Here is a 110,000-nt window from a genome sequence, read left to right as displayed (position 1 = left end):
TCGGGAAGTCGGCAGGATGAACAAGTTTCATTCACATCCTGCATTAAAAGTGGGAACAGTAGAGCTTAACTCTTCGGACTTCTTCGGATCATTCTGTGTGATAGATCTCGTCACTGCGGTTGTAATCCCCATATTTCCGCTCATTGAATCTACCGGCAGGAAAGAAGCAGAAACAATATTGTTTGAGGTATTTTTATTTTAATGTGTTTATATGGGGACATTATGGGATGGCAGGTCTCTGGTTACTGTGTGTTTATTAGAGAGACTTCCTGTTGTGATGCGCTTGTTATCAAACCATTACTGAGACTGACAGCAGCGACAGAAGAGAACTCAGCTTTTATCTGGAAACAACAATCAGCCTCAGGAACGTCTGACTTCATCCTCGCTGACTATCTGTCACAGCCTCCCAGTATACTCTGGGAGTATACTGGGAGTATACTCTGATATACTCTCTGCCCACTGATGTCTCCATGAAGGGAAACACAGTAAATCTGCTGCTGACACACTGAAACAAATGTCTGCTATAAACTGTTGATGTGAATCTGAGTTGAAGCTGCGTAGCAGCAGAACGTCGGTGTTATTGAAGTAATTTAGTTTTCTGTCTGAATTGTTTGTTAAACCGAGCTGCAGAGACACTTTCAGGCCCGATCTCATGGTTGTCTGTATTTCAGTAAACAACCTTTCTGCTGTTGTTTTTAAGAAACAGCTGAAATATCTTGACAAATCTTTTCAGGATTGTTATGAACTTTGTTTGAGATATTCCTGGTTGTTGGGTTATTTCACTGATGGACGCATTAGACACACACTGCGACTGTAACGCTGCTTACTACCGATCAGATGATTCTAACAAGCACAGTAATGAACTTCAGGTCATAGTTGAAGCAAAATACCACAATCAATTCTCAAGTACGACTCACAAACATGGACACAAGAATGTTTTATTCTTTTGTTATATCTCTCCAACATGCTGACATGAGCAGGAACAAACCCAACGAATCAGACTTAGAGTCACTGTGACGGACTCTGCTCATATTTCCACCACTGGTTCAGCAAAAACATCTTACACTACTAACCCTACTACTACTACTACTACTACTACTACTACTGCTACTACTACTGCTACTACTACTACTACTACTACTACTACTACTACTACTGCTGCTGCTACTACTACTACTACTACTACTACTACTACTACTACTACTACTACTGCTGCTGCTACTACTACTACTACTACTACTACTACTACTACTGCTGCTGCTACTACTACTACTACTACTACTACTACTGCTGCTGCTGCTGCTGCTGCTGCTGCTGCTACTACTACTACTACTACTACTACTACTACTACTGCTGCTGCTGCTGCTGCTGCTGCTGCTGCTACTACTACTACTACTACTACTACTACTACTACTGCTGCTACTACTACTACTACTACTACTACTACTACTACTACTGCTGCTGCTGCTGCTGCTGCTACTACTACTACTACTACTACTACTACTACTACTACTACTACTGCTGCTGCTGCTACTACTACTACTACTACTACTACTACTACTACTACTGCTGCTACTACTACTACTACTACTACTACTACTACTACTACTACTACTACTACTACTACTACTGTTTTCTGATATTCAGTGTCTTCACTCCAACATTTAGTAGTTCATGTGAAATAAGATCAGTCTGATGTTCAGTCTCTGGTCTCAGACACACAAATCACAACTTTTTTTTTAAAAGGTTGTGTACATTTTTTTATGTACATTTTGGAAAAGGTTATGTATATTGTTAAATAAAGTTATGTACATTTGTTAAAAAGATTATGTACTGTATGTTTTAAAAAAATGTTATGTACATTTTAAGGAAGGTTGTATATTTTAAATAAGGTTTTGTACACACACACACACACATATATATATATATATATATTTTTTTTTTTTTTTCAAAGCTTGTGTACGTTTTTTAACAAAGTTTGTATATATTTTAAAGTAGGTTATGTATATTTTTAAAATACTCTGTGTACATTTTTGTGTGTTTGTATTTGTTGCTTTTCAGCCTCTCTGGTCGTCATGGTAACTGAAGCTGTTGGCGAGGAGCATCACAGGATGAGAGCAGCGCTGTGATCTGACTCACACTGAGAGGAGACACTTCACCAAACAATACAGCTGACATTTAATACAACCTGCTCTACTTCCTTATATAACCGCCAAAATAAGAGAGCAGGCACAGCAGGAATCATAAAGAATCAGAAACACAGCATCAGTCTCTGTTTCTGATTATTGTTCACAGTCATCCAAACAACATTTTTACAATATTTAAAAACAAAATGTACGAAAGTAATGTTTCTGTAACATGAAGGTCATCTAATGTGATTCTGGACAGTCGTTCATTGACACCCTGCAGCTGTGATCAATCATCCTTCCACCTCCACAACAAATTTAAAAACATGAAATGATGAATTTCTACTTCGCTCTCCATCCTGACTTTATGTTTGTATATTCCACAATGAAATATTTTCAGTCTCAAGCTAATGTATTTAATTTCCTAAAACAGCTGGTCCAACTGTGGTTTTTAGCAACAAAAAACCAAACAGATTTGGTGCTGTAGTGAGTGTTTCTGTCAGCAAGATGGTGTCTTTGCGATCAAAATAAACTACAGTGTGTTCATGGTATAGTAATAATAGTAACAGTAATGCAGTGTTTATTATTTACAGCCACCAGAAGAAACAATCAGCAGATCCAATCATCATGAATGAGGAGAAAAATCTGGAGAACAAAAACTCAGTGTGCCGTCAAACTCCTGAGAGTGAAACACACAATGTACTGAGCCTGGGACAGGTATCAGCAAGGTGAGACCAAAAACCATCAACATCTTTATCTGAACCATCAAACAGTACAGACTCAGTCAAGTGTTGTGTGTCCAGATGTTAAGTGCAGCCCAGCAGCTGTGTTCGAGGCCCCCATCATGAACAATGTGACACCTGGCAGCCCTCCAGGTGGGGCAGACGTGAAGGACTACAACTATGTGGCTCTGGTCCTCGGTGTGCCCCTCATCCTGGTCATCATCCTGGGAAACGTCCTGGTGTGTCTGAGTGTACTCACCGAGCGCTCCCTGAAAACAGCCACCAACTACTTCATCATCAGCCTGGCGGCGGCCGACCTGCTGCTGGCCGTGCTGGTGCTGCCGCTCTACGTCTACTCCGAGGTCAGTTTCTGTCAAGTGTGACTTTACACCTGCATACACGGTGAGGACAACGCATCACTATGTGTCTGTGTTCAATTTAGTTTCTGGGAGGCGTCTGGACGTTGAGCACCTACATCTGCGACGCCCTGATGACCATGGATGTGATGCTGTGCACCGCCTCCATCCTAAACCTGTGTGCCATCAGTGTGGACAGGTGAGTCCACCTGTTCAACACATCTATCTCTGGAGGACTAGCCTGGATCTAAATCTGACCAAAGACTTCAGTTTGAGTCTCATTACAGATGAATTCACATGTCAGAAGAATAGAAGATTATCGCAGATAAATTAGCATGAATAAAGAGTCTCAGTCGTTCCAGTGTGATGTCCTCCATCAGACAGGAAAAACTCCCCTTTAATGGGAAGAAACCTCAAGCAGAACCCGGCTCTCAGTGGACGCCATCTGCCTCGACTGGTTGGGTTGAGAGAGAAAGAAGGAGGGAGAGACACAAAGAAGCAGAATAATAACAATAATAACAATAACAGTAATAGTAATAGAGATGTGATTAGCAACAACAAACAGCAGCAATAGCTGGAGAAGGACATTAGCAGAACCACGAAGGCTCAGCCTGGATCCTGGGGTTTCCTGTGAGATGAGAAAGCACAAAGAACTCCAGGGAAGAAGCAAAGTTAGTGACATGCATTAATAGTACATGAATGCATACAGATGGAGAGGAGGAGGAGAAGAGAGGAGCTCAGTGCATCATGGGAAGTCCCCCAGTAGTCTAGGCCTATAGCAGCATAACTAAGGGCTGATCCAAGGCGAGCCTGGTCGGCCCTAACTATAAGCTTTATCAAAAAGGAAAGTTTTAAGCCTACTCTTAAACATAGAGAGGGTGTCTGCACCCCGGACTGAATCCAGTAGATGGTTCCACAGGAGAGGAGCCTGATAGCTGAAGGCTCTGCCTCCCATTCTACTTTTAAAGACTGTAGGAACCACCAGTAAGCTGCATACTGGGAACGCAGTGTTCTAGTGGGATAATACGGTATTATGAGCTCTTCAAGATATGATGGTGTCTGACCATTAAGGGCTTTGTAAGTTAGGAGAAGGATTTTAAATTCTATTCTAGATTTTACAGGAAGCCAATGTAGCGAAGCTAAAATGGGAGAAATGTGATCTCTTTTTCTAGTTTTAGTCAGAACACGTGCAGCTGCATTCTGGACCAGCTGGAGAGTCTTTAGAGACTTGTTAGAGCAGCCTGATAATAAGGAATTGCAATAATCCAGCCTAGAAGTAACAAATGCGTGAACTAGTTTTTCTGCATCTTTTAGGGACAGGATGTGCCTGATTTTTGTGATATTACGTAAGTGAAAAAAGGCAGTCCTTGAGATTTGATTTATGTGGGAGTTAAAGGACATATCCCAAACTGTTTGAGCACTTCTAGTAAGTTAAGTATAGAGTCTTCTGGGTTCAAAAATTAAAGGAGTAAATCATCTGCATAGAGTGACACCTTGTGGATCATTTCTCTCCTCGTCACTCCAAGAATTCTTTCATTGGTAGGTTGAGCAACAGGTATTGCAAGAAGCTCAATGGCCAAAATGCTTCAGTACACAAATTGATCTGATATTTACTAACAAACCAGAAAGAATAACTAAAAGTTATAATTTAATCACTGGTTTATCAGATTATAACCTAACCCTATGTGTGAGAAAACTGACTAAAAGTAGATTTAAGACCACGGCAACTAAGACAATGATCCTTCAATGCATAACCAGAGCTAAGCAAGAATTTACCAATGAAATTAACAGATTGAACTGGGATGATGTTCTGTCCTCTGATGATCTGGACTATGGTTGTGATACTTTTACTCTGAATCAACTCTGTGAGGGAAAGATTTAATGTGAGGATACAGATAAAATCTAAAAATAAAAATAATTTACTGTGGTTTAATGAAAATTTGTGGAAACTAATTAAATCTAGAGATGCTGCACTAAGGAAGGCAATTAAAGCTAGAAGAGACACAGACATGCTGATTTATAAAGGTTTAAGGAACAAAGTTATCCAAGAGCGAAGAGAAGTTAAATCTTGTTTTTATTTCAATATACTGAATGAGGTTAAAGGCAACAGTAAATTGATCTGGAAAAACATCGATAATCTCACAAAGAGGGACCCAAAACTTTTAGGAGATTTTAAATTCAAAGTACAGGGAAAGTTAATTGAAGATCATCTTACTGTTGCCTCTGTCTTTAATATTTTTTTTCTTGAGTCTGTAAATAAATTAGGAAAAAAATGTATGAAAAGGAAACCGGATGTTGTTGCTATAGATGCTACAGGTCAGGTTTTAGAAACTAATGAGTTACAAGTAAATAAAATCATCAGCTCCTTAAAAAGCTCCAAAAGTAGAGATGCTTTCTAATATGACACCATGTTTGTCAAATCACACAAAGATATTTTAACTCCCCCTATTGCTCATTTAATTAACTTGTCTTTTAAACACAGCTCCTTTCCTGATGACTGGAAACGTGCCGTTGTCACGCCTGTTTTTAAATCTGGAGAAGTTGAAGCCAGTAACTACAGACCAATAAGTAAACTGCCAGTACTCTCAAAGGTTGCTGAGAAAGTTATTAAACAACTGACAACATTTCTTAATACAAGCAGTTTTGGTCTACATCGTTTGCAGTTTGGCTTTACAGCAAATCATTCGACTGAAACTGCTACCTTGCACTTAATAGAGCAAATTAAATCAAGACTTGACGAAGGAGGAGTAGTTGCTGCTGTATTTTTAGATCTGCGTAAAGCATTCGACACAGTCAATCATGATGTTTTAATATCAAAACTCTCTAAATTTAACTTCTCATCTAGAGCACTGGCATGGATGTCTTCATATTTATCTAATAGGAGACAATGTGTTAAAGTTGGTGACACACTGTCCAGTAACATGAAGTGCACAATGGGTGTTCCACAAGGGTCAGTGTTAGGTCCCCTATTATTTAGCCTATATATTAATGATCTCCCTCAACAGTGTTATGATGCAGAACTACAAATGTATGCAGATGACAGCGTTGTGTACACACATGCAAAAACAGCTGAGTTAGCTGCTGCTAAGCTAACAATCGCATTAGAAAGGATCAAACATTGGTTTGATCAATCATGTCTGAGTCTAAATGTAAACAAGACAAAAGGTATGTTTTTCTCTAAGACTATGGTACAACCTCATAATGCTGATATTCTCATCAAAGGTGAAAAAATTGACATAGTCACTGATTTTAAATATCTTGGTGTGACACTGGATCCAAATTTGAACTTTAAGAAACGTTAAAAAATGGTTAAAACCATAAAGTACAACTTTAGAGGAAGAATTTTAGATTATTCTCAAATTTGTGTCTAGTTTATAAATGTTAAATGGTTTGTCCTCCTCCACTATGTGACTTTGTGTTCACTCGCTCAGTAAGTTCTATTAGATCCTCCAGAATATCCTCTATAGATTGGACCATTTCATCACACTGCATCTGGACAGTCAGCTTCCTCTGTGAAGCCACAACTCAGTGGAACATTTACCTGATTATATGAAGAACTGCAGTTCCATCAATACATTCAAAAATCAACTAAAGACGAATCAGCTGTGTGACCACTGAGTGTAGTTTACATTATCAATTTTTAATTGACATTGTGAGTGTATGTGATGTGCTGTTGTGTGTAGCTTTGTATTTTGTATGGTTTGTTCTTTGTGGGGTTTTGTCAAATCAAATAAAAAGGGAGATAAGCAGCAGCCTTGCCTTGTCCCTCTTTGGAGAGGGAAGCAGTTGGACGTGATATTATTAGTGTGGACAGAGGCAAGTTTGGGATAAATTTGATGTTTCCAGAAAATGCTTTCCAGTTTGAGAGAAAAGACCAATGACAGACCAGAGCGTTAAGTCTTCATCCAATCAGGTGCAGGTTCATGACTGCAGACACCTGTCAATCATCTTTGGTGTAGCCTCTTAGAAACCACATCTTTAGTGTTTTAAACCTCCTCAAAAATAAAAAGCTGAATGGAAAGTTTGCTGTTCTCTCACCTGCCTGCTGCATTTCAGGTACATTGCTGTTGTCGTCCCTCTGAAGTACAACAGGAACCAGTTTAGCGTCCGGCAGCTCACCCTCATCGCTGCCACCTGGGTGCTGTCTCTGGGTGTGGCCAGTCCTGTGATCTTCGGCCTGAACCAGGTGCCGGATCGTGACCCGAGCGTGTGCAAACTGGAGGACGACCGTTTTGTGGTGTATTCGTCCGTCTGCTCCTTCTTCGTGCCTTGTCCTGTCATGCTCTTCTTGTATTACTGGATGTTTCGGGGCCTGCGGCGGTGGAGCGGTCGCAGTTGCTCTCAGGCGGCAAGTGGCAGCCGTCACACTCTTTCTTTACGACTCGGTTCAGCTCTACGCCGGGTGAAGGCCACAAAGACGAGTCGAGAGAAAGTCACATATGCTGCGCCGGCCGGATTGAGGCCCACCTCTCCCTCAACTGTCTCCATGACGACACCTTCAGCAATGCCAGCGACCGAGCAGCAGCAGGACGGGGCGGCGGCAGAAAGCGACCCAATGACTGCGCAGATGGACAGCATGTCGGATGCCGACGCCACTGAGAGGAAGGAGGGAGGAAGCAGACGAGAGAACGGCCCGAAGACCACGAAGAGAGGACGAAGGAACAGCAAGAGCAGCAGAGTCAGCGGGAGGGAACGCAAAGCCATGAAGGTCCTGCCTGTTGTAGTGGGTGAGTTTCATCATCTATGAGTAAATTCTGCTGTTTTTATAACGACTAACAGCGACACCGACACAGTTTATCATCATGTTATTTATTAGATAATGATACTGTTTTGTAACGTCTAACAGTGACCAAACTGAGGACGACAAAATATTCATTTAGGACTCTCATTAATTCCTCTTTGCTCACATGCTGCATGTAAAGAGTTTTATTTTCATTCATCCATCGCTCTGACATGCAGCATGAATGACAATTAAAAAATATAGCTGCTCTTAATACTGTGGTTATAGAAGGTTTTTGTTAAAACTAGGTTTAAAAATCATTTTTACAGACTCACCTGATCTCTGTCTTCATGTTCAGTACAGTGTCGTTGACATGTTGGTGTGAAACATGTAAATAGATGCACATTATTGTTCACGTTACATGCAGAAACATGTTATACGTCATTTAGTATAAAGTCCTTAGACAGTCACTGCTACGACCGTCTCCCAGCCGAATGTGACTGAATACAAACATGACGTGATACATGTGACTCTACAGGAGGCGAAGCAGCAGCTTCACCACCTGCAGCAGCAAACCGAGAACAAACACTTGTGTATTTCTTGATGTTAAACAAGAGATTCCCCCTCAGCTGGACGTTTGTAGAAACAGTTTTTTGTGTTTTACTGTAACAGAGAGTGAAGCTGTGATCCTCTCAGTAAAAACAGGAACTGCTTCTTTCTGTCTCCGTGGAAACCAGCAGTTTCACATCCTCATTTACACATCAATACTCAGAATGTTGACTGAACTCTGAAAATATATTTAATTCTAATTCAAAGTCTCATTTTGGTGTAATTCATAATAATTCATAACTCAATATCAGTTGAATTAATCCTTAAACAAACACGTATGAATGAGTAACATGCAGGTGATTTCAGACTCAATCTATTGATCACATCAGAGTGATTTTGGGCCAAAAACCAGAAAGAAAAAATATTTGTAAAAATATAGAAAACAATGACACAAAGATCATGATTTATAACTCATAAACTGCAGCTGTAACTTCACATAATGATCCTCATTATATGACTAAAGAAGACAGTAAACTTCATATCGTACCTGAGGACAAATCACTTTGATCTGATCGGATCATAAATGTTGTATCTCTGTTTATTAATTCAACTGTTTAAAGGTTCAAAAACCTGATAAAGTTAAAGAAGCTCTTAAAATAAAATACACAAAATATAAACGTCAGTGAGCAGAAGAACCATCCGTCTCTAACTGTGTCTGTCTTTTGTCTCCAGGTGTGTTTCTGGCCTGTTGGACGCCTTTCTTCGTCGTCCATGTCACCAAGGTGTTGTGTCAGTCCTGCAACATCAGCCCCACCCTCATCTCCGTGGTAACGTGGCTCGGTTACGTCAATAGCGCCGTCAATCCGATCATCTACACCGCGTTCAACACTGAGTTCAGGAACGTCTTTCACAAGCTGCTCTGCTGCCGGACGTAAAACTCAAACTGTCTCAAACTGTCCAGGTTTTAATGAGCCGTCTTTACAGGAACGTCCTTTAAAAAACCTCCAGACATGAAAAACTGTCACCAACTGGTGGAGGACGGTTTCTGACCAAAGCCTTACTTTAGATATAAACTCTATAAACGTCTGTGTCTGTGATTAAAGCAGAACAGTCATGAGATATAATCATATTACAGTCATGACTACTCTCCACATTACAGCTCACAGGCATAAAATATGTGAATGTGCAGAATTTAAATATACTTTGATATATGAGTATTTTCATGTTGTTTTTAAAGGTGCAGGTTTTGCAGATCAGTGCAGTTATTTTTATTGTTTCATTTGTTTTTACAGAAAAACTGAATATTTGTGTGACTGAAGCAGAAAGCATGAAGAAAAGTGTGTCTGTGAATGTTTGACCTTTATCAAAGAGGAAAATATTGTTAGTAGTATTTTTATCTGTGAAGTCAAGGTGACCGTGAGAAACTGTAGCTTCATAAAGAGATCAAGATTCACGTCTGAGGAGCTGATTCAGATTCAATGAAAGTAAATTTAATAAATGTAGAAATCAGACCCTGATACTTTACATTTTAAGAGATTTTCTACTTTAACTTGCCTTTATTCTTCTTGCTTCATTTTTTATCTGAAAACATTAGAATCCCTGAAACTGGAGATAAAAGGTTTATCACTGATTACTCCTGTTGAATGTCGTATTTTAAACGTGTTATTTAATGATAACCTGAATATTTCTTCCTGCACTGATGAAATTATTGAGACTAAGGAGGAAATGAATCTCTCAGCCTTGAAGGGCTCTGACAGGTTGAAATAATGCTGGTTGGTTGTTTTGTGTCCTGCAGGTGAAAATCTTCCCTCTAATGACACGTCTGCTTGTGGGCGGAGCAACTTGTCCACCTGTCACTGACTCCAGAAGCCACCCACACTTCGTTTTTCACTCCGTGACGTGTTTGTGCAGAAGATAAATCACAGTCTGACATTTTAATCTTCTATCACAGAAGAGCTGATGTTTCCAGGGCGTGGGAGGGGGGGGGGTGGGGGGGGGGGCACATCTCACTCTTTGTGTGCTCAAACAGCCATGGAAACCACAGGGGGGGGGTTACCACGGTAACACTGAGCCCATACGTCCCACAGACACCTTCAGCAGTGACATGTAACAAACATGAGCTGAGACTCAAGAGTGTTTCATTCAAGTTAGTTTCAGCTTTATTTGACAGAACAGAACTACTGACTTATATATATTTAAAACAGGTGAAAAAGAAGTAAGTCATTTATTTTCAAACTGGGGTTCTGTACTAAGAAATAAACCTTCTGCAAATTAAATAATTCACATTTTTATGCCGCCGCGCTGGCGACAGCTGTGGCCAGAGGTGTTATATTTTGATTGGCCGTCTCATTCTCATTAATCCCATATTTCAGGAACACCTTGAGGGAATTTTTTCAAATTTGGCACAAACGTCTAGTTGGACTCAAGGATCAACTGATAAGATTTTGGTGGTCAAAGGTCAACATCACCGTGATCTCACAAAACACATTTTTGGCCGAAACTCAGGAATTTATGCATTAATTATGACATTTTATATCCAAAAAGTCGAAGGTCAACTTTACGGTGACATCATAATGTTCTGTAAAAAGACTTTTCTGGCCATTATTCAACATTCATAACTCAGGAACAGAAGGGGAGACTGTGACCATATATGAAGTTTATAGATTTATAAACAAAGTTCGAGAACAAAGACCACGCCTTGCTCATATTCCATTTCTGCACCATAGAGTATTTAGGCACACCTCATCCTCTCCTCTCCCCTTTGTTCCAGTTTGCAAGCAAGATCCTTACTGGTAATTACGTTGACCTCTCTCAACTCATTCACCCAACTTCAACCAATCCTCACATCCCCAGGGAACTGCTCACCTCATTTGGCCCTTGGGAACTTAAACCACCACTCCCAGCTCACTCCTATGACCTCACAGCGGCTGAATTCGCCTTCTCATTCTCGTATCGAGACGTAATCTGTTCAGCTTTCCCTGACAGCAGGTCCGAGTCCGATGATTATCTGTCATTAATCCTTGACCTGGCCTTGCAGTTCGGCAGCAATGGCTTCAACTCACACTACATCCTTTTCACCTCCCAAGCTGCCGGACGCCTACAACAGTTTAACCAACTGGGGATCGTCGGACCACGAGCTGTACTGCCGAGTCTTTGTAGCTCGCTCACCTCTCTGCTGCGACCTGTGCGGTGCCCCTTCCCATCCCGCCACAGCACGTGCCCTCTCTGCTCCTCTGCCCCGCAGCCCGGTCACAGAAAAGCGAAGCCCGGCAGTATCACACAGCTTGCCGCTGGCGGCTCCTCCACCGTCCATTACCCCCAAACCTGCCATCGCTTAGCCCTCCATCCTTGGCCCTCTCCCCAAAGGCATGGACAAGAGAGGGAGACCCGTCCTCTATCAGGGCAGGAGGATGAGGATGTGTCATGAAGAACATGTCAGTCTAAATAAATCCAGTCCTCCCAGTCATATTAATACTCACATTCCTCCAGACACTGGCCGAGGAGGAGGAGTCGCAGCCTAATTATCAACTCTAGACCTGAACTTCATTATAACTCATTAGAAAGTCTTGTTCTTAGTCTCTCAGCCAACCTGGAAAACTTTACAGCCAGTTCTATGTGTTATAGTGAACCGTCCTCCTGGTCCGTACTCTACACTTAGTCCTTAGTGCAGATAAAGTAATTATAGTAGGTGATTTAATATTCATGTGGACGTTGATAATGACAGTCTCAGTACTGCATTTATCTCATTATTAGACTCAACTGGCTTCTCTCAGAGTGTAAATAATCCCACTCACTGTCTGAACCACACCCTAGACCTTGTTCTGACTTATGGGATTGAAAATGAACATTTACAAGTTTTCCCATAAAATCCTATTTTATCAGATCATTACTCAATAACTTTTGAATTCCTATTACTGGATTACACACCATTAGACAAAAATGTCCTCACTAGATGTCTCTCTGATAGTGTTGTAGATAAATTTAAGGAAGCAGTTCCATCAGTACTGAATTCACTGCCATGTCTCAATACTACAGAGGACTCTTATGTTAACTTTAGTTCCTCCCAAACTGATAATCTTATTGATAGTGCTGCAGGCTCTTTACGAATAACACTCGACTCCATCGCCCCCTTAAAAAGGAAGATAATAAAGCATAAGAGGTTAGCTCCATGGTTTAACTCCCAAACCCGCAAATTAAAGCAAATTTGAAAGTAGCTGTAATTAAACCTCTTCTTAAGAAGCCTACTCTTGATTCAGGTGTTTTAGCCAATTATAGACCTATATCTAACCTTCCATTTCTCTCTAAGATCCTTGAGAAAGCAGTCTCTAATCAGTTAGTAATCTAATCAATAGTTTATTTGAGGATTTTCAATCAGGATTTAGAGGCATCATAGCACAGAAACAGCACTGGTGAAAGTCACTAATGACCTCCTAACTGCATCGGACAAAGGATTTGTCTCTATACTTGTCCTGTTAGATCTTAGTGCTGCATTTGACACAATTGATCATCAAATCCTTTTGCAGAGACTGGAACATTTAATTGGCATTAAAGGAACTGCATTAAGCTGGTTTAAGTCCTATTTATCAGAGCGATTTCAGTTTGTACATGTTAATGATGAATCCTCCATGAAGGCAAAAGTTAGACACGGAGTTCCACAAGGTTCTGTACTTGGACCAATTCTATTCACCTTATATATGCTTCCTTTAGGTAATATTATTAGGAAACACTCCATAAACTTTCATTGTTATGCAGATGACACCCAATTATATTTATCAATGAAGCCTGATGAAACCAATCAGTTAACTAAACTCCAAGCATGCCTTAACGACATAAAGACCTGGATGACCTGCAATTTTCTGCTACTAAACTCAGATAAAACTGAAGTTATTGTGTTTGGCCCTAAACACCTTAGAAACACATTATCTAATGATAAAGCTACTCTGGATGGCATTACCCTGGCCTCCAGCACCACCGTAAGGAATCTGGGAGTTATCTTTGATCAGGATATGTCCTTTAACTCCCACATAAATCAAATCTCAAGGACTGCCTTTTTTCACTTACGTAATATCACAAAAATCACATCCTGTCCCTAAAAGATGCAGAAAAACTAGTTCACGCATTTGTTACTTCTAGGCTGGATTATTGTAATTCCTTATTATCAGGCTGCTCTAACAAGTCTCTAAAGACTCTCCAGCTGGTCCAGAATGCAGCTGCACGTGTTCTGACTAAAACTAGAAAAAGAGATCACATTTCTCCCATTTTAGCTTCGCTGCATTGGCTTCCTGTAAAATCTAGAATAGAATTTAAAATCCTTCTCCTAACTTACAAACCCCTTAATGGTCAGGCACCATCATATCTTGAAGAGCTCATAGTACCGTATTATCCCACTAGAACACTGCGCTCCCAGTATGCAGCTTACTGGTGGTTCCTACAGTCTTTAAAAGTAGAATGGGAGGCAGAGCCTTCAGCTATCAGGCTCCTCTCCTGTGGAACCATCTACCAGATTCAGTCCGGGGTGCAGACACCCTCTCTATGTTTAAGAGTAGGCTTAAAACTTTCCTTTTTGATAAAGCTTATAGTTAGGGCCGACCAGGCTCGCCTTGGATCAGCCCTTAGTTATGCTGCTATAGGCCTAGACTGCTGGGGGACTTCCCATGATGCACTGAGCTCCTCTCTTCTCCTCCTCCTCTCCATCTGTATGCATTCATGTAACATCAATGCATGTCACTAACTTTGCTTCTTCCCTGGAGTTCTTTGTGCTTTCTCATCTGCAGGAACCCCCCCCCCCCCGACCTCTTCTCTCTCTCTCTCAACCCAACCGGTCAAAGCAGATGGCCGCCCACCTAGAGTCCGGTTCTGCTTGAGGTTTCTACCCGTTAAAGGGGAGTTTTTCCTTCCTCATGCTCATGGGGGAATTGTTGGGTCTCTGTAAATTAAAGAGTTTGGTCTAGACCTGCTCTATGTGAAAAGTGCCCTGAAATGACTTTTGTTGTGATTTGGCACAATATAAATAAAATTGAATTGAAATTGAATTGAATTGAATTTCACTTATATATGATATATAAGACCAAGGACAGGCAAATATGAACTGTATAAAAAAGGATCAGGAAAAAGAACTGGGGATGGTCTGAAATATGTCACAGTTATCTCACTGCGGTTCCTTCTAGGTTCAAACAGTCAAATATAAATCTGTCTGAACTTGTTTCACTCATTTTATTTCTGTCTTTAATGTTCTGTCACCCCGCTTTCTTTCATCTTCACAGCTTCACTTTCTTTTTGTTCTGTCAGATTATCGCCTTCAGTGTGGAACATCATTATCAGCCTGCAAATAGTTTCTCCAGTCAGCACCTGCAAGCTTAAAATAGTGCAGACGCTCCGCCAGCTGCTGATGGAGGAATCAGCTGTTGGTAACCAGTCGTTCAGGCTGCTGCGATCATCAGCTGAGGACAAATATGAGTTTCATTACTTTGAACCTCTCGCTGAATCCTGGTGATGAATTATTATGATTGATATGAATTTGAGTGCCACAGTTCTCTGAAGCCACAGCTGCTGACTGTGTCTGAGACAAATGAACCAAAACTGCTGAAAGTTTGTTTTTTATCAGATTGGTTTATTTTATCAGCCTCAGATCTCTGAGGAATACTGATTTAACGCTGGTCTGAAGTCAGTCTGCCTTTATAAAAACCAGTTTATGTGATATATGGTTTTTGTGTGTAAACGTCCTTGACCGACCTGGGATCAGATATAACAGACCTGGGATCAGATATGACAGACCTGGGATCAGATATGACAGACCTGGGATCAGATATGACAGACCTGGGATCAGATATAACAGACCTGGGATCAGATATAACAGACCTGGGATCAGATATAACAGACCTGGGATCAGATATAACAGACCTGGGATCAGATATGACAGACCTGGGATCAGATATGACAGACCTGGGATCAGGACATGGGATTTATTACAAACACGTCTTCCAGTCTGCTGCTCACTTTAATTACTGAGCTGCATCCTGAGAAGGTCAGAGAACAAAGACACACAGACAGCAGGTGAAGTGCACAAACTGGCCTTTAAAACAGAGGGGGGGGGGGGGGGGGGGGGGGGGGAGGGGGGTTCAGAGCCAAAGGAAGATGAGCAGAGAGGGTTACATATGAAGAAAGAGATCCAGATACACTAGAGAAGAAGAGGATCACATGAGAGGATTCACACCTGAGTGTGTTCAGCAGGTCGACTGAATGACTCACCTGTTTATCAGCAGCAGAACAATACAAAACTGGAAAGGAGGAAGAACTGTTGTGCCGTATTGATCTGTGATTGTCTTGTACTGATTGCTTTGATTGTTTGCCATGAAGTCAAGGATAAATCTTGGTCAGTGTTGAGATTCAAATGTTATCGATCATGGATTAAAACTGTCTGAAAACAGATGATGTGAGTTATGTTCTGTGTGAAATCAGCACTGAAAGATCCACTAATAACATTTCATGTGTTGATTCTGCAGAACACAGTCTGGAGGTAGTTGAGGTGTGTTTGTGGGGGTCGAGGAGCTCCTATCAGATGTCCTGCTGTCACACTCGCTCTGAAGAAAACTTAAATCAAACACATCAGCATAAAACAGCCTGTTGATTGTGAATAAATTCATCTCAAAGATCAATATGCTGGCACCTGGCTGAAGTTCAGTGCAGGAGAAGCACCTGTTTCCTCTGATCAAAGTTAATGTGGTCAAACTCACCAATCTTCATTAAAGAACGATGGTTTACAGTATATCCAGCTGTCTGATCAGTGTCTGTAGTGGTCTGTAGCTGTGTCAGTGATGTTAATCCAGTCCCTTTCTGTCTGAGGCTCATCTTTCAGTAATAATTACAGACTCTCAGTGAACTCCTCATCCTGTCAGTTAAATCCCGTCCTTGTATTTTAAAGTGGATCTCTGAGTTTTTTCCTTCTGCTGCTTTTTATCAGCTCAGTGTAAATTTGACTTTTGTGTGAAAATGTTCTTACTGATCTGACAGATGGAAACATGCTAACAGCAACATATTGGCCTCTTTCAACCAATACAATGACAGAAACAAGTAAAAGATGCCATAAAAACTAACCAGATGTGCTGTTAATGTCAGCTACAGGCAGGTGCTGCTGTTCTCTTTCAGACCCGTTTTTTCACCATATTTGTTTACATTTAGTCAAATAGTCGCCATTAACAGTCATGTGACTCACCTATTAGCAGCTCCTGTTTGCAGTGTAACATGATGTACAACTATCACTGGATTACCGTGATACTGGAGAAACCTTAAAATGTGATGATTCTCAGACAGGTTCTGCAGCCTCTTTTTTCTCTGGTTTCTAAGTGGATTTATGGAGGTTTATTGGTGATGGACATCAGAGCTGATATCCTCAGGAAGTATAAGTCTGAATGATGATGATCTGCATCTGCTGGATCTCCTGCTGGATCTCCTGTTAGGTTCAGAAGATTTAGGTGAGGTTTGTCCTCATTAAAAGGTCCCTAATGATTCAGGCTGGGCGTGGTCAACCTGCTGTGATCTCTTTAATCAGATCTGTGGATCAAACATTCAGGATGTGACTATAGCTGTGAACAAAGCATTTCTAGCTGTCCTGTAAATATTTACATGTCACATGACTTTAACTTGCAGGACGTATACTACTACTACTACTAGGATAACTGATACTGATATTGTTACTGTTACTGATAATGTTACTGTTACTGTTACTGATACTGATACTGATACTGATACTGTTACTGATACTGATACTGTTACTTTTAGTGTTAGTGTTACTGTTTGTATTACTGTTACTGATACTATTAGTGTTACTGTTACTGATAATGTTACTGTTACTGTTACTGTTACTTTTGGTGTTAGTGTTACTGTTGATTATATCAACACTACTGTTACTGTTACTGTTACTTTTGGTGTTAGTGTTACTGTTGATTATATCAACACTACTGTTACTGTTACTGTTACTGATACTGATAATGTTACTGTTACTGTTAGTGTTACTGTTACTGGTACTGTTACTTTTAGTGTTAGTGTTACTGTTGATTATATCAACACTACTGTTACTGTTACTGTTACTTTTAGTGTTAGTGTTACTGTTGCTGATACTATTAGTGTTACTGATATTATTAGTGTTACTGTTACTGTTAGTGTTACTGTTACTGTTAGTGTTACTGTTACTGATATTATTAGTGTTACTGTTACTGTTAGTGTTAGTGCTACTGTTGCTGATATTGTTACTGTTACTGTTACTGATATTATTAGTGTTACTGTTACTGTTAGTGTTAGTGCTACTGTTGCTGATATTGTTACTGTTACTGATACTATTAGTGTTACTGTTACTGTTAGTATTACTGTTACTGTTGCTGACACTGTTACTGTTACTGTTGCTGATACTGTTGGTTTTACTGTTGCTGATACTGTTGGTGTTACTGTTACTGTTGCTGATATTGTTAGTGTTACTGTTGCTGATACTGTTAGTGTTACTGTTACTGTTATTGTTGCTGATACTGTTGGTGTTACTGTTACTGATACTGTTACTGTTACTGTTGCTGATACTGTTGGTGTTACTGTTGCTGATACTGTTGGTGTTACTGTTGCTGATACTGTTGGTGTTACTGTTACTGTTGCTGATATTGTTAGTGTTACTGTTGCTGATACTGTTAGTGTTACTGTTACTGTTACTGTTACTGTTGGTGTTACTGTTACCGTTGCTGATACTGTTAGTGTTACTGTTACTGTTGGTGTTACTGTTACTGTTGGTGTTACTGTTGCTGATACTGTTGGTGTTACTGTTACTGATACTGTTGGTGTTACTGTTACTGTTGGTGTGACTGTTGCTGATACTGTTGGTGTTACTGTTACTGTTGCTGATACTGTTGGTGTTACTGTTGCTGATACTGTTGGTGTTACTGTTACTGTTGCTGATACTGTTACTGATACTGTTGGTGTTACTGTTACTGATACTGTTGGTGTTACTGTTACTGTTGCTGATACTGTTACTGATACTGTTGGTGTTACTGTTACTGTTACTGTTGGTGTTACTGTTGCTGATACTGTTGGTGTTACTGTTGCTGATACTGTTGGTGTTACTGTTGCTGATACTGTTACTGATACTGTTGGTGTTACTGTTACTGATACTGTTGGTGTTACTGTTACTGATACTGTTGGTGTTACTGTTACTGTTACTGTTGGTGTTACTGTTGCTGATACTGTTGGTGTTACTGTTACTGTTGCTGATACTGTTGGTGTTACTGTTGCTGATACTGTTGGTGTTACTGTTACTGTTGCTGATACTGTTACTGATACTGTTGGTGTTACTGTTGCTGATACTGTTGGTGTTACTTTTACTGTTACTGTTGGTGTTACTGTTGCTGATACTGTTGGTGTTACTGTTACTGATACTGTTGGTGTTACTGTTACTGTTGGTGTTACTGTTGCTGATACTGTTGGTGTTACTGTTACTGTTGCTGATACTGTTGGTGTTACTGTTGCTGATACTGTTGGTGTTACTGTTACTGTTGCTGATACTGTTACTGATACTGTTGGTGTTACTGTTACTGATACTGTTGGTGTTACTGTTACTGTTACTGTTGGTGTTACTGTTGCTGATACTGTTGGTGTTACTGTTACTGTTAGTATTACTGTTACTGTTGCTGACACTGTTGGTGTTACTGTTGCTGATACTGTTGGTGTTACTGTTACTGTTGCTGATATTGTTGGTGTTACTGTTACTGTTACTGTTACTGTTGGTGTTACTGTTGCTGATACTGTTACTGATACTGTTAGTGTTACTGTTACTGATACTGTTGGTGTTACTGTTGCTGATACTGTTGGTGTTACTGTTGCTGATACTGTTGGTGTTACTGTTGCTGATACTGTTGGTGTTACTGTTACTGTTGCTGATATTGTTGGTGTTACTGTTACTGTTACTGTTACTGTTGGTGTTACTGTTGCTGATACTATTAGTGTTACTGTTACTGTTACTGTTACTTTTGGTGTTAGTGTTACTGTTGATTATATCAACACTACTGTTACTGTTACTGTTACTTTTGGTGTTAGTGTTACTGTTGATTATATCAACACTACTGTTACTGTTACTGTTACTTTTGGTGTTAGTGTTACTGTTGATTATATCAACACTACTGTTACTGTTACTGTTACTGATACTGATAATGTTACTGTTACTGTTAGTGTTACTGTTACTGGTACTGTTACTTTTAGTGTTAGTGTTACTGTTGATTATATCAACACTACTGTTACTGTTACTGTTACTTTTAGTGTTAGTGTTACTGTTGCTGATACTATTAGTGTTACTGATATTATTAGTGTTACTGTTACTGTTAGTGTTACTGTTACTGTTAGTGTTACTGTTACTGATATTATTAGTGTTACTGTTACTGTTAGTGTTAGTGCTACTGTTGCTGATATTGTTACTGTTACTGTTACTGATATTATTAGTGTTACTGTTACTGTTAGTGTTAGTGCTACTGTTGCTGATATTGTTACTGTTACTGATACTATTAGTGTTACTGTTACTGTTAGTATTACTGTTACTGTTGCTGACACTGTTACTGTTACTGTTGCTGATACTGTTGGTTTTACTGTTGCTGATACTGTTGGTGTTACTGTTACTGTTGCTGATATTGTTAGTGTTACTGTTGCTGATACTGTTAGTGTTACTGTTACTGTTATTGTTGCTGATACTGTTGGTGTTACTGTTACTGATACTGTTACTGTTACTGTTGCTGATACTGTTGGTGTTACTGTTGCTGATACTGTTGGTGTTACTGTTGCTGATACTGTTGGTGTTACTGTTACTGTTGCTGATATTGTTAGTGTTACTGTTGCTGTTACTGTTACTGTTACTGTTGGTGTTACTGTTACCGTTGCTGATACTGTTAGTGTTACTGTTACTGTTGGTGTTACTGTTACTGTTGGTGTTACTGTTGCTGATACTGTTGGTGTTACTGTTACTGATACTGTTGGTGTTACTGTTACTGTTGGTGTGACTGTTGCTGATACTGTTGGTGTTACTGTTACTGTTGCTGATACTGTTGGTGTTACTGTTGCTGATACTGTTGGTGTTACTGTTACTGTTGCTGATACTGTTACTGATACTGTTGGTGTTACTGTTACTGATACTGTTGGTGTTACTGTTACTGTTGCTGATACTGTTACTGATACTGTTGGTGTTACTGTTACTGTTACTGTTGGTGTTACTGTTGCTGATACTGTTGGTGTTACTGTTGCTGATACTGTTGGTGTTACTGTTGCTGATACTGTTACTGATACTGTTGGTGTTACTGTTACTGATACTGTTGGTGTTACTGTTACTGATACTGTTGGTGTTACTGTTACTGTTACTGTTGGTGTTACTGTTGCTGATACTGTTGGTGTTACTGTTACTGTTGCTGATACTGTTGGTGTTACTGTTGCTGATACTGTTGGTGTTACTGTTACTGTTGCTGATACTGTTACTGATACTGTTGGTGTTACTGTTGCTGATACTGTTGGTGTTACTTTTACTGTTACTGTTGGTGTTACTGTTGCTGATACTGTTGGTGTTACTGTTACTGATACTGTTGGTGTTACTGTTACTGTTACTGTTGGTGTTACTGTTGCTGATACTGTTGGTGTTACTGTTACTGTTGCTGATACTGTTGGTGTTACTGTTGCTGATACTGTTGGTGTTACTGTTACTGTTGCTGATACTGTTACTGATACTGTTGGTGTTACTGTTACTGATACTGTTGGTGTTACTGTTACTGTTACTGTTGGTGTTACTGTTGCTGATACTGTTGGTGTTACTGTTACTGTTAGTATTACTGTTACTGTTGCTGACACTGTTGGTGTTACTGTTGCTGATACTGTTGGTGTTACTGTTACTGTTGCTGATATTGTTGGTGTTACTGTTACTGTTACTGTTACTGTTGGTGTTACTGTTGCTGATACTGTTACTGATACTGTTAGTGTTACTGTTACTGATACTGTTGGTGTTACTGTTGCTGATACTGTTGGTGTTACTGTTGCTGATACTGTTGGTGTTACTGTTACTGTTGCTGATATTGTTGGTGTTACTGTTACTGTTACTGTTACTGTTACTGTTGGTGTTACTGTTGCTGATACTGTTGGTGTTACTGTTGCTGATACTGTTGGTGTTACTGTTACTGTTACTGTTACTGTTGGTGTTACTGTTGCTGATACTGTTACTGATACTGTTAGTGTTACTGTTACTGATACTGTTGGTGTTACTGTTGCTGATACTGTTGGTGTTACTGTTACTGTGGCTGATATTGTTAGTGTTACTGTTGCTGATATTGTTAGTGTTACGGTTGCTGATACTGTTAGTGTTACTGTTACTGTTGCTGATATTGTTGGTGTTACTGTTACTGTTACTGTTACTGTTACTGTTGGTGTTACTGTTGCTGATACTGTTACTGATACTGTTAGTGTTACTGTTACTGATACTGTTGGTGTTACTGTTGCTGATACTGTTGGTGTTACTGTTGCTGATACTGTTGGTGTTACTGTTACTGTTGCTGATATTGTTGGTGTTACTGTTACTGTTACTGTTACTGTTACTGTTGGTGTTACTGTTGCTGATACTGTTGGTGTTACTGTTGCTGATACTGTTGGTGTTACTGTTACTGTTGCTGATATTGTTGGTGTTACTGTTACTGTTACTGTTACTGTTACTGTTGGTGTTACTGTTGCTGATACTGTTACTGATACTGTTAGTGTTACTGTTACTGATACTGCTGGTGTTACTGTTGCTGATACTGTTGGTGTTACTGTTACTGTTGCTGATATTGTTAGTGTTACGGTTGCTGATACTGTTAGTGTTACTGTTACTGTTACTGTTGCTGATATTGTTAGTGTTACGGTTGCTGATACTGTTAGTGTTACTGTTACTGTTACTGTGGCTGATATTGTTAGTGTTACTGTTGCTGATACTGTTAGTGTTACTGTTACTGTTACTGTTGCTGATATTGTTAGTTTTACTGTTACTGTTGGTGTTACTGTTGGTGTTACTGTTGCTGATACTGTTGGTGTTACTGTTACTGTTGCTGATACTGTTGGTGTTACTGTTACTGTTACTGTGGCTGATATTGTTAGTGTTACTGTTGCTGATACTGTTAGTGTTACTGTTACTGTTGCTGATATTGTTGGTGTTACTGTTACTGTTGCTGATACTGTTAGTGTTACTGTTACTGTTGGTGTTACTGTTACTGTTGCTGATACTGTTAGTGTTACTGTTACTGTTGGTGTTACTGTTGGTGTTACTGTTGGTGTTACTGTTGCTGATACTGTTGGTGTTACTGTTACTGTTGCTGATACTGTTAGTGTTACTGTTACTGTTGGTGTTACTGTTGGTGTTACTGTTGGTGTTACTGTTGCTGATACTGTTGGTGTTACTGTTACTGTTGCTGATACTGTTGGTGTTACTGTTACTGTTGCTGATACTGTTAGTGTTGCTGATACTGTTGGTGTTACTGTTGCTGATACTGTTGGTGTTACTGTTACTGTTGCTGATACTGTTGGTGTTACTGTTGCTGATACTGTTGGTGTTACTGTTACTGTTGCTGATACTGTTGGTGTTACTGTTGCTGATACTGTTAGTGTTGCTGATACTGTTAGTGTTGCTGATACTGTTGGTGCTACTGTTGCTGATACTGTTAGTGTTGCTGATACTGTTGGTGTTACTGTTGCTGATACTGTTGGTGTTACTGTTACTGTTGCTGATACTGTTGGTGTTACTGTTGCTGATACTGTTGGTGTTACTGTTGCTGATACTGTTAGTGTTGCTGATACTGTTAGTGTTGCTGATACTGTTGGTGTTACTGTTGCTGATACTGTTAGTGTTGCTGATACTGTTGGTGTTACTGTTGCTGATACTGTTGGTGCTACTGTTGCTGATACTGTTAGTGTTGCTGATACTGTTGGTGTTACTGTTGCTGATACTGTTGGTGTTACTGTTGCTGATACTGTTGGTGTTACTGTTGGTGATACTGTTGGTGCTACTGTTACTGTTACTGTTGGTGTTACTGTTGGTGTTACTGTTGCTGATACTGTTGGTGTTACTGTTGCTGATACTGTTGGTGCTACTGTTACTGTTACTGTTGGTGCTACTGTTGCTGATACTGTTGGTGTTACTGTTGGTGATACTGTTGGTGCTACTGTTGGTGATATTGTTACTGTTGCTGATATTGTTACTGTTGCTGATACTGTTGGTGCTACTGTTGCTGATACTGTAACTGTTAGTGTAACTGTTAGTGTTATTGTTAGAACTGTAACTTAAGCAAATGAAAGAGTGACTCTAAACAGGCTGCAGCTTTGCAGCTTTAAAGTCCGGCAGCTTTAAAGTCCTGCAGCACGTTGGCCTACTTATCCTGCTCATTAATGCTGCGTAAGCCCTCTGTTAATGCTTTCACACACACATACACACACACGTAGAGTGACAGGCTGGTCTCTGTTCTCTCTGAGAGACGCTGAGCGTTAAACTCCGACTGCTGCTGAGACATGAAGACATGAAGAAGACATGAAGACACGAAGAAGACATGAAGAGGACGTGACAAAATGAACATATGAGTGAGAGCAGGAGGCCTGGACAGACAGAGGGGTGAGAGACACTGTCTGTAGAGCAACAGAAGAGAGAGAGAGGTCAGTGAGCTGCAGGTCACTACACACATACATACATGTGTTTATATGTGTTTATATGTGTGTGTGTGTGTGTGTGTGTGTGTGTGTGCGTGTGTTTATGTGTGTGTGTGTGTGTGTGTTTATGTGTGTGTGCGTGTGTGTGTGTGTTTATGTGTGTGTGTGTGTGTGTGCATGTGTGTTTATGTGTGTGTGTGCGTGTGTGTTTATGTGTGTGTGTGTGTGTGTTTATGTGTGTGTGAGTGTGTGTGTGTTGATGCGTGTGTGTGTGTGTGTGTGTGTGTGTGTGTTGATGCGTGTCGTGTGTGTGTGTGTGTGTGTGTGTTGATGCGTGTCGTGTGTGTGTGTGTGTGTGTGTGTGTGTGTGTTGATGCGTGTCGTGTGTGTGTGTGTGTGTGTGTGTGTGTGTGTGTGTGAGTGTGTGTGTGTTGATGCGTGTGTGTGTGTGTGTGTTTATGTGTGTGTGTGTGTGTGTGTGTTGATGCGTGTCGTGTGTGTGTGTGTGTGTGTGTGTGTTGATGCGTGTCGTGTGTGTGTGTGTGTGTGTGTGTGTGTGTGTTGATGCGTGTCGTGTGTGTGTGTGTGTGTGTGTGTGTGTGTGTGTGTGTTGATGCGTGTGTGTGTGTGTGTGTGTTGATGCGTGTGTCAGCTTGTTGGTCAGCTGCAGGATAATCGTCCTGCTGAGTAAAACAGATTAAATGAATCGGTGGATTTAAATGAGACAAGTTTCAACAGAATGTTTAGTTAAGAGTTAAAACCAGACGTGACAGGAAACCATGAATCCATAAATCCATCAACAAATAATTAATCTGCAACTTATTTTAAATCCCGAGGCTCAGACACAAAACTTTATTTACACTTACAGACAGTCATGAAAATTTTATTTATACTCAGACTGATACAGAACACTGAAACATTAAATCTAAAATTTTAATAATCTAATTTCTGAAGCCGCTTCATTAACTGACCTCAGTGTTAGTTTATGATGTGACAGAACACAACATGTATGTTACTGATCTTTAAGAACATGGCAGCTAACATAGTTATACTAATCTGTACACTGAAGCCTCCACTGTAAAGCTGAGAACATCAGATCTGTGTGGAGTGATGAGGAGACTGTAACCTTCCTCACATCAATACATGAAACTAACAGAAATGTCATATTTCCATCACGTTTTCCACATGGTTTTCCATCGTTTGAGCTTTGACTGTCGCTCTTTCAGTTATGTCATCTCGTTGTGTCCTCTTCTTCTGTAACAGTTTAATGGCACCAACTGGAGAACTAGCGCCACCTGCTGTTTATCTGCTAATATTCACACAACAGCAGTGGATGGAAACAAACTTCCACTACATTTTACTTTAAATCTGTTGATAAATTTGAGCTACGTGTGGATAAAACCTGTCTGTTGATTGTTCGTCAATGTAAAGTTGTATCTAAAAATTGTCAGCAAGCAGTGACTCTGTGATGTGTTCTATGTTCTATGTTCACATACATGACCTGAAACAACATGGAGCTCTGTGCACGTTGATGTGACTGGAATCTGATTCAGTTTCAGAGGTTTCCTGTCATGATGTGCAGCAGCAGTTTGAACTCAGAATGATTTTTTTTTTTTTTTTATGGAAAAAACAAATTATTATTCAAAGCAGGATAATTATATATGTCTTAAAACATGTCTGGAGGGGATCTTTCACATTTATTCTCTGGAGATGAAGAGTTCACAGCCAGACTGCTGTGAAGATAGACAGACAGACATAAGCTCCCCACAGTCACACCACTAACTGCTAATGATGCTAACAACTCTAAAAACGAATCTGATCTCAGATAAATACTGTAACAGTACCTGCGATGATTTCATGGTTGTTAATGCTCTGAGACTCTGAACAGTATTCAGTCATGAGCTGTTTATTGCTGTGTGTTTGTGCTTCTCACTAATTAACAGATTAATCCTCACAGAGCTGCACATTCCTGCTGCATGACTCATGACCCAACACTCATCATGACGTCACTCACACACACTGCTGGAAGAAGCACTCAGATCTATTATGCAGTAAAAGTACAAATACAACAATGTAAAAATACTCCATTACAAGAAGAAGTCCTGCATGAAAAATCCTACTACAGTAAAAGTACATAAGTATTATGAGCTTGATGTAGTTAAAGTATTGCAGTAAAAGTACATAAGTATTATGAGCTTGATGTAGTTAAAGTATTGCAGTAAAAGTACATAAGTATTATGAGCTTGATGTAGTTAAAGTATTGCAGTAAAAGTACATAAGTATTATGAGCTTGATGTAGTTAAAGTATTGCAGTAAAAGTACATAAGTATTATGAGCTTGATGTAGTTAAAGTATTGCAGTAAAAGTACATAAGTATTATGAGCTTGATGTAGTTAAAGTATTGCAGTAAAAGTACATAAGTATTATGAGCTTGATGTAGTTAAAGTATTGCAGTTTTTGGACTTTTTCTCTAATCTTTGATTTTTGCTGAAATATTGGATCATTTGAACATTTATTGAAATGAAAGCATGTGAGAAGTTTAGAGGGAAAAATCACTATTTGGTGGAGCTGTTAACAACTCATAGACATGTGAAATGTGACCCCGACTACACACTGCTTTTTGTAAGACGTCAAAAGACAAAAAGGTTGGAAACCACTGGTTTCATCTTTAACAATGTGTTGTATTTTAAAAGCTTGTTATATTATCCATTGTGTCAAATCTTCATCTGAAAAGTAACTAAAGCTGTCAAATAAATGTAGTGGAGTAGAAAGTACAATATTTCCCTCTGAAATGTAGAAAGTAGCATCACATGGAAATACTCAAGTAAAGTACAAGTACCTCAAAACTGTACTTCACTACAGTACCTGAGTAAATGTATTTAGTTATTATGCATACATCATGCAATGTGATCTGATTTCACATTTTAGTGCAAGAGAATCATCTGGAGGACAGAGAGGACAAACACCTATGCAGCAGGTCAAGGTCACTGACCTGCTAGTTGACTGTCTTAAGACCTGGGGGGGCATTAAGGACATTGCACTTGATTGGTTTTATTCTTAACTTTTAGAAAGAACCTTCTCAGTCACCATCAATAACTACACTTCTTCCACAGCCAACATTACCAGTGGTGTGCCACAAGGTTCAAGTTTAGGTCCAATTTTATTTTCCATCTACATGCTTCCACTTGGCCAAATCATCCAACAACACGTTTCTTTTCATTGCTATGCAGACGACACACAGATACACCTTCCCCTGAGACCTGGTGACCCAAGAAGCCTAGCTGCTGCTGTAGATTGTCTGAGTGATGTCAACTGTTGGATGGAACAAAACGTCCTTCAACTCAACAACTCAAAAACAGAAATCATACTGTTCAGGCCCCCAAATCCAAAAAACCCCATCAGTTCTGGTCCCCTATCCAATAACATGAAGCCCACTGCCAGAAATCTAGGAGCACTATTTGATTCTGATTTAAGTTTTGAACTAAATGTCAATAAAGTTGTCCAGTCCTGCTTCCTGCAAAGAAGAGCCATCTCCAGAATTAAGCCAATGCTCTCCCACTCTGACCTGGAAAAAATCATCCATGTTCTCATATTCTCCAGACTAGACTACTGTAATTCTCCTTTCTGGCATAAAACAAAAGTCCCTCTTTCACCTCCAACTGGTTCAGAATGCAGCGGCTCAGCTTCTTACTGGTTTTAACAAACAACATCACATCAGCCCAATACTAGCTTCTCTCCACTGGCCAGCCTGCAGCCTTAGATCCTCACGTGGGGCACTCCCTCAGGTGGGGCACTCCCTCAGGTGGGGCACTCCCTCAGGTGGGGCTCTTCCTCAGGTGGGGCACTCCCTCAGGTGGGGCACTCCCTCAGGTGGGGCTCTTCCTCAGGTGGGGCACATCATGGGGCACATCCTCAGGTGAGGCCCTTCCTCAGGTGGGGCCTTCTTCAGGTGGGGCACTTCCTCAGGTGGGGCCTTCTTCAGGTGGGGTTGAAAACATGTATCCTTTGTGGGGTTGAAAGTGTGTCTAACTCAGACTTGACTGAGTTAAATTTGCTCAAACCCCTACACTATTCACATAGCACGTCTCTAATGTGACTGAACGATCACAAGTTAGATGGTAAAGATGAAATGAAGCCTGTTTTTTTGTTTTCAGGTGGAAGTGTGTCTGTGGAGCAGGTGGAGGAGGACGGAGGAAAATGCTGAGATCCTGCAGGTTGCTGCTGTGGCAGGTGGCGCTCAGGTTATCCTACCATGTTGTTACAGGTAAAGCTGTTGTTGTATCAAATTGTTGCAGAAAAAGGTACCAGAGCAAAAAACTCTCTCTTGAAAATAAAAAGGGAGTCAGAGGTCCAAGCAGCAAAGTGTTCTTTAATGCCGGCAAAAAAGGGGAGCAAGTAGCACTTTACAACGAACCAAATCGCTCCAAAGGTTTTTTCTTTGGGGCATTGTTTTTATGTCCTTGGGTCGGCTTAGGTCACACCTTATCATCCACCCTCCCTAATTTTTGACCAATTATTATGTTACTTTTATCTCCGTCACTCGTTGTTGGTCAAAACTCTTCAAAACAGGTTTTGAGCTGTTTGAGGATATGTACTGGCATATTCAATTCTACCTGATTATATCCAATTTATATATAAGTATTGGGAATCATTTTACACCATTATTGCCAAGTTGTCTTCTGGCCTTTTATTTTTTTATAAGTTATTCTAGTCATTTTACACCCTTATTTCTTGATCTCCTCCAGAGAGTATTTTTTTAAAAGGTGAAGACTTTAGCAGACCCAAGCAAAGTGACATGTAATACAAACACACTCAAATTTCTCCAGTGTATGATTATGATTGTTCTACCGTGCCTCTATACGTACAGTGTGATTAAATATGGTTCATGAGATTATAACTACACCAATACAAATTGTATCACACTAGCCCTTATTGCTTATAAACTTATAAAATCAATCTGCATAGCTTAATATTGTCTTTAAGCACACCAATGACTTTTAATGAAAATACACCACACTGTAACAGGTAAAACTCTTACAGGTAAAGTAGTTACAGGTAGGGTTAGTTCATCAGCTAAGGAAACAAACCTGAACTCCGGTCAGGAAACTTTTCTGGACTTTTTGAGGATTTCTCATCATGTTGGTGTAAGTGGTGTAAGCATAATGTCACATTTAATATGAAAAGATAAAAACCATAAAGAGTTTGTTCCAAATGAAAGGTGGCTTCAATGTCGCAGTTCTATCATAACTTAAAGATAACTTGCAGGTATTTTCCACCTCAGCGTGTTTCCAGGTCTCTCCTGACTTTGCTACAGGAGGCCACTGTATGTTTTCTGTTTGAGTCGGGCCAGTTTTTTTAATAGCGTAACTATGATCGTCCCCTAAACCCGTGGTTATTATTTTAGCCATGACAATGAACTTTAAGGATGTAATAACTTTAACCTTACGGCAGATTGTCAGCTGGATTGTCTCCCTGTGGTTGGTCCACAGCCAGTCTGTGTCTGGGGGGGTCGGACATCTTTGCGTCCATCAGAGAGAACAGTCCAACGGGACAGTTCATTGCCAACCTGAGCGTCAGTGGAGACCCCCGAGCCTCCGCCATCCGCCTGTGTCTGACTGGAGAAAACTCCGATTGGTTCTTCTTAGAGGGTCGAACCATCCGCCTCAACTCCTCCAGCTCCAGAGTCCTGGATCGAGAGGTACACCTGAGACCAGACACACCTGAAACTAAACACCCGAGACTGAATACACCTGAGACCAGACACACCTGAGACTGAATACACCTGAGACCAATCACACCTGAAACTAAACACCCGAGACTGAATACACCTGAGACCAATCACACCTGAGACCAAACACACCTGAGACTGAATACACCTGAGACCAAACACACCTGAGACTGAATACACCTGAGACCAAACACACCCGAGACTGAATACACCTGAGACCAAACACACCTGAGGCTGAATACACCTGAGACTGAATACACCTGAGACTGAATACACCTGAGACTGAATACACCTGAGACCAGACACACCTGAGACTGAATACACCTGAGACTGAATACACCTGAGACTGAATACACCTCAGACTGAATACACCTGAGACCAGACACACCTGAGACTCAATACACCTGAGACTGAATACACCTGAGACTGAATACACCTGAGACTGAATATATCTGAGACCAGACACACCTGAGACTGAATACACCTGAGACTGAATATATCTGAGACCAGACACACCTGAGACTGAATACACCTGAGACTGAATACACCTGAGACTGAATACACCTGAGACCAAACACACCTGAGACCAAACACACCTGAGACTGAATACACCTGAGACCAAACACACCTGAGACTGAATACACCTGAGACCAAACACACCTGAAACTAAACACCCGAGACTGAATACACCTGAGACCAGACACACCTGAGACTGAATACACCTGAGACCAAACACACCTGAAACTAAACACCCGAGACTGAATACACCTGAGACCAGACACACCTGAGACCAAACACACCTGAGACCAAACACACCTGAGACCGAATACACCTGAGACTGAATACACCTGAGACTGAATACACCTGAGACTGAATACACCTGAGACCAAACACACCTGAGACTGAATACACCTGAGACCAAACACACCTGAGACTGAATACACCTGAGACTGAATACACCTGAGACTGAATATACCTGAGGCTGAACACACCTGAGGCTGAATATACCTGAGACCAAACACACCTGAGAATAAATACACTTCATCTGAGTTTTAACGTGTCATCTGTGATTCACCTGAATTTAAACATGTCACCTGGACAATGAACAGACGTGTTTGCTGTCTCTCTCACAGGTTCACGGATCAGTGCTGATAGCAGAGCTGACGTGTTATGAGGATGATGTCATACAGGTATGTCACTTGTCCAAACACCTTAGTAGAGTGATGTCATCACAGTGTCAGATGGTTGTGTTTGTGTGATCAGAGTCAGTACAGGATCCTGGTGGAGATTCTGAATGAGAACGACAACAAACCGAACTTCCTGGAGGAGACGATTCAGCCATTCACCATCAATGAGGTACAACATGGAGGCACGATGTTGCTTCATCCAAAAGAAACAACAACAGATTATGTTATTGTTTGTTTCACTCTTTTCTCCGTTAAACTCTGTTACTTTAAAACATTTTTGTATTACTGTTATTATTGTAACAGTGAGAATAAAACTGTTCAGGACAGAAACATCTGAGCCTGTGAGGGAGATGATGATGAAGTAAAAGCACTGATCTCATGCTGACGTGGTGACTGCACTGTGTATATATACATACTGTGTAAAGTGTATATATATATATATATATATACATATATATATATATATATATATATATACATATACATATAAAACTATAATAAGAGGCTGACTGTGTGTGCAGCTGACAGCAGTGAACTCTGTGGTTTTCACTGTGAAGGCCGTCGATGCAGATGGAGACATGATCACTTATATCATCGATCAATCATTGGTAAGATGTACGACAGGGCTGTCCACATACTTTTGTCCACATGCTGTACGTGTCACATGACTGAACACACCTGTAAACTGTCTCCTGCAGCCTGATGCGTCATTCTTTAGGATCGATCTACCCAACAGCGGGAACGTGGTTCTGGACAAACCTCTGGACTACGAGACCAGAACCCACCTGCAGCTGCTGATCTGGGCCGAGGTAAAGCTCGTTAACCTTTTTAATTAACTGTCAGGATGACAGTGAGGTCAGTAATCAGAGTCAACATGAAAACCAACAACTATCACATGATTCACAGAGCAGCTGCTAGATTCATTCATTTGTTTAAAGAAGCAGATTTATAATCAAACATGTTAATAAATATTATTTCCTGTATTTAAATGAGATAAACACAGATTTACATAATAATCAAATAATCTATATTTTCCCTCCAGGTGACCCTCAATGACCTCAGTAACCAGTTAAAATTAAACTAAACCCTCCTGAAATTCAAAGTCACATCACAAACTAAATATTAAAAAGCTGAATTATTATTTTATTTGTTTCTTTTTTGTTTTGTTTTGTTAATAATAACAGGTTTCTGTGACAACACAAAATGCATCATTCATCACAGAACCAAATAAAACTTTAGGATAACCGAACTCAAACCGAACAGAGTCACCAGGTGCTTAGAAGAGGCTGTGAGCGATGACAGTGACGGCGGATCTGACAGATCCAGGGTCAGTTTTCTCTCGATGATGAATCTGATTGTAAATCAGCTTCAAACCATTTCACTGTAAAACCTAAAGCACTCCATAATTATTGTACATTTTGAATCATTCAATGTACATAACATTAAATTATTGTGCACATGTGATTATGATCATAAATCTGCTCCAAAACTGTTCTAAAATAAGGACAAAGAAAAACTAAAAGTAAACTGACACTAAAGGCAGAATGAAGTAGAATCAGGGTCCAAACACCTGATGACGGTGCACTGACTCAGGTGACCAGTAGGATGTGAAGTCTCTGCTGCTTTACATACTGATCTCTGCAATACACATAAATATCAAACACAGATGATGTCTGGGAACATTTATTACCTACAGACTAGAGCATTATATCAAACACAGAATACATCATTATTGTGAAATAATATTACCAGGTATAAAGTATTTTAATATGCAGTGTACAGTTACATGGCTGCCTTTGTTATAGCGCCCTCTTATGGTGGAAATGAACAGATCTCCAGCCTCACTACCTTTCTTACCTGCTCTGTTCAGCTTTAGGTGTTCAGGCTGTAAAACAGCCTTTATACAAAATCTGGTAAAGACAGTAAATATATTTTATAGAGTAAAAAGTGTTTTTATAGTAAAATGAATGATGAAGAATAACTTGATGTTTTATTTTGATGGTGAAACAGGAAGCAAACTCTGTGGAGAAGTTCAACACGACCGCCACCCTGATGGTGAACATCGAGGACGGAGACGACCAGTACCCTCACTTCCTGCCTTGTACACCTGTCTCTCCAGGTGTTCCTGTCTGCACAAACCCCACCTACACTGCCAACATCACAGAGACACACCAGGTAACTTTGTCCTGCTGGTGGCGCTGACGGAAACTGCAGGACGTCTCCAAATCAATCCAAAGTGTTCATCGTCTGATCTGTTTGTGTCTCAGGAGGTGGTTCTGCAGTTTTCTCCTGGTCCAATCAGAGCAGAAGATGGAGACAGAGGACTCGACAGTCCTCTGATCTACACTATCCTGTCAGGTCAGACTTGAACTACACTATCGCCATGACAACAACTGCTACAAACTACATCTGAACTTTTTGTTCATGCTGGAGAAACTCAACAAGTCAACACAGACTACCCACAGACCTGAAATCATGACATCACTTCCTGTTTTGACTCTGTTCCACTAGCTTCTGTGACTCAGTTCATTCTCTCATCTGTCTTTCTGAAACAATGAAGTGTCTTCAGGGAGTTTATTTTCATATTTGGAGATAAAAATCAGATGCTGAAACATTTGTGACTTTAACAAGTTAAACTTTTTTTTTTTTTTTTGCATAAAAACTGCAGCTCCCGTGAAAATTAACCAGCGTGATTATTTACATCATTGTAACTTGATTTCAACAATATCCATAAAATTCATCAACACTCTTTTATTACAGGCCACTAAAAACACAAATATTGAATAAACAAAGATATTAGATGGCTGGTGTGTGCATGTCTGTCTGTTTGACCCAGCAGGTGGTGATCAGGGAAGGTTTGTGATTGATGACCAGACAGGTGAGATCAGGTTAACCAGAGCTGTGGATGACCGACAACAGACACCAAATTTCAGACTCAGCATCATGGTACGAATTCTGATTCACAACAATCACTGTTTACAAAAAACAGATTAAAGACTATCTCACCTGTCTTTACCTGTCCTCACCTGTCTCACCTCCTCCAGGCATCTCAGCTGGATGATCCGTTGAAGTACAGTGTGGCGTCGGTTCTGGTCAGAGTTCTCTCTGAGAATGCGTTCCCTCCATTCTTCAACAGAACCATTTACAAAGGTTTCATCATCCAGAGCTCTAGCCCCGCCTCCATCGTCTCCACCTATGGGAACCAGGTGCTGCTGGTCCAGGTGTCTGACTGGGACTTCTCTGATGTAAGAGCAGCAACAGATCTACCTGTTTACTGTATCAGCTGTATGAATCAAACACCTGCTGAGTCATCACACCTGTCCAATCACAGGGCCTGAATCCAAACATCCGCTACTCCCTTCATCCTCCGTCAGTCAGTGATGGACGGTACCACATCACCCAGGGGGGTGTTCTGATCGCCCGGACTGACCGACTTCATGCCTTCGACAGACACATCCTAGAGGTGAGATTACCGTCACCTGTACTGTATTATACTACTATACTGCAATACTTCAGTAACACAGAGGTCCTAAAGTAAAAGTAATGTTTGTAAGTACGAGGCAGCAGATTTAGAAAATATAATTCAACAGTCAAGTAAAATGTGAGATGTTTTCATTAACTTTTAAATACTCCAAAACTTGTACAGAGTTTGGTTGGAGGCAGCTTTTATAAATGATTTTAAAGGAAGTTTCCAGAATCTGACAACATAAAAAATGGATTATTAATGGTTAACAACTCATGTTTAAAGTCTGGTCAGTGTGATGTTCAGGAACAGCAAAGCAGTCTGTTGATGGTCTTCAGCTGTGTTTATGGTCTCTGATCTGATGTGCAGAGTAGAGTCTCAGCAGGAGCAGCTGACTGGGATTAAAACTAAAAGCTTCACAGTGTGAATCCACATCTGATGATGAGTCTGCTCAACCGAGTGTTTAGAGTCAGTCAGAAAATGTCTCAGACAGGAAGTTTCAAGTCAAGCCAAATCCCAACAGAAGTCATCTCAGGGCTCTTTTCACACAGAGCAGGTCTAGTCCGAACTCTTTAATCTACAGAGACCCAACATTCCTCCATCAGCAGCAGCAGGGACAACTCCCCTTTAACAGGAAGAAACCTCCAGCAGAACCGGACTCTAGGTGGACGCCATCTGCCTCGACTGGTTGGGTTGAGAGAGAAAGAAAGAGAAGCAGAATAACAACAATAATAACAATAACAATGTAGGAATTACACTACACTTGTTGAGAATGTTATGATTAAAATCCTGGAGATTTAGGTTGGGACATCTGTGGAGAAAGTTTCTTCAGTATGCGGTCAGGATTAAATTCCTGATGATCATGATAATGTTGATCCTGGATGATGTGCTATGACTCTGCAGGTTGTTGCCAGAGATGAAGAATCAGGAGAAGAAGTTTCTACTTCAGTGGACATTGAAGTTCTTCAGAGGGGACAACCAGGTGAATGACACAACTCTATACAACACGCCTGGCCATGCCAGACTCAACACGACTCAACACAACACTACAAGACTCAACACAACACAACACAACTCAACACAACACAACAAGACTCAACACGACTCAACACAACACAACAAGACTCAACACGACTCAACACAACACAACACAACAAGACTCAACACGACTCAACACAACACAACAAGACTCAACACGACTCAACACAACACAACAAGACTCAACACGACTCAACACAACACAACACAACAAGACTCAACACAACACTACAAGACTCAACACAACACTACAAGACTCAACACAACACAACACAACAAGACTCAACACAACACAACACAACACAACACTACAAGACTCAACACAACACTACAAGACTCAACACAACACAACACAACACTACAAGACTCAACACAACACAACACAACAAGACTCAACACGACTCAACACAACACAACACAACAAGACTCAACACAACACAACACTACACGACTCAACACAACACAACACAACAAGACTCAACACAACACAACACAACACTACACAACACAACACGACTCAACACGACTCAACACAACACAACACAACACAACACAACAAGACTCAACACAACACAACACAACAAGACTCAACACAACACAACACTACAAGACTCAACACAACACAACACAACAAGACTCAACAAAACACAACACAACACTACAAGACTCAACACAACACAACACTACAAGACTCAACACAACACAACACAACACAACACAACACAACAAGACTCAACACAACACAACACTACAAGACTCAACACAACACAACACAACAAGACTCAACACAACACAACACAACACTACAAGACTCAACACAACACAACACAACACTACACAACACAACACGACTCAACACGACTCAACACAACACAACACAACACAACAAGACTCAACACAACACAACACAACAAGACTCAACACAACACAACACTACAAGACTCAACACAACACTACAAGACTCAACACAACACTACAAGACTCAACACAACACTACAAGACTCAACACAACTCAACACAACACTACAAGACTCAACACAACACTACAAGACTCAACACAACACAACACTACAAGACTCAACACAACACAACACAACACTACAAGACTCAACACAACACTACAAGACTCAACACAACTCAACACAACACTACAAGACTCAACACAACACTACAAGACTCAACACAACTCAACACAACACTACAAGACTCAACACAACACAACACAACACAACACTACACAACACAACACTACAAGACTCAACACAACACTACAAGACTCAACACAACACAACACAACAAGACTCAACACAACACTACAAGACTCAACACAACACTACAAGACTAAACACAACACAACACTACAAGACTCAACACAACTCAACACAACACAACACTACAAGACTCAACACGACTCAACACAACACAACACTACAAGACTCAACACAACTCAACACAACACAACACTACAAGACTCAACACGACTCAACACAACACAACACAACACAACAAGACTCAACACAACACAACACTACAAGACTCAACACAACACAACAAGACTCAACACAACACAACACTACAAGACTCAACACAACACAACACAACAAGACTCAACACAACACAACACAACAAGACTCAACACAACACAACACTACAAGACTCAACACAACACAACACAACAAGACTCAACACAACACAACACAACACTACAAGACTCAACACAACACAACACTACAAGACTCAACACAACACTACAAGACTCAACACAACACAACACAACACTACAAGACTCAACACGACTCAACACAACACAACACAACACAACACAACAAGACTCAACACGACTCAACACAACACAACACAACAAGACTCAACACAACACAACACAACACAACACAACACTACAAGACTCAACACAACACAACACAACAAGACTCAACACAACACAACACAACACTACAAGACTCAACACAACACAACACAACACTACACAACACAACACGACTCAACACGACTCAACACAACACAACACAACACAACACAACACAACACAACAAGACTCAACACAACACTACAAGACTCAACACAACACAACACAACACTACAAGACTCAACACAACACAACACAACAAGACTCAACACGACTCAACACAACACAACACAACAAGACTCAACACAACACAACACTACACGACTCAACACAACACAACACAACAAGACTCAACACAACACAACACAACACTACACAACACAACACGACTCAACACGACTCAACACAACACAACACAACACAACACAACAAGACTCAACACAACACAACACAACAAGACTCAACACAACACAACACTACAAGACTCAACACAACACAACACAACAAGACTCAACAAAACACAACACAACACTACAAGACTCAACACAACACAACACTACAAGACTCAACACAACACAACACAACACAACACAACACAACAAGACTCAACACAACACAACACTACAAGACTCAACACAACACAACACAACAAGACTCAACACAACACAACACAACACTACAAGACTCAACACAACACAACACAACACTACACAACACAACACGACTCAACACGACTCAACACAACACAACACAACACAACAAGACTCAACACAACACAACACAACAAGACTCAACACAACACAACACTACAAGACTCAACACAACACTACAAGACTCAACACAACACTACAAGACTCAACACAACACTACAAGACTCAACACAACTCAACACAACACTACAAGACTCAACACAACACTACAAGACTCAACACAACACAACACTACAAGACTCAACACAACACAACACAACACTACAAGACTCAACACAACACTACAAGACTCAACACAACTCAACACAACACTACAAGACTCAACACAACACTACAAGACTCAACACAACTCAACACAACACTACAAGACTCAACACAACACAACACAACACAACACTACACAACACAACACTACAAGACTCAACACAACACTACAAGACTCAACACAACACAACACAACAAGACTCAACACAACACTACAAGACTCAACACAACACTACAAGACTAAACACAACACAACACTACAAGACTCAACACAACTCAACACAACACAACACTACAAGACTCAACACGACTCAACACAACACAACACTACAAGACTCAACACAACTCAACACAACACAACACTACAAGACTCAACACGACTCAACACAACACAACACAACACAACAAGACTCAACACAACACAACACTACAAGACTCAACACAACACAACAAGACTCAACACAACACAACACTACAAGACTCAACACAACACAACACAACAAGACTCAACACAACACAACACAACAAGACTCAACACAACACAACACTACAAGACTCAACACAACACAACACAACAAGACTCAACACAACACAACACAACACTACAAGACTCAACACAACACAACACTACAAGACTCAACACAACACTACAAGACTCAACACAACACAACACAACACTACAAGACTCAACACGACTCAACACAACACAACACAACACAACACAACAAGACTCAACACGACTCAACACAACACAACACAACAAGACTCAACACAACACAACACAACACAACACAACACTACAAGACTCAACACAACACAACACAACAAGACTCAACACAACACAACACAACACTACAAGACTCAACACAACACAACACAACACTACACAACACAACACGACTCAACACGACTCAACACAACACAACACAACACAACACAACACAACACAACAAGACTCAACACAACACAACACAACAAGACTCAACACAACACAACACTACAAGACTCAACACAACACAACACAACAAGACTCAACACAACACAACACAACACAACACAACACAACAAGACTCAACACGACTCAACACGACTCAACACAACAGAACACAACACTACAAGACTCAACACAACACAACACTACAAGACTCAACACAACACTACAAGACTCAACACAACACAACACAACACTACAAGACTCAACACGACTCAACACAACACAACACAACACAACACAACAAGACTCAACACGACTCAACACAACACAACACAACAAGACTCAACACAACACAACACAACACAACACTACAAGACTCAACACAACACAACACAACAAGACTCAACACAACACAACACAACACTACAAGACTCAACACAACACAACACAACACTACACAACACAACACGACTCAACACGACTCAACACAACACAACACAACACAACACAACACAACACAACAAGACTCAACACAACACAACACAACAAGACTCAACACAACACAACACTACAAGACTCAACACAACACAACACAACAAGACTCAACACAACACAACACAACACAACACAACACAACAAGACTCAACACGACTCAACACAACACAACACAACACAACACAACACAACAAGACTCAACACAACACAACACTACAAGACTCAACACAACACTACAAGACTCAACACAACACACTACAAGACTCAACACAACTCAACACAACACAACACTACAAGACTCAACACGACTCAACACAACACAACACAACACAACAAGACTCAACACGACTCAACACAACACAACACTACAAGACTCAACACAACACAACAAGACTCAACACAACACAACACAACACTACAAGACTCAACACAACACAACACAACACTACACAACACAACACTACACAACACAACACAACACAACACAACAAGACTCAACACAACACAACACAACAAGACTCAACACAACACTACAAGACTCAACACAACACAACACAACAAGACTCAACACAACACAACACAACACTACAAGACTCAACACAACACTACAAGACTCAACACAACACTACAAGACTCAACACAACACAACACAACACTACACAACACTACAAGACTCAACACAACACAACACAACAAGACTCAACACAACACAACACTACAAGACTCAACACAACACAACACTACAAGACTCAACACAACACTACACAACACTACAAGACTCAACACAACACAACACAACACTACAAGACTCAACACAACACTACACAACACTACAAGACTCAACACAACTCAACACAACACTACAAGACTCAACACAACACTACAAGACTCAACACAACACAACACAACACTACAAGACTCAACACAACACTACAAGACTCAACACAACTCAACACAACACTACAAGACTCAACACAACACTACAAGACTCAACACAACACAACACTACAAGACTCAACACAACACTACAAGACTCAACACAACACAACACTACAAGACTCAACACAACACAACACAACACAACACAACACAACACTACAAGACTCAACACAACACTACACAACACTACAAGACTCAACACAACACTACACAACACTACAAGACTCAACACAACACAACACAACACTACAAGACTCAACACAACTCAACACAACACAACACAACACAACACAACACAACACTACAAGACTCAACACAACTCAACACAACACAACACAACACTACAAGACTCAACACAACACTACACAACACTACAAGACTCAACACAACTCAACATGCCTCGACATGACTCGATTCCACACGACATGAACTCTCCCTGTCTGTAGTTCCTTGTGGTGCATTCACTGACATGAACACTTTCCTCTCTGTAGTTCCTCGTGGTGCATTCACTGACATGAACGCTTTCCTGTCTGTAGTTCCTCGTGGTGCATTCACTGACATGAACGCTTTCCTCTCTGTAGTTCCTCGTGGTGCATTCACTGACATGAACGCTTTCCTCTCTGTAGTTCCTCGTGGTGCATTCACTGACATGAACGCTTTCCTGTCTGTAGTTCCTCGTGGTGCATTCACTGACATGAACGCTTTCCTGTCTGTAGTTCCTCGTGGTGCATTCACTGACATGAACCCTTTCCTGTCTGTAGTTCCTCGTGGTGCATTCACTGACATGAACCCTTTCCTGTCTGTAGTTCCTCGTGGTGCATTCACTGACATGAACGCTTTCCTGTCTGTAGTTCCTCGTGGTGCGTTCACTGACATGAACGCTTTCCTGTCTGTAGTTCCTCGTGGTGCGTTCACTGACATGAACGCTTTCCTGTCTGTAGTTCCTCGTGGTGCATTCACTGACATGAACGCTTTCCTGTCTGTAGTTCCTCGTGGTGCGTTCACTGAGGAGCAGCTGTTCAGAGATGTGGACAGCAGACTGGCGGGAGGAATTGCTGCCATGATCGTGCTGCTGTTTCTCTCAGCTCTTCTGTTTCTTCTGCTTCGAATCATCAGGAGACGACGACAACGAGAACCTGACGAACAAGGAACTGTGACCCTTGGAAAACCTCCCAGTGTGGTACGAACTGAAACTGCAACCTTTACTACACCTGACATGAAACGTTAAAACACCTGACGAGATGTTTGAAATGTTTAAACTTCTGAAATGAAATGTTAAGACACTTGACCGGAGACTTTGTGAATTACATAATACAAGTTAATATTATTTATACCTGTTTCTCCTGACTCTAACATTTAGGAAAACTTTTGGTGAATGAAGGATTTCAGTAAAAACTGAGTTTCTACACTGGAATCCAAAAAGAGAGACAGATTTGAATTCTGTGTGAGGGATCAATAATGAAAATACTGAAAATGTTACATGGGGGCCGAGCAGGTGAACCTTAGTGCAGACACTCAGAGATGAGGAGACAAGGACACAGAAGGATAAGGTAATTATTAAAGCAGGCCAGGGGAAACTAGTAGCTGGGAACCTAGAGCTGAGGTAGGCTGGGGCAAGAGGAGCAGGTCTGGATCGGAATCCGTGGAAGATGAGTAGATCCGAGGTCATCAGTGGAGTATTCAGGTTAAATAAATATTTAAAGAGAGTTCTGATTCTCTCTATCCTACATGTTTCCTGTGTTACCGCTGTGGAGTTTACAGTTCAGATGTAACAGTTTACACAGTTTACTGTGGTTTCACTCACTAAGCAACTGTTACAGTTTATAGTATTTATTTTAATTATATCAACTCTCTCTCCTGTTTCCTGTGTTACATCTGTAGAGTTTACTGTGGTTTCAGATGGTGAGTTTAATGATTCTTCTTCAGTGATGTTGTGACTGTCAGTGTGCACATCCTGTGCTACGTTTACATTTATACATCAGTGTAGTGGAAGTGTCTCTGTGTTTATATTTATACATCAGTGGAGTGGAAGTGTCTCTGTGTTTATATTTATACATCAGTGGAGTGGAAGTGTCTCTGTGTTTATATTCGTTCATCAGTGTAGTGGAAGTGTCTCTGTGTTTATATTTATACATCAGTGGAGTGGAAGTGTCTGTAGGAATTTGTGCACCCAAACATCTTTATGATTTTATGGGGGAATTATGAGTTATTATTGTGCAACAACTCCAACATAAAATTATCTGTCCAGTGACATAACTCATATTAGAGTAGGTATAATAATGGGGAAATAATCTTTCTTGTTGGCCAAACAAGAAAGGTCAATTAGAATTATGATTGTTATTAACCGTAATTATGATTTTGCGAGGGTATAAGGTCTTTTAAGTGACTGAGATGCACAAGAAAACACAAACACATTTATTAGTAATACGACACCTACAAGTACTAAACACTACAACATTTTACAAACAAGACACAAGAGGGAAACTGGTGCACAAAGCTGTGGCTAGTAAATGATTTGAATGCATGATGCAGTTATCTATTGTGTAGCTGGTATGAGAGACCTGATAAACAGATGAGATGACTGTTACCTGAGAAGCAGCGAGTCAAATCAACGGTACAACAGCTTAGTTCTGAATCACCAATTGAAATTACAAATCATGATGCACCAGGGTTTAAGCACGTTGATGACAGTTTTGTATGAATACTTGCTTGCTCTCTGGGGCGGCTTCTTGTGGAGAATGGAGTCTAATATGCTGGAGTGAGGAGCTGGAGTCTGGATCTGGTAATGATGAGTGAGTCGGCCAGTCTAGAATTGAAAAGTTCCCATTGAAAGAGAGCTCCTGGTTCAGGCTCTCCTAGGTTTGATCCTCAACTTGTGACTCCAGATTCTGAGGTTTCATCTCCTGTTGCTCTGAGTCACATCTTCAGACTAGCAAAATGCAAACTTTCCATTGGCATGGCAGAAGGTAAGAAGACAAAGTCAAAAGCAAGAAGAACCAGAAACTAGCAAAAAGCAGCCCAAAGGAGCAGCTTAAAAACGGCTCAGAGTCTCAGATAAGACACTATTTTAAAGTTTCGATCTGTCCGCCCAGAAGGTGCATCCTCACCAATCCCAGGGGTTGCAGAGTTCTGGGGGAGCAGAGTCGGTCCCCTCCTGTTCATGGACAGGCAGGTACAGTTCCTGAATATAGTTACTCCATTAATCAAAGTATTTACAATTTAACAATTGCATGACTCCTAATTTTGCAATTTCGTTAGTAGCTTTAGCGTTCTGAAAGTGAAACAAGCAGAATGATACTAAACATGATGGTGTTATCATGGATGATGGGATTATGTTAGTGGTACATTTCTTGTCTTAAAGGCAGTGAAATAAAAGTATAACTGAAGTACATAACAACACATATGGTGACATACACACATACTAACATACAATATTAATTTTCCTCAGACAAAATACTACATTTGTAATTCCATGTGTTTTACAGTCATCTGTTCTCCTTGATCTGACTGTGAATGGCAGAGGTCCATGCCATTAGAGGGTGTGTGTGTGTGTGTGTGTGTGTGTGTGTGTGTGTGTGTGTGTGTGTGTGTGTGTGTGTGTGTGTGTGTGTGTGTGTGTGTGAATGGAGCATGGCGTATTGTGCAGCAGGTCTTGTGTCTTATGCTGGTTTATCCAGTGATCAGTTCTTGGGTTGGTCATTCAAGTCCTGAAAGTCAAAGTCCACAGTGGGATTAAAGTTGGTGGCAGCTCGTCTCTGATTGGCTCTTAGAGGTGAGTTATGATAACCAGTGGTGGGGGTCGTTTATCCAAACAGTACCATCAGTTCATACTGGGGTGTGAATTGGTCTTCCCGTCTTGCTGCTCTTGTAGCGTGAAGGATCAAAGGTGGTTTGGGTCAGTGGTCTGGTTTGGTGACCATGCAGGAGATGGAGGTTCCTTATCTGATCCTTTCTGTTTGCAGGAGGTTGTTTAGATGGTCAGTGAGGAGTTTGGGACTCTCACTTTATGGACCAGCATTCCTGGGGTGTTGAAGAAAGAGCTGGTCTGTTGTTTGAGGCTGTCTGCCTTCGAAACACGCAGGGACTTTATCCTTCATACATCAGAGGAGTGTTTCTCTGCTGTGTTTACCATTCATCTAAATTACTAGAATAAACTAAACATGAACACTAACCTCTTGTCTCTCCATGACTGACAGGTGAGCTCCGGTCGACCTGTGTTCTCCATGGACGAGATGTCCTACAACAGCAGAGCTTTCAGCCATGAATACGAGTCTTCACGCTCAGGAAGTTTCCACGGTAGACAGGGCATCTACACCAGGAAACAGTCTCTTCGTCCTCCTCCATCATCATCATCATCATCAACCATCATCCTTGACCCAGGAAGCACCTGCAGGTCTCGCAGTGATCTGTTTCCTGTTTCAGAAATACCAGAACTCCAGCCTGCAGTGAAGGGAGACAGGCCGACTGTTAAAGAAGAAACACACCGTTTATCTGTTGTTAAAGAGGAACCAGGACGTCGACAGTCACTGCAGGGACAGACTGAAGGTGTGTCCACAGGTGTTCAAAGTGATGACATCAGAGCAGTAAAATCAGAGACCCTTCACAGTGACGACGTGAAAACAAATCAAACAGAAGAGATGTCTCAGGAGTCAGAGAACCCCTACAGAACGATGGTCTCTGTCATCTGTCTCTCTGCAGACGAGTCCAGCTCAGAGGACGGACAGTAGAAATATCTCAACAGCCAATCAGAAAACAGAGATATAGAATCAGTATCAAATGAACGACAAACTGTCACATCAAACATGTCAACATCTGAGGCTGACATGATTCACTCAACATTTTCCTTACTGATGAACATCAAACCCCTTTAATCTCACCATCATAACAGTGTGAAACCAGAACACACAGACATCAACACAACCTGTAACAACCAGCAGAAACACCTCCTGTTTCTCCTACGATGTGTTCAGGATCAGAGTGTTTCTCCTACGATGTGTTCAGGATCAGCGTGTTTCTCCTACGATGTGTTCAGGATCAGAGTGTTTCTCCTACGATGTGTTCAGGATCAGAGTGTTTCTCCTACGATGTGTTCAGGATCAGTGTTTTTCTGTGATGTGTTCAGGATCAGTGTCTGAGAAAAAAGACTTATAACTTGAGATCATTGTTCAGAATCATCAAATTTCTGAACATTTTCATTACAACATGATATCAGTCATAGTGATGTCACTATACATATTGATCCTTGCTGGCTGATACAGAACAATTACTCAGCAAATCCTTAGAATGATCAAATCAATGAAAATCAATACACGTTTTGACATCACCAAGACTGTATTGTATATTTTTAGCTTTCTAGAGTATGTGTCCACACATGTGTCACAGTTACTTCATTGATCAACAGAAGTGTTATCAGATCATGATAAAGAGTTTAGTGTTACATCATTCTGAGAGCTCTGCCATGTTTTCTTTCACAGGAAGCACAAACCTGTTTTAATAGAAGCTGCTGCATCACTTTCATCAAACACTGACTGAGGCTGGAAGCTTGTGTGCCAGCAGAGTTACAAACCACATCTGACTCCATTTATGTGTTTATTCTCACCAAAGATACAAATATTACCATCAGAGCATCCACTTATATCAGCTCTAACTCATCTGACAGAAAACAGAACTATATATAAAATATGTGTAGTACAAATATATAGTGTTATATATAATATATATGCAGTATAAGTAAATAATGTTATATATAATATATGTGCAATATATGTACTATACACACACTATACTGTAATAATGCTATGAAATATAACATAAAATACAATATAATAGTAATATTGTATAATTATATAGTCATTCATTAATTACTATATATTATTATATATTAATATAATATGATGTGATATAAAATTAAGAAACGATAAAATGTCCTCAGATTTCATTTTAAAACTACACCACATGTGGACAGTTGAGGGCACTATAATAAATAACAATACAATACATTTCAACACAATAAATCCACCCATCTAAACTTTATAATACTCTTTATAATATGTCTTTAATTTTAAAATTCACTTTACAAAACAAGCACACAGATCACAAACATGATTTAATATTTATCAGCTTTGACTTGAATAAACTGCAGTTAGACTCAGAGTTTACTGACAAACAACAAAGAGTGAGACTCACTTCAGGTTTCAGTTCCTTAAAGTTACTTATTAGTTAAAGATAGACGAAGTTAGTGTTTGCTCAGGTTAGTTCACATTAGTTAAAATCATGTTAGCTCAGGTTAGCTAAAGTTAGGTAAAGTTAGTTAAAGCTAATGTTAGCTCAGGTTACTTAAATATAGTTAAAGTGAGTTAAAGCTAATGTTAGCTCAGGTTAGTGTAAGTTAGTTGAAGCTAATGTTAGTTCAGGTTAGTTAAAGTTAGTTTAAGTTAGTTGAAGCTAATGTTAGCTCAGGTTAGTTAAAGTTAGTTTAAGTTAGTTGAAGCTAATGTTAGCTCAGGTTAGTGTAAGTTAGTTGAAGCTAATGCTAGCTCAGGTTAGTTAAAGTTAGTTTAAGTTAGTTGAAGCTAATGTTAGCTCAGGTTAGCTAAAGTTAGTTAAAGCTAATGCTAGCTCAGGTTAAAGTTATTTAAAGTGTGATTATTTCCTGTTTTTGACTGAAAATGAAACAACCTGAAGCGGAAGGAGTAAGGGAGGAACTTGAACAGCAGGTCCGTGCGTCACACTGTCAATAACCTGTAACAGACCGGAAACTACCTGCTACACCTTCACAATAAGAGCCTACACAGGTCAATCTGCAGATGTACACTGAACTTCACTGCCAAACTAACAGCAGCTGTGATTGGTCACCTGTTGACTTCTGACATCACACACAGCCAATAAGATTCCAGATCCTCGCGAAGATCTGCTCATTATGATTTCTGAGAAACACAATAAATGAAGATTTTTAATCTGAAAATAGAACTGAATTATTATCGTATTATTATTATTGTAAAGTGAAATATGATTGAATAAAATCAAACATATAGAAAATAGAATAAATAATTTTAGTGTCAGATATTTGAAATGTTTTTTTCTAATAGTTTCTGTAACTGTGTGGCTCAAATACTTCAACCAGAATATTAATATTACTGTAACACGAGGAGGGATCATATAATAAATGAGGGATCATATAATAAATGAGGGATTATATAATAAATGAGGGATTATATAATAAATGAGGGATCATATAATAAATGTGTAGATTAATATTACTTTTAACACGAGGAGGGAAGAAGCTTTTATTTTGTCTCTGTGTGAATGTCTGACAGGAAGTGGATGTTCTTATTGTGTCAGACTTGACTCGGGTCTCGTCGGCTCATTTCGGCTCTGAGCTCCGAGTTCCTGTCACTTCAGTCTGTGCTCGTGTCGGCGGTCGTCTGTTTGTCCAGCCGTTAGCGCTTCGTTTGCTTGTTTGTTGACGTCACCGTTGTTACCGAATTACCACTTTTTACCACGCGCGAGCGGAGTCACCGGCGGGACCAGGACCCAAACCTGGACGGGGATCAGGATCAGGATAAGGATCAAGATCAGGGTCAGGATCAGGTCGGTCCATCGTCAAAATCCCTGAAATCTCAGGTACACTGGTGAAAAACACCTCAGTTGTTCTGGTCTGATGTGGTCTGACGTGGTCTGATGCGAGATCTGGTCCCATGACTGACTCGCTGACTTCCCAAAACTTTAAGGAACAAACTTACTGACTCGGTTTTACTGAGGAAACGTTCAGAGAACCTGAAGTCACGTTCAGTGCTGATGTTTGTTATCAGAGACTCTGTAAACATCCGTGATGCTGATAAACATAAAACTGTTTATTAAACTCACCTGTGTTCAGGTAATGCAATGATGATAGTAATAATAATAATAATAATAATAATAATAATAATAATAATAATAATATCTTTAAGAGCTCAGGAAGCTGCTTGAGTGGAAAAGCTTCGCCCTCTGTGTGATGAAACTGGAATATTTATATAAATTAACTTATAAATATGAAACATGTAAATCAGACAAACAGGCAACTTTAACGAACTGTTTCAGATCAGCTGATCACAGTAAATTTAATTAAATAAAACCTTGTCACCATGACAACAGGCCAATGAATGGCAGAGCCTCTACTGGAACCAAGTGGAGCCACAAATATTAAATGACAAATGGCGGCGTTTTTACACACACACGCGCACATACACACACACGCACACACGCACACACACAGGCAGCGTGCTGCTGGTGAACTGAGGTGCATTATATTGGAAATGTTTCTGATATTTTGCAACAATCAACATGAAGCTGAATTTTCACCTTTCTGACGTCAACAAAACCTGAAAATGTAAAAGTAGAATTTATGGAGAAACTGCTGAGTGTGTATGTGTGTACACACGTGTGTGTGTTTGTGGGTGCGTGTATGTGTACACGCGTGCGTGCGTGTGTGTGTGTGTGTGTAAAAGTGATCTCAGATGTCATCATGTCCTTGCAGTGGTCCCAGTATGAGCGTCCAGCCCCGGAGGATCCGTCTGAAACCCTGGCTGCTGGCTCAGGTGAACAGCAGCAGGTATCCTGGTCTACAGTGGCTCAATTCAGACCAGCGACTCTTCCAGATCCCCTGGAAACACGCAACACGCCACACGCCAACGTCCGAGGAGGAAAACACCATCTTCAAGGTCTGATCAAACCCTGAAACCTGATCCTAAACCCTGAGCCTTAAACCCCGAGCCTTAAACCCCGAACCTTAAACCCCGAGCCTTAAACCCTGAGCCTTAAACCCCGAACCTTAAACCCCGAGCCTTAAACCCTGAGCCTTAAACCCCGAACCTTAAACCCCGAGCCTTAAACCCCGAACCTTAAACCCCGAGTCTTAAACCCCGAGCCTTAAACCCCGAACCTTAAACCCTGAACCTTAAACCCCAAACCTTAAACCCCGAGTCTTAAACCCCGAGTCTTAAACCCCGAGCCTTAAACCCCGAACCTTAAACCCTGATCCTAAACCCCGAACCTTAAACCCCGAACCTTAAACCCCGAACCTTAAACCCCGAACCTTAAACCCCGAACCTTAAACCCTGAGCCTTAAACCCCGAACCTTAAACCCCGAGCCTTAAACCCCGAGTCTTAAACCCCGAGCCTTAAACCCTGAGCCTTAGACCCCGAACCTTAAACCCCGAACCTTAAACCCCGAGTCTTAAACCCCGAGCCTTAAACCCCGAGCCTTAGACCCCGAGCCTTAGACCCCGAACCTTAAACCCCGAACCTTAAACCCCGAACCTTAAACCCTGAGCCTTAAACCCCGAGCCTTAGACCCCGAGCCTTAAACCCCGAACCTTAAACCCTGAGTCTTAAACCCCGAACCTTAAACCCTGAGTCTTAAACCCTGAGTCTTAAACCCTGAGTCTTAAACCCCGAACCTTAAACCCCGAGTCTTAAACCCTGAGTCTTAAACCCCGAGTCTTAAACCTCGAACCTTAAACCCTGAGTCTTAAACCCTGAGTCTTAAACCCCGAACCTTAAACCCCAAACCTTAAACCCTGAGTCTTAAACCCCGAGTCTTAAACCCTGAGTCTTAAACCCCGAACCTTAAACCCCAAACCTTAAACCCCAAACCTTAAACCCTGAGTCTTAAACCCCGAACCTTAAACCCTGAGTCTCAAACCCCGAGTCTTAAACCCCGAGCCTTAAACCCCGAACCTTAAACCCTGAGTCTTAAACCCCGAACCTTAAACCCCGAGCCTTAAACCCCAAACCTTAAACCCCGAGTCTTAAACCCCGAGTCTTAAACCCCGAGTCTTAAACCCCGAGTCTTAAACCCCGAACCTTAAACCCTGAGTCTTAAACCCTGAGTCTTAAACCCTGAGTCTTAAACCCCGAGTCTTAAACCCCGAGTCTTAAACCCTGAGTCTTAAACCCCGAGTCTTAAACCCCGAGTCTTAAACCCCGAGTCTTAAACCCCGAGTCTTAAACCCTGAGTCTTAAACCCCGAGTCTTAAACCCCGAGTCTTAAACCCCGAACCTTAAACCCCAAACCTTAAACCCTGAGTCTTAAACCCCGAGTCTTAAACCCCGAGTCTTAAACCCCGAACCTTAAACCCTGAGTCTTAAACCCTGAGTCTTAAACCCCGAACCTTAAACCCCGAACCTTAAACCCCGAGCCTTAAACCCCAAACCTTAAACCCCGAGTCTTAAACCCCGAGTCTTAAACCCCGAGCCTTAAACCCTGAACCTTAAACCCTGAGTCTTAAACCCCGAACCTTAAACCCCGAACCTTAAACCCCGAGCCTTAAACCACAAACCTTAAACCCCGAACCTTAAACCCTGAGTCTTAAACCCCAAACCTTAAACCCTGAGTCTTAAACCCCGAGTCTTAAACCCTGACCCTGAGACTGTAACAGATCTTCTTTGTAAACATTTAGATCAGCAGATTTATTTTCCTTCATTGAATATTTGATCAGTTGATAAAATTCATATCAGCTGATCTCAGTCAGAACAAGTTCGATTCATCAGTTTAACATTAAAAACAGACAAAAACAACCTTCTTACTCTAAAATTAGATTGAGAATTAGTTCACTGATGAAGGCCATACGATGTGGTTGAACACTCCAGAAAAAGGTAGTAAGTGGACATTGAGTCAGTGTTAAATATCATTGTGACATCTCTGTGGTAAATATTCTATGTGTCACACATCATCAGTATCCAGTCGTTAAACATACGATCAATAAAAGACAGAAGAACACGCCTGTTTCATTTCCTGGTTTCACAGATCCTGCTCATGATGTCACTTCCTCTTTCGCTGCTTCTGCTTTCATTAGTTTCACTGTTAAAGTGCAGCCGTGTGAATTTTAACGCTAATATTCAGTGTGTGTTTCTGACACGTTTGATATCTGAGCTCAATCAGACTCATAAAGTCTGAAAAGTGACGTTTGGAGCTGAATGAAGGTGAAAATCGCCAAAGTTAGAAAGTAAACAGGAAGTGAGAGAATGTTACTTCAGATGAATTAATTATTTATTAATCATTGTAATTTATTCTTTAGACCTCCAGGAGGACCTGATGTCCTAGTTCTGTTGGGTTAAATAGTAATTATAATTATATACGACTATATATAATAATAAATAAATAAACACTGGATATATATAATCCAGTGTTTATTTATTTATTATTTACTTTTTAGTAAAATAAACTTTACTGTGTTTCCTGCAGACCTGGACTAGAAGTTAAATATAGTAACTGTTTGTCTATGTTGTCTGTTGTCTGTTGTGTCTGTTGTGTTTGTGTTGATTGTTGTGTCTGTTGTGTCTGTGTTGATTGTTGTGTTTGTGTTGATTGTTGTGTCTGTTGTGTCTGTGTTGATTGTTGTGTCTGTGTTGATTGTTGTGTCTGTGTTGATTGTTGTGTCTGTTGTGTCTGTGTTGATTGTTGTGTCTGTTGTGTCTGTGTTGATTGTTGTGTCTGTGTTGATTGTTGTGTCTGTTGTGTTTGTGTTGATTGTTGTGTCTGTTGTGTCTGTGTTGATTGTTGTGTCTGTTGTGTCTGTGTTGATTGTTGTGTCTGTTGTGTTTGTGTTGATTGTTGTGTCTGTGTTGATTGTTGTGTCTGTGTTGATTGTTGTGTCTGTTGTGTCTGTGTTGATTGTTGTGTCTGTTGTGTCTGTGTTGATTGTTGTGTCTGTGTTGATTGTTGTGTCTGTTGTGTCTGTGTTGATTGTTGTGTCTGTTGTGTCTGTGTTGATTGTTGTGTCTGTTGTGTTTGTGTTGATTGTTGTGTCTGTTGTGTTTGTGTTGATTGTTGTGTCTGTTGTGTCTGTGTTGATTGTTGTGTCTGTTGTGTTTGTGTTGATTGTTGTGTCTGTGTTGATTGTTGTGTCTGTTGTGTTTGTGTTGATTGTTGTGTCTGTTGTGTTTGTGTTGATTGTTGTGTCTGTTGTGTCTGTTGTGTCCTGCAGGCGTGGGCTCTGGAAACAGGTAAATATCAGGAAGGTGTGGACGAGCCCGACCCTGCCAAGTGGAAAGCGAACCTTCGCTGTGCCCTCAACAAGAGCCGAGAGTTTCAGCTGAAGTACGACGGAACGAAGGAGACTCCGGTCCAACCGTACAAGATCTACGAGGTCTGTGATCAGCCCCCCAACGCAGGTGAGGACGTTCACCTGAGTGAAGACGCTCTTTGGCCTTCATCAGGAACTTTATTAAAACCTGAAGATGAAACACGTCAGTCAAGTTGCTCTTTAGTTGAAACTCACATGTAGAGGAAGAACATCATCATCATCATCACTGTATTAGATAATATATATAAACATATGACACTGTCTGATTCATTCATTTTATTGTTTTTTTCTTTGGTGTCATTATTTTTCTGTTTTCATGTTTGGTGTTTATTTTTATTTTATTTCGGTGTATTTAAACGACGTCTCGCTCCACCGATCAGAGCAACTATGAACACTTCTGATGTCGTACAAACCAGTTATTTTCTCGTCCAACGTGACTCATAAAGCGATTCTCATCACGTCTTCAAGCTTCACACTCAAGCTGTGAGGATGATAGTTTAGTTTTGGTGCTTAATAAAAAAGAAAATAGAGTTTGGAGCTGATCTATCAGCGTGTTTAAGGCGGGATCTGAATGTTTTCTCTTAGATGTAGCAGACGCCTGCAGCAGACTTAACATACGTTTAACGGTTGAGTTTTATCAAACATACATGGAGTCGTGTGAAGAATCAGATGTGGACTCTGTTGTTGTAACTAAACAGAAACAGATTTGATTCAGAAGAAATGACTCAAACTTCTGTTTGTGTTTCAGAAGCTGCTGAAGACGATGAAGATGAGGTGAGAAATAAAGTTTAAGAACACAAAGTCTCTTAATGTTTCATAATTATTATTACATTACTATCATTATTATTATTATTATTATTAAGACGAGGTGGGAATTAAAGTTTAAAGTCTCTTCGTGTATTTCTGACGTCACTGATTCTTCCTTTTCAGATGCCGAATCTGATGGACCTCACGATCAGTGAGTAACAGGTGTAGTTCAGTGTCACCATGGAAACACAGTGGTTAATGATGTAATCTGATGATGTAATGTGTTGTCAGACCCCAGGATCAGTGACTCCTTCACCTCCTTCCCGGCTCACAGTGACATGAGCCAGTTCACTTCCACCAACGGGACCTTCGGACCTCCACACGTCATCCCCGTACCGCTACACCCCATGACCCCTGACCTCCCCATGACCTCTGACCTCCCTCAGCAGGACTTCCAGCCTCAGGGCCAGATGGTGGATCAGGGGAGCTTCGTCCAAGACCTGAACTCCTTGCCCCCCCCGACTGCCTTGGCCCCGATGGAGGCCGGCACGATTGGGGTCCAGAACCAGTCCTGCAAGTACGACCTCCTGAGCAGCATCCCACGTGAGTGTGACCTCTGACCTTTCGCCCCTGGCCTTCAGGAGTCCACAGTTCTAGTCTTGATCCTAAACAGACCGGTTCCTTCTCGTCATGTGACTTGAGCCTAGCTTAGCACAAAGGCTGGAAGCAGGCATAGACTGCTAGCTTAGCTACATCAGAAGAGCTACCTGCCCAAACTTCTCACCTTCAGTCACCTGACTGACACCAAGTGGCTCCTGAGGTGTTCTCAGGTAAACAGGTGATAGAATATTTATTGATACTGTTGAATATGTGTTATTGAAAGATTTTCTGAAACTTCACCTGGACACACCTGTTGTTCAGACCACAGCATCAGGTTCATATATTTTTACTAAATCTGATGAGATTTGCATTTATTTTTGAGATCAAATCAAAATTGTCTTTAAATTCTTTTTGATAAATAATAATTACTGACGTGTTCACTTATTGACTGAACTGATGAAGACTAGTTATATAACTCAGTTGTATAATTATTTAGTGACAACACGTCTGTGCTGTACTAACGGATCTGGACCTGAAGTTTATCGTGATAATAAATGTCCTCTCTGTGTTGCCATAGTAACGGATCTGGACCTGAAGTTTATCGTGATAATAAATGTCCTCTCTGTGTTGCCATAGTAACGGATCTCGACCTGAAGTTCCAGTACCGCGGCCGGCCAATGGGCTCTCTGACTGTCAGTAACCCTCAGGGCTGCCGGCTGTACTTCGGACACCTGGAGCCGTCTCCGGAGCGGGTGGAACTGTTCGGACCCATCACCCTGCAGCAGGTCCGGTTTCCAGGGACGGCTGAGATCCAGAATCAGAAGCAGCGGTTCTACACTGAGGCCCTGCTGGACGTAATGGACCGTGGCCTGATCCTTGAGATCTGGGAGCAAGACATCTACGCAGTCCGCCTTTGTCAGTGCAAAGTGTTCTGGTCTGGACCGGGCATACTCGAACAGGGTCCTCCAAATCCCATGGAGAGAGAGAAGAAGATCAAAGTGTTCAGCCTCAACGACTTCCTGCAAGGTGACAAACGCCTCTAACCCTAACCCCCCTAACCCCCCTCACCCCCCTCACCCCCCTAACCCTGCAAGATGACTAACTCTCTGCTGTTCAGGTTCTTTGATCCGTTCGAGCCTCATGTGTAAAATAAACCGTCTGTGTGACAAACAGGGCTGATCTTGTTCCAGAGGGGCGAAGCGCCGAACCCTCCGCCCTTTGAGATCTACTTCTGTTTCGGGGAGGACTGGCCCGACAAGAAACCCAAAGAGAAGAAACTCATCATCGTGCAGGTCAGCAGTCTGTTGAAGTCATCGCTCGGCCACTGGGGGGCACTCGTACCAACGCATCAACTATCTAATGATTCCTCTTTTGTCACAATTTAAATATTTTAAGATAGAAATAACTTCCTGTTAGCTGGGAGGACATCTTGGAATTTAGGATAACACTAAACCAAATTTGAGGATTGCAACAAAATGTTGGACCCTTTCTAACATTTTGTTGTTCAGACATTAATAAACACCAATAACTTCTCAGACATTTTGTGGGATCAGTGTTTGCTAACTGACATTATTTTACAGCTCACAATGCAGTTCGTTCAGCACAAATATTCAGTTTTTACTCAGAATTGACAATTTAACATGTAAATCTTTCAAATTAAACCAAACATGTATTTTAACTTTGAACTTGTTTGGAAGGTTGACGTATTCACTGCGAGTTAAACAGATTACAGATCAACTGGTAGATGGACGACCCGACTGTCTTTAGTTCTTCTGTAACATGGTTCTCTGTTCTCAGGTGGTTCCTGTTGTGGCTCGGATCCTCACAGAGATGTTCTCTGGAGAACTCAACTGGTCCACAGACAGCATCCGGCTGCAGATCTCAAACCCGGACGTGAAGGACCAGACGGTAGAACAGTTCAAAGAGCTTCAGAGGCTCCTGCAGAGTCAAAACATCCAGGGGCCCTGGACCCCAAACGGCCCCTCAACAGGACTCTGACAGTGGGAACGGCTGATGGGTGTCTCATCAGGTCCAGGACCAGGGAGGTCCACTTCCTGTTAAGGTTCCAGTACTAAGGCGTCTCACTGTGAACTGAGATCCTGATCACTTTAGGTTGTCTGTCCTGGATTTGTTGGTCTACAAAGGTTTAAACAGATTGATCAACAATAATCAGAATAAACTTCGGAGAGAAAAGTTTAATTAGTAAACAAACATGAATCTGATGAAGTCGAGCTCGTCGAGTCGTCCGCTGATCAGCTCTAAAGGAAATGTGATGTGAAGTGAGTTGCTGATCAATAACACATCTGAGTTTTAAACTGCTTTTAGATGATTTCAATAAACGCCGCTGCAGTATTCTTTCATACCACTTCACATTCTTCTTCACTTTGTTTTAATAAAGCTGATTAAGATCAAGCTCCATCCTTTCACATGGTTTTTATTCCACAGATGGTCAGTTCGATCAGCTAATCAATATTAGGATCAATGATAATTCAGTGTTTAGTCTCTATATAAATTCACAACAGGAAGAAATGTGTTTCTACCTCGTTCAGATCTGAGTATCAGGTGACAAGAAACACAAACCAGTTGGACGTGAACTCCCAGCAGACGGGGGCTCCGCCAGGTGAAGGTAACACAAAGTAATGATGACATCACATTACCCAGAGGGCAGCAGTGACATCACCTGATGGTGTCAGATTTCTGAGTGAACCTGGTTTTACAGGAAAGTTTGATCCAGATGTCTGGAACATGGTCTAAGACTAAACTAGGTGAAGAAGTTCTGCTCACAACAGACATCACAGTTTGAAGCTTCACTACAGTGTCGAATGAAACTGAAATATTTCACGGTTCCATGTTTGAGAATTCTGCATTTCAAATAAAAGTTACTGAAACTAAAAAGTTAGAGATCAATCAATTAATCATTTAAGCTATTGATGAATTAAAAACCTCAGTCCGCTCTAATGTGAGTCTTGTACGTTGTGTTCGGTCTTTTTAAACTGAACATTTTTGGGCTGTGTGAACAATTTGAAGACGTAATTGAAAATATAATGAGCTCTTCATATTAACTTCAGCTGGACAGATTTATGTTCATTCTAGAGTTTCTTCTTTTTCTTCAGTCGGTTCTAGAAACGCAACATTTGAATTCTCACTTCATCAGATTTTTTCATTTCAAACAGCTACAAAACAGAAACGTGTGAAGCAGCTGCAGGTCATCAGAGATCAGTCATCGCTCACCTTTCTCTGGTCAAACATGAAACGTCACTGTTGTGTTGCTTGTTCAGGTGTTAGAGCGCTCCGTCTGATCAGACCTGAATGGACTCAGTACTAGTGGCGGACAGAGAAACTGCCACTTTGACCACAGAGGGCAGTAAGGAGTCAGTTCCACATTCACTTATCAACAAACATGAGGAAGACAATTCAGTTTTCATGTTTGACCAGAGAAAGGTGAGCGATGATCTCTGATGACCTGCAGCTGCTTCACAAACTTTCAGGACTAAAAACTACAAACTGAAACGAGTCGTTTGTTGTTTCAGTTGTTTTTTTATTGTTTACAACAAGGCTACATCACCGATGATGTCATGGTGTCAGTTTCTCTGTCTCATTTCCCAGAGTTCACTCTGTCTCACTTTGTGGCAAAACAACTAAAATTCAACCAAATGTTAAAAAGGTCAAAGGTGACGCCAAATCCTCCAGCATTAAGCCTCCACAGGCAGCCGCTCAGCCAAGAGCATCATGGGGTATCGTTTGGCTCTTTATATGGCACGGACAAAAACATCACGACCAAAGTCCAAAAAATAAATCTTCTCTTAAAAACTGTTGACCAGGCACATCCTCCGTTTATTACTGATGATGATCCGGATCAGTTCACTGTGTGAACGCCTCCTGGACCCGACCCCGCCCACCTGACACCTGCTGCAGGTGAGGTCGAGGGGGGGGGTCGACTCCTCCTCAGTCAGTCTGTCCAATCAGTCCTCACTGTCTGTCCACCTCAGAGTGATTCGTCCAGTCCCACATTCAAAGTCCCGCCTCCATCTTCATCATCATCACCATCATCATCATCTCGTCCCTTTGGATCCTCGTCTGCAGTTGCAGCTTTTTGCCGTCACCTCTGAATGTTGGCCAACAAAAGATTTAACCTGAAGAAGAAAACATTGATCATTTTTAAACACGAAGAAGAAAAACATTGACTCCACACTGGGAACAGTTTCTACCTGGACGGTTATTGAATGTAAAAATAAACTGAGGATTCTGATTTGATCATTTCTAAATCCAATGCACACCTGGTGGGCAGGTGAAGTGTTAACTGTGTGAAGTGTTACCTGTGTGGACTGTTACCTGTGTGAAGTGTTACCTGTGTGAAGTGTTACCTGTGTGAAGTGTTACCTGTGTGGACTGTTACCTGTGTGAGGTGTTACCTGTGTGAAGTGTTAACTGTGTGAAGTGTTACCTGTGTGAAGTGTTACCTGTGTGAAGTGTTACCTGTGTGAAGTGTTACCTGTGTGAAGTGTTACCTGTGTGGACTGTTACCTGTGTGAGGTGTTACCTGTGTGAAGTGTTAACTGTGTGAAGTGTTACCTGTGTGAAGTGTTACCTGTGTGGACTGTTACCTGTGTGAAGTGTTACCTGTGTAAAGTGTTACCTGTGTAAAGTGTTACCTGTGTGGACTGTTACCTGTGTGAAGTGTTACCTGTGTGGACTGTTACCTGTGTAAAGTGTTACCTGTGTGAAGTGTTACCTGTGTGGACTGTTACCTGTGTGAAGTGTTACCTGTGTGAAGTGTTACCTGTGTGGACTGTTACCTGTGTAAAGTGTTACCTGTGTGAAGTGTTACCTGTGTGGACTGTTACCTGTGTGAAGTGTTACCTGTGTGAAGTGTTACCTGTGTGGACTGTTACCTGTGTGAAGTGTTACCTGTGTGGACTGTTACCTGTGTAAAGTGTTACCTGTGTGAAGTGTTACCTGTGTGGACTGTTACCTGTGTGAAGTGTTACCTGTGTGGACTGTTACCTGTGTGAAGTGTTACCTGTGTGGACTGTTACCTGTGTGAAGTGTTACCTGTGTGAAGTGTTACCTGTGTGGACTGTTACCTGTGTGAAGTGTTACCTGTGTGAAGTGTTACCTGTGTGAAGTGTTACCTGTGTGAAGTGTTACCTGGTGTTGAGTGAAGGTCGCAGCTATCGGAACAGTCTGGTAAACTCTCTGATGGCCCAACACACCTGTTTACACTCCTCAGCACTGAAGAGAAGAAGAAACAGAAGAACATTGAAAGTTTGACACATTCTTCTTTAGTCAGACTGATGTTGTTGCTATGGTTACAGATGGATGTTATCCGTTGTGTTTAATGCTCTGTCACATCTTTGTCCTTCAATTAATGAACTTGGTCAAATTTTATTAGTTATTAAACCTGGTTTGTTTCACTTGTTTGATTTTATTGTGCAGGTAAAACAGTTTAAGTGCAGCATGTCCATGATCATAAAACCATAAAACCAAAACAAAACATCCCCCTGATGTTCAGGTAAGTTCAGGTGTGTTCCCTCAGAGCTCAGGTGTTCCATTCCAGGACAAGTATGAACTCGACTCTGGTTTTATTTTATTTATTTATTTTTTTCAACTCCAGTTTTTCTGCGTTCCACCTTCAGACCAACAAGTCTGAACAAACACCTGTCAGACACCTCAGGCTGCTGAGACGACCAATCAACACGCTACTCTGTCAGCTCCACACTGAGACAAAGCTGATTAGTGGTGTCACAACTGTGATTCTAAATGGAAAATCGATTGAAATGAGTGTTAGATTTAGACCTTTGAAATCAAAAGCAGGATTCTACTTGTATTTTTTTCCTCTGTGTGGGGGAAATATTTACGTCCCCCAGATCATTCTCTGGTCATTTTCTACCCCAGGAGCAGTAGGTCATGACCTGTCTACTTCAGAGTGCTTCATCTCTCTGTCTACTGAGGTTGGCTGGGGTAAACAGCTGTCCTGATAAGGCTGGCTGTCTCCTACAGTAACCAAAGTCAGGTGAGATATGCTGCGCTTTGTGCATATGGTCAGACTGGTCTCCTTGTAGAATGGATAGAAAGTGACCAGTGTGGTCAGACTACATGACTTCAGTCAACTTTAATCAGTATAGTGTCTTGTTTATAGTTCAATAACCAATAAAGGTATAGAGGTGTGAAAAATAAAGTTTTTTGGAGGTAGTATGGGTAATGATTTGGTGAAGGATTTAAATACTCTTGTCCGGAAGTACACAGCAGAATTGAGCGGCATTGCACAGTGTTTTCACTTGTACTGTAACTCTGTTCTCCTCAATCAAGCTTAAATAAACGTTCCTGCGTAAGACATCCCGGTCTCCTGACAAGTTCCTTACTTTGAGTTAACCTGCTCTACATCAATTCTTTAACACTCTCCACCTCCGACATACTTATGCACATCTGAAGGAAAGAAAACATTTCAAAGACGACACAGCGTAGCTTACTGGTAGCCTCCAGCTGCATTACTTTTCAAAACACCATGGCTACTGTCGCAGTCGGAGATGATGGAGAAACAAAAGAACTGAAAAATCCTCCTGCTTCCTTGAAGTCATCGGTGTGGCAACGTTTTACCTTCCCCGTGAGGTGTGTAAACAACAAACGCATCGTTGATAGAAAAACTACAGTTTGTAGGCTATGCTACAGTTTACTAACGTTGGAAACGTACTGACAGATTCAAACTTCCTGCATCAATAATAAGCCAAACATTAAAACAAACAAAACCTCTTTCCTACTGTAGTAAGGTAGATTATGAGCTACAGTCGTCCTCTGAGCTGGACTACATTGGTCTCTAAGTACAGCCGGCTGTGAGACGAGTGTGCAGGGACAATCTACAAAGTGCAACACTTAAACTTAAGTTTCCTCAGCTGCAAAAAGTCACCAGAATAACTCAAGCTGCTGTTGTAAAGTACCCTTTTAAATAAATTATTTAAATTTGACTAAATGGCCTTAGTGTGGTACATTTAAAAAAATATGGCAGTTATATCACACTTGATACCATGTAGCCGATCTTTTTAAAGATGTAAATGACAGCTGTCTGAGCATAAACCAATGATCAAGTTTGAAATGAAAATCGAATCGTGACCTTTAAATCAAAGGTCAACTCAAATTGTGGATATGGAGAATCATGACAACCCTACTGCTAACGTTACTCGCGTGGCTGTTGTTACTCGTGTTACTCGCGTGGCTGATGTTACTCGTGTTACTCGCGTGGCTGTTGTTACTCGTGTTACTCGCGTGGCTGTTGTTACTCGTGTTACTCGCGTGGCTGTTGTTACTCGTGTTACTCGCGTGGCTGTTGTTACTCGCGTGGCTGATGTTACTCGTGTTACTCGCGTGGCTGATGTTACTCGTGTTACTCGCGTGGCTGTTGTTACTCGTGTTACTCGCGTGGCTGTTGTTACTCGTGTTACTCGCGTGGCTGTTGTTACTCGTGTTACTCGCGTGGCTGTTGTTACTCGCGTGGCTGATGTTACTCGCGTTACTCGCGTGGCTGTTGTTACTCGCGTTACTCGCGTGGCTGTTGTTACTCGCGTTACTCGCGTGGCTGTTGTTACTCGCGTGGCTGTTGTTACTCGCGTGGCTGGTGTTACTCGCGTGGCTGGTGTTACTCGCGTGGCTGGTGTTACTCGCGTGGCTGGTGTTACTCGTGTTACTCGCGTGGCTGTTGTTACTCGTGTTGCTGATGTTACTCGCGTGGCTGGTGTTACTCGTGTTACTCGCGTGGCTGGTGTTACTCGTGTTACTCGCGTGGCTGATGTTACTCGCGTGGCTGATGTTACTCGTGTTACTTGCGTGGCTGATGTTACTCGTGTTACTTGCGTGGCTGTTGTTACTCGTGTTACTCGCGTGGCTGGTGTTACTCGCGTGGCTGGTGTTACTCGCGTGGCTGGTGTTACTCGCGTGGCTGGTGTTACTCGCGTGGCTGGTGTTACTCGCGTGGCTGGTGTTACTCGCGTGGCTGGTGTTACTCGCGTTACTCGTGTGGCTGATGTTACTCGTGTTACTCGCGTGGCTGGTGTTACTCGCGTGGCTGATGTTACTCGTGTTACTCGCGTGGCTGATGTTACTCGCGTGGCTGATGTTACCCGCGTGGCTGGTGTTACCCGCGTGGCTGGTGTTACCCGCGTGGCTGATGTTACTCGTGTGGCTGATGTTACTCGTGTCGCTGATGTTACTCGTGTTGCTGATGTTACTCGTGTTGCTGATGTTACTCGTGTCGCTCATGTCGTCTGTTGCTCACCTGGTGACCTGTTTGTGGAAATCAGTCAGCTGTTTGTGAGTCACTGTCACCGCTCCTCCTGACGTCTCCTTCGGTAAACCTTTCAGAGCGCTCTCTAACCAGCGACAGAACGTCTGCAACAACACATAGTTCACATATCAGAGAATACCTGAGGACTGACAGGTGTCACACCTGGAGCGTCAGCGTGTGTACTCACCGGCCGGTCGAACACCATGACCTCCCACAGAACCTCGGCTACATCGGGCAGTGTGTACGGTGGCAAACAGAAACAACACGAGTGCATCAGCTGAGTGATGAGCTGCTGACCGTGCTGCTCCATGGCCTGACCAATCAGCTGCTTCCTCACCTCAAAATCCTCCTCGTGCTGCATTAAGAACAAAGAGAACATTTAACCTGCATGTTCTCTGAGAATGTTTTATTGACAGTAGAATCTGACGAATATTCCGTGTTCACTCACGTCGTTGGCGACACCGGTGTGGATGAGGTCTCGGACAAACTTCATGACGCTGCAGTTGGCGTCTCGGTGGTCCAATGAGGTGGCGGCGATGGCGCACTGGATGATGTGAACAATTATGCTGCTGCTGAGTAAAGTGACGGGGCTCCGCTGGACAAACCTGCACATAGACACAAACTTCAGAGGATGTTCCTCAGTAAAACCTCTGGATGACATCATGTGATCAGGTGAGCGTGCATACTCACCTGGTGGCCAGTCTGAACAGGTCATCCACAGTGTCGGGGTGATTCCTCAGACCATTGGGCTGCTCCAACAGCTGGAAGGTTGGCATACACAGAGCCTGACGGAGGGAGGGGAGGTCAGTTTAATTTGAGTAAACATCATCACATATAATGAAATATATAACTACAATATCACTATAATCACACTGAAACAAAGTGTAGTCAACACATTTTAATTCTCTAACAGCATCTTAAACTACTAATGTTGTATATTGCATCATGTTTCACCTGTAACATGTCGAGCAGTCCCTGCCTGCAGCCCTCCTCCATGCCATACTCGTCCACCAGGATGCTGCCCAGGTACAGGAAGCAGGAGTGTGGATACACCTGGTACACACCCACCATCTGACATCCAAACATATCCAAAGCAGTTAGAAACAACATGAACAGGTGGAGAAGAGACCTGCTGGATGTGTTTTATCATCTGAACTGATTGATTATGAAACCAGATACACAGCACCCCCCCTGAGGCTGCACTGCTCATTACACACAGGTGTGAAAGACAGGTGCATCTCACCTGAGTGACCAGCGGCTGCAGCAGTGAGGCGGACCCTTTTCCGACACATCGTACAGCGAACCTGAGACAGCGACAGCATCGCTCCACGATCCTGTTATCAGCCTGATGAGTGTTCAGAGTCTCCGACAGAACCGGCCAGATCTACAGGTGAGTCACATGATGCAGGTTATAGGTCTTCATGGGTCCACTCGGTTCTGAGGAACCGAGACCTGACCTGGGACCCGAGTCGGACCGGGTCAAAATTCTAATCGGTCTAATCAGGTCGGGTGTCTTTTTTGCAGGTCTTGGGTCTGTATGTCAATGTGTCTGATGTGGTCACATGATCAGGGCATACGCTTCAATCATTGCAGGAGAAAACGGTGTTTTGAGTAAGAAGAGAATGTAAAGTGAAGTGAATCGATGTGAGGAACAAGTTAAAGGACAAAAGGAGGTAAAACCAGCTGGAACATCAGCTGTTTGTCTTGTTTTATGCAAAAAGTCGACAAAGACGAAAAAAAAGAAAAAGTTTCTCATTGAAGACAAAGTAAACAAACTACTGCAGCTACAAAGTCATGGACAGACAAGCAACAACCAAACCAGCATCTAACGGGTCCAGAGTGACATATTCAGGTATGTTTACATTCTGTTTAATGTTATTAAATTAGCTATCTAGCTGCTTAGTGACGTTAGCGGTGCACTTTTACCCGCTGAATGTTTGTTTGGCGGCTCGCTCAACAAGCTGCAGAATAAGACGTGTTCACGTTTGTAAGTTATCAGGTTTTGATGAAGTGGACACAGACTGTTGTTTCATTCACTACCGTGTTTAAAGGAGGAAGGTATCAGGCCTCATAATGCAATTTAATTTAACAATTGAGTATTGAATATTTTATATATTTCAAGATTTTATTTAAAGCTGTTATGTAACTATTCCGCATTGAAATGTCTAAAAACTGACTAGACCTACGTTATATATTTTGTTAAGTTGTGTACTTACATTTATCCCAAATGTTTCCAACTATTTTCAAACCCAAAGAAATCCATGATGTAATCAAGGTAACGGTCTGTTTCATTTGGTCGCTTGTCAATGGCGTCATACCTCCTCTACCACGTATACGCACACAAAATGCATGCGTCAGCTCGTGGTTGTCCACTACAATGGCGTCTACAAGAGTGTACGCATACAAGATAATACATCCGTGTTATGGTTGTTCAACAGAAACTGTCATAAATTGACTTTTATTCAGTTATTCAGTCAAGACACATTTTTATGTTGCATCCTGTGTCTGCTGAACAGCGTCAGAGAAACACTGATTCTACCTGTTTTAATCACTGGGTCTGTTTGTTCTGGAGGAGGAGACCTCTGTGGGTAATTCGGCTCCTGATAAAAACATCTTAAACAATGAACACTTGAGTAACCCTCACCTGGAGAAGCTGTTTGACAACAAGTCCCATAATCCCACACTACTTATCGTTATCCGTTATCAAACTGTTTTTTGTTATTGTTTTGATTGAGACCCATAGAGGCAGATATTACATACTGTGCGTTTAAATATTGGACACTTGAATGTTGTTTTTCATTCAAGACCTTTAAGTGTTTTACAGAATGATGAAGAGCAGACTTATATTTGTCTCCCGTTTTTTGTTTTGTTCTGATCTGAAAAACGATCCAATCCATGACTCAAAACTGTGATACGATCTGAACCGTGAGTTTTGTGATCCGTTGCAGCCGTACAGATGCAGGTATGACACGGGTCAAATATATTATAAGATAGTACTTATTAGATCTGCATGTAAAGTGATAAACGACAGGTAATATTAGATCAGAGGGTATGTCACATGATGAGTCACATGATGAAGGTAAAATGTACAATTTAAATACTTTTTATGTGAAAATATTCAAATTAGTCTTCCAGGTAAACCACAGGTGTTATCAGATGATGTCATCTGATATCAGGTGAGTTCAGGTGTTTTACCTCCTGGATGACTTTCTGGCAGGGGTGTGTCTGGCCGTTCTCTACGATGGGGTTTGTGTGTCTGAAGGAAAAACAAACAGTGTGAACATGTTTACTGTCTGCTGCTTTATTCATTTGAATAGAGTTTGAATAGAGTTTGACTACATGTAAATCAACAGGTAAACTCTCACCTGAAAATGACGGCGAGTCTGTCAAGCCAGACAGTCGGATCAGCTGATTTACCGTTTGTCGAGTCTTCAGCCAGAAGCTGAAAGAACAAAACACATGAACTGTTTTTTGTGGGATATTTATCTGTTTATTAATTCTGCCAAATAGACACAAAACACACATACACACACACTCACTCACACACACACTCACCCTCACACACACACTCACACTCTCACTCTCACTCTCACTCTCACTCTCACACTCACACTCACACTGACCTTTTTGAGAGCCAGGACCTGAACAGCACAGAGGTCACTGAGACACTCAGCAATCTTCTCTAGAGGAAGACGACCAAGGACGAGCGCTGTACCTGCACAGATAAGAATACAGACTGTGACATGTTGTCTGTGGAGAGCAGCTTCTCTGCTCTACTGTGTTATTAACATCATGTCTCCAGCAGTGGAGAGCAGCTTCTCTGCTCTACTGTGTTATTAACATCATGTCTCCAGCAGTGGAGAGCAGCTTCTCTGCTCTACTGTGTTATTAACATCATGTTTCCAGCAGTGGAGAGCAGCTTCTCTGCTCTACTGTGTTATTAACGTCATGTCTCCAGCAGTGGAGAGCAGCCTCTCTGCTCTACTGTGTTATTAACATCATGTTTCCAGCAGTGGAGAGCAGCTTCTCTGCTGCTCCATCAGCTCTGGGGAAAAACATCATTGTCCAACATGCTGAGCGGCCGCAGGGTTTCTGAGTGAAACAGACTGAGCACTGAGTTATTTTCTTCACCTCAGAGTTGGTTTAAGTTGTTTAATGCTGCAGTGTGTGTTGGTCAGCTGGTCTCATTACTGCTGATCGCTGCTCCACTCTGCTAACGTTAATCTCTGAGTGACGACGTAGAAAGTTCACAATGTACTTCATGTTTCCCTCACAAAAGTAATTATTTACTTTATTTACTTGCTCAAACAATGCTTGCAATCGCTGCCTTCTGTGAAGATGCACTCTAGCGTGTGGCGCTGTGGACTGTCCAGGTGCTGCAGCTGCACTGCCCTCACAGTTGAGTTTTGCCTTTTCGTTAAGTCAACTTCATGTTTTTAAACATTTAGAGATTCAATTTCTGACATTTTTGTGAATCAATGCAGAATCGTCCACGCCTGCATCGGGATGCATCTCCACCTCTAGATGTAACCTGCTACAGGTGAAGTGACCAAATGAGGTTAAGTCAAGTCAATTTTAATTTATTTAGCACCAAATCACAACAGAAGTTATCTCAGGGCACTTTTCACATAGAGTAGGTCTAGACCGTACTCCTTAATCTCTTCCACTCCCCCCCTCCTACCTCCATGTTTTTCCCTTCCTGACAAGCTATCATAACGTGGTTGGTGCCAATGGATGCCTTCGGTCTTGCAGTTTCACATGATACCAGAATCTTCACTGTAACTTTAAAAACATTCCGCCATGAGCAGCAGCAGGAAAAACTCCCCTTTAACGGGAAGAAACCTCAAGCAGAACTGGACTCTAGGTGGACGCCGTCTGCCTTGACCAGTCACCACCGGTGTAGTGAGTTACAGACCAGGTGTGGCGTTACCTTTGAGCAGTCCAACGGCAGCTTCAGTGGACAGGGCGAAGGAGTCGAGGGAGCGAGCGATGTCCAGCAGACCCTGAAAGTGTTGAGCCATGTGATCTCTGCACACTGAACAGATGTTGTGGATCGCCTTCGCTGCTGCCGACGCCAGAGGTTTCTCCCTCAGACCCTTCATCAAGTAGTTCAGCACAGGGTCTGCAACAGGAAAGACGAGTGAGGTTAACAAAATAAAAGCTGGACATAGCGGGTCTGACACGATGAGAAGATGCAGTTTTTAGATTTAAAGGTTTTGACTGATTTTGTATCAACGCCTTGTTTCAATCATCGCTAAAGAAGTTTAAAGATGTTTGTATCTGACAAATTCTCAATATGTTTGTCACCCAACACCCTGATAGTCTAATAAAGATTTAGATAAACTAGCCTCACCCTCACCACACACCTGACTGCATGTTAACACTGTTGAGCTGTTACTATAACTTCAAATATACAGGAATAAATCGGATTAATTGAGTCTTTAGTAAGAATCGTCCATTAAAAGAACATCTGCAGACATTTTCATACCAAGGAATCTTGGGTTTCTGTCCACAACTTCGCTCATCTCTCCGACCAGCTCGATACTCGTGTAACGAACCGCCATGTGGACGCTTTCTGGAAGCAACACCACCTGCTGCAACACCTCCGACAGGGTCGGGTTGTTCTCTCTGAAAGGTCAGATTCACAATGTTAAAAAAAGACAAGTATATGTCAGCACTGTCAATAATTGTGTTGTTTATATATATATATATATATATATATATATATTTTTTTTTTTTTTTTTTTTTTTTTTTTTTCTGTTTAGGAGGAAACGCCTTTTAGATTCTTGAGATACTCACGGATCGACACTTTTTGCAATCGCAGCCATGATGAAGAGAACGGCTTCTGTCACTTCCCAGGGAGGGTTCCCTTCTTTTAACGTAGAATATAACTGAGAACAAACAAAGTCTTTTTACATATATATTTGGTCTTTTAGAGTAGAATATAACAGAATAAACATGAGGTCTTTAAACCGAGAATATGACTGGACAAACAGACGCACACATGAGAGTTAATACGACACAAACAAGGATCTGTCAGGAGAGAACAACATGAGTGAGTGCCATAAAGCTAAGTTCAGGTCTGATATGATGTCTGATGTGAGTGCACAGAGAGCAAAGAAGCAGATAATACTTTTTAAATTTATAAGTCCATCAGGTGCAGAGGTGTTCATGAAGAGCTGATCTTTAGTCTTTTCTTAAAGACTGAGAGGGACTTTGCAGGTTTGGTAACTCGTTCCACCACCGGGGAACTACAGAGGAGAAGAGTCTAGCTGGTGACTCAGGGTCCTATGTGGTACCAGGCACCTTTCATTGGCAGAGCGTAGTGGGGGGGAGGGAGTGTAGACCTGAATGAGGGAGTTCAGGTAGGCGGGAGCTGGTTTAGTTGCTGATTTGTAAGCGAGTGTCACAGTTTTGAATTTGATGTGGGCAGCAACTGGGAGCCAGTGGAGGGAGATGAACAGCAGGGTGACGTTCTGTTTTGGGCTGGTTGAAGACCAGACGCGCTGCCACGTTCTGGATCATCTGCAGAGGTTTGAGTGTACATGCAGGGAGGCCTGCCAGTAAGGAGTTGAAGTAGTCAATGTGTGATATTATGAGAGTCTGAACCAGGAGTTGTGCTGCATGTTCAGACAGGTAGAGTCTGATCTTCCTGATGTTGAACAGGACAAACCGACACGACCAAGCGACTCAGGCCACGTGAACCTTAAAGGTTAGTTGGTCATCGATCATGACACCCAAGCGTCAGGCAGACTTTTGTGGGCATGAGGAACCTCTGTGGATAAGTTGTGCAGTTTGGACACTTCTCCCCTCCAAGATGCTCTAAAATATCTCCCTGACAGGTAGGACATGAACCAGCGGAGGCCAGATCCTGAGACACCAAGCTCAGTGAGTGTGGAGAGGAGGATTTGGTGGTTGACTGTATCAAAGGCAGCTGACAGATCCAGCAGCAGTAGAGCTGAGGACTGACCAGCAGCTCTAGCTGAGCGCAGTGAGTCCATAACCGACAGGAGTGCAGTCTCAGTAGAGTGACCGTGCTTAAAACCGGACTGATTCAGGTCGGACAGGTTGTTCTCAGAAAGGAATTCAGAGACTTGGTTAAGGACGCGCTGAAGTATTTTGACAGGAAGGGCAGGAGTGAAACCAGTCTGTAGTTTTCAACCTGGACTGGGTTGAGTGCAGGTTTTTTGAGCAGCGGGGTGAATCGAGCTTGCTTAAATGCAGCGGGGAAAACACCCGTTGTAAGTGAGGAGTTGATGACGTGTGTGACTGCGGGGTTAATTGTTGGGGAAATGGTCTGTAGCAGGTTGGATGGTTTTGGGTCCAGTGGACAAGTAGTGGGACGAGGGTCCAGCAGAAGTTCCTCCTCGGTCAGAGGGGAGAATGTTAGCTGGCAGCTGCAGACTGGGTTGGTCAGGATCAGTGAACTGGTTGCTGATGGCAGAGACCTTACCAGTAAAGAATGAGGTGAACATGTCAGCAGTGAGCAGAGTGGAGGGCGGAGGAGGAGGCAGATTGAGGAGTGCGTTAAAAGCAGAGAACATTTTCTGAGTGTCTGAGGCGCCACAGATCTGGTTCTGATAGAAAGTGGTCTTAGCTGTTTTTAAACTGGAGGAGAATGATGCTGGGAGACCCTGATAGTCACTGAGGTCAGTGGACTCTCTGGATTTACACCATTTTCTCTCTGCTGCTCTGAGTTCTATCCTTTGCTCTCTGATGACCTCAGTTAGCTGTGGACTGGGGGGTTTATGGGAGCAGGTTTGGATGTTAGAGGGCAGAGGTTGTTGAGAGGAGGCTAGCGAGGAGCAGAGTGAGCCTGTAGCCTCATCGACCGAGAGCGAGGAGAATTCGTTATGAGGAGGCAGAGTAGCCAAGACCTCACTGGAAAGTTGAGTTGGTGTGAGGGACCGGATGTTGAGGCAGAAAGAGATAATTTGTGGAGGAGCATGAGGTTGTTCTTGTAAGGTGATTGTGAACTGAGTAAAGAAGGTGTCAGACAGATGTAGGCGGGTAACAGTCAGATTCACTGTGGAGCAGCTCTGAGTCAAAATCAGATCAAGAGTATTTCCTGCTTGTGGAGTTACCTGAGAGAAACACTCCATGGAACCGACAAGAAAAATGACGTCTTTAACGAGGTCAGACACTCTCATCCTGAACTCCCCGAAGTCATCGGTGTCCTCTGGGATTCCTTCCTGTGGGGTGAAAACATCGTACTGACGTCAGCTGTTACACTTTACATATTTATCTTAAATACACTCAAAACTAACGGTACTTTTATACAATTTCACTGACTGAGTATTTCAGCCGTCACTGGATGATAAAAACAGACTCATGTTATCAGGTTCTGTGTAGACCAGATCAGGTCTCTTACATGGTCTGGATCCAGCTGACAGTGTCGGGCCAAACAGTGCAGAAGTCTCTGGATGTATGGTCTGAAGATGCTATGAAGAGCTGCATCGTTGATCTTATACAAGTGCTCTCCCAGACGGTACCAGAAGTTAAAGGAGATCTCCACAACCTGGACCACAGACACCCGAACAAATAGAGACCATGATTACAAGATCAGGGGCTACAAGTCTGGGACCACAGAGACCAGGATTATAATCTACAGTTAAAGATCTGCACAATCCGGATCAGAATTCAGTGACCAAATCAGAAATGAGGCTGTTGCGGTTGTTCTCGTACCTCGTACTGAGGGTGTCCTGCACAGATCAGCAGCAGTTCCAGGGTCCTCAGGTCCCCCATACCCTGTCCTGGACTCCGGACAGTCGTCTCTAAAAACGTCTCACAGAGTTCGGTGAAGATCCTGCAGTAGTTCAGCACTCTGACAACAAAAGTCAAACATAAATGTAACTTAAAGCTATGAGAGCAGACTGACAAACATCTGAACCGGCATCTCGTGTGTGTCCTCACTTGTCGAGGTCCTCTCGGGCCACGGCCATGTGATAGGCCGTTTCTAGCGTCAGGACGCCCTGAAAGAGCTGCAGAGCTAACGCCATGTTGGTGTCCACGTTTTCTATGGCGTAGAGGGAGGAGCATACGCAGTCTGATGCCGCCTCGTGGAGGTTGGTGGAGGTTTCATCTCTCTGCTGGAAAAACAGAAGAACAGGAAACATCAAATAAGTTTCCTGCAGGCTGGAAAAACAGCGTCCCTGGAAACCTTTCAGGTGACCGTAGAGGAAGAGCAACCAGTGGAGCTCACCAGTACTTGAAACAGGACCATGAGCAGCTGGTTACTGGCCATGAAGTTACTGTCCAGGACTCCCAGGTTGAACCAGCTGCCAAGACAGCGAAACACCTTGATGAGCATCTTCTCATCGTTACCCGTCTTCTCCACACACGACGTCTGCAAGACAAGAAGAACACATCGTTAGAAACACAATCAGCAGGACGACAGGCAGCAGACAGTGAGACAGCAGACAGTGAGACAGCAGACAGCGAGACAGTGAGACAGCAGACAGTGAGACAGTGAGAGAGCTGACAGTGAGACAGTGAGACAGCAGACAGCGAGACAGTGAGACAGCAGACAGTGAGACAGCAGACAGCGAGACAGTGAGACAGCAGACAGTGAGACAGTGAGAGAGCTGACAGTGAGACAGTGAGACAGCTGACAGTGAGACAGTGAGACAGCAGACAGTGAGACAGCAGACAGCGAGACAGTGAGACAGCAGACAGTGAGACAGTGAGAGAGCTGACAGTGAGACAGTGAGACAGCAGACAGTGAGACAGTGAGAGAGCTGACAGTGAGACAGTGAGACAGCAGACAGCGAGACAGTGAGACAGCAGACAGTGAGACAGCAGACAGCGAGACAGTGAGACAGCAGACAGTGAGACAGTGAGAGAGCTGACAGTGAGACAGTGAGACAGCAGACAGCGAGACAGTGAGACAGCTGACAGTGAGACAGTGAGACAGCAGACAGTGAGACAGCTGACAGTGAGACAGTGAGACAGCAGACAGCGAGACAGTGAGACAGCAGACAGTGAGACAGCAGACAGCGAGACAGTGAGACAGCAGACAGTGAGACAGTGAGAGAGCTGACAGTGAGACAGCTGACAGTGAGACAGCAGACAGTGAGACAGTGAGACAGCAGACAGTGAGACAGTGAGACAGCAGACAGTGAGACAGCTGACAGTGAGACAGTGAGACAGCAGACAGCGAGACAGTGAGACAGCAGACAGTGAGACAGCAGACAGTGAGACAGTGAGAGAGCTGACAGTGAGACAGCTGACAGTGAGACAGCAGACAGTGAGACAGTGAGACAGCAGACAGTGAGACAGCAGACAGCGAGACAGCTGACAGCGAGACAGCTGACAGTGAGACAGCTGACAGTGAGACAGTGAGACAGCAGACAGTGAGACAGCTGACAGTGAGACAGCAGACAGTGAGACAGTGAGACAGCAGACAGTGAGACAGCTGACAGCTGACAGTGAGACAGCAGACAGTGAGACAGCAGACAGTGAGACAGCTGACAGCTGACAGTGAGACAGCAGACAGTGAGACAGCTGACAGCGAGACAGCTGACAGTGAGACAGTGAGACAGCTGACAGTGAGACAGCTGACAGTGAGACAGCTGACAGTGAGACAGCAGACAGTGAGACAGCTGACAGCTGACAGTGAGACAGCTGACAGCGAGACAGCTGACAGTGAGACAGTGAGACAGCACAGTGAGACAGCTGACAGTGAGACAGCTGACAGTGAGACAGCAGACAGTGAGACAGTGAGACAGCTGACAGTGAGACAGCTGACAGTGAGACAGCTGACAGTGAGACAGTGAGACAGCTGACAGTGAGACAGTGAGACAGCTGACAGTGAGACAGTGAGACAGCACAGTGAGACAGCAGACAGCGAGACAGTGAGACAGCAGACAGTGAGACAGTGAGACAGCAGACAGTGAGACAGCAGACAGCGAGACAGTGAGACAGCAGACAGTGAGACAGCAGACAGTGAGACAGTGAGAGAGCTGACAGTGAGACAGCAGACAGCGAGACAGCTGACAGTGAGACAGCAGACAGTGAGACAGTGAGACAGCAGACAGTGAGACAGTGAGACAGCTGACAGCGAGACAGTGAGACAGCAGACAGTGAGACAGCAGACAGCGAGACAGTGAGACAGCAGACAGTGAGACAGCAGACAGTGAGACAGTGAGAGAGCTGACAGTGAGACAGCAGACAGCGAGACAGCTGACAGTGAGACAGCAGACAGTGAGACAGTGAGACAGCAGACAGTGAGACAGCAGACAGCGAGACAGCTGACAGCGAGACAGCTGACAGTGAGACAGCTGACAGTGAGACAGTGAGACAGCAGACAGTGAGACAGCTGACAGTGAGACAGCAGACAGTGAGACAGTGAGACAGCAGACAGTGAGACAGCAGACAGTGAGACAGCAGACAGTGAGACAGCTGACAGCTGACAGTGAGACAGCAGACAGTGAGACAGCTGACAGCGAGACAGCTGACAGTGAGACAGTGAGACAGCTGACAGTGAGACAGCTGACAGTGAGACAGCAGACAGTGAGACAGCAGACAGTGAGACAGCTGACAGCTGACAGTGAGACAGCTGACAGCGAGACAGCTGACAGTGAGACAGTGAGACAGCACAGTGAGACAGCTGACAGTGAGACAGCTGACAGTGAGACAGCAGACAGTGAGACAGTGAGACAGCTGACAGTGAGACAGCTGACAGCGAGACAGCTGACAGTGAGACAGTGAGACAGCTGACAGTGAGACAGTGAGACAGCTGACAGTGAGACAGCTGACAGTGAGACAGCTGACAGTGAGACAGTGAGACAGCACAGTGAGACAGCTGACAGTGAGACAGCTGACAGTGAGACAGCTGACAGTGAGACAGTGAGACAGCACAGTGAGACAGTGAGACAGCACAGTGAGACAGCTGACAGTGAGACAGCTGACAGTGAGACAGCAGACAGTGAGACAGTGAGACAGCAGACAGTGAGACAGCTGACAGTGAGACAGCAGACAGCGAGACAGCGAGACAGCAGACAGCGAGACAGCAGACAGCGAGACAGCGAGACAGCTGACAGCGAGACAGCTGACAGTGAGACAGTGAGACAGCTGACAGTGAGACAGTGAGACAGCAGACAGTGAGACAGCAGACAGCGAGACAGCGAGACAGCTGACAGCGAGACAGCTGACAGTGAGACAGCTGACAGTGAGACAGCGAGACAGCTGACAGCGAGACAGCTGACAGTGAGACAGTGAGACAGCTGACAGCAGACAGCAGACAGCGAGACAGCGAGACAGCTGACAGTGAGACAGTGAGACAGCTGACAGCAGACAGCAGACAGCGAGACAGCGAGACAGCTGACAGCGAGACAGCTGACAGTGAGACAGCAGACAGCGAGACAGCGAGACAGCTGACAGCGAGACAGCTGACAGTGAGACAGTGAGACAGCACAGTGAGACAGCTGACAGTGAGACAGCAGACAGTGAGACAGCAGACAGCGAGACAGTGAGACAGCAGACAGTGAGACAGTGAGAGAGCTGACAGTGAGACAGTGAGACAGCAGACAGCGAGACAGTGAGACAGCAGACAGTGAGACAGCAGACAGCGAGACAGTGAGACAGCAGACAGTGAGACAGTGAGAGAGCTGACAGTGAGACAGTGAGACAGCTGACAGTGAGACAGTGAGACAGCAGACAGCGAGACAGTGAGACAGCTGACAGTGAGACAGCAGACAGTGAGACAGTGAGACAGCTGACAGTGAGACAGTGAGACAGCAGACAGCGAGACAGTGAGACAGCAGACAGTGAGACAGCAGACAGCGAGACAGTGAGACAGCTGACAGTGAGACAGTGAGACAGCAGACAGTGAGACAGCTGACAGTGAGACAGTGAGACAGCAGACAGCGAGACAGTGAGACAGCAGACAGTGAGACAGCAGACAGCGAGACAGTGAGACAGCAGACAGTGAGACAGTGAGAGAGCTGACAGTGAGACAGCTGACAGTGAGACAGCAGACAGTGAGACAGTGAGACAGCAGACAGTGAGACAGTGAGACAGCAGACAGTGAGACAGCTGACAGTGAGACAGTGAGACAGCAGACAGCGAGACAGTGAGACAGCAGACAGTGAGACAGCAGACAGTGAGACAGTGAGAGAGCTGACAGTGAGACAGCTGACAGTGAGACAGCAGACAGTGAGACAGTGAGACAGCAGACAGTGAGACAGCAGACAGCGAGACAGCTGACAGCGAGACAGCTGACAGTGAGACAGCTGACAGTGAGACAGTGAGACAGCAGACAGTGAGACAGCTGACAGTGAGACAGCAGACAGTGAGACAGTGAGACAGCAGACAGTGAGACAGCTGACAGCTGACAGTGAGACAGCAGACAGTGAGACAGCAGACAGTGAGACAGCTGACAGCTGACAGTGAGACAGCAGACAGTGAGACAGCTGACAGCGAGACAGCTGACAGTGAGACAGTGAGACAGCTGACAGTGAGACAGCTGACAGTGAGACAGCTGACAGTGAGACAGCAGACAGTGAGACAGCTGACAGCTGACAGTGAGACAGCTGACAGCGAGACAGCTGACAGTGAGACAGTGAGACAGCACAGTGAGACAGCTGACAGTGAGACAGCTGACAGTGAGACAGCAGACAGTGAGACAGTGAGACAGCTGACAGTGAGACAGCTGACAGTGAGACAGCTGACAGTGAGACAGTGAGACAGCTGACAGTGAGACAGTGAGACAGCTGACAGTGAGACAGTGAGACAGCACAGTGAGACAGCAGACAGCGAGACAGTGAGACAGCAGACAGTGAGACAGTGAGACAGCAGACAGTGAGACAGCAGACAGCGAGACAGTGAGACAGCAGACAGTGAGACAGCAGACAGTGAGACAGTGAGAGAGCTGACAGTGAGACAGCAGACAGCGAGACAGCTGACAGTGAGACAGCAGACAGTGAGACAGTGAGACAGCAGACAGTGAGACAGTGAGACAGCTGACAGCGAGACAGTGAGACAGCAGACAGTGAGACAGCAGACAGCGAGACAGTGAGACAGCAGACAGTGAGACAGTGAGAGAGCTGACAGTGAGACAGCAGACAGCGAGACAGCTGACAGTGAGACAGCAGACAGTGAGACAGTGAGACAGCAGACAGTGAGACAGCAGACAGCGAGACAGCTGACAGCGAGACAGCTGACAGTGAGACAGCTGACAGTGAGACAGTGAGACAGCAGACAGTGAGACAGCTGACAGTGAGACAGCAGACAGTGAGACAGTGAGACAGCAGACAGTGAGACAGCAGACAGTGAGACAGCAGACAGTGAGACAGCTGACAGCTGACAGTGAGACAGCAGACAGTGAGACAGCTGACAGCGAGACAGCTGACAGTGAGACAGTGAGACAGCTGACAGTGAGACAGCTGACAGTGAGACAGCAGACAGTGAGACAGCAGACAGTGAGACAGCTGACAGCTGACAGTGAGACAGCTGACAGCGAGACAGCTGACAGTGAGACAGTGAGACAGCACAGTGAGACAGCTGACAGTGAGACAGCTGACAGTGAGACAGCAGACAGTGAGACAGTGAGACAGCTGACAGTGAGACAGCTGACAGCGAGACAGCTGACAGTGAGACAGTGAGACAGCTGACAGTGAGACAGTGAGACAGCTGACAGTGAGACAGCTGACAGTGAGACAGCTGACAGTGAGACAGTGAGACAGCACAGTGAGACAGCTGACAGTGAGACAGCTGACAGTGAGACAGCTGACAGTGAGACAGTGAGACAGCACAGTGAGACAGTGAGACAGCACAGTGAGACAGCTGACAGTGAGACAGCTGACAGTGAGACAGCAGACAGTGAGACAGTGAGACAGCAGACAGTGAGACAGCTGACAGTGAGACAGCAGACAGCGAGACAGCGAGACAGCAGACAGCGAGACAGCAGACAGCGAGACAGCGAGACAGCTGACAGCGAGACAGCTGACAGTGAGACAGTGAGACAGCTGACAGTGAGACAGTGAGACAGCAGACAGTGAGACAGCAGACAGCGAGACAGCGAGACAGCTGACAGCGAGACAGCTGACAGTGAGACAGCTGACAGTGAGACAGCGAGACAGCTGACAGCGAGACAGCTGACAGTGAGACAGTGAGACAGCTGACAGCAGACAGCAGACAGCGAGACAGCGAGACAGCTGACAGTGAGACAGTGAGACAGCTGACAGCAGACAGCAGACAGCGAGACAGCGAGACAGCTGACAGCGAGACAGCTGACAGTGAGACAGCAGACAGCGAGACAGCGAGACAGCTGACAGCGAGACAGCTGACAGTGAGACAGTGAGACAGCACAGTGAGACAGCTGACAGTGAGACAGCTGACAGTGAGACAGCAGACAGCTGACAGTGAGACAGCAGACAGTGAGACAGCAGACAGTGAGACAGTGAGACAGCAGACAGTGAGACAGCAGACAGTGAGACAGCAGACAGTGAGACAGTGAGACAGCAGACAGTGAGACAGTGAGACAGCAGACAGCGAGACAGCTGACAGCGAGACAGTGAGACAGCAGACAGTGAGACAGCAGACAGTGAGACAGCAGACAGTGAGACAGTGAGACAGTGAGACAGCAGACAGCGAGACAGCAGACAGTGAGACAGTGAGACAGCAGACAGTGAGACAGCTGACAGTGAGACAGCAGACAGTGAAACAGCTGACAGCGAGACAGCTGACAGTGAGACAGCAGACAGTGAGACAGCTGACAGTGAGACAGCAGACAGTGAGACAGCTGACAGCGAGACAGCAGACAGCGAGACAGCTGACAGTGAGACAGCTGACAGCGAGACAGCAGACAGTGAGACAGCAGACAGTGAGACAGCTGACAGTGAGACAGCTGACAGTGAGACAGCAGACAGTGAGACAGCAGACAGCGAGACAGCAGACAGTGAGACAGCAGACAGCTGACAGCAGACAGTGAGACAGCTGACAGTGAGACAGCAGACAGTGAGACAGCAGACAGCTGACAGCAGACAGTGAGACAGCTGACAGTGAGACAGCTGACAGCAGACAGTGAGACAGCTGACAGTGAGACAGCTGACAGTGAGACAGCAGACAGTGAGACAGCTGACAGTGAGACAGCTGACAGTGAGACAGCAGACAGTGAGACAGCAGACAGCTGACAGCTGACAGCAGACAGTGAGACAGCAGACAGTGAGACAGTAGACAGCTGACAGTGAGACAGCTGACAGTGAGACAGCAGACAGTGAGACCACAGAAGAAGAAAGGGTCTCACCAGCAGGGTGACCACAGTGCTCGAGTAATACGCCAGGTCCTCAATGATCTCTGTCCTCCGATTGGCTCCGATACGCAGCGAGCGGCTGTGGACTTCCTCCGGCAGCACAGTCAGGATCTCTATCAGGAAGGGCATGGAGCTGATGTCATTGTTGTACCTGAGGGGGGCGGAGTCACATACAGGTGAGACAGGATGTTAGAGGACAGACAGATGGAGACACCTGTCTGTTTACTGCAGGTGTAAAAACAACAGGAACAAACTGTTAAACGCTCTTTGATTGATTTGCCAATTATTATCTTGATGAACTCATTAATTATTTGGTTCATAAAATTTCAGCTAATAATGAAAAACGGCCGTTAGGTAAAGTCCACGGTGACGTCTTCACATATCCAGTTCACTATGACAGAGAACAGAAAACCAGAACTAACTAATGTTTGACAGGATTGATAATCAATAAAAATTCAGATGGATTTTCTGTCAATTGACTAATTAATTAATGAAGTATCTGTTTCAGCTCAGACCATCTGTGTAATTCTGTGTCCACACGAAAGAAAGTGCAGAATTGCATGAAGTCTTACTTTTCTATGAGCGTGTGAACGCATCCTTTCCACGAGGCCATCTGCAGAGCGAGATCAGCGATCGCTAACGCCAGCTACAAGAAAGATGTCACAATCAATCAACTTATTACAGAAAACTATCTGTTCTTAATAAACAGAGAACATCCATCATCATCATCATCTCGTCCCCAACTCATCCCTCCTCAGGAGAATCACTCAAAGTCCTCATAATTATATAATATTATCTTATAATGATAATAAAAGCAACAATGTATTATATGATATAATATCAGGGCTGGTGGAGGCGTCATGCAGACAGATTCATACTGAGATGTTTGGCAGGAAGTTAGTTTTCAGATTCTTTATCTTCTAATTAATTACAAACAAACACAAACTGACAAGTTTTCTGTCAGATTACAGTTTTTACTGTTCACACAAACAGTTGAACATAATCAGTGTAGTTTGTCTAAGTAACAGGAAGTTACACTGTCAGCTGTCGACACTCGTCCGCTTGTGAAACATGAAACGTATTGAAAAACACTGAGAACAAGGATGAGCTGAAAGTCAAGCTAACGTTAGCTCTGACCACCGACTGCTGGTCAGAGCTAACGTTAGCTGGTCAGAGCTAACGTTAGCTCTGACCAGCTAACGTTAGCTCTGACCACCGACTGCTGGTCAGCTCTCACAAACGAAGGCGACATCACAACTTATATAAACTGGTTAGTTATTGGTTAATGGATGTTGGTCTGTCAAAAGCAAAATTAACCAAAACTGACACACACATATACAGTGCGTGTCAGTTGTATGTATATATGTGTATATATATATATATATATATATATATAACTACCTACACATGCACTGTGTATATGTGTCCACAGTTGTGACGGTAAAACCACCTGAAAGCTGCACACAGGAGGACCGATCCCCTGATAGGTGTGACTGTCACCACAGAAGAAGAACATCAGCAGCGTTACCTGGGTGACGATGATGGGCGACAGGTCTTTGAGGTTCTGGATGTGAGACAGGAGCGAGTCTCGCAGTGCAGTGTGGGTCTCAGGCGGCAGCTCAAAGAAGGACGTCTGGATCTTCATCTTCATGGTCTGAGCGGCGAAGTAACACGACTCCACGTCCTGTTTGAGCTGCAGCAGCTGGTCGGAGATCTCCCACGCGTACATCTGTGGACGACAGGAAGTGATGTCACAGCACCGTCACACCTGACCTCACCAGGTGCTCAGATGGAAACAGCTGAGAGACACACTTCTTTATTAGATTCATGTTCAGAGAAACAAACAATAACTTCTATTGATCATAGTTCTGAAACAGAGATTTGATCCTCAGCCAGGTGAGAAGTTTCTGTGTTTAGAGGCGGAGCCATCTGTGATTGGATACCTGACACAGATTCACTTTATATTTATGACTATTTTAAAAACATTCTTCCAATCAGTCAGGTGATGTTTCACACCTGGTCTGAGACCTGCCAGGTGAACCTCTGCAGGACAGAATACCTGTCACACCTGGTCTGGACCGCCTCACAGACCCGGGGCCTCGTTTATTAAACAGTGTGTATGATCCAAACAAAAAGTGTAAGTGTGCACAAACAATCATCATTTATAGAACTGTGCACACGCATAAATGCACATATTTTCCCCTTTTTAAAGCACAATCAACGTGAAAATGTGTGCATGTAGAAGAACCTCATATTCTTCGCTACAGTTAACATTAAATGGTCATGAATATGGAGGTACATGTGTTGCCGTGGACAACGACAGCGGTAACAGGAAGTTTGAGAGGCTGACGGTCGGTGCAACAAACCAAACATTCCTGAAATTACATGCAGGTAACTGCTGCACAGCGTCACGGTCTGAACTAGTGAAGATGCACAAAAACTAAACTCTGAGTTATTTATGCACAGTATTACTAATATTTTATATATTATATTATTCTATTAACGCTGTTTTGAAATTCTTCAAAGTTATTTGTTATCATCATTTCTACAACTCATGATGATCATTTCATCAGTTCGTTAACATCGTTGAGGTGAAAAGGAATCAGTATATTATAGTCATCCTGTCATCCCCCCGCCATCGTCCCGCCATCGCCCCGCCATCTCCCTGTCAGCACCCCATCGTTGTCCCGCCATCAGCCCGCCATCTCCCCGTCATCGCCCTGACCATGAGTGTGAGTGTTAACAGTGTTTCATAGTTCAGGCCTGGCGGAGGCTCTCGTAACGCCAAATACCCGTTCATTTGGAAATCAACAGCGTTTGGGAGCCTCTGAGCATCGCTGTTTCGAAACATGAGTTACCGTCTGTGTCGTTGCCAGGGAAACTTCACGTAGCGTAGCTCGTTATTAGGAACAGGGCAGTGCAGAAGCGAGCGAGCGCAGCAGAGGAAAAGGTTAGCAGGAAGTTGTCAGTCTGGCAGTAAACGTACAGACGACAGAGTGTCAGTTCATAAATGCTGCAGCTTCCAAACACAAGGGGGAGGAAGAGGGTTAGCTCCGCAGTTAGCAACAATGGGTTAGCCTAACCTGAAGACGCCAAACAGAGAAATACAGAAGAAGAGTGAGGCTGCTAAACAGTTCAATAATAAATCACAGATGTCATCGGTTACGGTTGGATTATGTGTTTTAATTGAAAGGTGCTTTTGGAAAAGTTCTGGCTCACTACAAGCTCAAATATCACTGCTGGCTTCAATGTTTATGATAAAGTGAATCTATAATTATCGTGCGATATGAAGTGAAATTAAATGTGTGAAGATTATTATACAATCTGACTTCTCACTCGGGATGGGAATCATGAACCGGTTCCAAACTGTCAGATCCATCGGAATCGTATTCCTCCGATTATCAATTCCTTTTATTGATGCCGGCATATTTTTCTGACAGTTGCACATCGCAAAACAATGACATCAAACTCAAACATCTACGCTGCAAGAAAGTTGCAAAAAGACGGAATCATGTTAGAGGAAGAAACGTCCAAAGCGTTGATTCATTTCATGAAGAAAGACTCTAAAATGTCTGTAAAATGATCATTAAGGGAGGAAATAACAGCTGAAACGTCTTTCTACGCAACACAGGCTTCAACTGCAGGAATTCATTGTATTTGACTCTCTAAGCAAAAATGCTGCTGCTTCCCAACCGAGCAGCACGTCCCTCACTGAGGGAAATATCCACTGTTATAATAACATTAGTGCCGCGCAGGCTCAGCTCAGAAAACCTACATGAAAACAAACGCTGAATGAAAACCGGTTCCAGATTAAACAGCAGTGGAGCTTTTGCTCACCTGAGTCACATGCTCACCTGTTTCTACTCTGTGTTCAGACTCAGAGATAATAAAACTGTTGTGTTGACGCCTTTTTTTTCCACACAGAAAATTTATCAGGAATCGATAAGGGAATTGATAAAGAATCGAACCGATAAGAAGAACTGATAACGGCACTGGTGTAGGGATGGGCCCTTCACCAGTTTCCCATCTCATAACTGTTTGTATGCGTGGTCAGTGTTTCCGTACAGGTGCACGTTCTCCAGTCAAGCTTGTTTTTATGAGAAGTGACGTACGAATCTTTCTAGTCGCGTTCTGTGTTTCTGCAGCAGCTATAAATGAGACACCAGGTGAGTCTGGACTCTGTACTGAGTACAGAGCAGCTGCTGTAAAACCTGGACTGGAGGCGAGTTTGTGCCGCACCCCGACAGAAACACACCTCCACTACGAGTGATGTCACAGAGACATCAGCAGTGACATCAGCAGTGACATCAGCAGTGACAGCAGCCAATTCTTCATTAACCAACACGTAGTTAAACTCTGAATTACTGATGTCACAACCATCCTAACCTGTCTGTAACTCTACCTGTCTGTAACTCTACCTGTATGACTGCTAACCTGTCTGTAACTCTACCTGTCTGACTGCTAACCTGTCTGTAACTCTACCTGTCTGTAACTCTACCTGTCTGTAACTCTACCTGTATGACTGCTAACCTGTCTGTAACTCTACCTGTCTGTAACTCTACCTGTCTGACTGCTAACCTGTCTGTAACTCTACCTGTCTGACTGCTAACCTGTCTGTAACTCTACCTGTCTGACTGCTAACCTGTCTGTAACTCTACCTGTCTGACTGCTAACCTGTCTGTAACTCTACCTGTCTGTAACTCTACCTGTCTGACTGCTAACCTGTCTGTAACTCTACCTGTATGTAACTCTACCTGTCTGTAACTCTACCTGTCTGTAACTCTACCTGTCTGTAACTCTACCTGTCTGACTGCTAACCTGTCTGTAACTCTACCTGTCTGACTGCTAACCTGTCTGTAACTCTACCTGTCTGACTGCTAACCTGTCTGTAACTCTACCTGTCTGTAACTCTACCTGTCTGACTGCTAACCTGTCTGTAACTCTACCTGTCTGACTGCTAACCTGTCTGTAACTCTACCTGTCTGACTGCTAACCTGTCTGTAACTCTACCTGTCTGTAACTCTACCTGTCTGACTGCTAACCTGTCTGTAACTCTACCTGTCTGACTGCTAACCTGTCTGTAACTCTACCTGTCTGACTGCTAACCTGTCTGTAACTCTACCTGTCTGACTGCTAACCTGTCTGTAACTCTACCTGTCTGACTGCTAACCTGTCTGTAACTCTACCTGTCTGACTGCTAACCTGTCTGTAACTCTACCTGTCTGTAACTCTACCTGTCTGTAACTCTACCTGTCTGACTGCTAACCTGTCTGTAACTCTACCTGTCTGACTGCTAACCTGTCTGTAACTCTACCTGTCTGACTGCTAACCTGTCTGTAACTCTACCTGTCTGTAACTCTACCTGTCTGACTGCTAACCTGTCTGTAACTCTACCTGTCTGACTGCTAACCTGTCTGTAACTCTACCTGTCTGTAACTCTACCTGTCTGACTGCTAACCTGTCTGTAACTCTACCTGTCTGTAACTCTACCTGTCTGTAACTCTACCTGTCTGACAGCTAATCTATCTGTAACTCTACCTGTCTGACTGCTTACCTGTCTGTAACTCTACCTGTCTGACTGCTAACCTGTCTGTAACTCTACCTGTCTGACTGCTAACCTGTCTGTAACTCTACCTGTCTGTAACTCTACCTGTCTGACTGCTAACCTGTCTGTAACTCTACCTGTCTGACTGCTAACCTGTCTGTAACTCTACCTGTCTGACTGCTAACCTGTCTGTAACTCTACCTGTCTGTAACTCTACCTGTCTGACTGCTAACCTGTCTGTAACTCTACCTGTCTGTAACTCTACCTGTCTGTAACTCTACCTGTATGACTACTAACCTGTCTGTAACTCTACCTGTCTGACCGCTAACCTGTCTGTAACTCTACCTGTCTGACTGCTAACCTGTCTGTAACTCTACCTGTATGACTACTAACCTGTCTGTAACTCTACCTGTCTGACTGCTAATCTGTCTGTAACTCTACCTGTATGACTACTAACCTGTCTGTAACTCTACCTGTCTGACTGCTAATCTGTCTGTAACTCTACCTGTATGACTACTAACCTGTCTGTAACTCTACCTGTCTGACTGCTAATCTGTCTGTAACTCTACCTGTCTGTAACTCTACCTGTCTGTAACTCTACCTGTCTGACTGCTAACCTGTCTGTAACTCTACCTGTCTGACTGCTAACCTGTCTGTAACTCTACCTGTCTGACTGCTAACCTGTCTGTAACTCTACCTGTCTGACTGATGACCTGTCTGACTGCTAACCTGTCTGTAACTCTACCTGTCTGTAACTCTACCTGTCTGACTGCTAACCTGTCTGTAACTCTACCTGTCTGACAGCTAATCTATCTGTAACTCTACCTGTCTGACTGCTAACCTGTCTGACTGCTAACCTGTCTGTAACTCTACCTGTCTGACTGCTAACCTGTATGACTGCTAACTTGTCTGTAACTCTACCTGTCTGTAACTCTACCTGTCTGACTGCTAGCCTGTCTGTAACTCTACCTGTCTGACTGCTAACCTGTCTGTAACTCTACCTGTCTGACTGCTAACCTGTCTGTAACTCTACCTGTCTGTAACTCTACCTGTCTGTAACTCTACCTGTCTGACTGCTAACCTGTCTGTAACTCTACCTGTCTGACTGCTAACCTGTCTGTAACTCTACCTGTCTGTAACTCTACCTGTCTGACTGCTAACCTGTCTGTAACTCTGTCTGACCGCTAACCTGTCTGTAACTCTACCTGTCTGTAACTCTACCTGTCTGACTGCTAATCTGTCTGACCGCTAACCTGTCTGTAACTCTACCTGTCTGACTGCTAATCTGTCTGTAACTCTACCTGTCTGACTGCTAACCTGTCTGTAACTCTACCTGTCTGACCGCTAACCTGTCTGTAACTCTACCTGTCTGTAACTCTACCTGTCTGACTGCTAACCTGTCTGTAACTCTACCTGTCTGACTCTACCTGTCTGACTGCTAACCTGTCTGTAACTCTACCTGTCTGACTGCTAACCTGTCTGTAACTCTACCTATATGACTGCTAACCTGTCTGTAACTCTACCTGTCTAACTCTACCTGTCTGACTGCTAACCTGTCTGTAACTCTACCTGTCTGACTGCTAACCTGTCTGTAACTCTACCTGTCTGACTGCTAACTTGTCTGACTGCTAACCTGTCTGTAACTCTGTCTGACTGCTAACTTGTCTGTAACTCTACCTGTCTGACTGCTAACCTGTCTGTAACTCTACCTGTCTGACCGCTAACCTGTCTGACTGCTAACCTGTCTGTAACTCTACCTGTCTGACTGCTAACCTGTCTGACTGCTAACCTGTCTGACTGCTAACCTGTCTGTAACTCTACCTGTCTGACTGCTAACCTGTCTGACTGCTAACCTGTCTGACTGCTAACCTGTCTGTAACTCTGTCTGACTACTAACCTGTCTGACTGCTAACCTGTCTGTAACTCTACCTGTCTGACTGCTAACCTGTCTGACTGCTAACCTGTCTGTAACTCTACCTGTCTGACTGCTAACTTGTCTGACTGCTAACCTGTCTGTAACTCTACCTGTCTGACTGCTAACCTGTCTGTAACTCTACCTGTCTGTAACTCTACCTGTCTGACTGCTAACCTGTCTGTAACTCTGTCTGACTGCTAACCTGTCTGTAACTCTACCTGTCTGACTGCTAACCTGTCTGTAACTCTGTCTGACTGTAACTCTACCTGTCTGACTGCTAACCTGTCTGTAACTCTACCAGTCTGCCTGCTTACCTGGAGTCTAAACTTTACTGTAGCACTTCCATTAGCCGTGCTAACATGCTAACAGGGCTCGCTGGCTGCGGAAGTCCTCTGAGACTCGAGCTGAACTTCCGTGTGATATGAAAACATTTAAACTGTAATATAAAAGAATAAAAACTCATTTCCTGTCTGGTAGCAGACAGCTAATGAAGCTAAACACGCAGCTAACACGCAGCTAACAGTTTGTGTTTTCGTCCATTCATTTACCTACTGACCTAGCTTAGCTTAATTTAGCTGTGATGCTAGCGGGGCTGCGGCTACTCTGAGCCTGCGCTGTTCGGATCACCTGTTCTTTATTTCACAGGTATACCATTAACCGGGTGCAGAGAGACCTCGCAGCCCCTCCGTGCCCCCGGCTCCGGCCTCTCCCATTTTCTCACCGATCTCTGGAGCTCTCCGAGCCACACCGAAGCGCGCTCCTTCCCGGCCGGGTCCGGGTCGTGGTACAGGGCCTGCACCGCCTGGTAGACCAGACTCAGGCTGGGTTTGCCCCCCTCCATGGCTCGGCTCGGCAGCGGGTCGGAGATAAGGCAGAAACGGGACCAACGAGGCGGATCTGAACTAGTCCTAAACGCTCTGTGTGTCGACCGCCATCTCGCATAGGCTTCCCGTGTGCAGCCACGATGCTCTCCCGGCAGGAAACACACACAGGAACATTAGTTCCGCTGTGTCATAATGGTGGGACTTCACACAGATGTCCTTTCAAAAAACCTTTAAGATCCCCTCCAGACATGTTTTAAGATGTATCTAAAGTACTCCACTTTGAATAATAATTTGTGTCTCACATGTTTTTTCCACAAATAAGTTCAATATCTTGCTAAAATCGTTAAAATTACATCTCATCCTTCTCCCTCATTAAAAATTCAGAATCTCTGAATCTGTAAATATTGTTGATGTCTAAAGTTTTCCTGCCGGACACCAGATGTCTCCTCCTTCACTGTAAAGTCCATCCTCACATCACATTTGTAACAGCTGAATATTGGACCAGAATTGGCTCCAAACTAGTTGTGATGTCCCTTAAAATTAAATTACATTGAGCTCAGAAAAACTTTCCACTTTCAGCAGATGAATGTGAAAACAAACTCTGCACAGAGAAGCTCAAACATCAAGCTGTAGGAACAAGAAGAAAAACACATTTTTGAGTGGAGGAAGACTTTAGTTTATCAGCTGGTGTTCATGGACAAACACACAGAAAATACAAGAAGAATCAGTATTTCAACTGATGAAACGCTGTTTTTTTTATTCATACACCAGTCTGTGTGAAACAATTTGTAATATAATAATGTGTAATATTAATATAATGTGTCAAGAATTTAAATCATTGCATTTATATAGCAGCATTATATTCTTCCAGTAACTAAATACATTTACTGAAGTACTGTACTGTAGTACAGTTTAGAGGTACTTGTACTTTACTTGAGTATTTCCATGTGATGCTACTTTCTACATTTCAGAGGGAAATATTGTACTTTCTACTCCACTACATTTATTTGACAGCTTTAGTTACTTTTCAGGTTAAAATTTCACATGAAATAAGACAAGTTTCAAAATTTCACTGCATTGTTTAAGATTAAACCAGCGGTTCCCAAACTTCACATAAAATCAGTCGTGTCTTCTCGTCATGTTTCGCTCCTCTAAACTTTGTTTCAAATAAATAAAATTCAAAGAGGTAAATCTCCAATATTTCACACAAATGCAAAGATGAGAGAAAAGGTTTTGAAAATGAGTCCAAATTTATCAACGAGAACACAAATTATCATCTCAGACTCTTAATAAGTCTGGAAGGTCAAATAATAGCAATAAAATGCTGCTTATGCACTGATTCATCAATATTAATAATGTACTGTATTATTATTTAGTATCATCACTTTTACACTAATACTTTTACTTTTAATACTTTAAGTAAATGTAGCTGGTAATGTTTCTGTACTTTTACCTGTAATGGAGTATTTTTACATTGTGGTACTGGTACTTTTACTCTGAGTACTTCTTCCATCACTGGTCTTCTGACCACTCAAAGCACTTTTACACTACAAGCAACATTCACACATTCACACACTGATGACAGGGTTAGCACCGATGGTTCAGCCTTCAGGAGCAGTTTAGGGTTCAGTATTTTGTCCCAGGACTCTGCAACATGTGGACTGGAGGGGATCAAACTGCCGACCCTCTGATTAGTGGACAACCCGCTTTACCTCCTGAGCCACAGCTGCACAAATGTTACCACACGTTTATTGTGTCACTGCACTGATAGAAAAACCTGAAACAAAGGTTTTTGTAAATGAAAACTTTAGTTGCCAAATGAAGTAAAAGTGAAGTCAATCAGAGATTAATAATATTGTCTGAATAAGAAGAAATCCCTCAAAAACACTTTTATTTATATTGACCCTCATTCTTTAAGTGTTCACATCTGAATAAATAATTAATCTTATTGAACATGAGAACTTTCATCATGTAGCTGCGATGTGTCCAAATTAAATCAAAAGTCATCTGATGCACAATAAAGATCAATTTATACACAAATGAAATCAGTTGTGTGTTTATTATGGTTTATTTAACGTTTACCTGCCTACCTGTACACACCTGCCTGATTCTTACACCAGAAAACTAAAACATGTCAAAAGAACATCCAAATCATACTAAACACAGCAAATATTCCAGAGCGAACAGACTGAACCTCATCAGAAACATCAAACCTGATTAATATCCTCAAAGAAAACTCTGATCTGTTGGGATCTTTTATGAATAATCGCAGTTTGTTGGGTTTCCACCTCCAAACTGAGGTCGTATCATACCCATGCTGCTAGAGCTCACAGCGTGGTTACAATACAGCCCCGATCTGGAGCTGAAGAGTCACTCGTCATCATCAGTTTCTCCTCGTTTCTCATTCAGACAGAAAAAGATACTGTTCAGACACAAAAAGAGTGATGAACAATCTGAAAAGTGTAACACAAAGAGAAAAGATTTAGATTGAACATTTCTACATAACAGCTGCATCTAAAGACGAGAGACGAGAGTGAGGATGATGATTACCTTTGTGTTGTGTTGGTCTGCTCGGGTCTCGTGAAGATGCGGGGTTTAAAAAAGAGCAGAGCTAAAGACTTTATCCTCTTCCTTCAGATTAAGCCCCTGTTATTTCAGAGCAGTTTAAACTGTCTTGTTGAGTCTTTTGTCTCTAATCTGACCTTCTGACGCTGTTTTGAGGCTTTGGAGGATTGAACAGCAGGTAAATCTGAAACATCCGGATTAGATCAAAGTCTCTCATGGATAGAAGAGGTTCTTATGTCAGATTTTTATCTGTAGACCACCTGCCGGGTCATTCAGTCATTTAGTCATTCAGATCATATGTAAAAATGTTAATTATTGATATATGATCAATAACAACATGAGTGGATTCATACTTTATATTCATGTAAAGACCGACAGAGTCTTTAATCGTTTCTTATACACAAGTTCAACAGTGTTTATGTGTTTATGTGTTTATGTGTTTATGTGTTTATGGGCGACTGTTCCTTTAAAGTCTCATAAAACACAAAAAGTGTTAAATAAAAGTTCAGTTTGAGCTTCTGCTGGATCATTTTGTTTCTTTAAGATTTAACCATTTCAGATTTCAATAATCTGCATTTACAATCACAATTAAGTTTTTGAACATCGTTATGAAAAGTGTGAAGGATCTGAGGACCGAAGCTTTCATCAAGTTTTATTATTTCAAATAAAAACACAATTTTAATGTGATAAAAACTAACAGGACAGATTTTATTTAATGAGCTTCCTCTGTACATGAAGCACCTTTAAGAATAATAATATGTTTAAAACAGAAGTTAAAAAGACAATAAAATATTTACAATGACATCAGATACAATAACAGAGATGAGATCATTTTAAAAAAGTGTCATAATGTCAGTTTGTGTTATAATAACTGTTTCTGATCAGATCAATACATCATCAATCAGTGAGACTGTGCAGTTTGAAATGTGTAATTAAGGGCTGAGTCGTTGTTTAATTGCATAATTAACTGGTTAATGAAGTTTTCACTGAACGGTTTAAAAGGTTAAACAGTTGAATGTGAACGACCTGCGAGGTTTATAAGGTTAATCAGAAAATTGGATTCATCAGCAGCAGCTTGAATGTCACTTTATTACTCCGTTGAAAACAACACAATCATATTATACAGAATTTATGTATCATAACCCCCTGTATTCCCCTGTAAGCTTAAAGATGTCTAAAGAAACAAAAGTGGATTTACACATTTTTCATTTTTTCACTTTTTAAATCATTATTAACAGTTTTTTGTGGTTTTACAAACAGTGTAAATAAACTTAAAAGTCGTTTATTTACCAGATACAGTTTAGATACGGTTTCTTATTATTAGTCTCACATTATTTAAGTAGTTCTTGTCTCTCTGTCAACATTATAAATATATTTCTGTCATTTGTCAGATGCATTTATTCCCTTAAACATTTTTCTTGAGTGATTTCTTTCTTTGATTTCTTGATTTCATTTACTTGATTGTATTCATAACTTCCCTGCAGGTAAATCTCGTCATTATAATGTGTTAGTTTGTGATGTTTGCACTGTGACTACAGGATGAGAACTTGAGAGGATTGAGAAGATTAAAGTTAAATAGTTTTTTTTTCTTTTGAGTGTTTCAGACAAACGTTACGCAGATCCGGCTGTTTTTATTGCACGGCTCTGCGTAAGAAGGATTAGCATCGTGCAGAAAACATCGACAACTTAATCCTACAATGTGACTTTAGAAAAACAGAGGAGATGTTCAGAGTAAATCTTCAGTGTAAGTGGTTTATGAGAGTATATAAAGAGGCTGAAGCGATCGGTGAGGTTAGCTGAGGAGTCACGATGGGGAAATACTTCCACCTGTACGAGAACATCTCTAAAGTGAGTCCCTTTGAGGGGCCGCAGTATTACCTGGCCCCTCAGTGGGTCTTTTACCTGCAGACCGTCTTCATGGGCTTCGTCCTGTTTGCTGGGACGCCGTTAAACCTGATCGTTCTGCTGGTGACGGTGAAGTACAAGAAGCTCCAGGTGCCTCTGAACTACATCCTGGTCAACATCTCATTTGCAGGCTTCATTTTTGTCACGTTCTCCGTCAGTCAGGTGTTTGTCTCCACCATGAAGGGGTACTTCTTCCTGGGTCATACCATGTGTGCCTTGGAGTCTACAATGGGATCTATAGCAGGTAGATCAACTGTATGTGAGGAACATGTGACTGTTTTAATGTTTCTACTGTTTATAACCACAGTTATAACCTCTGTGCTCTTCAGGACTGGTCACAGCCTGGTCTTTGGCAGTCCTTTCATTTGAGAGATACCTCGTCATCTGTAAACCTTTTGGAGCCTTTAAATTCGGCAGTAACCACGCTCTGGCCGCTGTCGCCTTCACCTGGTTCATGGGCATCGGCTGTGCCATCCCGCCTTTCTTTGGCTGGAGCAGGTATGTGTATGAATCTTTGTTTTCCTCCTCAGAGTTCAACATGTCCAGCTGATGTTTGAGTGTGTGAATGTGCTGGTTTTCAGGTATATTCCTGAAGGTCTGGGCTGCTCCTGTGGACCAGACTGGTACACTCACAATGAGGAGTTTCACTGCAGCAGCTACACCAACTTCCTGATGGTGACCTGTTTCATCGCCCCACTTGCCATCATCATCTTCTCCTATTCTCAGTTGCTGGGCGCTCTGAGAGCGGTGAGCTTCACTGACACTTTAAAAAGCTTCACATGTTCTGCTCTCAAGTTCTGCTTTCACATCAACCCTCTTGTCTTGTGTTCAGGTTGCGGCTCAGCAGGCGGAGTCCGTCTCCACCCAGAAGGCGGAGAAGGAAGTGTCGAGGATGATCATCGTCATGGTGGGATCCTTCATCACCTGTTATGGCCCGTATGCCATTGCAGCTCTTTACTTTGCCTACTCGTCAGATGAGAACAAAGATTACCGCCTCGTCACCATCCCGGCGTTTTTCTCCAAGAGCTCCTGCGTGTACAACCCACTCATCTATGTCTTCATGAACAAACAGGTGAGCAGACCCTCACCTGAATGTTTTCAGCACACAGAAACAAAGAAACTTAAAGTCTGATTGTTGTTTTCTCTGCAGTTTAACGCCTGCATCATGGAGATGGTGTTTGGAAAGAAAATGGATGAATCATCGGAGGTTTCTTCAAAGACTGAGACGTCTTCAGTGTCCGTAGCTTCTTAATGTTCAGGACAAAACTCAGATGGAAGACAAAAGGACATTTCTATCAATGTTACAGGAAGACTCTTCAAGGCGATGTTCCCTGTAGACCAACATGTAAATACAACAAATATTATGATGTAGAACGTCCCTGTTTAGATGAAAGGCAACAAAAATGTGATAAAAATACTTGAGCTTCATTTTAAAGGTTTGTTTTTCTGTTTGTTGCAGACTAGTTAAGAGGGCTTTAAAGGATCAGTTCACTCAAAACACAACACACTCATTAGATTTTATATTTTTATTGAAAACAGGCTGTAAAAGTTAAAGTACAGCATGAAGTCCAAAATATGAGTCAGACTTTCTGTCTGTGTGCAAATTCAACACAAACTCCATAAATGTGTTTTAGGGTGATATAAAATGTAGAGTAACAACTATTTTTAAAAGCACAGACCACTTCTTGTCATCCTGTCCTAAACTTAAGTCTTTAAACACACATGTTTTTGTGATCAATGGAAATGAAGGAAATATGAAAACAGATCAAACCTGTGAGGCACTAAAGAGAGGAGAGGTCAGTAAACTGATCAGATACAAAACCCAGCGTGAGAACACCAACAAACACCAAAACATGGACGGAATATAAAGTCCTAAAAATGGAGTGAGCAGCAGGAGAAGCTTTATAAAAACATGCGGTCAAAGCTTTTTGTGCTTCACTGATCATCATCTGAATGTAACAGACTTCAAATTTAAACACCACAAGCTTTTCTCTTCTGCAGGTTTACAAAATATTCTTAAAACAAGTTTTCTATCTAATATCTGCTACGTGTCTAGAACTCGTCGTGTCGCAGTAAAGCCTCCCCGAAGTCCGTCACCTGACTTCCAACGAACACGTCGTATTTGTCGAGGATTTCCTTCTTGGTGAGCTTCCCGTCCTGAACAAACCAAGACATGAAGACAGGTGTCACACAGGTGAACACGTTGAGAGTTTGACCAGAGAACAGTTATTTAGTGTTTGTAACAGCACTTTGTTCAAACTATTTATTGTTTTCAGCAGGACTGTTGACTGGTGACCAGGCTAACGAGCATGCTAACTGACACTTATCACACTTGTTAGGCCAGAGACTCTTTACTGACTGGAATGAGATCAACATGTTGTGGGGGGTCAGAAGTCCAAACTAAAAGAAGCTCAGAGATGTTGATACTTACTGGTGCTAGCATGTTAGCGGTTAGCTTGTCAGCTACAGTTCATTCAGTACATTTTGCCATGACACCATAAAATCAGTCACACATGGACTTATTCCCTGTTCAGACGTTTCCAGATTGAAACCATTGATTCTGTACATTTTATTCTGAAGTTAAAAAATAAGGAGAAAGTCTTGTACCGTTGACCTGGTCAGGCTGGAGAACACTGACTGACCTTGTTTGCGTCGGACTCGTGCAGCAGGTGTTTGGCCTCGGCCTCGGTGTGATCGTAGTCGGCCGGCAGGATCCAGTCCAGCGTTTCCTCTCTGTCCATCTTCCCGTCGTTGTTCTTGTCTCTGAACTCTGAGAACTGCTGCCGTTCTGATGCCACCCACTCTGGTTCTTCTTGGTTCTCCTCAGAGGTGTACATGTCACCTACAGGAAGATGCAAGCCCGTATGTTTAACCTGTGTGATCTTTGTAAACCTCACCAACAGTGAAGGATGATTTCATTTAACTGGAAGTCTGGTGATATTCTGTATTTGTCTTCATGTCCAGTCTCAAGCCAACACTGAACTGGTCTGCTGACAAGTTGTGTGATTTATCTTCCAAAAACAACTAAAAACACATCAATGAGACACACCAATTACATTGAACACACATACACCACCCTGCTGCCAGAAACACTCACAAAAGCACCAAATGGGGATTCATCCATCGCTGAGAATAGTCCCCAATAAATGCACTATTTCCTCCTGATTGTTTGTTAAAAACTACAGTCAGAGTCTTTTTTAAAAATGGCACGATAGACTTCTGAGTTGTTTTTAAAGATCGTTGGTGGGAACCAATGAGCTTGGAGCTGAGAGACACAGACAGGAAGTCAGACAGTGTTGAGAGTCGGACAAAGAACATGTTATTGGTTTGGGTCAGCACCTGTGATTTATTGATCCTCCCCATTACGGCTATGATCTGTCTGAGTTCAAAATGTTCCTCCAAACTTCTGTAATGTGTGATTTGATGTCCTGTGCTCTCCTCTCTTTAAGCTTCTCTTTTTTTCTCACTGAGGTTTTGGACTGAAGCAAATATAATTAAGTGGAAATAGTCATATAAAACCTCATACTTGTTCTCAATAACTACCTGAGTAAAAGTACTTAGTTACTGTACTTTGTATTTCTTACCGATGTACTCCTTCAGGTCGATGAAGCCGTCACCGTTCTTATCAATGTCTTCAATTGTTTCCTGTGACAGTGAGCAGACACATATAAGTATCTCTAAAATACTTCACTTAGTGGATCACATGACTTCAGTGGATCACACCCACCTGCACCACGATGTCCTTCATGTGTTCGTGGTCTTCAGGATGGAGGAAGGCGGTGAACTCTTGTTTGTCTGCGATCAGATCTCCGTTCCTGTCTGCCACCTTGAAGCGCCTCTCGTCCCTCGCCATCATGTGACTGTAGTCATACTCTGTGTCCGCCTGCGGGTCGTCTGTTGGAGGAAATCTATCAGACAATCACAGGAAACTGACTTAACGACATCAACAACAGTGTGTTTCAGTCTTTACCCAGGTAACTCCCATATGTGACGTTCTTGTACTCCTCCCAGCTGATCTGGCCATCGTTGTTCAAATCGAAGTCTTTCCACTGATGCTCCACGCTGTCATAGATGTGCTTCTTCTGAGCGTTCTTGATCCAAACCTTCAGCTCCTCCTCAGAGATAAACCCATCCTTGTTACTGTCCATCTTATCCACGATGATGCTGCGGAGAGACAGAGCGCAGTTACCAAAACTTTGTTTGATGACCCAAACGTTTCAGTACTACAAGTGTGCTGATGTTGGCTCCGTGCTGCAGCTCTTTTCTCTGCTATAATATCATTATTATTATGATATTATTATTATTTAATTTATTTATCCAGGTCTGCTTGTGTCAGAGACGACTAAAATTAACTTGTGAATGTTTAGAAATGCCAAAAACTGGTTGTTGTCATAAACAAATAGAGAAGGAGAAAGTTATGACCTCTTGTCAGCAGGTTGAACCATCCTCACTGTTTGAATGCTGCCGCATGATATTGTTTTTCTCATTGACATGTTTTTCTGTTATGTCGTCAGATAACAGATTGGAAGTGCTACGGCCCCCCCATATCTCCCCCATCAACCCTCTCAGTCCCTCAGGTCCGCCTCTGCTGCCCCCCCCCCCCCAGTCCAACCTTCACTAAAACTCACTATAAAGCTCCGTAAAGCCGAGAGGAGCTGCAGCGTCACTGATAATTCTCTGTTGGTTCATCACTACGAGCCACAACCAACACATTACACACTGACAGATCAGACTGTTGACAGATAGAAATATACGTTATAGATGCTTTAAATAAAGGTAGAAAAAATAGAAACAATGAAATACAGGTTGTCATATGAACCCTGACTTTCTGCATCTCCACCTCATTAAAATAAATCTAAAAATTCTTGCAAACTTAATATTAAAGAGAGGTTGTAAATTATTCATTCTGCAAAAAATCTAATATGAATGAATGTCATTAAAATGGTCCATCCAACGTGTGATCACATGACACACAATAATACGACTTCCAGCAAGTGACAGTCAAGTTCCCAAGAACAAGACCAGGTCAAACCTGGTCTATGCCTGGACTCTGTCTGGTTAATGTGTTACAGGGACAGTCAGTGGTCGTGTCTATAATGTGAATTCCTGGATATTAAATGTTCATCTGCAGTTTTCTGTAGTGGTCCCAGTAATATTTACTGGTAAAGTGAACTGAAGTAGCGTCACATGACTGGTTAAGCTACATTTGAGTCACAAAAAAAGGTTATAAATGCAGTTGGAAGAACAAAACTTTCCACGCATATCTCGGGATGTTTGATTTGAAAGAGAACTTATTTTTATTGTAATTATAACTATTCTAATGATCTGTTAACTCCTCCTGATCTTTCATCTGTTTCTATCTGCAGACGTCTCTGGTTTGTCACTCTGTATGGAGTCTTTTGTTAGTGATCGTTATTTGGTGCTTTAACTCCTTCAGGCACCTTTTTTCTGCATCTTTCCGAGCTGATCATCATGAAGGCTGCAGAGGAACAAATCCATGATGGAAACTGTAAGTGAAAGCCTTGACTGCATTTTGGGTGTAGATTCAGGAGGTTTATCTCCACCCGCTTACTGCAGTTACAGTCAAATCAAGCGCACCTGCAGAGCAGCCGCCCCTCACTAAACTGATAAAACAGACCTTTACCTGCAAGACTCGTGTTTTAATGCTGTTGGTCATTGTTTGTGATATGAAAATGTCAGAGAAATAAAAGCTTGTGTCCTGGTATTAGTTCAGTTATAAAATCCAAACGCAGCGTGGAGCGTCTCTCCTGATTGGCTGCTGCCAGCCAGAGACTCAGACACACTGGACGGTAGAGGAAGAGACGCAGAGACGCTGCTACGTCTGTTTAAACAGCAGAGCTGAGAGTCAGAAACACAGTCGGGCTGTTACGGACTCTTTTGTTTTGTTCTTTTGGTTTCCTGTGTTAATATTATTTAGGTTGTTGTTTTGAAGGACTGCCTTGCATTATTAGTTAGCTTATGGTGTTGTGCACTTGGCTTTATATTCATGTGTTTTCTTGGACAGTTTAATATATGCTGGGTTGTATTACGAGTATTCTGTTTTCTGTGTTTCTACACTCTTCTCCAGCCCATTTTTCTCTCCACACCTGCCCTGCATCACATTCATCAGCCCTGCCAGTCAACTCTCTGCCTGCCCTTGTGTTTAGTCACCTGTTCCTCATTGTCTCGTTAGTTCTGTCTGTATTTAAGTCTTGGTTTGCACTTCAGTGTTGTTGGATCCTCTGTTCGGTTCGGTTCAGTCTTCCATGGTTTGTTCAGTCTCGTCCTCCACAGTCCAAGAATAAAGAACTTTATCTTCAGCCTCAGTCTCTGTATTTTCCTTCTCCACAACCCGTAACACGCTTTGCATCGCTGCTGTTGCTCCCCTGCTGTTTGTTGTTAGCCTGTTAATCACTGGGACTGAGTGTAACATGAGCGCCCTCTGCTGGGGCCCCTGTGGTAGGCTGATGTCTAATAAGCTCTGTTATGATACATTAATAAGTTTGTTTTGTAGTGTGTTATATGTACTCTGTATGTTGAAATGAGCTTCTGGTTACCACAGCAGATGCTTTTGGGATGATATTGTTTGGTTTTAAATTAATTTAATAAAGTAATAGAGTCAGGCCACATTAGCTGGATTTTAGCTTGTAACTTGTTAACCAACAAATTAGCTTAAAAATTAGTTTCTTTGTTACCACAAAACTGAAATCATTCTGTTGTTACCAGAATAAACAGCTGGTTTGTGTTTCATTCATCACGCAACGCAGGAGAATCCACAGCTGCTACCTGCTGTTTAAAATATATTCTGCAGGGACGGCCAGTCTGAGGATTATTTTACAATCAGCACAACACACTTCAGTTCACACCTCACGTCTCCTGTCACTGCAAATTTACTCCCAAAAACTACGTCATGGAAGACTTCACTTCCTGTGTAAGTTTATCAATATCAGATGAGCTTTTTGCTTCGCAGATAACAAAACACAAAAAGAAATCATTAGTCTACATTTACTGTCATCTACAGAAAGATCAGGTGATCAAAGATGCAAAGAGACTCATTGATTTAGTGAAAAAATAAATTTCACACTGACAAAATGATCAGAAATGTCTCTTCTTTGCTTTAATGTCTATATTTTTATAGAAATAAATAAATGACCAACATTTCTGTTCTGGCAGAGAGCTCAGACCTGTTCAGGTGTGGAATTTAAATAAACTTCATGCTCGGTGTGACAGCCTGAACTTGTTGAACCAGTTATGGATCCTTCAGCTGGATCCTGGAATTATAAACTGAATATTTCCTGTTTGTCAACGAGTGAACATGTTTGCAGGAAAGGTTCACTCATCACCTCTCTCTGTCTCTCTCTCAGGTATTTTAGACACTGATTGATTGACAGACAGATGTACCTGAACCTGAACTCACCCCAGCCTCCGTCGGCTCTCCTCTGGCGGCAGGTTGTCGAAGGTCTTGGCCTCGTCTTGGCCCAGAAAGGCCTCGTGGTCGTAGTCATAGTTTTTAGCGTCATCGTGTTCAAGGTGGCTGAGAGGTTCTTCATGATGAACGCGACTCTTCTTCTCTGTTGGTTTACTGCTGCCGTAGACGACACAGAGCACGAAACACATCAGCAGCGGCCGAATCATCCTGACAGACACAAGTCAGATATTAAAGATGATGCAACATCTCAGAACAACACACAGACTGAAGAAACACCAGTATCTCAAACAAAAGACGGATACTGTGTACTGTATGTATGTAAGTACTGCATTTCTAATACAACTACTTACTTCAGTGAGTCCATTTGAAGCTATTTTATATTTGTAATCCACCACGTGTCAGAGCACATTAAGTACATTTTAGTGATGTTTGTTGTTATTTATGTTACAGGTTCAAATCCCCGTTAGAATACAAAGTAGTTCAACTTTATGTCTAAACCTGAATGAGAAGCGAACCGTCCTCAAGAATAAACAACAAATAAAATATTCAACTTTATACATTTATTATACTTCCTGCATGATGAGTACTTTTACTTATGATACTTCAAGTACATTTTGTTGATAGTACTTCTGTAAACTTTTGATTGCAGGACATTTTTTACAGTGTGGTATTGATCTACTGAAGTATGATCTGATTACATCTTCCACCACAGCTGATCAGTTAATGAGATCATTTTTCTCTCCCTATTAGATTAATTAATTAATTAATTAATTAGATTAACACATGATTGGAAATGAGATATTTGACTGTTATTAGATTATGACGTGATGCAGAAACATAATAATGTGACAAAAAGACAAATATACTGACCTGACCTGTGAGATATAGATAGCTGATAGATAGATAGATCTTCTGTCATTAACATGTTTAATTGATCCACAGTAACTTTCTGTTTACCTTGACAGATGTAATGATCTTTGTTATATTCTTGCCAGTTACCAGTAAAGCTTCTATTCTGACTTCCTCCAATCAGAAAGCAGCTGAAAATCTTCATTTTCCTCTTTGACTGTTCTCTAACTTTTCTCTTTCTGATGTTGTGTATCTGCCTCATTCTGTCAGTGTGTTTAATGATGACTCTGACAGTTATGAATGACGTAATATCTCTTAGTCTTTGAGTAACCAGCCAGTAGAAATGTAGAGTGAACAGAGAAGTAAATGTGACAGTCAGCTGTTAACATCTTACCTGTCTGCCGGTGACGTTCACCTGGATGTTGTGACGGGACATCAACTGACTCTGGCTCCTCAGCTCACCGTCTGTCCACCGATCATCGCCCCGCCTCCTCCCGTCCCGCACATCCGTTTCCGTCCGGCCGCAGCCAATCCGGCGCCACCTGGAACACATCTCCACATCGGATTGGTCCACTTCAGCAAGCGCCGAAGTTCCGTTAATGACGTCAGGAGGCTCGCTCGTCGTACTCGCGTCTCATTGGTCCGTGGAAGAAGAGCCGCGCGTGTAGCAGCGTCCTGCCACGTCCCCAATATTTCACACAACGATGATGAAAAAAAATATTGATCTTTGAACACGTTCACTCTTCATAACAAACTGAACTGTAAATTAAATTAGTCATTTAAAAAGGTGAATATTCATTAAAAATCAGCCTTTACATGAATGTTTAACCATTTATTTCATGTTTTATCTGTTAAAGGTGTAGAATAACACACAGAAGGAATTTATGTTACAGAAAAGATTCAGCAGGACCATAAAGCTTTAAAATATTATGTTTTTAAAAGCACGTTTGTTTGTTGTCGGCTCTTGAAGGAGAACAGTACGCCCATCATATTATGATTATTTATATAATAAAGTTAAAGAAAACCATCACTTCAGCAGAATTCTTGTCTCCTTTCAGAGACTGAAATGATCAATGTGTAAACTGAGTAAGTAACTGCTTTTAAATACATTATCAGGTGTTGAGTTTTAATCCTATTTGTTAGTTTAAGTGATGTCACATATTAAATGAGATTGTCATATATTTGTGAATGTGTTAAAGAGTCTAACTACAGTCTTCAAATAACCCAAAAAAATATGTAGCGCTGAAAAGTGAGAGAGAACAAAACCTGAATTTTTAGCACAAAAAGGGAAATTGATTCGTCTAAATCACTTGATGGAAAGAAAGTAGTGACTCTTGTGTTTTCTTGTAGATTACTGGATAAGACACGTAACTGTAACGTCCACATTTCACTACATGACACCTACACCCTAACCCACCACACTCACACACATATTACACACACACACACATACATACGCACCTTTATGTAATACAAGGACATATTCTTCAAACCAGTTTCTTGCTGTATTAGATCGACCCCCCTTTCCACCTGCTCCACAAAGACGTGGTCAGTATCAAACAATCTATTTTGAGCCATACTACCAGAATCTCACTTCAAAAGTTGAATACACACAAAGCGACTGAAAATATAACAACCTGACAACATGCATCCTTGTAAGGACAATAGATAATTAGGTGTATAAGCTCCGCCTATCACAAAAAAGGAAACTATAAGGACCTAGTCAGTTTATAAGGACAGTGGTTAAACACACACACAAATGTGTTACTGAAGTGACTTGAAGGGTCTAACATGACTTAATGGCTTCACACAAACACTTAATATATATGAGGACAAATTGTTTTACACAACAGCACTGAGAAATGGAAATAACTGATCTGTGAGGACCATTTTATAACAAAGGGCTAAAACTGGCATGTTACTAAAACACATGATGCTTTTTATGTGGACTGGTTGTTGTTATCAGGTAGAGCCTTGTAATGGATGGATGATAGATAAGGAAATTAAACCACATGCAGAAATCAGTGAACAAGGACTCAAATTTAATTGTGTTTTTTGTCAGAACATGACAATTCTATAATTCAGATATAAACTTTTAGCTTTAACTATAAGGAGATCTTCACAAATGAAAACAAATATGGCGGCTGTTCAGTCGCCACTTTTCTTCTTTAAGGATATGCCACGATTTCTGACAAAGTCTCTTATGTTTTAAACTGTGCGATTGGCTAGAGCAGGATGCTCAGCAGTCTTGCACTGCTGACAATCACTGTCGCTAGTTTCCTGTTGTTGATGAGACCTTTGAAATGTCTCATCACTGCTGCTTTTGTCTCCTCCTGGGTTCAAGCCCTTCATCACCATTTTTGAGAAACGCTATAAAAAAAGAAACCAGATTGTAAATAGAAACCCAAACTGTAGGTCAAAAATTCATTTTCTCCACATTTGTCATGTGACTTATTACAACTTTGAGACCATGTTAAGTATGGCTGCACTGGTCTGATGGTTTCCTCTGCTTGTACCAAATCTGCATCCCAACTAACAATATTTGCAAGATTTGTAAAAGGTGTTTGTCAGTGTATGGTAATTTACTTGCATATTTAACATTTTAGTTGAAAAGATTAATACATGTAAATATTAAGGGAATACCTTGCATATGACCACAGCATTTTGGGGGTTTTAAAGTAGTTAGTGTGGGCCAAATAAAAAAGCTTTGTTATTGTTTATTGGCTTAAAGATTCCTTTAATATTGGCAGGAGGAAAACAATTGACTATCTTTCCCTTACCAAGGCGTTCATGTGGTTTTGTTTTCTTTCTGGGCTTTTTGCACTTGTTCTGTCCTGCAAAAACAAAAGTTAACAAAAACAATGTCAGTGTCAACCAAACCTCTGATGTTAATATTTAACTGTTATGCCACTTGCACCTTTTAAATCAACAACTCCAAAGAAATGTTAATTAATTTTCAATAGCTTCAGAAAATTCTACAGCAAGTGGCTATAGACTATCTGGAAAGGGAGATCAGAAAACTGATGGTAATTTCAAGTTGATGCGTGTTTTAAGGACAATAATTTAACCAAATATCTATCTACTAAAGCAAGGAATCTCTATATGTCTGTCTGTCCTTCACATATCTCTTAAACTGTTCATCCCATCAACTCCACACCTGACGGCTGTATTGCTGGGGAACAAAGGGAGTGCAGTCAAATTTGGACACACAATATGTTTAATATTAACACACTTTGAATAAACCAGTGCTCAATGCAAAACACAAATGTTTTAGAGCAAACATAGTGTGAGCAGCATGTTTAGTACATCAGCTGCAGCGTGTTAACGTTGTGTCTACACAGGAGGCGCTCAGAGCCCAATACACAATAACTGTAGTAACATGTGAAAAACATAGGACATAATTTCCATGAGCATTTCAAAACCAGTTTGTCTCATATGTTGCGAGACTATGGTGATTGTGAAGCGCTGCTGCAGACAAAGCACAAATCTTTGGAGCAAATATACTCACAGAAAATAAGAACGATCTAAGAGCCCAATATGATTGATCCACTTGACTTTAGGAGACATTATTTTATTTTGTAAATGCAGTCCTTATTTTAATTGAGATGAGAAAAGAACATGAATGTACTATTAGAGTATTTATTATTTATAACATCTATGTATAATAGAATGTTAGTTTCATTCATGTTTTTGGTGGTTATACTCATTCACACTTCACATCGACTGTATTAATTCTTCTGTGTTGAAGTAGTGACTGGACGCCAAGTTATCGGCCTGTTCAAAACTGGCAAGTTTGAACAGGAACTGGACTAGTAAGTTAAAATTGAAAAAGTCATGTGATTAAGCTGAGATGAGCGCACAGACTGATGGTTTTAGTTTGGGGAAAAACACAGTCACACACTCAGTATCAGGGCTTATATTTGAAGCAGTACTACTATTCTGGACATTGATTTTAGTTTTGAACATTATCGTTGCATTTGACAAGCATAGAATAGCTTTAATAATGATATTCATAATCATACCTCTAGAAGTCCATTCTACGGTGGAGTCATCTGTGAATGGAATATTAAAAACCTGTAGAATGAATAGCATAGCTCAGTGTAAATCATGTACTATATGCAGGTTAGTGCTCATTCAAATTTTCAAAATTCAAAAAACATTTTCCTATATGGATATAGAATTATCTTTAGCAAGGACTTTTTGGCAGTAAAACGGGGGGCATTAAAACAGCCTGTGCAAGTTATAAATAAACATCAAAAACGGTGAAACCATTCTCTCACCCTGACCAAACGCACCTTTAAACTGCTTTTCAATCTTATTTACTCTTATCTTACTCTAACCCAAGCAAAGAGCAGATAATCTGCAGCTTCACCCGGCCTTATATCTGTACTGTACTGGAACCACTGGCTTGACTCACAGTATAATTTGCCACAACCTGCTCAGTTGTCCAACCACCATCACTGTCCATTATTCACTAATTAGCCCCCCTCTGGTATGAGAAACTTTTCTTGAATTATGAATGGACCTAAGGTGTTCTGGGTTTTGAGCACCACACTCATTTGCATAAGTCCTTAAACAGTCCTGTCCTCTGTAAGGAGTCAAACAATTGTTCTCCTCTCCATATTCCAAAGATTGAATCCCAATTCCAGAAATTCTGTCCTAACCCTAACCATATTCCAAAGACTGGGTCCTAAAATCACAGCGTATAATCCAATCATAATCCAATGCCAAAGACCAAATCCAAATTTCCAAGAACATCTCATCTCATTTGTGGTCTGTATAGTCTGTCACAGGTCCAAAAATATGGTCCTTCCAAATGGTGAATTATATTCCCTAAATGGTCCATGGAAAAGCATTGACAGCTATTCCAAAAAGTGTATACGATTCTCTAAACTGCAGTATCACAACTCTTTTGAGGCCTAAACTACTTAATGTTAAATTGCTCAATTTCTCACTTAACCAGCACTTCAGTTTGATGTGACCAATCATTGTCAGTCTATACAACCAATTTTTATTTTTACACTGCAAAAAAAAAAAAAAAAAACTACTTAAAGGCATTTATTATTTTATCATTTTATGTATATATTTATGTATATTTTTTTATATATTTAAATTGTGTGTTTGGGAGTTTATTCATTTATGCAATGTTCTTTTTTATTATTATTGATTTCATTATTATTATATGATAGTCACTATTTTAATGCATTATAACTACAATAAATGATTTTATAATTAGTAATATGTTTTATGTTATTATCAGTATCTGACTTATAAATATTTGGGAATGATGTTTTGCATAAGAGGTTCATCTTTCTATATTTTTCATTATCATTTCCCTATGGCTTTTTTGGTACTTTTTTGCATTTTGTAATCAAAGCTTTAAGCCAAAATAAATGTGTAACTAAAAGAAAAAAAGAAACTGTTAGGCTGGCTGTGAGTGGAGCAATGGCTCCATCTAGTGACCTGAAAAATGTGTTGCATTCTTGTTTTTTTGAACACAGAATGTTTTATTAGACAACTCAAAGTCATTTTACATGGTTAAATTAAATATGATAAAAATTAGGTGTTTTCTACATTATTTAAACACTGGAATGTTAAAACAAATAAACAACTAGATGTTGGTTCACACATTAATGAATATTAATGAATATGAAGCATTATTGACAAAATGTTAATTTCATCTGAAAAATCTGTGTTTTCAAGATGGTTTTTGGTGAATATTGAACATTATTAACACGATGACACTGAAAGCATTATTGTGTTTGTTGACATTGGGATGTGGATGTTGTTTCTGACCTCAATTGTCAAGTTTTATGAACTGACAGTGTGGACTGAAGATTATCAGGATCAGTTCTCCTTGTGTCTCTGTTCTGTTACAGTTAAGGCCTGTAAACTCTTCCAGAGGTCCAAAAGTATGGATTCTCCAAAAAGAAGATCATATTCTCTAATTAGTCCATTGAAAAGCATTAACAGCCATTCCAAAATGTGTATTTGATTTTGTAAAATGCAGTATCACAACTCAGTTACTCTACGAGTTCATACACTGTTTTTTGAATAGCTCCAAAACCAGGATCCAGGATACGAGTGATCACATGAGTCATCTTTCAATACTAACATAAATGGAGAATATACAAAATTGGTATTCCAAACAAGCAATCTTTCATACTACATTAAATCCAAAAAGAGCATACCCTAACCCTATGCTGCAACATTTCGACTCCTCTGGGTCTTCCTCAGGCAGAGGCACAACAGAAAAAAATAGGAAAATGCACTGAATCTGAGCTGGCTGGCAAAAAGATGTTGTCAGTTTGGTGGTTAGAGCAGAAATGATTCCCTTCTATTTATGACTTGCCCTCCTAACTGAATTTTTTGCTTCTTTGTGAAATTAGATTTTTAGTTTTTAGGAATGGTATTTTTAATTATGTCTGTTTTTAACACTGTTTATGCCAATCTATTGTATTTATTTATATATTTATGGAATTAACTAATTGAATCCTGTTTTTAATATGGTATTCATTAAATCAATTAATTAAATGTAATTTAATCCGTAAATGATGAATTGAACTTTATTAATTATAGCAGGGGGTGGGATTAGGGTTAGGGTTAAGGTTAGGATGGGGAAAATTTCATAGGGGCCGCTATTCAGCCAGTTTGCATCTCTGATGGAATATTGTCATGTAGACGTGTTCAGGCCGGGACTCTTATCAAAAATGTAAAGTTTGGTGCAGACTGGAGCATTTACAATAAAGTTATAGCAACTTCCTCTGTGATGGCGAAACATCAAATCTCAACAATGTGAGGATGAGAGTTTTCTGCAGGGTGAGACATGTCTGTCTCGCTCACACCTGTCTGTCTCGCTCACACGTGTCTGTCTCGCTCACACCTGTGTCATAAAAATCATGCAAGTTTTGGGTCCATTCACTTGAATTTCAATTAGTAAATTGAAAACTTTTGATGAGTTTGTGTGTAAAACAAATTAATTTCCTAATTTTCATCAAGTCTATTTTTAGGAATGTAAAGACTTTTAACTTGGGATGCACGACATTGGATTTTTGCCGATATCCGATATGCTGATATTTCCAACTCATTGTGGCCGATTGCTGATGCCGATATATGCACATATTTTTACCAGCTGGCTGAGGAGGCTATCATGCATACAAGCATAGATTATACTATGATCTAGAAAGACAATATATGAAGGAAGAACTTAGGAAGACGAGTTCAGTAGCTCAGCATTCAAGTTCTTCCCTCATATAGGCTATAGTCTTTAAGAAACTGTTACTTGAACATTTTTGAGTGTGCTCCTAAAGTTATATGTGGGCTCCTAATTTTTTTTCATTTAGGAGCACATGTACTCCTTGAAAAAAAGTAAGGATTGAACACTGCTGTCAGATGTGTAGAAACACTAAGTAACTGGAGTGTAGAGCAGTCCGAGGGCTTCTGTCACAGGCATGTAGATGTTTTCAGACCTGGGCTGACAGGTCTGACTTCACCCATCCCCCCCCCCTCCCATTCTCTCTCTCTCCCTCTCAGCTGGAGAGAAGGATTTCAGAGTACTCTTCTTGTGAAATATCCTAATAAATCCCATGACTTTGGATAACGTTGGACTTATAGTTCAGACATCAGACGCCCCAGTTTGGCACAAAGTCCATGCCCAGAGATTGCGTCCCCATTGGTTTACATTGTAAGGTGTGATGTCGCACTACAACTTTCAGGGCTTACTAGATCTAAACTGTTCGAGTTATTACAAAGTTTTTAATAACTTTTGTTCAGCACAGTGTGATAAGTCATGTATTAAAGCTTGAAGCCGATACCATTAATGCCCTAGGAGGAGCGTTTATTGAAGGTCCAAAATTGGCACAAAGTCGTACTTTCATGGGTGAACTGTGGACTTCCTGTTGGATTTAGGTCAGGGGTGTCAGCGTATGATTTGTAGGTCTTGATGAGACGAATAATTGAGTTTTGGTTCGATCTCTCTACGAGATTCCTACATACATAGGTGGCGCTCTCGAGCACATTTTGGCACTTTGGGGGTTCATTTTTAAATTTTTCACCAGACCTGATGTGTGTGCCAAATTTGGTGAGTTTTTGAGCATGTTTAGGGGGTCAAATTTAGAGTTGAAGTGGCGGATTAATAAAGAAAGAAACAACCACGCAAAATACAAAAGGGTCTTCGCCCTTTGGGCTCAGGCCCTAAAAAATATGAAAAATAAAAAATCAACTAAAATTATTTTTTATTAACGTGTGCCTTTGCACAACGTTTTGACCCTTCTGGGTCTTCCTCAAGCTAAGGCACAACACAAAATATACAAAAGTACAAGAAATAGGCTGCTTTTGCTCTCTATTTATATCTTCCCCGTAGTTTTGGTTTCTTTATCAAATTGTGCTTGTTTTTTTAGAAATTGTGTTTGTGATCATGTGTTTGCCAATTAATGGAATTGTTGTGAATTTTTAACCCCTTGTATGCCATGTAAATACTTGTGTTTTGAAAAAAAAATTGAAATTGTAGGATAAATGAATTGAATTTTGTTTTATATTATTATATTTATTTACATATTGATGAAATAAACTACTTGGTTGTGTTTTTGATAAATATAATTGTTTATGAAATTAATGAGGGATGGGGTTAGGGCTGGGGGTGGGGTTAGGGTTAGGGTTAGGAATAGGGATGATAACCACGATTAGACATTTGTGAATAACTTTTGATAGGAAGGTCATAGAGACCTGGAACCAAGCTCCACTCCTACTAATTCACGTAGGCCTTACCAACAGTACAACCCTTGAGTCTGTACAAGCTTCCGTTCCAGAGATACGTCACTTCTGGTTTTTTGAAATAGCTGTATTTCGGGAACGGAAGGTCAAAGAGACATAGGACCAAGACTGGCGCATTCAGCACCCCCAAATTAGGTCTGATGCCACCCACTCCTGACCCACTCCCGAGTCCCTGAAATGTCCTCCCCATTTTCAATGTGGAGACCAAAATCTACCATGCAGAAAGTATTTAGGAGCATGTTTCAGACCATTTGGAGTCTATTGGTACCACTTATGAAGTAACCTTTGTGAAAAATCTAGACACCTAGTAGAACATAAGAGGTAGGTCTGAGTATCGTAAACGTGAGTTGTAGACTCTTTGGTCTGGCCTCAGTGATTTTAAGGCACACAAGCCCCCACGCCACATCAAAGCAGAGTCCATGTGGAGGTTTTTTTTTTTTTTTTTTTTTTTTTTTGTTAACCCTAACCCTTAATATGAAAACAACAAGTGGATTCAGTGTAGCTTCCAGCTTCTGGCTGGGATACATAAATCAGAACTTCAAACAAAATGCAGAAAAAATAAAAGCCATCCCGCTTCTGGCAGGGGACCACTGAAAATTAGTGACGTGTCCTAGTGAGAATTTTGTGCTCCCTGCAGCTGCAAACATAGAGCTTGTAGGCCTGGTCCAGCTTCACCAGGGGGTCCAGGTTTATGAGTGATTTCTCCAACACTGTCCAGCGTTTGGAGCTGTTTGCAGGCAGGCACATGGCAGGAGACTGCACCATTGGCCTGATGCCATCTTGTTCCTCAACAGCCTGCACATCCTCAGGCTGGACGGTGTCCTTCTCTGGCTTGTGAGGTGCTGGTGGTTTGTGCCACTTTGGCCCAGGTGGGGGGCCATGGACGGGGATGCTCTCGTGGATCTTCCAGATCAGGACGTTGTAGACTTTCGGCAGGTTGAACCTGGAAAGGATCTGGAGCTTCTGCAGCTGTGCCTGTGACATGATATGGCTCGTGTGTCAGCAGATCCTTGAGGGTTAGAGTTAGGGTTAGGGGGTTAGGGTTAGGTTTAGGGTTGGGTTAGGGTTAGGAGTTAAGGGGTTAGGGATTAGGGTTAGGTTTAGGGTTAGGGTTAGGGTAGGGTTAGGGTTAGGGTTAGGGTTAGGGATTAGGGTAGGGTTAGGGTAGGGTTAGGGTTAGGGTTGGGGGTTAGGGTTAGGGTTAGGGGTTAAGGGGTTAGGGTTAGAGATTAGGGTTAGGGTTAGGGGTTAGGATTAGGGTAGGGTTAGGGTTAGGTGTGTTGGAATTATCTCGATGACTCCCCCTGCTTCGTCTGTCGACTCAGCAGTTGGAATGGGGAGTCAAAGGCAATGCACTGGCCGACACACATTCATCAGCAGCCCACGACTCCTATATCCACCCTTATCTTTTATTGATGTCTTCTTATTTTCTTCCTCCTATCAGGTTTTTCTATAGGATTTAACTTAGAATCTTCCTGGTAAGGATCCTGATA

General features: G+C 42.1%; 6 protein-coding genes and 1 long non-coding RNA gene across 10 annotated transcripts in view; 5 read left to right on the top strand and 2 right to left on the bottom strand.

The window, feature by feature from the left end:
- Nucleotides 1–10,023, top strand: part of drd4-rs (dopamine receptor D4 related sequence) — a 14,388-nt gene extending 4,365 nt beyond the window's left edge. The window contains exons 2-6 of the mRNA XM_044344157.1: nt 2,062–2,125; nt 2,844–3,210; nt 3,291–3,403; nt 7,261–7,931; nt 9,206–10,023. Of these exons, the coding sequence (XP_044200092.1) occupies nt 2,062–2,125; nt 2,844–3,210; nt 3,291–3,403; nt 7,261–7,931; nt 9,206–9,408 (1,418 nt within the window). The 3' untranslated portion in view covers nt 9,409–10,023. The remainder of the gene's footprint in view (nt 1–2,061; nt 2,126–2,843; nt 3,211–3,290; nt 3,404–7,260; nt 7,932–9,205) is intronic.
- Nucleotides 10,024–23,592: 13,569 nt separating this feature from the next.
- Nucleotides 23,593–46,206, top strand: cdhr5-rs (cadherin-related family member 5, related sequence). 2 transcript variants are annotated; one of them, XM_044342608.1, is made up of 15 exons: nt 23,593–24,145; nt 28,294–28,403; nt 29,629–29,837; nt 31,001–31,057; nt 31,131–31,223; nt 31,576–31,662; nt 31,753–31,863; nt 33,065–33,229; nt 33,322–33,412; nt 33,894–34,000; nt 34,099–34,299; nt 34,386–34,517; nt 35,421–35,499; nt 41,751–41,944; nt 44,961–46,206. In XM_044342608.1, exons 2-15 carry the CDS (start codon nt 28,337–28,339, stop codon nt 45,489–45,491), a joined length of 2,124 nt encoding a protein of 707 aa, XP_044198543.1. In that variant the 5' UTR covers nt 23,593–24,145; nt 28,294–28,336; the 3' UTR covers nt 45,492–46,206. The 2 variants fall into 2 exon arrangements, with proteins under 2 accessions (XP_044198543.1, XP_044198544.1); XM_044342609.1 differs by lacking the exon at nt 23,593–24,145 and having other exon boundaries at nt 28,181–28,403.
- A 1,888-nt stretch (nt 46,207–48,094) lies between these two features.
- Nucleotides 48,095–56,589, top strand: irf5 (interferon regulatory factor 5). Of its 3 annotated transcripts, none has more exons than XM_044342803.1 (9): nt 48,095–48,354; nt 49,280–49,463; nt 52,731–52,917; nt 53,578–53,603; nt 53,760–53,787; nt 53,868–54,179; nt 54,813–55,202; nt 55,350–55,468; nt 55,974–56,589. In XM_044342803.1, the coding sequence occupies exons 2-9, from the start codon at nt 49,290–49,292 to the stop codon at nt 56,172–56,174; spliced, it is 1,437 nt and encodes a 478-aa protein (XP_044198738.1). In that variant the 5' UTR covers nt 48,095–48,354; nt 49,280–49,289; the 3' UTR covers nt 56,175–56,589. The 3 variants fall into 3 exon arrangements, with proteins under 3 accessions (XP_044198738.1, XP_044198739.1, XP_044198737.1); XM_044342804.1 differs by having other exon boundaries at nt 48,095–48,387; nt 53,581–53,603; XM_044342802.1 differs by having other exon boundaries at nt 48,095–48,387.
- A 1,104-nt stretch (nt 56,590–57,693) lies between these two features.
- tnpo3 (transportin 3) lies at nt 57,694–87,149 on the bottom strand. The gene is made up of 23 exons (XM_044342801.1): nt 86,885–87,149; nt 80,232–80,432; nt 79,276–79,349; nt 78,698–78,854; nt 71,654–71,797; nt 71,365–71,540; nt 71,137–71,275; nt 70,823–70,969; nt 70,536–70,643; nt 68,251–68,342; nt 67,940–68,079; nt 67,382–67,573; nt 66,075–66,166; nt 65,817–65,893; nt 65,647–65,707; nt 63,695–63,835; nt 63,406–63,522; nt 63,142–63,236; nt 62,900–63,056; nt 62,639–62,806; nt 62,443–62,555; nt 59,325–59,408; nt 57,694–58,309 (listed from the first exon to the last, which is right to left on the bottom strand). Exons 1-22 carry the CDS (start codon nt 87,002–87,004, stop codon nt 59,348–59,350), a joined length of 2,772 nt encoding a protein of 923 aa, XP_044198736.1. The 5' UTR covers nt 87,005–87,149; the 3' UTR covers nt 57,694–58,309; nt 59,325–59,347.
- Nucleotides 87,150–90,414: 3,265 nt separating this feature from the next.
- opn1sw1 (opsin 1 (cone pigments), short-wave-sensitive 1) lies at nt 90,415–92,885 on the top strand. The gene is made up of 5 exons (XM_044342731.1): nt 90,415–91,701; nt 91,787–91,955; nt 92,039–92,204; nt 92,290–92,529; nt 92,608–92,885. The coding sequence occupies exons 1-5, from the start codon at nt 91,362–91,364 to the stop codon at nt 92,707–92,709; spliced, it is 1,017 nt and encodes a 338-aa protein (XP_044198666.1). The 5' UTR covers nt 90,415–91,361; the 3' UTR covers nt 92,710–92,885.
- An 83-nt stretch (nt 92,886–92,968) lies between these two features.
- Nucleotides 92,969–100,250, bottom strand: calua (calumenin a). Its single transcript, XM_044342732.1, has 7 exons — nt 100,130–100,250; nt 98,875–99,093; nt 95,428–95,621; nt 95,185–95,351; nt 95,042–95,102; nt 94,100–94,299; nt 92,969–93,614 (listed from the first exon to the last, which is right to left on the bottom strand). The coding sequence occupies exons 2-7, from the start codon at nt 99,090–99,092 to the stop codon at nt 93,510–93,512; spliced, it is 945 nt and encodes a 314-aa protein (XP_044198667.1). The 5' UTR covers nt 99,093; nt 100,130–100,250; the 3' UTR covers nt 92,969–93,509.
- On the top strand, nt 97,523–98,908 carry LOC122974790. The gene is made up of 3 exons (XR_006400443.1): nt 97,523–97,726; nt 98,225–98,388; nt 98,822–98,908. It is a non-coding gene; the product is annotated as an uncharacterized LOC122974790 (long non-coding RNA).
- Nucleotides 100,251–110,000: the final 9,750 nt, after the last annotated feature.

This window comes from Thunnus albacares, chromosome 23 (assembly GCF_914725855.1).
Source record: "Thunnus albacares chromosome 23, fThuAlb1.1, whole genome shotgun sequence".
NCBI lineage: Eukaryota > Metazoa > Chordata > Actinopteri > Scombriformes > Scombridae > Thunnus > Thunnus albacares.
Note: the sequence above shows the minus strand (reverse complement) of the source record. Positions and strands in the feature narration are given on the sequence as shown.

What these genes read in the sequence shown, in the direction of transcription:
- cdhr5-rs (XM_044342608.1), top strand. Translation starts at nt 28,337, where the DNA reads ATGCTGAGATCCTGCAGGTTGCTGCTGTGGCAGGTGGCGCTCAGGTTA. An exon ending in CTGACTGGGACTTCTCTGAT is followed by an intron (nt 34,300 to 34,385) that starts GTAAGAGCAGCA and finishes GTCCAATCACAG; the next exon opens with GGCCTGAATCCAAACATCCG. An exon ending in TCGACAGACACATCCTAGAG is followed by an intron (nt 34,518 to 35,420) that starts GTGAGATTACCG and finishes ATGACTCTGCAG; the next exon opens with GTTGTTGCCAGAGATGAAGA.
- irf5 (XM_044342803.1), top strand. Translation starts at nt 49,290, where the DNA reads ATGAGCGTCCAGCCCCGGAGGATCCGTCTGAAACCCTGGCTGCTGGCT. An exon ending in TCTGATGGACCTCACGATCA is followed by an intron (nt 53,788 to 53,867) that starts GTGAGTAACAGG and finishes ATGTGTTGTCAG; the next exon opens with ACCCCAGGATCAGTGACTCC. An exon ending in CCTCAACGACTTCCTGCAAG is followed by an intron (nt 55,203 to 55,349) that starts GTGACAAACGCC and finishes TGTGACAAACAG; the next exon opens with GGCTGATCTTGTTCCAGAGG.
- tnpo3 (XM_044342801.1), bottom strand. Translation starts at nt 87,004, where the DNA reads ATGGAGGGGGGCAAACCCAGCCTGAGTCTGGTCTACCAGGCGGTGCAG. An exon ending in AGGTCCTGGCTCTCAAAAAG is followed by an intron (nt 65,894 to 66,074) that starts GTCAGTGTGAGT and finishes TTGTTCTTTCAG; the next exon opens with CTTCTGGCTGAAGACTCGAC. An exon ending in CTGTTCAGACTGGCCACCAG is followed by an intron (nt 63,057 to 63,141) that starts GTGAGTATGCAC and finishes GTCTATGTGCAG; the next exon opens with GTTTGTCCAGCGGAGCCCCG.
- opn1sw1 (XM_044342731.1), top strand. Translation starts at nt 91,362, where the DNA reads ATGGGGAAATACTTCCACCTGTACGAGAACATCTCTAAAGTGAGTCCC. An exon ending in TACAATGGGATCTATAGCAG is followed by an intron (nt 91,702 to 91,786) that starts GTAGATCAACTG and finishes TGTGCTCTTCAG; the next exon opens with GACTGGTCACAGCCTGGTCT. An exon ending in CCTTTCTTTGGCTGGAGCAG is followed by an intron (nt 91,956 to 92,038) that starts GTATGTGTATGA and finishes GCTGGTTTTCAG; the next exon opens with GTATATTCCTGAAGGTCTGG.
- calua (XM_044342732.1), bottom strand. Translation starts at nt 99,092, where the DNA reads ATGATTCGGCCGCTGCTGATGTGTTTCGTGCTCTGTGTCGTCTACGGC. An exon ending in TGAAGGACATCGTGGTGCAG is followed by an intron (nt 95,103 to 95,184) that starts GTGGGTGTGATC and finishes TCACTGTCACAG; the next exon opens with GAAACAATTGAAGACATTGA. An exon ending in CGACCTGAAGGAGTACATCG is followed by an intron (nt 94,300 to 95,041) that starts GTAAGAAATACA and finishes ATCTTCCTGTAG; the next exon opens with GTGACATGTACACCTCTGAG.